This window comes from Saccopteryx leptura, chromosome 3 (assembly GCF_036850995.1).
Source record: "Saccopteryx leptura isolate mSacLep1 chromosome 3, mSacLep1_pri_phased_curated, whole genome shotgun sequence".
NCBI classification, from domain to species: Eukaryota; Metazoa; Chordata; class Mammalia; order Chiroptera; family Emballonuridae; genus Saccopteryx; species Saccopteryx leptura.
The window spans coordinates 369,107,444-369,249,166 of NC_089505.1; the positions used below are offsets into that span (position 1 = coordinate 369,107,444).

Genomic DNA, 141,723 nt, shown 5'->3' on the forward strand with positions numbered 1-141,723 from the left:
GACCGACCATCCTGGAAGCGACGTCGCAAGGAAGGAGCGAGGGGCCGGTGTTGGCTACAGGTGCCGCAGGACCACGGGTCCTAACCGACAGAGCCTGGGGAAGGCCGCCTCCTGTCCCCGGCGTGCACCTGGGCGCCCGCCTGTTAGCAACTATGAGCTCAAGAACTCAAGTATTCTTGTAAGCTTAATGGTCATTCTTCTAAGACAAAGCATTCACTGAGCCTGGAGTTAATGGAACCCAAACTAATTCCCTAATTCCTCTCTTCACCTCGTGTGGCGGGGGGAGCATCCCTTCTCAATCCCGGAGCTTCCCTGGCCAGCACTCCTGGTGATGTGTATACTTCCTGCTGTATACTTCTGTCTCGTTCTCCCTTACAGAACGCCCTATCCCTCTTAAAAGGGAGGAAATGTCATTTGGGATTTTTCTCGGAGAGTTGTAGCTAGCGCTGGAGCAAGGAGCTAGACCCGTCCTCTCGGCCAGCTGGTCTGCATGCCTGGGTGCTGGTAGCACGTGAATTCGGTTACAGCCCGGTCCCTCTCTCTGGAGCCCAGCTTCTCTGAAGCCTGGCGCCTCCTCTCCTGTGCACCCGGGGCTTTCTTGACCTCCTCCTTATTGCTGCTGCCCGAGCTGGTAAACCGAGGAGGAGGTGACAGGTTCTGAGGCTCTCACAGATCCCCGCTTCCGCCTGGGGTGTGTCTGGAGTCAGGGGACGCCCTCGACCCCGCTCCTGTGGGTGCGGCGTGGACGGGAAGCCGCAGAGAGCTGCCACCCGGAAGACTAGTCGGCCCCCAAACACGGCTCCATGAAGCCAACAGGTGGAGCTCAGCTCGTCTTAAATGCAGAGGATGCCCGTGTTCAACGGGGGTGGCGGTGGGGGTGGCTCGCTACTGCGCTCCTGTCGTGACTGCGGCTTCCTCTCTAAGTCCCCTTCTGGGGCAGAAGATCCTCTAGCCCAGCTCTCGTGCTCGGTTAGAAGCTACTCACTGAAGTCATCCTCTCTCGGTCATGAGTCTGGCTTTTTCTCTGCTCTAGCTTTGACCAGCCGCCGTGCCCACTGTCCTCACTGCTGAGCAGTCCTTGAAGCATCTTGCCAGTCGACATAGTCGTTACCAACCAACAGGGAACGGGCCCAGGTCGCCGGGGGACAGTTTCCAATTCTCGGTAAAGTAACGATCGAGACTGTTAGAAAGCTGAGCCTTTGAACTGCCTCCTGCTTCCCTTGGGCACCAGTTGCCTGTGGAAGGCTGACCTGGGCGGGGGTCAGAGGTCTTCCCACGTCAGAGTATATAACCCGACGTTCTCCTGAGCCGCACCCGGCCACGGCCGTTGTAATGAGAAGGTTCAGAGACGGCTTGTCAACCGGGCAGCGTGCAGCTGAGACGTTAACTTCCCGGGCGACCTGGCATTGTCCCTGATGTCTCTGCAGGGGCTGGTGGGCCCAGGTGGCCCCCTGTGGTGGTCGACATCGGGAGGCCCGGAGTACAGAGTCGTCCCCTCCAAGAGGCGAAGCTCACCTCCGAGACTGAAAGTCTGAGTTGAGGCTCAGAAGGGGAGGAGCTTCTGTGACTGTCATCTCCGATGTCCCTCTCCCGTGAGCCTTTCACTTCTCCATTCCCTAGGGAGGGGACTCTTCAGGATGCAAGGGTTTCGGGCAAAAGAAAAAGAAAACATCTTTCCAAATCATCTCTCGATGGGGAGTAGGTCTAAGTGCCAGGTCCGTGAAAGACTCAGAGCATCCCAGCCGAGGGGCTTCCCAGAGACGCAGGTGACAGACTGGAGCCCGTAGGCACAGGGCCTTGTGGGCAAGGGCTCAGCAGCAGCCTCTTCCCTGAACTCTGCTCGTCCTCGTCTAAGGAGCAGGGGCTGCTTCCAAGATGAGAATCCATTCTGATGTCAGGCTCCAGGGGACCAAACAGCTGGACTCTGCTCCTTGGTGGGGTTCTGCGGGCCCCACGTTGGAGTGTGTCCCCTCGAGGCTCACTTGCGAGGGGGTCAAATGAGCACCTGCCCAGAAGTCATGGTGCCATTACCAGCCAACTCTGAAAAACGAGGCTTGTGGGAGTGTTCCCGTGCAGTACCGAGTGCACCTTCGGGGGGGTGGCGGGGGGTTGATGCAGGGGAACTGATGCTCTAAACTTTAGAGGTAGCCTTGTCCCACCCTCCCTCCTCTTCTCTGACTTCCGGAGCCGTCTAATCCCCTGAAAGAAGCTGTTGGTGAAGATGAAAACACCCCGGTTCTTAAAACCAAAACAAGCAGACTCTCTGTGTCCCAAGGATCAGGGGTGTGACCAATCTTAAAGGCTTCCCACGCTGAGAATTCTGGGCCAGAGGAAAGGAAACCGATGTGAGAGGGGGCCTCCCGGGAGGTGGCCATGCTAACGGGGGCCAAAGTCCTGTCTTCAAGGGTCTGTGTCACCGGCTGCTGTGACCACCAGCTCAGCCGAGGGCGTGCCCGAGAGGCAGGCGCTGCAGGACTTAAGAAAAACACACACACGATACAACACCCAGAAAAGATGGGCACAGGGGACTCCCAGCCTCCAGGACTGAGATCCCAGATCTCTGCAGCCTCATCGCATTTATTGGTCTCTTTGCTCATCAAGCAGATTAGCAGAGCCTGGGTCACAGTAGTCTACGATGGATTCAGGTGCAGAGAAAGATGACCCACCGATGCCCCCTGGGCATGTGGGAAAATGGCCATAGGGACCAGCCGCTTCCTATAAACAATCACAGCAGTGCTTGTGGGCAGTGTCCTGCCCCCACAGGACTTGGAGTTCCGAAGTCCACACCCAAGACTTGTCTCAAGGCTGCAGTTTAATCTCTCAGCCATTTCCTTACAACCTGCTGTGATAAAACTTCTAAAAATGGAGGTGGGGAGGACCAAATCCTGAAAGAACTCCCTTGAAGCAAGTGAGTCTGCCCGTCTGACTGGCCCCTTCCTCTCCAGGACGGTGAGACAAAGCGCAGTCCTGATTTCTATGGAAAGCCACGGACAACAGAATGAAGTTCATTCTGCACTTCATTGAGCAAGGGGAGCCGTCCTGTCAGGAAGTCCTGGACAAGCAGAAGCGGGCAAAAACGGAATCTGTGTCAGTCGCTCGAGTTCTAAGGCTTCTTTATGGAGATAAATGGGGAGCCCACAGGGTCTAAAATGCTCCTGGTAAGACCCAGTAGTTTTAGTCTTCCAAAAAATAAAAAAAAAATTTTAAAAACCCATAGGGACCACGTGGCTGTAATATAAATTGAAGGCACCTTTCTTCCTCGTTTTGGTTTTAGAACTGAGGACTGGGCCCTAAACCTGAAATAGCCACTAGAGGCCGGGCGTGTGGAGAAGTGAGCCTCGTCCCAGGAGGGCCGTCCACAGCGAGGGTCTGTGGGGAAGTCGCGGTGGGTGCAGCTGGTCTGCCTCAGCCACGGCCTCCAGCCCGGTCTGTGTCCTTCCCTGTGGCCTCCTGGCTTAGATGAACACCCAGCCCTTGGTTCCTCCCCCGGGGTTCCACGAACCCTGCCAGGCCAGCCACCTGCATCTTTGTCACCACCTCCTGTGTTCCCGCAGAGGGACATCTCAGTGAGTAGAAGGCATGTTGGGGGTCCGTGTCACTCAGCGGGGTTCCCTCTCCACCCTGGAGAAAGGCATCTGCTATCCATTCTCTGGAGTTTCTTCCGACCACATGTTGGAAGGATCCTAAAAACTAAAACAAGACCAGGGTCCCCGCTGATACCCGTGACATGGCATGTTTGTAAGATCTCCCCAAACTGCTGGAGGCTGGACGTTCATACGGTTAGGCTGCTCCCTCCCCAAACAAATAGATCTTGCTGCTTCTCCTGTCGTGAGGGTTTGGCTGGGCGGGGGGGGCCCTGACCTGAGGTTCTGGCTGACTTGTTCCTCTCTCCTTTGCAAGCTGGTCTTTGGGGCCCATCCCTCCTGCTCTGGGCTGTCTCGCGGCTTCCTGCGTTCTCCCCTTCCCGTCTGTGCCTCTTCTGAGCCTCAGCCCAACAGCCTCAAGTCCCTACGCCCATCCCGTTCTGAGGCTCGCAGGTGCCACAGACACAGGTGGTCCTCCGTGGGATTCGTCCTCCCCCCTGCCACCTGTGGCTCCGGCTCTCGTGATGGTCTGAAAGGGGAGTAAAAGATTCCTGTTTCCACCTGTCACTGTGCCCCTGCCTCCCACAGTGTTGCCTCACACACCCTCCCCACCTGCTGCGTCTACGTCCAGTGATGCCATCCAAGGAATTTAACGACCGGTTTATTTTAAGTATAAAAATAATATACCAGCCTGACCAGGCGGTGGTGCAGTGGATAGAGCATCAGACTAGGAGGCAGAGGATCCAGGTTCAAGACACCGAGGTCGCCAGCTTGAGCGCGGGCTCATCTGGCTTGAGCAAAGCTCACCAGCTTGGACCCAAGGTCCCTGGCTTGAGCAAGGGGTTACTCGGTCTGCTGAAGGCCCGGGGTCAAGGCACATGTGAGAAAGCAATGAACAACTAAGGTGTCGCAACGAAAAACTGTGATTGTGCTTCTCATCTCTCTCCATTCCTGTCTGTCTGTCCCTATCTATCCCTCTCTCTGTCAGTGTAAAAATAATAATAATAATAATACACCAAAAGGTATTTTGTTATTTCATGCATTTTTAATACTTAAGTAAGAACAATAAAAGAGGTATACCAAACTAGATTGTTATAAGAAAGTTTTAAAATATTAATGAAAAATATTCAATAATACCTGACCAAAAAAAAAACAATAAAACTTAAGATATATCCACGTTGCTTCTTGATTGGTGTCCTCACTTGCAATTTTTTTTACCTCTGACGGAATGAACATGATGACAGGTGCTTAGAATACACTGTTGCACAGATGGATGTTACAAAAGAGTAAGGAATGTAAACTTGTGATTTTTTTCACATTGGGTGGCTGCCCAGGTGCCCATATTAGAACCCTGACCACAAGTGGCATTTTAAAAACTTTATTCAATTTTCAGAGAGGGGAGAGAGAGAGAGAGAGAGAGAGAGAGAAGGGGGAGGAGCAGGAAGCATCAACTCCCATATGTGCCTTGACCGGGCAAGCCCAGGGTTTCGAACCAGCAACCTCAGTGTTCCAGGTCGACACTTGATTCCACTGTGCCACCACAAGTCAGGCACAAGTGGCATTTTAACAACCGGTTCATCAAACTCAACAAAAAATGATGTATCAGTTCTACTGAACTGGTGCGAACTGGCTGAATCCCACCACTGTCTACCTGTGATGGCGTTAGATAGAGACTCGACGAGCTCAGACAGCTGTTCGCCACTCGACCAAATTCAGCAAAGTTAGGAGTCTTTATTAAAGCCGGCGACTGCAAGGGGACTCATGTCTGTAACAGCAAGCGGCTCCAAATAAGCTCTCAAATCTGCCTCTAAAGTCCCAAACCGCGTCCTGGCGGCTTCGGCGGGAGGAGCAGGAAACGGGAACCTAGCCAAGAAAAGTCACAGAAGCAGAACAGGCTCGTTCAGCTAGAATTCAGGTTATCTTTAGAACAATTTCGGGAATGGGGTCTAGATGTCTCAGCAGTGCGTTGCAGGCCCCCGAACACCCGCATGTTTGCAGACCGTTGAGCCTGCACAATAACTTGACAAAAATAGAAAAATGTTGATGCTACGGAGGCTTATTTCATTACGGATCAGACGCACAAGCCAGTCCTGGGCAGCGGACAATGCAAAGGGGGTTACAAGTTGGGGCCCTTATTACAATGGTGCCTTTGGAGCAAGAAGTGGTTTTGGTTTTTTTCCCCCCACATCACATAACAAAAGCACAAAAACCAGCGAAGCTCGCTTCCTTCTCAGGTGGAAGCTCCTCCCAAAAGTAATCAAGCTGAGCCTGTGACCTCAGCCTCATTTATGTGTTCTTCACGGACAAAATGTCACCGTGACAGAACCTCACGGGTTGGTAGTCGAAAGCAGGAAGCGGCAGTGGTTCTTCCTTGACCACTGACGTCCAGAGGTGGCACAGCCGCAGGTACCGCGGCCCAGGAACCTGCTGGTGAAGGACGGGAAACCAGAAGAATGGAGGAAAGGGGGGGTCCGCAACCTCGGGGGTCTCCCGCTCCGGCCCGTGACCTCGGTGCTCAGGACTGAGGAGCAAGGCAGACAGAAAAGTTTGAAAAATAACAAACCACAGCTGTGGACCTTGCTTATTATCAGTTCCTTGAAATGGACCCGCAGCTCCACAGAGAAGAAGAAGTAATAAGTCAAGGACAGACCCTCCGGCCTCCCCTCCCCTCCTGGAGACACAGAAGTCAGGCAGGTCTGCAGACAGAGAACTCAGAAAGCAGGCATCCGTCACGGGAGAGCTAAAGCTGTGAAGGTGTACAAGGTGTAAGAAATCCAACTTCGGGGAGCTCGAGTTTTGTTGCCTCTTTGGGGGTCACGCTGCGCCACCGGCTACGAATAAATCCTACTTCCTTCATTAAGTTGTCTGGGCATCTTTTCCCGCTTGATTCCTGCGACAGTCGAAAGGGGGGGAAAGATAATCAGACTGAATGACAAGACTCCCCGTTTCTTCTTATAATCACCGCCCACCTGCTGTCCGTTTCTGACGAGTTCCTTTTGCAGACGCAGGTGGCGGAGAGGAACGCGTCCTCTGTGACATAGAAGACACAATGGTACCCCACTCGGGTAAAGTTGGTGTTTTCTTGAAACGTCTGACGTCCTCATCCCTGACGCCAAGGGCTGTGTTACAGGCTCTGAGAACGCCTGGTTATTTCAAGCACAGGAGCACTCGATGATAAAAGCCGAGTGGAAAGCCACTGCTTCCAGTGTCCTCGCTGTCACAGGAGCTGCCAGGGGTGGTGGCCGCCCTCGGGAAGCACAAAGTCATCACTGCAGCTCATTCCAGCTTGTCACTGCCCCTGTTCACCTGCTGGGTCCCCATTAACGCGGGAGGGGAAGAAAGGGGGGAGGGGAGGGGAGGGGAGAGGAGAGGAGGGGAGGGGAGGGGAGAGGAGGGGAGGGGAGGGGAGAGGAAGGGAGGGGAGGGGAGGAAAAGAAAGTGGGGGGAGGGGAAGGGAGGGGAGGGGAGGGGAGGGGAGGAGAGGGGAGGGGAGGGGAGACTTGAGGAGGGCTCCTGTCTCAAAGCCACTTCAGTTCATGTCCCTCACCTCCCCTCCCCTCCCAGGAAGATGAGGCAAAATCCTAGGAGAGGCGTGTACTCCTCCCGGGGAATATGGGGACAGTATCTCACGGCTTTATTGGACCTTAGACTAGTGTGAAGTCCTATATAGGAAGTTAGGGCTGGGGCATCTTTGTACATGAAATGCCCTGACTCTTAATTTGGGGGAAAAGGCACTGACGCAGGGTCGGTGGGCGGTGGAGAGGAGGGAGGAGGTGAGGTCCATATCTCAGCATGCCACCAGTGTGACTGGCGGGAGCCCAGGGCTGGCTGCCACCCCGGAGTGCGGCCCTGGCGCCTGTCGGGTTGGCGCTGCAGAAAGCTGGGACCTGGGCGGGCTCCAGACCCGTCCTCGCACGGCTCTGTGGGGTCTGTCAACAGGAGTTCATTGGCTTCCCTTGTTGCTTGCTGAGGAGTCCAGCTCAAAGCCAGGGAGGCACGGAGGCGGGCTCCCGTGACCTGGTTCCAGGCTGGGCGCTGCAGACAGCCCACGTTGAGCCCCTTGGCTGGCACAAGTGGGATGTGTGGACTTGAATCTCACAGATGGGAGCGGCCTCCCCTCCGCCCCCCCCCCCGCAGCCTCACCTCTCCCCCCCCCCCCCCGCAGCCTCACCTCTCCCCCCCCAGCCTCACCTCTCCCCCCCACCCCTGCAGCCTCACCTCTCCCCCCCACCCCCGCAGCCTCACCTCTCCTCACCCCCCCCCCGCAGCCTCACCTCTCCCCCACCCCCGCAGCCTCACCTCCCCCCCCCCCCCGCAGCCTCACCTCTCCCCCCCCACCCCCGCAGCCTCACCTCTCCCCCCCCACCCCCGCAGCCTCACCTCTCCCCCGCCACCCCCGCAGCCTCACCTCTCCCCCACCCCCGCAGCCTCACCTCCCCCACCCCCGCAGCCTCACCTCTCCCCCACCCCCGCAGCCTCACCTCTCCCCCCCCCGCAGCCTCACCTCTCCCCCCCACCCCCGCAGCCTCACCTCCCCCCCCCCCGCAGCCTCACCTCCCCTCCCCCCCCGCTGCCTCACCTCTCCCCCCACCCCCCGCAGCCTCACCTCCCCCACCCCCGCAGCCTCACCTCTCCCCCCCACCCCCACCCCCCGCAGCCTCACCTCTCCCCACCCCCCCAGCCTCACCTCTCCCCCCCACCCACCCCCGCAGCCTCACCTCCCCCACCCCCGCAGCCTCACCTCCCCCCCCCCCGCAGCCTCACCTCTCCCCCCACCCCCGCAGCCTCACCTCTCCCCCCCCACCCCCGCAGCCTCACCCCTCACCCCCACCCCCGCAGCCTCACCTCTCCCCCCCCACCCCCGCAGCCTCACCTCTCCCCACCCCCGCAGCCTCACCTCTCCTCACCCCCCCCCGCAGCCTCACCTCTCCCCACCCCCGCAGCCTCACCTCTCCTCACCCCCCCCCGCAGCCTCACCTCCCCCACCCCCGCAGCCTCACCTCTCCCCCCACCCCCGCAGCCTCACCTCTCCCCCCCCCCACCCCCGCAGCCTCACCTCTCCCCCCCCACCCCCGCAGCCTCACCCCTCCCCCCCACCCCCGCAGCCTCACCTCTCCCCCCCCACCCCCGCAGCCTCACCTCTCCCCACCCCCGCAGCCTCACCTCTCCTCACCCCCCCCCGCAGCCTCACCTCTCCCCACCCCCGCAGCCTCACCTCTCCTCACCCCCCCCCCCCCGCAGCCTCACCTCTCCCCCTCCCCCGCAGCCTCACCTCTCCCCCCCCCCCCGCAGCCTCACCTCTCCCCCCCCACCCCCGCAGCCTCACCTCTCCCCCCCCACCCCTGCAGCCTCACCTCTCCCCCGCCACCCCCGCAGCCTCACCTCTCCCCCCCACCCCCCCCCCGCAGCCTCACCTCCCCCACCCCCACAGCCTCACCTCTCCCCCCCACCCCCGCAGCCTCACCTCCCCCACCCCCGCAGCCTCACCTCCCCCACCCCCGCAGCCTCACCTCTCCCCCCACCCCCGCAGCCTCACCTCTCCCCCCCCCGCAGCCTCACGCCCCCTAAACGTCTTCAGGGGAGATAGGGGGCAGGTATCTCAGGGCAGACCCCACCCCCAGAACATCTCCGGGGTAAGTGTTGCAAGGTGACTAACAGTTTTACTCCAATTAGAATTTCTCAGCCCAAATCCCAGCCTTCTGGGTGGCCCTAGGTCCTAGAAGACGTCCCCTGGAAAAACTGGTCCTGCACCCAAAGCCCTCTAACTTCCCAACTGGTCACAGCAGCCCTGTACGATCAACAAAAAACCCTACTTCCCTCTGTCCCAGAAGGACACCCCCCCCCCGTCCCCGCCTGGACAACCACATCCTCAGCGCATGCCCAGAACTGCCCGTTGCCACCAGCAAAACTCAGCGGGCTGTAAGCCGTTCCCCCTCTCGGTGTTCCAGTTTAGTCACCTTTGCATCTGTGTTCTGATGCCTATAAAAGTATAATCTCTTTAAAAAACAACAACAACAACTAGCACTTTCTAGTCTCAGCATAAATTATGACCTATGTGTTCTACCTAAGCCTCAATAGTTTTAAAAAGCTCAAATTTAAAAAAAAAAAAAATAGATATGCATTCAGCATAAAATTACTCAATTAAATAGTTGAGAAAAACTGAAGACACTGTACTTTAGAAAATTACCCTCTGGTGACATGTCTGTATCCTCCTGTTTGGCTCAGATCAAATGTCACACCAGACACAAGTCTTTTCCCAGGTCCGGCGTCATAGGTGTGCAGCCTGGGAAGTCACTCAGGGGAACCAGCCCTCGCTTTAATGATTTGTCACCTCCTTAAAACTCTCGCTGGTTCTGTATCCAGAGTTTTTCTTGTGGCACTACGCTGACACTAACTTCTGCGGAGGACATCGCTCCTTCCTCCGCAGCCCAGCTCCGCCCCCGCCGGTCCTGCACGGGGACACCTTCGCGCACCTGCCCCCCACGTACTCCCCGAAAACTGCCACTGCCTCTTCTCATGTGAAGTATGACACAGCAACCGAATCTTTCAGGCTCCCTCCTACCTGACCAGAGGTGACCACTTCCCACTGTCCAGAAATCCTCCGGGGACCCGGGAGCCAGGATTTCACACCCAGGGGACGCATGACCCTGCAACCGGAGAGAAATCGGTGCTGGGCTCGTGCCCTCGTCACACTGGGTAGCGGGATGGGGAGAAGAGGAAGGCGCGGAGGAAGCCCGCCCAGGGCGCCCTCCTCGGTGAGCTGGTGAGCTCCGCAGCTCTGGGGCTGGGTCCTTAGAGACAGGCCCGTGCCCAGCGGAGAGTCCCGGCTCTGGGGGATGGGGATGGTTCTGGAAGTGCGGTCAGGAAGACTGGAGCGGGCAGTGCAGCTGGACTCTGTCTTGCAACGCTCCCCATCTGCCTCCTGTCCCCTTACTCATCCTAAGGGGACAGCAGGCTGGCTGCAGGCATGCAAGTTCCCTAAAGGGACAGTGGGTGGGACAGCCTCTTCCTATTAAGACCCAGAAGGAGACCACAGGAAGGTCCTGCCGGCGTAAGGCTCCTTCAGCGAGGACTGTCCTTGACACCCGTCTCTGTCCTTCAGAAGGAGCTCAGAAACCTACTGCCGGCTCAGGAAGCCAGGTGAGGCCTGGGTTAGGATTCATGCGCAGGGCAGGGACGGGAAGACCCAGCACTGGCCTCGGGGCAGCTAATGCTGGCAGGGCAGGCAGAGCCCTGTGCATAGGGAGAGCCCAGCAGTGAGACTTCCTTTCCTGGGGGCGTCTTTGAGAACTCCCCCTCCCATTAATGTCCTCTTAAACGGGCATCTGTCAGACAGCCTGCTCTTGTGTGGTCCTCTATGAAAACAAGCGGTCAACCCCATCCCTGAATGGGAAGAGACAGAATGTCCTGTAATTAGAGACACTCGCTTCTTCTGCGTCACGAGGACAATAGCTGCTGTTGCAGTCTCCACAGAGAGCCAGGCCCCGTCCCAGAAAGATGTCGTTATTTAATTCAACAGCCCCTGTGGTCTCTGAGGGTCAGGTGGTGGTGGGCGTGGACACTCCCTGGTCAGCAGAGATCTCTTTTAGTTTTGGCGTGTCACTTGCGAGGTCCAACAGAAACTGACGCTGTGGCCGATGTCTTCTGGGCAGGACCGTGGCACTTGGCCTGCAATTCCCTGTACTGGCTCTTCTTGGCAGCCCGTGAGTAAGTGAAGCCTTGGGTCTAGGTCCCTCGTTGGTAACAGAACCGCATTAGCTGTGTTGGGGTGCAAGGCGCGCCGGGGACTCTGCAGAAGCACAGGAGTGTGGCCTTGGCCGACCCCCGGCAACTTGCAAGGATACTGAGACCTCAGCAGCACGCTCTCCAAGTCTGAGCGAGGGGCCAGGCTGACAGGTCCGTGGTAGACCTAAACAGTAACTTCAGGACAGGGGGTCGCACGTGGGATTTCAGTAAACATGACTGGTGCATTCAGATTGCATTTGACAAAACAAAACTCTGATTTGCCAATCTCTGTCCCTTGCCAGGCTGTGTTCAGCGTGATTCCCGGTGGCATGAGAACTAGGGTCCCGCATAACTAAGGGTTGGGAACTGCCCTATGTATTTTTTTTTATTATTATTATTATTTTTTTTTCTTAAGCTGGAAACGGGGAGAGACAGTCAGATTCCCGCATGCGCCCGACCAGGATCCACCCGGCACGCCCACCAGGGGCGACGCTCTGCCCACCAGGGGGCGGTGCTCTGCCCCTCCGGGGTGTCGCTCTGCCGCGACCAGAGCCACTCTAGCGCCTGGGGCAGAGGCCAAGGAGCCATCCCCAGCGCCCGGGCCATCTTTGCTCCAATGGAGCCTTGGCTGCGGGAGGGGAAGAGAGAGACAGAGAGGAAGGAGGGGGGGGGGGTGGAGAAGCAAATGGGCGCTTCTCCTATGTGCCCTGGCCGGGAATCGAACCCGGGTCCCCCACACGCCAGGCCGACACTCTACCGCTGAGCCAACCAGCCAGGGCCTGCCCTATGTATTTTTAATCACTTGAGCCTAGTTTAGATGTGTGCTACGTAATATCGTCTTAATGATGTTATTATAGAACTAAAAGGTAAGGAGGACCCGGGCTCACCAACCCCGCACCGGTTCCCACTGAGGGGCAATCGCCTCAAAAGGGTTTTAAGGCTCCCTAACATTTCTCACTTGTTTGTTGTTCCTTTTCTACTGAGCTCCAAAGCCTGGGTCTCTGGATGATTTCTGAGCCCGTAGAGTCATTCACGCCTGACTGTTTTATTTAAAAGTTCCATTTCCTAATAGGGGAATGGAAATTTAATTAAAGTCAAATCATATACCTTGGATTGAACACCTAATATTCAATTATTCAGAGTTTATTTTGCTCGAGGATGCTTGGAAACCATACATCAATGATTTCTCTCAGTTAAATAGTTAAACTCCAAGATTTATCAAACATTCCACTTGGCCAAGACACAACAAACACGTTATAAATAGGGGACTCTAAAATAAGTATCTGACGAATTGAACAGTGGAAACTTCGCGTCTCCAATTAAGGACCGTAATTGATTGTTAAGAAGGCATCGTTCCAAACAATTACTTGCAAAACTTAGCAAACACTGAGCACTAATTTTAACCCAATTATCCCTCCCTATAATTGAACAATGCAACGTCCAAAATTAGTTCTTTATTAAGAACTGTTCTTTTCTCTATCCAATTCCCTCTCCAAGATTGGGATTTCCCCCCCCCGCCCCCTGCCCCCACCCGTACCCTCACCATTTCAGAACCTCTACGATTTCAAAGCCAACAAACTCAGAAACATACGTTATTTATTTATTTATTTTTTTTTTGTATTTTTCTGAAGCTGGAAACGGGAGAGACAGTCAGACAGACTCCCGCATGCGCCTGAAAGGGATCCACCCGGCATGCCCGCCAGGAGCCACGCTCTGCCCACCAGGGGGCGATGCTCTGCCCCTCCGGGGCGTCGCTCTGCCGCGACCAGAGCCACTCCAGCGCCTGGGGCAGAGGCCAAGGAGCCATCCCCAGCGCCCGGGCCATCTTTGCTCCAATGGAGCCTTGGCTGCGGGAGGGGAAGAGAGAGACAGAGAGGAAAGAGGGGGTGGAGGTGGAGAAGCAAATGGGCGCTTCTCCTATGTGCCCTGGCCAGGAATCGAACCCGGGTTCCCCGCACGCCAGGCTGACGCTCTACCGCTGAGCCAACCAGCCAGGGCCTTATTTTTTTTTAATGGAAGTTATTGTTTGCTTTGGAGAAAACCTACCAGACAGAGTTCCTCTGCTCTCCCCCTGTGCCCTGGAGGCTAGAAGTCTAGGTACTGTGTCAGAATCCCTGATCTCTGGGGTCCTGTGTCATTTACATTCTGCTGTGGGAAGGGGAAACTGATATAGAAGCACTTCACCTCTAACACGTGTGTGTACCAAGAGTGACCTTGGGCAGTGTCCTCCACACGCCCCCTGTCACTGCTCTTTTAGAAGCACGGTGATATCTGTGGTGACATCCATAAGGACCTAAAGGCTGGGCAGCAGCTGCCTCTGGGGTAGTGGCCCACCTACGAATTAGACTCGGTCAAACTTAGCTGTCCTGGTAATTCTGCACGTATCTGATTTCTGGAATTAGATCATTTCTGCTTGAAACACCTACCGTGATTTTTCTGCTTTCCCTGTATCCTGGATCACGCGGATGGGGTGGTCTGGCCACTGCCAGTTGTACTGAGGAGATGAGAGGATCAAGATGACAAGGGCAGAACTTGATGTCTTCAGTGCGCCTGAGAGCTTGTCAGAGACTTGAAGAGCTTCTGAAACGTCCCTGAAAGATTGTCTCGTCCCTTGTGGCTTACAGGGTTCTTGTACTGTCACCTCAAACCCAAATGTTGGTCCTTTGAGTGGTACAGGAATTGCAAGACTAGCTCCGTGTCCACGTCAGGGCTTTTGTGTGAAAGTTCGATTCACTCAAATACCCCCATTGCAGTTTCCAGGAGAGACTATTTTCCAATCAATCACGAGCCTCCAAATCCCACCGAGTTCCATTTTGGCCAATGTGCCCCCCACCCCATCTGAAGACACAGACCTCCCCTTGCCTAGAGCTCCTATACTGCCCTCACCTGGGAAGTTACCTCACAGTGGACCCCGCACCTCCACGAAGCCCCCTCCTTCCGTCCAGAACAGTAACCAGTTAGACCCCAAACATACCAGGGGGCAGGGGCTGAAAACAAGAAGCAACGGCTAACACGCTATAAGAATTGCAACTTGTGGCTGTCATATCAGCCAAAGACTAGGCATATGCGGGAAAATCAATTTTTAAAGGGTGTCAGACCAGGAAAGAAGAAACGTAAATTGCATTGGTCCAAAATGATCAGTAATAACAGGGCACGCATGAGGAAGGTTGATGTAATGTGTTACCCTAAGCAGCAAGGTGGGAATCAGCTGCTGGTTTACACCCAGCTGTCTGTCGGCTGGCAACTGCAGGATAGGAAAGTGGTCTGTCTGCATAGCGGGATGCAGGGGCCAGCAGGGGCCAAAGCACTGAACTGTGCTACAACGTACCCATTAGGTTTAAAGGAAGGAGCCAGGCACAAGACAATGTATCGTGTGAGGAAATGCCCATCGCAGGCAAGCCTGTGGACACAGAATGCAGACTCCTGGTTGCCTAGGGCTGGTGGGAGTGACTGCTTGCAGGGGTGATGGAAATGTTCTAAACTCAGGTGGTGACTTTTGCCCTGTTTAATAAGTATGCAAAAAAAAAACAAAAAAAAAACAAAAAAACCAACCCACTGAATCATACGTGTAAAACTGAATTTTATAGTACACAGAATATAGTATGAATACTCTATCTCAGTTATTTTAAAGTCAACTTGGATATATTTTAAGAATTCAGGTTTACATAATTTAAGTAAATCTTCAGTAAATAAAATTTTTAATTCAAGAAAGCTACATCTCTGACTTATCAATGTTAAGTATAATACAAGCATTTGTTTTTAACCTTACTGATTTTTAAAGAGGAAGGAGAGGGGTATAGAGAGAAATGTCAGCATCGACCTATTTCTGTCCGTGACCCGACTGAGGTTCTAACCAGCAACTTCTGCACGCACCAGGATGACACTAACCAACCGAACTATCCAGCCAGGGCTGTGTGTAATAAGCTTTTGTTCTGCTTGGATATGCTCTTCCTAAACTGATACAGGTTTATTGATCCAAGGAACTAACAAGTTCAAGATTATGAAAAAGGTCAATTTGCACTGAACTAAATTGAGTCATTCTGATGAAGTGCGTCCTTTGACATACCTCATCGTTTCTGAGCTTGAGGATGATTTCCAAAATCTTTAGATAACTTACAACCTCGGACCAGGATCAATAACGCTCTCTGGAGGCCTGAATGATTTCTAGGTAAAAGTAGACTCGGGAACAGGTGACTAAACATGACTTTAAGGTTCCTGGTTTTGCTTTTACTTTATTAAAAGCTACAGAGAGGCTATAGCTTTGAGTCCGTGGCAAACACGTTCATCTTTGCCACCGAGAAGCTGCGTGAGGGCCAGGCGTGGCTGGAGAGAGCTGTGTGTGTCCACGAGCTCGGACAGGCAGCTACGTGTGGGTGTGACCGCACTCGCTCACCCTCTCGTTCTCTCTGACACGGTTACTCCTTTGTTATGAAAGCAATTAGCAGTGCTGACACTACACTTGGGAGAAACAGTTTCAGGGAAATACAACTACACGTATGCTTCCGTTTTTCCAGGGAAAAGGTGGTTTTGTCCTAAAGCAGCGGGATTCAGGGTACTGTCGGTCTCCACACCCCTTCACAGTTTTCAGCGTTTTTGACTCCTCGATGAAATCCAATCTGAGATTCCTCAAGGGAACGTCTACCAAAGGAAACCCAAGGCGTACCTGATAAATGAACTTTGGGTGTGTCTGCATACATAATCAGGCCACGCTGATGAGACCAGCCTTACTCTGCAATCAAGAACAGTTTTTTTGCCTGACCCGTGGTGGCGCAGTGGATAAAGCATCAATCAGCCTGAAACACTGAAGTCACCGGTTCAAAACCCTGGGCTTGCCTGGTCAAGGCACACACAGGAAGCAACTACTAGAGTTGATGCTTCCCGCTCCCCTGCCCCCTTTCTCCCTCTCTTTCTCTTAGTTTTAAAGATTTGAATTTCCTTTTCTTTAAAAGATTGACCTTGCCTGACCGGGCGGTGGTGCAGTGGATAGAGCGTCGGACTGGGATGCCAAGGACCCAGGTTCGAGACCCCGAGGTCGCCAGCTTGAGCGCAGGCTTATCTGGTTTGAGCAAAGCCCACCAGCTTGGACCCAAGGTCACTGGCTCAAGCAAGGGGTTACTCGGTCTGCTGAAGGCCCGTGCTCAGGGCACATAGGAGAAAGCAATCAATAAACAACTAAGGTGTTGCAATGCGCAACGAAAAACTAATGATTGATGCTTCTCATCTCTCTCCCTTTCTGTCTGTCTGTCCCTGTCTATCCCTCTCTCTGACTCTCTCTCTGTCTCTGTAAAAAAATAAATTTTTTTTTAAAAAAGGTTGACCTTGACTAAAAGTGGGGAGACCGCAGGAAAAACCTTCATGGAGACTGGGAAGTAGCGCTCCCTTCTGAGTTAGAGTCTGACTTCACGGGGACTATTTGACAACTCTCAGTTGCAGAAAAGGCTTGTTGTGAAATGCAAATAGAACCTCCCCTATCCTCCTCCCCCCAAAAAAATTCACGTTGGCCCCATTTGCCCATTCACTTCCCTATTTCTGACCTATAAACAGGAGTGTTCTTTGAACTGGTTGCACCAACTCCCCAGTCGTCTCATGACTGAGTTAAGCAAAATACTGTTTATCTGTAGAGCTGTATGAGTCATGACTTGACTCTCTTCGAAAGCCCTTTGAACGCCATCCTGTTGCGCTGGTGCGTGGATCTGTGAGGGCTGCCGCTGTGACGCGGGCTGGCGCTGTGACGAGGGCTGGCGCTGTGACGAGGGCTGGCGCTGTGACGCGGGCTGGCGCTGTGACGAGGGCTGGCGCTGTGACGCGGGCTGGCGCTGTGACGCGGGCTGGCGCTGTGACGCAGGCTGGCGCTGTGATGAGGGCTGGTGCTCTGACGCAGGCTGGCGCTGTGATGAGGGCTGGTGCTGTGACGCAGGCTGGCGCTGTGACGCAGGCTGGCGCTGTGACGCGGGCTGGCGATGTGATGAGGGCTGGTGCTGTGACGCAGGCTGGCGCTGTGATGAGGGCTGGTGCTGTGACGCAGGCTGGCGCTGTGACGCGGGCTGGCGCTGTGACGCGGGTTGGTGCTCTGACGCGGGCTGGCGCTGTGACGCGGGCTGGCGCTGTGACGCGGGCTGGCGCTGTGACGAGGGCTGGCGCTGTGACGCGGGTTGGTGCTCTGACGCGGGCTGCCGCTGTGACGCGGGCTGGCGCTGTGACGCGGGCTGGCGCTGTGACGAGGGCTGGCGCTGTGACGCGGGCTGGCGCTGTGACGCGGGCTGGCGCTGTGACGCGGGCTGGCGCTGTGACGCGGGCTGGCGCTGTGACGCGGGCTGGCGCTGTGACGAGGGCTGGCGCTCTGACGCGGGCTGGCGCTCTGACGCGGGCTGGCGCTGTGACGTGGGCTGGCGCTGTGACGCGGGCTGGCGCTGTGATGAGGGCTGGCGCTGTGACGAGGGCTGGCGCTGTGACGCGGGCTGGCGCTGTGACGAGGGCTGGCGCTCTGACGCGGGCTGGCGCTGTGACGTGGGCTGGCGCTGTGACGCAGGCTGCGCTCCGGTTCTGTGGGAAAGGGCGGCGTGGTGTGTGAATGTCGCCAGTGGGACTGGTTCCTCGCCTGGCTGAGATCAGAACTGGGGCCCTGAGTCCTGCCACTTACAAGGACGGGCCCCAGGAAGACTCCAGAATTAAATATGCAAGCGTGACCTATAAATGGGGAAATGTAGAGATTGAAGTATGAACACAAATGTGAGGAATCAAACCCCTTAAGGGACGTTTAGGAAACACTGTGGGAAGCTTGGCGTCCCGGACCCCTTGCTGAGCAGGACAGCAAAGTGTGTCACCTGAACGCCACAGGTGCTAACACTGACCTTCCGTGTGGGTTACTGTAAGACTCCTCCCTATTAAATGGGTATTAAAAGGGACAGACATTTCCTTGGGTTATTATTTGTCTTTTTGACTTGATAGTGCTTATTGTTATTCAAAACTTTAAACTTTTTTTGTCAAATTTCTTTTATGGTCTAGCTTCTGGGTTTTCTGTCTTGCTTAGAGACGCTCTTTAATATTTATATACTTCCTTCATTATACCAAAGTTATTTTTCTGTGCATCTGTTGACAGGGTAAGCTCTTCGTAGATTTATGAATAGAAAACCCATCCAGACAGTTACATACCGAAACACACATGGTGGCTTTTGCAGGGGGGGTAAGATTACAGGTGATTTTATTCTCTTGGGTTCTGTTTGCTTATCTCTATTAAACAAGTAATAGAGGCCCATTGTCAAAAATTATAAAATATATTATTTTCTAAATTTAAAATGCGTTATCTCTGCAGGGGTGCAGAAGAAACGAAAGAAACTAAGGTGACCGGGCCCAGGGTCGGGGGGGGGGGGGGGACAGGAGTGCGAGTCACACTTCTCACTGAACCGCCACTTGTACCTTTTGAATTTTGAACCGTGGGAATGAATTGCCTATTCAAAAAGTTAAACTCTGACTTCTCCTGTCCCGAGGGAAACCCCCTGCTCCCTCCCCCAGCGTTGTAGACACGGAGTTGTGCGCACTCCTGCCCCGCACCAGCAGGAGGCTCCAGCCACCAGACTGTAAGCCCAGCTCGCCCTATGGCTTCGCAAACAGGTCTGTGTGGCCCTGTGCCCAGGAATGTCGGCAGCGACGGCTTGGGCTCTGGAGTCAAACCACGCTTTCTTTCGAGGCCGTCCCAGACCCTTAGCAAAAGCAATGAGGAACATACTTACCTGTCCTACACAGTTTCCTCATCTGCAGAGCGGGGAGGTCACTCAGCTCAACAAGCCTGAGCCAGGAACTGAGGTGACGCTCATGAAGTGCCTCATTCCCAGTAGATGCTCCACAAATGGCAGCTGTAACTAGACTTGCCAGCCTGGTGTTCCCTACAGCCAGGTTTCACGATTTGACATCACTGGTGGTTTAGAGGCGATAGTTCTTCTCTGGCAGGAAGGGCTGTCATGCACTCTGTAGGATGCTTAGCAACATCCCTGGCCTCTCTCTACCCACTAGAGGCTGGTCGCTATGGCAACCAAAATGGTCTCCAAACTTGCCCAAATATCCCCTGGAGGCTAAATCTGCCCCAGTTGAAAACCACTGCTCTAGGGAGACCAGAAAACTCATTTCAATTGACCGGTATCAGAGACAGGATGTAACAAACCAGGGCAGTCAGTGGCTATAGACACCCTGAACGGTGTGACATCCCAGACCTTTCTCCCTCACTCCCCACCTCTGGCAGCCCAAGGACATGCCCAAGGTCCTCTCTGGGAACTCGGACCAACATTGAGATTTTTTTTTTAAAAAAGAGCCCTGCTAAATCACCCTACATTGGAGTTCATGGTCAACGAGTCCTCCCTGTGCTGAGACCTCATTGCTCCATGGTACCCCGCTCTTTTCTTTGCCCTAAGGAGTGTTTGTTTTACACTCAGTAGTAGTGTCTTGGTTTCCAGTGTACAGCACAGTGGTTAGACAATCGTATACTTTGCAAAGCGCTCCCTCGATAGTTTCACTACCGACCCGGCACCGTTCGCAGTGACCACAGTATTACCGACTCTGTCCCCGAGGCTGTCCTTGATATCTGCCCGACTGTTCCGTGGCTATCAATCAGTACTTCTCAATCCCCTCACCTCTCACCCCCCGCCCCCTAGCCCTGTGCCCTCTGGCAGCCCTCTGCTCTCTGTGTCTGAGTCCCAGTCTGTTCTGTGTCTGTTTACTGTTCCCCACGCCGAACGGTAAGCAGACAACCAAAGATTACCAGACAGCTGAGGGAAATGTCTAACATAAAAAGCAGAGACCAAAACAGGCGCACAGGAAAACACAAAGCTGAAATAATTGAGACCATGCAGAAACAAACACAGAAAATAGTCCATCCTCCTCTGAGACACGGCGTTCATGACGTGAACAAGGATGCTAACGTTTTAGGGGGAAGATGCATTAGAACAAAAGAACTTTCGGGACTTGGAGAGACAGGCGGACTCAAACTCAACAGCAGGGCCATGAGGCAATGTGGGAGGGAGTCTTCAGGAAGTGAGCAACAAACCCAGATGAATAATAGATGAAATATGGGACTAGTAAAAGGCCATCCTAGGAATCGGAAGGTCTGACTACAAGGAGCTAGCTCTACAAAGAATAACCAGAAAAGAAACCATGAGAAATGGTTTGGGGTTTGTTTTTTTTTTAATCTCTTCCCAGATATAAAGGATGTGTCTCTCTAGAAGGAAAGTGCTACCCAGGTCCCTGCGTTCCACTCCCTGCACAGCACCAAGGAATGACAGAATGGAGGTGACGAGACAACGGTAGACTCCCCAGAGGGAAGGGGAACCCACCTCGCTCACAATGAGGGGTCAGGATGTCTTCAGACTTCCCAGCGGAGGCACCGGAAGAGGGCGTGGAAAGAACTTGCCTGTGAAAATCATCTCCTATCCAAAACTCGATTCCCATTCAAAGTAGGATCAATCAAATCCAGCAGTAAAACAGACGAGGCACATGTTTTGACAGGAGAGGCCTCTAAGAATGTACCTTCTGTGCAGACACTTTGCAGGACGCTCCCAGCGGGTGTGTGCCAACAAAGCCATCGAGGACGTGGTGACAATGGGAAGAGGGCAGAGGAAACGGCAGAAACAGAGGAGGAAGCGGAGAAAGACCGTGTGGGCCACGCAGCCAGTCTGGATGGGAGAACGTGAGTCAGAGACGAGTGTCGAGAGCTGTCCCTGGGGCAGCCAGGACGCACTTTATCGGAAGGGGTGTGTTCGTTCTTCACTGTCAAGGTACGATGGTGATTTTTCTGGGTATAGAATTCTACCTTGAGCGTCATTTTCCTTCAAAAATCTGATGACAAAAAGAGCCAAGTATAGCTTAAATTTAAGTGGTACGGATGCGGCTGTAGACACACTGCTGACTCTCGATCTTTCTTTCCAAATTGAAGCTAACAGCTTCAATTCTTAATCACTGTCTGGATTTTGAATTCTTAAATCACTGTCTGGACAGCTTCATTATAAAAGTTACTTTTTTTTTTTTTTTGGTATTTTTCTGAAGCTGGAGACGGGGAGGCAGTCAGACAGACTCCCGCATGCGCCCAACTGGGATCCACCCGGCACGCCCACCAGGGGGTGATGCTCTGCCCATCCGGGGCGTCGCTCTGTCACGACCAGAGCCACTCTAGTGCCTGGGGCAGAGGCCAAGGAGCCATCCTCAGCACCCGGGCCATCTTTTGCTCCAATGGAGCCTCGGCTGCAGGAGGGGAAGAGAAAGACAGAGAGGAAGGAGAGGGGGAGGGGTGGAGAAGCAGATGGGCGCTTCTCCTGTGTGCCCTGGCCGGGAATCGAACCCGGGACTTCCGCACACCAGGCTGACGCTCTACCACTGAGCCAACCGGCCAGGGCCTAAAAGTTACTTTTTAAAAATAGTCTCACTAATCATTAGGTGAATTTTTGTGGTCTATGGTTGCTATTAAATTTTAGAATTTCTAATTCTTCCTAGTCTATTTTTTTCATTTTTTTTAGAGAGAAGAGAGAGAGAGAGAGAGAGAGAGAGAGAAAGGGGAGAGGAGCAGGAAGCATCAACTCCCATATGTGCTTTGACAAAACAAGTGCAGGGTTTTGAACTGGCGACCCCAGTGTTCCAGGTCGACAATTTATCCACTGTGCCACCACAGGTCAGGTGGTTGCTATTAAATTTTAATGAAGAAAAAAAAATAGAAACTAAGGGTTTATAATGCCAATAGCAAGCACAGGAGATTAGCAATCTATTGATGCAAAAAATAAAAATAAAAAATAAAAAGTGTCTAAGAAGACATCAGAGCCCCTGAAGTAGTCAGCTAACCCAGAGAAGCCTGATGGGTGTCAGACTGTGTGCAGACCGGAAGTACCTACTCCTTCTCTCCGTTTTTCATGGTCACTGGATGGAGGGTCGAAAGAAACGTACTGTCCTCTCCCACTTGGGCTATCTCCTCAGCCTTCTTACTTATAATAAAAGGTTACTGAAGATTTCTGTGCCCATTTTCTCCTGTGACGATTGAGGATAATAGTACTGACCTCGTTCAGGGGTGACAATTAAGGGAGGTGACGTCCGCAAAGCACCGAGAACGGTGTCCGGTTCAGAGTCGGTGTCCTGGGAGTGTTTGCCGTCCGGGGGCTTCAGGAGCAGACGGACCAGGAGGGGAGCACTCACTTTCCATCGAGGAGGATTCCCCCCAAATGTCTGGTTTTCTCTTCCAAGGGGAAGTCCCATTTCTCCCTCTGTTGGTTCACTGAAATCCACAAACACGTGAGTGCCTGCTGTGTGGCCGGTGCTCTGAGGCTAAGCCCGGGGGACCTGGCAGTGACACTGAAGTCAGCGTCTACGCTCGGAGTGTGTGTGGGGGGCATGTTTAGTTGTCCAGTTCTTTGGTGAATGTCTTCCTACTCATTCTCACTGATGCTATAAAAGGAAAGTTCAGGGCATCATGAGAGGACACGAGGAAAATCATTTACTGAGGGGTGGCCCAGGGTATGGTCAAGGAGGCCCTCCCAGAACTGAAAGATGAGTAGGAGTTGACCAGGCACCAGGAGGGGGCTTTGGGTGCTGACCAAAGAGTGAGACCCAGGTCTTGAGTCAGAGCACTCATGACCCGAAGACGCCAAGAGCGTGAGACAGTGTCGGAGAGCTGAGAACAGGAGTGTCTGTTGGAGGCCAGGCCAGGACTTACAGCGTCTTGTAGCCCATAGCCAAAAATTCAGACAACAGCCTTCCTTCGCCCAACACCCATTTGTGGGTTCTCACTGACTTAGGACAAGAGCATCCCGGTGGAGGAAGTGTCACTGACCAGAGAAGGTGGACTCACATGCTGTTATGGACCCTGATGTCAGAGCCCCTGCTGTGACTCAGAGCAGGGATCACTGGCTCCCTTCTGAGATTTGAGACATCGGTGAAGGATGGGACCAGCACCTGACAAGGGCCTCAGAGTCCCCCCCAGGCCTTGAGGTGTGGGCCCCAAGGAGAGGTTTATCCACAAGGCACTGTTCTGATGGGTCTGGTTCACGTAGGGGCAACGGAGGCACAGGGCGGTCCCCGCAACTACTGCTCTTCACGGCTGGTCTGATTCGGTGCTGTCTGCCCAGCTCGGGAAGGACACCGGGCAGAGTGAGCCCTCCGGGAGCCGGCTGGCGAGCCAGGGAGCTGGCGAGGGCAGGCAGCAGGTGTATCCTTCATGAGGCGAGATGTGCCCGGACAAAGGGGACACCTTGCGCCAAGGTGGGACTGTGTAGCCCGGGTCCCCTGCCTGGCATCGCTGATTAAACTCTGCTCATCCTTCCCCGTCAGGACTTGAGAAGGAGGTGGCTTGTGAGCTGACATTGTCATCACAGCAATTAGGTTGGCCTCGGGGAACAGACAACACTGAGAGGCGCAGGGAGGAGTGCTTATCTCCTTGTTTTAATTATTATTAAATTCTCGGTAATTGGGCTGGGCCCTGGGGGAGCAATCTGCCAGCCACTAGACCCAGCCAGGCCTTGGCGGAGGCTCACGGGGCAGAGGCACTTCCAGAAGGCTGGCTCGCAGGTGCAGTGGGGACAGAGGGCGGCCCTGGCCTCCGGGACTTGGGGAGGAATGGGCACCCAGTCGCCACTGTGTACCCCTGGTCTTCATACCCAGCTCCTCCACCGTGCTCAGCACTGTGACCCGCCCTCCCAGCAGGCAGCGGACATTGGTCACAAAAACAAAAGGAAGAGTGACTGCTGAGACCAGCTTAGCTGTGGGCATGCACGAGAGGAAGGTGCTGCAGGACTTAAGAAAAACACACAGACGACACAACACACAGAAAAGATGGGCACAGGGGACTCCCAGCCTCCAGGACTGAGAGCCCAGATCTCTGCAGCCTCATCGCATGTATTGGCCTCTTTGCTCATCAAGCAGATTAGCAGAGCCTGTGTCAGATTAGTCTACAATGGATTCAGATACAGAGAAAGATGACCCACTGATGCCCCCAGGCTTCTGGGAAAATGGCCATAGGGACCAGCTGCTTCCTATAAACAATCATAGCAGTGCTTGCTGGGCAGCGTTCTGCCCCCACAGGACTTGGCAATCCGAAGTCCACACCCAAGACTCGTCTCAAGGCTGCAGTTTAATCTCTTGGCCATTTTCCTACATATCCCCCTTTTTGTTTTTGTATAGCCGCATAAGCAGTTTTTACAAGCCTCCTTCTGCACCAATTGTCAGAAGGTTTGTTACAAACATCTGAGGACTAAAGAAAAACATATTAAAATAATACATATCCCAATGAGACCTCCCAATAATCCAGTACCCCATTGTTTTATCCAAGAAATAGGATTAAGGGATTGCAGACCATCAGAATAGTAGTGTGGTTGTAATTAGACACACTCCATCGTAAAGCTTCCCAGGAATTGCAGGTCTCATTCTCCTTGGTACAGTCTCGAACTGCATACCCCTTGGGGGCCCAGTCGATCACAGTTCCATAGGAACCAGTATATAGCAAAACACTGTGAGGCCCGCGACAATCTTCCCAGTGCATTGTTTCCATGGATGGAGTCCTAAGTGTAGGGACGGGCAGCTGGGACACTGCCTGCAGCTAATCCTGGAAGATTAGTAAGTGAATGAATGAGTGAGACAGAAAAGGAAGTGGCGTTGTCGGACAGTCTGCCGTCATTGAGAAAAAGGATTAATAAGAGGTGGTGGTAAAGGAGGTTTTAACAAAGCTGTTTCAATCATACAAGGGTCTCCACGCAAAAGAAAATAAAGAAGAGAGCTCATGTCATAATTTCCACTTTAGGGCAAAGCCAATTAATGTCTCCTAATCATTTCTGTAAGTCATTTAAGGTCTTAATGCTTTATCTCCGCGTATTTGTACTTCCCGGGACGACAGTGAGGTCAGGACAGTCTATCAAATCTTTTCAGGTGCTATTTTCAAGCCAACAATTTGCTCCCGTTTCTCTAAAGCAGAACAGACTTGAGTTAGTTCTTCCGGGTTTCTTGCTGCTACAAGAGTATCATCCATATAATGACGATGTAGCACTGAGGGAATTGTGACCAAACAGGTTCCAGGGCTTTGGCTACAAAGTTCTGACAAATAGTAGGGCTGTTAAGTACGCCTTGTGGCAATACCTCCCACTGAAATCTTTTCCTTGGCTCTTTAGCATTGAGGGAAGGTACAGAAAAGGCAAACTTCTCTCAATTTTCCTGTGCCAAAGGTATAGTGAAAAGACAATCTTTTAAATCAATTACTATTAAGGGCCATTTCGTAGGTATTAAAGATGGATTTGGTAACCCTGGTTGTAAAGCTCCCATTGGTTGAATTACTGCATTTACTGCACATAAACCTGTCAAAAATCTCCACTTTTCCCCATTTCTTCTTAATCAAACACTAGAGAATTCCATGGGCTAAATGATTTCTCTCTTTGTCCTTTTTCTAATGGCTCTAATACTAATTCTTGAAGAGCCTCCGGTTTTTCTTTAATGGTCACTATTTAATCCGAACAGGCTTATCTGTTGTCCATTTTAAAGGCACTGCTTGGGGTCTAGAGAGGAGGCTTTTGTAAACAGTGACTACTAGAGCAGATGGGACGATAATTCTGTTCCTTGTCTAGGGCCTCTTATTCTAGGCTGTCTAACAGTTTCGCTTTGCTGGCTTTAGGCCCGCCGGCCTTCAACAAGTGTTTTAACAGACAGCTATAGGGCGGGCATTTCATAACACTGTCCCCTTACCCCATGGTTACCCTGTATTTTCCCATTTTTCTTACAACTTTCCTGTGACAGACGGAACCGAGGCCTCTGTTTCCCCTCGGGGTCCAGCAGTAATTTCCTTACTTTATGCTCTGGTGATCCTTCTTCTAATAGGGTCCCTGTTCGGGTGCCACTTGCTGCAACCAGCTCAGCCGGGGGTGTGCCCGAGAGCATGGTGCTGCAGGACTTAAGAAAAACACACACACGACACAACACACAGAAAAGATGGGCACAGGGGACTCCCAGTCTCCAGGACTGAGAGCCCAGATCTCTGCAGCCTCATCGTGTTTATTGGTTTCTGTGGTCATCAAGCAGATTAGCAGAGCCTGGGTCAGATTAGTCTACAGTGGATTCAGGTGCAGAGAAAGATGACCCACCGATGCCCCCGGGCTTGTGGGAAAATGGCCGCAGGGACCAGCTGCTTCCTGTACACAATCACAGCAGTGCTTGCTGGAGCGGAGTTCTGCGCCCGCAGGACTTGGCGTTCTGAAGTCCACACCCAAGACTTGTCTCAGGGCTACAGTGTAATCTTTTAGCCATTTTCCTACAAGTGACCAGTGAGGGTGGAAGGGGACAGGCCTGCTCTGGGGACATTCAGACCCTGCCCCATCAGAGAATCCTTCAGGGGAAACCCCATACCCCCCTAGCCTGTTAATACTTTTTACAAGACACCACCTCCCCTTCCAAAAACCTATTCCCCAGCGCGGCATTGCTATGGTAACGAGGCAACACAGGAGGCCCGGCCGGACAACTGGTCTTGCGGGGACCCTGTGGTTCGCAGCAGAGTGGTGTGTGAGCCAGCCCCATCTTCTCTGAGTGGTGGACACAGACCCGCCTGCTGCTCACCGGCTCCCCTCACCCCTAGCCCAGAGCCCGGGGGCCAGGACCCGGCCGAGGGGCCGTCTGGGCTGAGAAGTACTGGGAACCTGCGCTCACCTGCGTTCTGCTCTTACCCGCCCAGAGCTCAGGCCAGAAGCGGGGTCCCCCCTGTGTGGTGTGGACTCAGATGGGCAGTGGTCCCCCAGGGAAAGGTCAGCCCTGGTGCCCCCTGAGAGGGACGCTGGGCACACGGTGCTTCCCAGGGGAGCGGGGAGGGGGAGCTGGCTTCAGCTGTGCCTTGTCACTAAGCCCAGAGCCTGTCGCAGCCACCATCCTGAGCACTGGGCAGTTAGAACACAGAACACGGTGGGGCTGCCAGAGGAGGGGGCTCTGGTCTCTCCCCTGGTCACATGTGTCACAGGGATCACACCCTTCTCCAGGCCTTGGCCACCATCAGTCCAAGCTGGCACCCACACCAGGTGGGTGATGGCAGATCTGGGACCTTGCTGGGGTACCTGAGGGATGTGGACGTCCCCACCACACCCGACCGTCCCCACCACACCCGACCGTCCCCACCACACCCGACCGTCCCCAACACACCCGACCGTCCCCACCACACCCGACCGTCCCCACCACACCCGACCGTCTCCACCACACCCGACCGTCCCCACCACACCCGACCGTCCCCACCACACCTGACTGTCCCCACCACACCCGACCGTCCCCACCACACCCGACTGTCCCCACCACACCCGACCGTCCCCACCACACCCGACCGTCCCCACCACACCCGACTGTCCCCACCACACCCGACCGTCCCCACCACACCCGACCGTCCCCACCACACCCGACTGTCCCCACCACACTTGACTGTCCCCACCACACCTGACTGTCCCCACAGAGCAGGCATGGTTTGGAGCTCAGCGTTTGGCCAGCACCGGGGTCTCTTACTTGGCTTTTCCCTGCGTGACCCTTGGCGTGATGTGTTTTAACTTAGCTGGTACATAAACCTGAGGCTGACCCTGCAGGACAGCTGGACTCGGATGGCGGTGGGGGTGGAAGCCGGGCTGGCTCTCAGCAAGCCGTGCGCCCGTGGTCCGAGGCTGTGTCCGTGCAAAAGGAGCGACTCTGTCTCCATGAAGGGGACCATCTGCTCACTGGCTCCTGTGTCCACTGGGCTGCATCTCGGCCTAACCGAAATGCCACACAAGCCAGAGCGGAGCGTGATTCCCGGGTTGCAAGTGAGCTTCCCCGTGACGGCTGGGACACCCCAGGTCCTCCCCATAGTCCTCCCCATAGTCCTCCCAGCCTGCCCCCTGCCCACCCCTCCACTCCTCATCTCTGCCTCCTTGCCCGGAGCAGAGCAAGCAGGCAGCAGGCTCTTATTTTGAAGGAGGAACGGCCACACAATCCTGGACAGATGGTGGACTACATTATGGAAGAGCGAGTCGTGGCTGAGGGACGGGGCAGGAAGGAGGCACCAGCAGGGCTAGACAGCACAGTGAGCCTGACCATGGAGGGGAAGCAGTGGGACCCTGACAATATGGGGGAAGGGGAGGCGAACAGTCTCTCACACTCATTCCAGCCTCATCCACGCTCTCCGCAAACCTGCAATCTTTCTCTCTCTGAGCAGAAATATTCCCTGCCATTGGCCACCATGGTGACCCCTCGCTGGGCACCATAATGCCAGCCCCAGAGGTACGACCCCAAACCAAGACAAGCCCGTCAGATTCTGTCCTGCAAGTTGGGATCAGAATCTAGATACTTTTAATTAATTGCAGGAAGCCATAGTAGAAGATCAGGTAAGTGTGGGAGCTGAGTCACCATTTGGGGGTGGCCCTAATTCCATGTGAGACCCCAGAACTGTGCATTGCATTCGGGTGGTAAGCCAGCCACCCACAGGAGCCGCTGCCAGGGAACAGAATCACAGAAGACCCTAAATCTAATCTGACTCCTGTCCCTAGGATCCTGTCCCCCTGGAACTACTCCTGGTAGCTGCGGCCATCGGGCCTCAGGGGCGGCGAGGGGCCGCGAGCCCTGGGGAGCTCGGAGGCTCAGGGCAGGGGTTAGACCACACAGGAGCTCGGCGGGGCTCTGGGAGCCTGTTAGGGACACGTATGTTCACCCTGCGTGGGTCCCTCCGGTGTCGCAGAAATCCCACTGCTTCGTGAGCCAGAAGACGTGTTCCGGGGGCTCATGGCTGCAGTTTTAACAGCCGGAAATCCAGAAAAGGACGGTCCAACTGGCCCACTGTCAGCGATGATAAACAAGCAGACTGCACCCTGCGAGGTGGAGTTGACCATTGAGTTAAATAAAAGGCAAGTCCTATCAAGTATACACTTACGGCTTCATTTATTTCAACCACAGAAACAGGACAGTCAGAAGTCCGGAGGGTGGTTGCAGAGGAGGGCGGGGGTCAGTACCACAGAGAGACGAGGGCAGCGTCTGGGGTCCCCATCACATTCTATGCATGGACTCTCGGCGTCAGTGACACAGGAGGTCCAGCCTGGGCCAGGTCGTGGAGCCGGTCAGTGGAGCTTGGAGCACTTGCCTGCAGGGCCTGCCACAACCCAGCAAGACTTCCATCAGAAAGGATCTCAGGTCCTGACTTGTCTGCAGCAGAGGTGGCTTGTTGGAGGGACCGCGCTAGTAGGTTCAGACTTCTCTCATAGGACGCCACCGATTGGGGTGGGGGTGGGGGGGACTTATACACAACAGAAGGTTGTCTCTCACAGTTCCGGAGCCTGGGAAGTCCCAGATCAAGGTGCTGGCAGGCAGACGTGCTGCCCACTGAGTGCGCCGTTCCTGGCTCGTAGATGGCTGACTTCTCGCTGTGCCCTCACACGACAGGTGGTGGGTGGGCTGACCCTGGGGGTTAGGTATTCGCAGAGGAGTTTGGGGTGGGGACACACACCTCAGTCCACAGCAGACCATTAAAAAACTGCAGTGAAGGCTTGAGTTCTGCTTCTAGAAGTAGAGCTATCCTTGCTTGCTGAGGGCACCCCTTCTCAGGGGGTGGGGGTGGGGTAGTCCCAGGGGGAAACCTGGCATCAGAAGGTCCCGGCCCGTCACATAACAAAGAGCGATGCCCACCCACATACAAAGCAATCGTTTCCTTTCCTGGTGGCCCTCAGTCAACGTTCCCAAGGCCGTCGCCTGAGCAGAGAGGTGCCCCGTGCTCTCTTGCTGAGATGATCTCATGGGGATGTTCGGTCCACTGTGGCTGGGTTGTCTCGGGACAGCCAGCCTGTGGACGCAGCAGGCAGAGTCCACCCGGAGACAGATGGCACATGCGCATTGGTGACCCGAGGAGCGTTTCATAAAGGGTCTGTTTTCAGAAGCTCAGCAGAACACAGGGAAACCATAAAGGTAGCGCAGTACCCGGGGCTGTAAAGGCAGGGGGACACAGACCCCCGGGCAGGGGGACAGGGACCGTTCAGAACCTGGAGAGCAGAGGAGCGTGGAGAGGACCGTCTGGCCGAGCGTGGGACCCTTGCTTTAGGAAGCACCCAGACCCCCGGGAGAGTCCACGGGGCACACGGAAGGAAAAGTGCTCCCTTGCCTTCAAGCTCCTGACCTCACGTCCAAGCCTCTCATTGGCCAAGTCTGAGTGGAAGCCATGCAGGTTCGTTTCCGTGGACACGGAGCAGCGTGCATGAGGTGGAGAGAGGGTCGGAGGGGGACCAGAAGATTCACAGCACAGAGTTTCACTCGGGACGCTGGGGTTCGTGGCACAGCCTCCAAGGTCGTTGTGGCTCATTGAACATTGATTAGCTTCTATCAGCAGCGGTAGAGAGGGCCGGGTGGGTCTGACCCCTGGGATGATCTTATTCAGGACGGGAGGACTCTTAGGTCTTAGACGATGTGTCTGAACACTGGCTTTGTCCCCTCCGCCCGCCTGTCAGCAGCCCCAGCTCTTCCCCACCAACCAGGGTCTGTTGGGGAGGAAAGGGTGGGCTCAGCTCAGACACTTCGAGTTGTGTGCTCATCCCTGGAGCACTCGCCATGGTGGCCCTGGGGACATGTGCTCTAATGAGCTCGGCCTGGGTGACAGGCCACCCTGTGACTGTGGGCGAGGTCTGTTTCCAATGTGGGGGCTCTGCTGGTTGCTGAGCGGGTGAGCTCTGATTCTGCACCCCAGAGCTTCAGAAACAAGCACAGGGTGGCCTGGGGGAGGGGCCCAGTGGGCCCACCTAGGACAGACCTGAACTAACCTTCATTGACCTCCTGACTTCCACAGCCCCTCCTCCGCCAGGTGGGCCATGGTGACACGCTGGGTCTCCTGGAATTAGTGTCAGCTCGGAGCCAGTACCCAGCAATCCCTGCTGCCCAGTCACCCTGGTGAGTGACCCTAGGTCTCTTCAGGGGAGGCCGAGAGGGAGGTCAATGGCATGCCTTCTGGGTCATCTAGCCGGGTCCTTCCTCAAAAGGCCTGGTTTCCCTTGCATGCTGGCTTCTTGGTCTGCACACTCGCTAAAGTCTGGATTGTCACCGGAAGGAGGGACACAAGGGGTGTCCCGCAACTAAGCACACTGGAAGTCCCGTGCACGGCGGCCAGCCCGCCCGGGGACCGCATGAGGGGCGCTCAAGGCTGAGCTGAAAACAGAGGCCCCGGAAGCAGCATCTCGGAACGGAGCCTGGCACAGGGCTAACTTTATTACGAGCGCCACACACATTATCTCAGTTGGCGCCTGGGCTCCTGGGGAGACGTAATAATAGTAACTCCTCAAAAGAGCTCTGCTTGACGCACGAGAAGCCTGTGGCGAGTGTGGTTGAGCACACGGCCACTTAAGATGGTGGCGCTGAGCCCGGAAGCCGGCTTGGCCCCACCTGTGACTCCGTCAGGCCCCGCAGGTGGACCGGCGAGGGAGCCCCACACTCGGGGTGTTCGGGCTTATTCACCGATGCGCTTCTCAGTCTGAGTGGGGCTGAGTCCGTCAGAGCTGCCGAGACAGTGGACTCGAGTGTCTCCGGCAGTTCCACAGCCAAGTCCACAGACCTCCTGACTCCGTGGCGGGCGCCTGAACGGTGCCCAGGCTTTTTGGTCGTGACCCGCGCCTCAGAATCTTGTGAGAGCTTGGTGGGACGGGAATCACGGCTCGGGCTTGGCTGGTTCCCTGCCCCCGCCGCCGCTGCCAGCTCCGGACTCGTGAAGAAAGTCCAAACCCCGGGGTTCTATCCACAGCCAGTGCATCACGACTCACCTCCTGCCCCCGCCGGTGGAGGGAGGTGAGAACCCAGGAGAGGAGGGGGCTTTTCAATTCCTACCTTCACAGATGGTGTGGCGTCCCCTGAAGTGGCCGCCCCCACACGTGGGGGAAGTGCTGGGCATGCCAAGGAGACAACGTTAAAAATAAAAATAAAAATACCTTCCCATAGGCCTGACCTGTGGTGGCACAGTGGATCAAGCGTCGACCTGGAACGCTGAGGTCGCCGGTTCAAAACCCTGGGCTTGCCCGGTCAAGGCACATATGGGAGTTGATGCTTCCAGCTCTTCCCCCCTTCTCTCTCTCTCTCTCTCTCTCTCTCTCTCTCATTCTCTTCTCTAACATGAATAAATAAATAAAAATAATTTAAAAAAAATACCTTCCCATAATCGGAGGTAGGTCTGGAGCAGGCAGTGCTGAACGCAGATGAAAGGCCTGTGTGGGTATTTGCTGTGGGCAACGGTCTCCACAGAGATGTCGAGGACCAGTCAGTGGGTATTTACTATGAAACTACCGTGTGCCAGGTGCTGAAGGCCTGAGCATCTGGGCTGCTTGGGAGAACTATTAACCACCCCTGAGCTGAAGGAGTTCCTTCAGTGGGAGTCCCAGATACCTTCCCATCCCCACAGAGTGGCAGGAATGTCGAAATACGCCCATCCCTACTTCTGAGTTACAGCTGTTCTCAGACGACCTGCGGGCTGCTGGCTGCATGCTTTCCTCAGGAAGCACAGGGAGCCCTGGCCGGACGGCTCTGCTGGTTAGAGCATCGTCTGGAGGCGCAGGGGTTGCCAGTTCAAGCCCTGGGCAGGGCACATACAGGAGCAGCTGTTCCCGTCTCTCTCTCTTCCGCTTTGCCTCTTGTTAAAATCAATTAAAAAAAATTTTTTTTGAAGCATATAGAGTATGATGCCAAAAGTTTGGTTTTAAAAAACATTCCTGTGGTTGAATCTGGAGCAGGCCCCGGGAGCCCGCATGAGAGGCGGCTCCCAAAGCCTGGACCCTGCAATCGGCCCTGTGGCCTCTGCTTAGAGCCCCTGGGTCGAGCACCCGGGAGGCTGGCCAGCGACCTCTCTGGACCCTCCCAGGGAGGATGAGTAAAATGCAGACCCGTCTGTCCTGCGTACCCAGGTCAGCCCCGGCTGCCACTGTGAGCGGTAGGAGCCCTGGCCCCCGTCTGACAGCCTTCGACCCCGGGCTCCGACACGGCCTCGCACAGCTGAGAACACCGATGAGTCCACGGTGAGAAAGCCCTTAGGGCAGAGGTCTGCACCGTGGCCGGAAGGCCCACCAGCTGAGAGTGACACCATTCTACTCAGTGGTGTGCGTGGGGGTGGGGGTAGAAGAGCATCTCGTGACCCATGAAAAGGACATGACCTCAGCTTGCATCTCTTGAGAGAAGTGATATCAGACCCCGCAATGCATGTACAGGGGTCTCCGCTGCCTTCCCAGCACAGAGGCGGCGTGGGGTCAGATCGTGTTCTGTCTGGCTCTTCACGGAAAATGAATGACGGCCCCCTCCTGACTTAGAGAGCCCGCCCCCGCAGCCAGGTGTGGATCCCGGCCGGCCGTGGTGCTAGAGCGCGAGCCACACGAGGTCAGGTCCTTCCAGGGCCAGGTCTGCTTGCAGCTCAGCCCCTGGGGGCGTGCCGGGGGCACGGGGCAGGCAGCAGGTGCTCCAGCGTGGGGGCGTTTTCCACGAGACAGGCCGGCTAGGCGCCTGGCTTCGGGAGGTGCTGCCCCTGACATGGGCTCCCTTCATCTCAGAGCCGGGCAGTAAGAGAAGACCGCAGTCCTCAAGACGGGGTCGCACGCCAGCGGCATCGCCTGGGGCTGCCTCGGCCACGTACGCTCGCAGCCCCGCTCTGGGCCCACGCAGCGGGCGGGCGGGCTGCGATCTGTGTTTTCAGGAGCCCACGGTGGGAGTGCGATGTCCCTGCCCCCGCCCCGCCCCAGAAGCTTGGCTGCTGGGGTCCCCAGAGTGCCCCAATGCCCGGCCTCCCAACCAGGAGCGAAGTCAGGAGGCCTCTGATGTGCCCACAGCCAGCAAACTGGGTCTTTGCTGGGGCGTGGAGGGAAGGACCCTCCCTGCGGCCCCCAGGGGGAAGGAGACACACACCCGTCCCCTCTGTCCACCTGTCCTCTCTGTCCACCTGTCCTCTCTGTCCACCTGTCCTAGGAAGCCTCCCCAACCGAGTGTGGCGGGGGACAGGGACGCCACGGCGAAGAGCCCCGCCACCCCTTCCTGAGTGAAGGAAGACCAAGACACCTTTGCAAACGTGCCATAGAGATTTTTAATGAAAAAAATTAGAAAACGGCCTTTTATTGTACAACACTGCAGTAAATGATTCTCTTTTTTTGTTGTTTTTTTTTCTGTAAAGACCTTGTAAAATATATACAGGGTTGCTTAGTGCATTCGTTACAAAAGAAAGGTGCAATCTCTTGCATAAATTACATAGTTTACACGGGCTGGATGTCTACGTGGACTTGTAAACATTGGTGATACAGTTTTGTTTCAGTCATTCTTCAGAGAAGCTGCGCTGCCCAACGCCTCTGATGTCCGTCGGGGGTTGTCTCATTCTGTTAAGCTCCAGAACGGCATTCTAAGGCCATTTGTGAAGGCGCCCTCCCCACAGGCGGGGAGGGCCGGAGGAGAGAAACGAAGGAACACAGACAGTGACAGGAACAGTGGGCGTCTTCGGGTTTGGTTCGCTGTGGTCCACTGGAATCACCGGCTTTGCCCAGTCTGGTGCAGCGGCTTCCCGCCGTGGGTCTAATGCCTTGAGCATAGGTAGAGGTCCCAATCCCAAGCCCCCACCAACGTGGGGAGGTCGCTCCCTGCTAAGAACTTGGGACAATCCATCCCCATTCCATCCTGCTGGAAATCAGTCAAGCTGACCCCGGCTTTGGGGAGAAATTCCTGGTTCCCCTCTCCCACCCCGGGATGTTCCGGAGGACCTCCAGCAGCGGTGGGGCCATCGGGACAAACACAGGTCCTCCAACCACACAGTCATAAAAATGCCCAGCAATGCCAAAAAAAGAGAGAGAGAGAAATCCAGAGACTCAAAATACCCAGTCAGCGCACACACGCGCCCCAAGTGAGTACATGAGGATCCACGTCCTGTGCCCCGCCCCCCAGAACGAACCCCGCCCCAACCCATGCATATCTGCCAATCATTTCCATGGGTGTTGAGTAAAGAACAAATTCAAGCTTAACTTCTGTGCCTGGGGTCACAGATGAAACTGTGTGTGAGGTACAAGGATACAACAGTTGGCTCAAGTGGAAAATGATACATCTAAGAGAAAGATTAGCAATTCCTTGGCCTGCTGGGAACAGACTGGAAAAATCTCGCTCCTTGTGAATCAATTCAGTGGTTTAAAACCTACTCCTTGTCTTTGGTGCGTCTGCCCGTGGTCTGCTACGTTTGTTTCCTTGCGAACCTGACCGCCCTGGCAGGACAGCCCTAGGTCTTCACTTGGGGGAGGGGGGTAGTCTGTTTCCCTAGTTATAATAAATTCTGTTCAAGAAAGCCAATGGCTTCATCAAATGCAGTGTATTCTCTATCCCGGGGAGACGTCTGATAAGGGCAGAGGCTGGGCTGAAATGACCTCTGCTAGGTCCCTTCCAGCCCCAAATGGCTGTCAAGATGCTATTTGTGGGCTGAATCTACAAATATATAATTAAGCTTTTTTCAGGAGTGTGTTCTTCTCTGAGGAGCCATCAAATTACAGAGAAATCTTGTTAATTGTGGGTTCTGCTTCACTGGGTTCCCACAATTCGGTTTTTTTTCTCCTTTCATTGGATTTTTTTTTATTTTTTTTATCCAACTTATAAAATTTAGCTCAGGATAAATGCCGTGATCGCCAGGGTGGGTTCTGGTTCCGATACCTGCTCGTCTGACTGTGCTTCCAGACTGTGCACCCCTGGGGAGCATGCGGTACATTGGAGCGGTAGCCCCAGGGGGCCAAGGACCTCGACCGGCCAGGCCACCACCAGGACCTCTCGCCGAGGTTGGCATATGGCAGGTGCCCAAATGCTCTGAACATCGTCACCGGATGGATGGACCCATCGACTGGCCATACCGCCCAGAGGGGCCCTGTGGACCACCAAGCCCACCACAATGGCCGCTCCCAGCTAGCTGCTCCATCTTCTCAGACAAGGTGGAGACTTCCCACTAGGTTTTTCGGGGGAAAGGTGGGCTTCGGCTCACTGGAAAGTATCCCACCCGCACCATCACCAAGCAAGCACCTGGTCCACGGGCACCGGAGGGCTGGGGCACAGAGAACCAGGGATGGAGGAAGGGACAGAGGAGCTGGGTGGTGACATGGGTCTTTGGCATGAGACAGTCTGCAGCTCAGATGTACCTGAAAGGGAGGATGTTCCCCAGAGGGAGGAGCCGGCCTGGCTCAGGAACCCTGTGCTGGGGCGACTCACCAAACCGGCGACCAAAAGCCTTGTCTCCAAAGACTCTTACGTCCTCTCCTCTCTACCTGCCCACCTGGGACACACCTGCTTCTCCCCTGGCCCTCGCATCCTGTGCAGAGACGGTGAGGAGTGATGTGCCCAAGGCCACAGGGCCTGAAGGAAGGAAGGGAGGCCAGGGCCGGGCACTTCCCACGACCCCCGAGGTCTCCACCACCCCGTGCCGAGGAGCTGGAGGACGCAAGGCTAGGGCTTACGTCTCCAGTGGCCAAGGCTTATGGTCACTTCGCAAAGCCTCTCTCCCAAACCAAGAGCCACTCTCTGGATGCTCAAGCCCCAAGAAGCTGGACAGGAAGGAGCCTGCAGAGAGGTCAGAGCTAGAACCCAAGAGTGGACGGCGAGACGTGGAGCCTGCAGAGAGGTCAGAGCTAGAACCCAAGAGTGGACAGAGAGACGTGGAGCCTGCAGAGAGGTCAGAGCTAGAACCCAAGAGTGGACGGCGAGACGTGGAGCCTGCAGAGAGGTCAGAGCTAGAACCCAAGAGTGGACAGAGAGACGTGGAGCCTGCAGAGAGGTCAGAGCTAGAGCCCAAGGGTGGACAGCGAGACGTGGAGCCTGCAGAGAGGTCAGAGCTAGAGCCCAAGAGTGGACAGAGAGACGTGGAGCCTGCAGAGAGGTCAGAGCTAGAGCCCAAGAGTGGACGTGGACGGCGAGACGTGGAGCCTGCAGAGAGGTCAGAGCTAGAACCCAAGAGTGGACGGCGAGACGTGGAGCCTGCAGAGAGGTCAGAGCTAGAACCCAAGAGTGGACGTGGACGGTGAGACGTGGAGCCTGCAGAGAGGTCAGAGCTAGAGCCCAAGAGTGGACAGAGAGACGTGGAGCCTGCAGAGAGGTCAGAGCTAGAGCCCAAGAGTGGACGGCGAGACGTGGAGCCTGCAGAGAGGTCAGAGCTAGAGCCCAAGAGTGGACGGTGAGACGTGGAGCCTGCAGAGAGGTCAGAGCTAGAACCCAAGAGTGGACAGAGAGACGTGGAGCCTGCAGAGAGGTCAGAGCTAGAGCCCAAGAGTGGACATCGAGATGTGAGCAATAACTTCCAAATGAAAAGCTCCCTTGTCCTCGAATGCACCCTCCTATCCTCCCTCCAGCCCTGAGTCCTCCTGTGCTGAGACCAACGGTCACCAGCGGGGGGCGGGGCAGGTGGCAGAAAGGCCACCTCCTCCCCTGCCCCCTGCCAACCTGTGTGTCCCACAGTGTCAGACGGAACCCGGGCAGCATCCACAGGGCAGGGGTTTTCCTCTTCTGATCCTTCTGGAACCAGCTCCTGCCTCCAGGTGCTTTCTGCACAGACGGGGAAACGGCTCAGGGATGGGGCGCGCTCACCGGGGTGCCGTACTGGAACGTTGTAGCCCTCTAAATCGTCATTGCTACCTCCCCAGAGAGGAGGCCTGTCCAGATGGCACAGCACAGACAGGAGGGGGCTCGGTGGAAGCTCTCTCACCCCTGAAAGATGCCCGCGGACAAACGTCTGTGTGATTCAGAGGCACAAAGCCTTGGTCTGAGCATGGCTCCCATCCTGGGCTTTGCACAGAACTAGACCTTTGAACCAAGCAAAGGACTGATTCAGCAAACGCTCTTCCAGATGGCCTGGAACACTCCCCTTTCCAGTGCCTGCCTGTCTGAAATACTCCCCCACCAGGATAAAGCAGCCCACCCTGATCTACCAGGAGGTAATCCCTTCCTCCCTCCTCCCCAGGGGCTGCCCCTGTCCTATTCCATGCCATCAGAGGGGGACACGCTCCCTGGGAGCCTAAGCTCAGAGCCTAGGGACGCAGGGCAGGAAGTTTGCTTGCGATTCCAGATGGGGCGGGGCCTGAGTCAGAGGGGTCTGTGCTGGGCCAGGGCTCCTGTGGGTGGGGCACATGTCCTCTTGGGAATAAAGAAGAGCCCTGAAATCGGGCCAAGTTGAGCACAGGGCAGGAAGAGCAGAGGTGGGTAGGAGAGAGCTAAGTGGGTACGGGTTTCACCAGATGGCAAAGCCTAGGGACCCGCACCCTCTTCTCTCAAGTAAGGGTGAGCTCCGCATGTGTGGATGGTCACGACTTTCTCTCTGGCACAGGGCACCTCTTGCAGTCAGGATGGAGCACAGCCTGTCAAGGAAGCCAGGCAGAGATGCAGCACATGGAGCTACTGGTTAATTAAAGACCCATATGCCGTTAAAACAATTCTGAACATGGGAGCATCGCCTACAGCAGGAGGTGTCTGGGGTACTGCTTCCAGATGCTGGCTGGCATCAGCTCAGCAGCCGTCCCCAGACTGGGGTGGTGGCAGAGAGAGCCGAGCAGACCCTGGGGACAGGGGTGGGCCTAGGAAACTTGGGACCTTGGCCAAACCCCTCAGTCTAGAAAGGGAGAAAGTCAGGCCCAGAGAGGTAAAGTGACCTGCCCCAGGTCACACAGCAAATCACAAGGTTGGGGTTTCAGTCTTGGTTCAACCCAGGTTCCCAAGACTGGACTTCTTTCTATGCCGCCAATTACTCCTCAGTCTCCACTCTCCCCTCCCCACCAGAGCCCTCGTCTCAGAACCAAAGTCCACAAGGCAATGCCTGGGGGACAGCACCACCCCGGGAGATGCCCTCTGGGACCCTAGCTCTCAGTCCTGGTGCGTACCCTGGGGGCACCAGGCAGGAGAGGGGGCTGAAGACCAGACAGTGAGCCTTCATCCCTGAGTCGCCAGCACTCACAGTGACAGCAGACACCCCTAGCTCTTCTGCCGACACCCCACCCTGTCCTCAGTGCCAGACCCACTAGACTCCCCAAGCCCAGGGGTGAAACACAGAATGGCTCCCATGAGGCCTTCCTTCCTTCGTCCCGAGGCCCTGGTCACAGGCAGTCACATTTCCTGTTGTTCTCACAGTTTATCAGGAAATGGCAAGTTCTTCATGCCACGTGAGCCCGAGAAATGTTTTCCTTTTGCTCATTTCATGCTCATCTTTGGTAAAACTCTTAGAAGATGACCAAAAGCCACCTCCTCCATGAAGCCCTGCCCGAGGGGCTCGTGCAGTAGGGTTTACTTATAGACGGGGGCAGCAGCGAGACCTCCCGCCGAGCGGGAACAGCCTTGGCAAAGGCTCAGAGGCGGCACTCTGCATGAGCCTACCTTCTTAATCAGAATGGAAGGTTCCTCAAGCCACTGCAGGCGGGCTGCTTGATGTCATCAGAACTGAGAAGGTCGTCTGGACTCGCCAACACCAGTGTCTCCAAGGCAGAGGTCACAAGACGTGGCAGCACGCCTGGCCCTGAGGACTGCGGCAACGAACGCCACTTTGATGATGATTAATGAGAGGCTCGGCGGTCATCGCCACTCATGGAGAAGCAACTGGGTGCGAAAGCACCCCGACTGGCTCCCGGGGATCCTTGCAGAAACCCTCCTGGGTCCTACCCACTAGCTAGCTTCATAACCCACGCAGGGGGTCTCTGTGCTCCGTGCCTGTTTACAGCTGGGTCAGCCCCGCAGGGGTTTAGGGGACAGGCTGCCAGTGCTCTGCGCAGGAGAGGCTCAATGAGAGCCCCCAAAATGGCAGAGCCTTCTCCACGTCGGCCGTGAGACCCAGCATCCGAGGACTCGTGGAGACCGCCCTGGAAGCTTCCGTGACTCTCTCTCACGGGAGAACATGTCAGAGGAGCTATTCATCCACAGGAGAGACGTTCTCATCGAGGTCCCAGAGAAACCACCCTGCCGAACCACCACGGCCAATGTTTTCTTGCCTGAAATCCCTGCCTTCACCCGAGGAAACCAGCAGACAGACGCAGCTCACCGGCTGTCCTCCCACAAACTAGGCGCCCGGACCCTTCAAAATGGCAAGGCCGTGAAACGCAAAAATGAGGAGGGAGAAGGCCCTACCTACCCCGGGGGCTGGGGCAGCCAGACAGGGAAGCTGTGTGGCGGGTGGTCTCGGAGTGCCTCTGCGATTCACCAGAACACCTCCGGAGGACAGCTGGGAAACGTGCAGGAAGGTGCTGCTTTTGATTATAAATATGATCGGATGAATGCTGAATTCTTCGGGGTGAAAGCGACACCGTCATCCAGGAGAATGCTATTCCTGGGCGACCCATTTCTTCCTGCGGTGGAAGCACCTAGAAGCCGCAGGCCGCATTCACCCTGCAGACACGGGGGAGGGCGAAGGTGGGTGTGGGTGGGGGAGGGTGGAGTCCAGGAGACGCAGTGCGGGAGGCTGGAATCTGGGTGCAAACCCCACGGGAGTTCCTGGTAAGTTCCGGGTTCTCAGCTTCGCTGTAAATCTGGAGGGTGCAGAACAAACTTGGGGCAGGGAGGAAGTTGTGGTGATAGACGTTTTTCTATTTCTCGTTCTTCCCCCTCCCCAAGCCTCTACGAAGGTGCGGAGCAGAAAGAACCAAACAGAATGGGTTTGTGCCCAGGGCCTTGGTTCTCATGCTGTGACCGTTGTTGTTGGTGACACTGTTTGTTCCCTCTCCATCTCCCCAGCTCCCTGGACCCTACCCGGCGAAGTGATCTTTTGGTTCTTTTTCTGGTGGCTCAACCTTCAAATGTGCCCGGGGACCAGGACATCCAGGCCAAGTGCCTTCATGGGTCAAATTCACTTCGTGCTAACGCTTATAAATCCTGTGCCAGTCGTCGTGTCGTGTGGCTGGGGACGCTGCAGAGGCCCCAGGACGACGAGGAATTAATTCCAGGAGTCCAGGTAGGCAGGCGCTGTGGGCGGGTGTCTCCCTTCCAACCGTCCCTTCCAACCGTCCCTTCCCGGGGGTGCTCGCAGGCTCGCCCACAAACCATGACTTTGGGAGAACCACCCTTTAAGTCCCCTCCACCCTCAGACACCCGGCCTGCACGTGACAGAACTGAGTCACACCCCTTTCAGAGCAAAGCCACAATTCACCAGAACGTCCCACCGATGATGGCTTCCGTTGTACTCAGAGAATGAACGTATTTCAGGGCTCCGACCTGGTACCTGAACGGGCTGCTTAATTGGGGCTTATTATTTAAAAAGAAGATTGGATAAAGAGACGGGCAGCCATAAACCTCAGGGTCGGTGATTTTCCTCCTCTGATGGCCTTCGCTGAGATCCCTCCGCAGCTCCGTGCGCGCAGACTCAGTGCGTCCGCAGGGGGTCTCTCCAGCTTCCAGCCGCTACTGCTCAGCCCTGGGAGCCAGAATCCACCAGCTCCCAGGCCCCGATGAAGCCGAGACAACGAGCTGCCCGGGCTGATCTGTGGGTTTCCGAGTTACCGTCCAGATGTTTTCCCAGTCGAGGCCCCGTGTGCGGAGAATAAACTCTCAGCCGGGATTAGCCATCAACCTCCCAGCCTTTTTTTATAGATGGGTTTTAATGAGCACCTGCAAAGAAGGGCCTCCTGGGTCGCCATCTGTGTCCATTCGCATCCTCTCCTGGAAAAACGAGGGGCCCGGTGGGGATTCCTGGGCTGCAAATGATGGGCTGCGATCATGCCCGAAGCGTGGGCATCGCTCCCAACCGGGGGCGCAAGGCAGAGCACAACAGACGCTTGAGAGAGAGAGACAGAGGGAGAGAGAGAGACAGAGGGAGAGAGAGAGAGAGAGAGAGAGAAAGCGAGCGCATTTAAATGCAGAGCACCGGGCAGCCCACTGTGCTTAAAGGGCCAGGACGGAAGGGTGCAGGTGGACAGACGTCCGAGCTCAGCTCTGGGGCTCAGCAGGTACCTCAAAACCCAGACAGGTGGGTTCACTCCCCTGTGATGAAAGAGTCTAACCGCCCAATGGCATGATGGCACCTCCTGCCCAGGGTGGGTACGAGGAAGATAAAAACAGGGGTGGTCTCTAGAAAGCACTGAACCCAGAACTGTCCACCTTCCTCCTGTCTTCAGTGGGCTGAGATCTCTTCGTTGGAGAACACTCAAGCAAGAGGCTGAAATCCCTAAGTATCCACCAGCCGTGTTGATCTCTAACCCCCCAACACAGACACACCCGGCTGTGAATCGGGGCGCAGGCCATTCGCATGATGTCCGCTCCTCCGCAGCTCGTCCTAACCAGTTGAATTCTGCACACACAACCTGGGGTGATTTCTCACCCCCTCACGGACTGCGCGTGGGGAACCCGGGCTGAGAGAAAGCAGACACCAGGTGGGAGAGCGAGGAAGACACACCCGAGGCCTGAGCTGCTCAAAAGCCCTGCGAGGAGGGACCATGGAGGGCGCAGGCCAGGCCCACGCAGCGGTGAAGCAGCCACGGGAACAGCACAGGGAACCGCGTGGGGAGGCCAGGTTCCGGCGGCGTGACCTAGGCTAAGGTGCTCAGTCTCCCTCTCTGAAAATGAGCGAGCCAGTCAGGTGACTCGGACTATGCTTCCTCCTGGCTTCTGAGGGTTCTAAAGACAATCGAGTGGGCAGGTCTCGGGTGGCCAGGCTCTAGATGGAGATGCCCCATCCTGTTTTGCCATAAGAGAAGACCCCTGTAGACCCTGGACTCCGTGTCCCCCTGAGCACCCTAGAGAACTCCCTGGCCAGAGACTGTGGCAGGGGACAGACGGACCATCTGAGAAATAGGTGACATCACAAAGAAAGAAAACTAAGTCACCTCTGCCCCCTGGATTCTCTGAGCGTAAACGAGGGGTGTTGAACTTTCCAGGAGAAGGCTCAGCCGTGTCCTTTACAGGCCCACCTGGTCACAAAGGGCAGGAGAACAGGAGGATAGAGAACCAAGACGGATTTCAAGTTGCTTCAGATACCTCAGTGGTCACCACGTGAACAGAGAGAAGGCTTCATCCTGGAATCCCTAAAGCTATAAAGAAGAGCCAACTTTGTGGAAATCTAGCCTGTGGAATGTTCTCTAAATGTCCCTGGGCAGGGGGGAGCTCCCCATCCCTGGGAGCATTCAAGCAAAAGTAGGCCCCTTTATGACCGTTCCAGAATGACAGGGGAGCAGGTGTCCCCTGACTCCAAGGGCTGATGCCTTTGCCTGCAGAGAGCGAGAAGCAGGTGCCCTCCTCAGGGGCTGAGTGAGGATGCCGGGGTGTGGTGGAGACCGCTTCTTTCGACCCTTCTGTCGAGGACCAGCTCTGTGACATTGAGCAAATCACTCAGCCCCTTCATGCCTCAGTTTCTCCTATAGATCAAAGACGATCGAGTGCACACACCCGTCTGAGGGCCAAGCTGACAAGGGTTTTCAGGAGAAACCCTACACCTAGTCCAGGCAGCCTCCCGCTAAGCGCGAAGCACTCGGCAAACGTGCAAGAATGCTGTTGCCCCCAGGCCCCTGGACAGCCAACGATCTCTTCCAGGAGAAGAAAAATAAAATAATTGAGAAAGAGCAACTGTTTCTATTCTCTGCACAGACTTTAAAGCTCTACAATAAAATTAAAAAAAAAATTTTTAATCTTAGAGTGAATGGATACCGACCTTGAAAACTGGTACCTGTGAAGGGTCCATTCTCTACATGGACGTGACACACAGCACGAGCTCCGCAGAGGGGTCTCACGTGCTGCTTCAGCCCCGTGGCCCTAGAGCTTGGGATTGGCGGCATTTGGTGATGTCTCCTTTAAGAAATCGTGTACACTTACTCTTCCTGGGAGCAAGTCCTCCATTCCGGGGGACCTTCGCTGTGGGGCTCCTGCTGCACCTTCTGAGCAATCCGGCCACAGCCCACTCCCATCCAGGGGCCGTGAACTTCTCATTTATCAAAAAGGAGCAGGAGAATTGGTGACTGTTAGAAACAGCAGGGACGGTGACAAGGGACATGAGAGTCCCCTCTGTGAATCTGGAGGTCGGCCTTTCCTTTATTCCCGTGCAAAAAGGGCCTCCCATGGTTACCATCTGTCACCTAGACTGTCCCCAGAAGATGAGCAGACCTTCCCTTGGGGGCCATCCCCTCAGGAACGTGGGAAGGAATTTCTCCATTACTCAAAAAAAAAATTGTCCCCTGAGATTGACAAGTTCCCAGCAGGCCAAGACACAAAACACAGCCCCTTTGCCTCCAAACTCTTCCTGAGACCAACCTGAATTTCCCCTTATTTACAAATCAAATGCAATTAGAGACGATCCTTCTTGAAATACATAGACACAGATATACATATATACATACATATATATATATATATGTATATATATATCTGAATGAGGAATGCCCTGTCTCTTTTTTTAATAGGAAAAGAACCCACGTTGACCTGCTAAGACCCACTCTCACCCACGCACCCCACACTGGAACTCCTGCTCCTGCAGGGAGACGCCGCACAAGCTCCCTCGCCAGCATCGTCGTGGAAATACGAGGGAGACGGTAGACTAGTCTGCGGCTCCCAGTCTCCCAGTTCACCCTGACGTTTCCAGTTGCACGGCAGAGTGCTGGAACTGGAGAGGATAAAATTAAACAATGTCTTTAATAAATTAATCTTCCTATTGGTTTCTTTTTCTGGTTCCTCCGCTGTTTTTTCCTGCTCTTCTTCTTGTGTTGATAATGCATACCAGTTTAACAAAGTGCATGCTTTAAAAAAAAAAAAAATTTGTCTTTTGAACTGGCAAGCTAAAATGATCCATGTCGTCTTGCCCACCCCACCCCCTAAAAAGAAGTTAATATAATTTAGAATCTAGCATTTTAAAAAACATGGGCATGACGCATCTGGGATAAAGGCTGCTGTGGAGCATGCTCGACTCGGCAAGGTGGTGAATCAAAAACCTCGTGGGCTTTGTTTTCCTGTTCTGTTTGGAAGCAGCCAAAAGCAGGCTATTAACAAAACTGTATGAAGGAAAGAAAAAAAAGGGAGGGGAGGGGATGAATACCTGATCCTTTCGGCCCTGTTGCATGGTACGCACCCACGCACGCACACACAGACACATGCATGCACACGCAGACACACACACAGACACACACACACAGCCACCCGCTCCTTGGGGAGGAAAAGAGGATTTTGGTCAGAGACATCCCTGTGGGCGGGCGCTCGGAGGCTCTGAGCCTGCTGTGCAGCCTTGGGTCTTGTGGTCTCGGTCACACCTGTCGTGGGAAAGCCACCCCGGCTGGAGAGAGAAATGTAAGGCATACGTCGCAGGGAAGGAGGGAGGGAGGGAGGGAAGGAGGGAGGGAGGAGGAAGAACTCCATGCTTCATGCTCAGATGTGAGTTTCAGAGTGGCTCTGGCCGGCTCCGTCTCTCTGGGAAGGCGGGGTTAGAAAGGAAACCGAGAGGAAGGGAGGAGAGAACGTGACCGTGATGACCGTCCCGTCCGACTACAACAACAGAGGGTAATAAATAAGGAGGGGAGGCCGAGCTGGGCCGGGGGCCCCGATTGGACGGGGACAGAGGGCCGTGTCCGCTGCAGCCCCTCCGCACCCTAGATGGACTTCCTCCGTCGCATGAGCCTCTGGATGTCGGTAAAGCTGTGCAGCCCGGGGGAGACGGAGCTGATGGGGGACGGGAAGAGGCTGTTTTTCAGTGTGCTGGGGGAGATCTCCTCGATCCTGTACGAGATGGAGTGGAAGTACTGGGGGCCGAGCTGGGCGCTGAAGGAGTTCTGGTGCCCGGCCGGGCGGCCAGCACGCCCCGGTGGCCGGTAGCAGGAGCAGGAGCACACGGACTGCAGGTCCCCGTCCGCCTTGCAGCGCGCCCGGCCCGGGAGCGCCTCGTCGGGGACGTGGATGACCATGCTGTTCCGGTTCCCGGCCAGGGACGCCCTCTCCTCGGCATCCCGCCGCTCGTCCTCGCTGTTCATGGTCAAGAACCTGAGGACCACCAGGTTGAGGAAGGCCCCGATGACGGTCAGCCCCACCAGGATGTACATAAAGCTAAAGGCCACGTAGAGCGGCTTCTTCTGCAGGGCGCCCTTGGTCTGCAGCGCCACGTAGTCCCCGAACCCAATGGTAGTCAAGGTGATGAAGCAGTAGTAGTAGGCGTGGAAGAAGCTCCACTCCTCGCACTGGGAGAAGGCGGCCGCGCCGATGCACAGCGTCCCCATGCAGGAGAAGAAGCCCACCGTCACCATGTTCTCCATGGACACGTCCGTGTTGCGCATGCCGCAGCACTTCTTAATGCGCTTCAGCAGGTAGCGCACGAAGGTGTTCATGCGCTCGCCCAGGCTCTGGAACATGACCAGCGTCAGCGGGATGCCCAGCACCGCGTAGAACATGCAGAAGGCCTTGCCCGCGTCGGTGCCCGGGGCGGCGTGCCCGTAACCTGGGGAGGGGCGAGAACACAGGGAGAACCGGTGACCAGAGGTGCCGCCAGGTTTGGCAGGGGTGGGGGTGGGGTGGGAGGGCGGAGAGGTTTCGGTGGGGAGGGGCTTGGGGCGTTTCCTGGGGAGGGGCCTGGGGCCTAGCCATAACCTGGAGGTGGTGGGGGAGAGAAGAACAGAGGCCACCCGGTGCAGAAGTGTCACACGGGGTGGGGGACTGGGGCGGGTCAGTGGGGAGGGGCTCGGGGCGTTTCCTGGGGAGGGGCTTGGGGCGTTTCCTGGGGAGGGGCTTGGGGCCTAGCCATAACCTGGAGGTGGTGGGGGAGAGAAGAACAGAGGCCACCCGGTGCGGAAGTGTCACGGGGGGGGGGGGGGGGGGGGACCGGGGGGGGGCAGTGGGGATGGAGTTTGGAGCGGCCCCAAATCCTGAAGGGAGGGGGAGAGGAGAGCAGAAAGACTCGGGGAAGACGCGTCCTTTGAAGTCTGGGCTTGTAGGGGAGGCAGTGCTTTGGAGCGTTTCACTTGGGAGACAGTGTTCTCAGAGCAACACAGATTTCTTTTAAAAGAAGTAAAACACCATACTAGTGTTACTCTGAATGCTGCAAAGGTACCAAGCCCAAAGGAGAACATTAAAAACGCCCACCACGGATCCACATGAGCAGTGAACAAAGAATGCTAAATGTTGAACGCCGGGCTCTGTGCTGACCCTTAGTGGACCATGGCCTCTTTGCAACCTCACTGTGACCCTACAAAATAGGCATAATGAGTCCAATGCCACCGACAAGAAAACTGAGTGACTTAAGAACCTGGTAACTCGATATCTTGAGAGTTGGGGTTTGAACCCAAAGTTTTCAGCCACCGAGTATGAGGCTGAAGTGTAGAGGTTTGACCCCAGAGAGGTCAGTGCAGCGTGAACCCTGAGCGCCACGAGCACAGGGTTTGTGTCTGCCTCGTTCGCGGCTGCGTCCCCCACCCCGAGAGTAATACCTGCTGTGTGAGATTGTCCCTTTATCGAGCAGGAAGTAACTCCGTGCCACCGCAGAACGCAGACTTGTCAGAACAGAGATGACAAGTAACCCCAAACGACCGCACGTGTGTGAATGCTTTCTTCACACGCCTTCACAGCACGCCGCTTCCTGGGTGGCGGCACCAACCACGCAAAGTCGACTCTGCACGTCCTCACATTGCAGATGAGGACGGCGTGCTGGCAAGGTCAAGTTACCCGCCAGGGTCACCCAGGCGGTCGGTGACGGTGTCAGAGCCAGAATACCGTCTGCACATATGGCAGAAGGAACACAGAACTCAGCGGGTTCTGGTTCAAGTTCTGGGACTCTTACCTGGGTCGTGGGCATCTGGGGAATATTCAGAGGATGAAGGTGTCCTCCCAACATCTTAAACGCTGCCACCCCAAGAAAGGCTTCCTACATTCTTATGGGTTTGTGGTTGCCTAACCATCTGCATTATCCTGGTCCCCAGAAGACGTCATGGGGGTATGGGATGGGATGGGGTAATATTCATTCCGAGGAGGAGTTTTTGTTTGGGTCTGCTGAGATCAGACAGCACCCAAGGCCTGGACACAGCAGGGATGAGACACCAAGACCTCCATCCCTCCCGCTGTCTCCTACAGGAAGCCCACTTTGACTGCTCCAGCCCACACCTCTCTACCAAGACTTCACCACTTACGTTCAGGCTGCCGGTCTCTCCCTTGGCATGAATATGCACCACTTCCTCCCTGGCCCCGAGGCCGTGCTCTCCCTACAGAGAGGACATCACAGGTGTGCCTCCGGGAGGCTTTCCCTTCATCCTCTCTGGCCCCCAATCCCACTAAGCTCTGACCCTTCAGAAACCCCAGGACAGACGACATGACAGAGTTGGCGCCAGGCCAGGTAGAATGGGGACGCAGAAATCTGAGGGAGAGAGCAACGCTCTAGCAACAGAACTGTCTGGTCTGCATAACAGAGAGGAACAAGATCAAAAATAAACAAACAAAGCTTCAGGGAAGCTTTAGGACAATAGCAAAAGGCATCTTAGAAGAAAAATCAGACAAAAAAAAAAAACAAAGTAAAGACATAGCCAAGACTAACCAAATTTGGTAAAGGACCCAAATGTGCAGGTTCAAGGAGCTAATATGTGAACCCCAAGCAGAATAAAAACAAAGAAAACAGGTCAGAGTCAACCTGCTGCAAACTGAAGAGAATACCTTAAAAGCAGCCAGAGAGAAACAATGTATCACACTACAGGGGAACAACTATCTGTGCCCGCTTACTTCCCATGGTAAACTATGGAGGCCAGGCAACAGTGGAATAACATCTCTAAAGAGTTTTCTAAAAGGCTGTTAACCCAGAATTGTCTATCCAGAGGAAACATCCTTGAAGAATGAAGGCAGAAATACATTTTCGGGTCAAAGAAAAATTGCTACCAGCTGATCCGCACAACCCGATCACAAGGAAGTTCTTCCACCTGGAGGGAAATGATACCAGATGGAGACTCAGGTCTTCAGGAAAGAGTGAAACACATGTTGATAAACAAGTGGGTTTATATTTTTATATACAACACAGGGGTGGAAATCCCACAGTGTTTCCATATAGCTCACTTGTCACCCGTGTGGCTGATGCACAAGCCAGGTGGATGTTGGGAGAACGCTAGACTGTTGGAAACTTAACTAAGGTGGTAATATCAGCGAACGGTTCCTAAGGTGACATGTTTACTGGAGCAAGCCAAGACAGCATTTTCCCGGTCAAAAACTGCACCCCAGGTGCCCAGGTCTGCCCCCGCCCCCCACATCCCTGTTGCTGTCAGGGAAGGTAATGAGAGCAGTTTCCTTCCCACGGCCGGGCCAGCAGCACACCGCATAGCCCGTCTCAGGGTTACGTCCACTCTCCTGTCGTCGGTCATGCTGCAGGATGCAAGGACTCAGTTCCAGGGATGCCTCCCCCTTGTAGCTCACTGGCCCGTTACAGTCAGGACACTCTGCAGCGAGATACATCCATCAGACAGCGAGGGAGGTGACAGCAGCAAGGTCGCCCGCCTTCCCCATGAACAAGCCGCCCGAGTCCCGCTATAGTGACAGACACGTTGCAGGCCGTGCAGGGACGAGCAGGCCGTGCAGGGAATCCAGTTTCCCCATCCGGATGCGCGCATCCCCACCTGCTCTCTTCCCAGGAGGCCAGCCTCTACGAGCCACATCCAGGGTGTCCCTGGTCCCCCGCTTTCCGGTTAAGTTCATGCAATAGACAGCCAGCCCCAGGACGAGGTCAGGGGAAGGGCGGCAGGAGCTGAGGGCAGCAGAAACTGGTAACTAGCACATCTGCCCCTGGGTCACACCAGAGAGCTTCTCTCTACAAGTCCCAGCAAGGGCTTCCCAGCTACCCTGCCAGCTCTGCGATGTCGCTGGCCCCGGGGGGCCACAGTCCCTCCCTGCGTTCTCCACCCTGCCCGCAGGGGTCCCCGAAGACTTCAGACAGAGCCAGGTAAGTAACGGCTCAGACTGAGCGTGCAGCTTCCTGCAAAGACCCTAGCCGACAAACCACATGGGTCCTCGGCTTACAACACCTGCTGTGATACAACGCCGGGAGCCCTGCGTGCAAAGAGGTCTACACGTATCAAGTCCGCAGGCACCACGGTTATGGAGTATCTGCTTGGAACACAGACACGGCACCGATGGGTCCCCCGTAGAGAACACACTACCCAACAACACACACACACACACACACACACACGGCGGCATTCACTGGGACTCTGCAAGCAAGGCGTGTGTGTTGTTGGGTAGAGGAACGGCGAGTGCACAGGACACACACAGCTTCCTTCCTGCCTTCTGGCCGGACCAGGGACTCTGAGGAGGGCAGAGCCCCCTCCTGACTCACCTCCGAGGACCCAGAGCCTGGCACAAAGAAAGCACCTGAAAGTTAGAAACATTGCTGAGCAAAGGATGCCTGACCCACCCCCCAGCCTCCCACCCAGCCCGGCGTGCCTGGGGCAGCTTCGCCCAACACGCTGCAGCACCCAGCCTGGTGCTCACGGCCCCTTCAATAGACCCAGGCGGTCTCAGAAGCTGAGCAGAGAAGGGGCCTGTGTCGCTTGGCTGCGGCTGGCTAACAGAATAGAAGGAATAGGCTGCTTCTTCCCGGAGGGGAGAGCAGAGGAGGAGGGTGATGGGACAGATCATTTCTGCAGGGCTCCCCGAAGAGCCAGCTCTGGATGGCAAGACGCCTCGTGCCCCTTGCTGGCTCCTGCGAGATTTCCCAGAAGTGTGACAGGCCACCCTGTGAGAAGCGTCCCAGGGCTGGCTCAGCAGTTCAGCAGAGATGCTACGAGCGTCCAGCGAGCCCTCCCACTGGGAGAAGCGAGTCCGGCCCCTGGGCCATGGTGCCTTGTCAGGGCACCGATCAGGACCTGTCCGCGGGTCCTTCCTGCTCTCTGGGAGCCTGGCCCATCCACAGACGCCTGTCAACGAGTCTCCCAGACTTACACTGCCTTTCCCAGTTTGTACAGCTTCCGGGCTATGCAGTGTGCCTCCTGAAACCCACCCTGACCCTTCCCCCAGAGGCCAGCAGCCCACCGCCCAGCTCCCACTGGGGTAGCTCATGGACAAGATGGCTCCCGGCATGGGGCCAGCTGTGTTGGAGCCCTGACTCCGCCCCTTAGGGACTCCCGGCAGGGGGCCGGCTGTGTTGGAGCCCTGACTCTGCCCTTTGCAGGGGGCCAGCTGTGCTGGAGCCCTGACTCTGCCCCTTAGGGACTCCCGACATGGGGCCCTCGGTGTTGGAGCCCTGACTCCGCCCCTTAGGGACTCCCGGCTGGGGGCCGGCTGTGCTGGAGCCCTGACTCCGCCCCTTAGGGACGCTGGGCATGGGGTCGGCTGTGTTGGAGCCCTGACTCCGCCCCTTAGGGACTCCCGGCAGGGGGCCGGCGGTGTTGGAGCCCTGACTCCGCCCCTTAGGGACTCCCGGCATGGGGCCAGCTGTGTTGGAGCCCTGACTCCGCCCCTTAGGAAAACGGCCAGGAATTAGACTGTTGCCCTGAGACAAGTCTTTGCTGCAGCCTTTGGAACTCCAAGTCCTGCGAGGGCAGAACGCTGCCCCTTGCAAGCACTGCTATGATTGTTTCAAGGAAGCAGCTGATCCCTATGGCCTTTTCCCTACATACCTGAAAGGTATCAGTTAATGACCCTTCTCTGCACCTGAACCCAGGCTCTGCTAATCTGCCTGATGAGCAAAGAGGCCAATACATGCGATGAGGGTGCAGAGAGCTGGGCTCTCAGTCCTGAGGCCGGGAGTCCCCTGTGCCCATCTTTTCTGTGTGTTGAGTCTCGTGTGTTTAAGTCCTGCAGCGCCTTCCTCTCGGGCACGCCCACGGCTGAGCTGGTCGCGGCAGTCACCTCCCCCCGCCAGGCCTCCCCATTTTCTTCTGCCAAATGCACTGCAGTCCCGGCTCCCAGGGAAGCTTGGCTGTGCCCTGAGCAGAAGCAGCCGTCAAAGCCAGAAGCCAGGTGCCAGGTGTGGGTGGGCATGACTAGGCACCAGCCCACAGCTGCCCAGGACGGGGGACAGACCGCCAGCCCAGGGCAGGAGATGGCCACACAGACGTTTGAGCATCAGGAAATTTGCTGCTAGAAGAGAATGAAATATTTATAAAGGATGTGCAAGAATCTGGAGCTGGTAGGAGTTCAACAGGCACAAATTCCATTAAAGGATGACGCAGGGTGGCTTTGGGTAGGGAGGTGTGGGAGGAGAAAGCTGCCCTCGGCCCCCATGCTTCCTGCCTGGCCCCACTTCAGCCTGGGACAGGCATCCAGGTCCCCTCCCCCAGCAGGGCCCCTGTCATGTCCCCGGAGCCACTACACATAGTTCTTAAGACTCAGGTGCAGTTGACAAAGCTTTTCTGCATTCATTCTTTCATCTGAAAGGGACAGCCAGTGTGGCGGCGGCCCTAGGTTAAGTCCCCCTTCTCACAAAATAACAGACCCCCGAGTTCCGCGGGTCCCACCACACGGGCGTGGGCTTCGGCACAGGTTTCCGTTCTCTCCCTCCGAGAGGCACGATGAGTCTCGGGGGCTCCGATGGGGTCACCAGCCACGCCCTCAACCAACGAGTTTTGTGTGCTTTTCTGCCAGAATTGAAGGGACTCAGAACATGATGTCTGGAGCCACCGAAGTCACTTCAGCACCCCGAGGATGTGTCTGCCCATAGAGGCAATCGGTGTCCAGTGCCTGGGCCCGGTCTAGAGTCAGCCCCGCTCACGGACATTCCAGTCTGTGTCCAGTAAATCTTTTGGCTTTAGCCAGTGCTTTGATCGCAGTCAATGAGCACTCAAGAGGCCCTGCGCCTCGGTGTGACCACCAGTAAACAGCAGTTTGGCATTGGTCACAAAGCGCTCCGCAATTCAGACGTCCCTGCACCTCACAGGGTCTCCCTCGCAAGCCACCCCCAACCAGTCCGAGGGGAGGTGGGTAGCTGAGGGGGCCTGGGTCCGTGGGTGGACGGGGGCAGCCAGACAGCCAGGGCCGCTGCAGGAGTCACTCTTCCCAGCCCAGCAACCAGGGCTGCGGGCCAGGGCGACCCAATGTCCTGATTTTAAAAGAGAAGCCGGAAATATGGAGTCTTTTAGAGCTGTGGGATCTAATTGGTGTCTAATGAAACATTTTTAAATGCGGCCCAGGCCAAACACAGTCAGACAAAACAGATCGTCAGTCTGTCTAAAGCAGAGGTCTCCTGAAACGGAGCGGAGAGAGAAGAGACAACAGAGGCCAGAGGAAAGGGGAGAGGTGGGTGCAGCAGCGGGGGGCAGGAGCGGTGAGCCCCCCTCCGCGGACCCCCTTCCCTCCACCACTGTGGGCCCACGGTCAGTTCTGTTTGACGGATGCACAAATAAGGCCAGTAAGGGATGACATCGCCCGTCACATGCCTCCCCCAAGCAGGCTGGTCTGGGTAGACGGAGGCCCCTTCCCACAGGATGCGTGAGCCCATCTCACAGATGGGAACGCGGAGGCTCCGTGCCCGGACCCTCAGTCCTCCAGCTCCTGGGCTTTCTTGCGGCCACCAGAGGCCCCGGGGACCTGCTGATTCACAGAGCTGGCGCTTGGTGCTTTCTGCAGAAAAACCTGGCAGGCTAGGGTTTTATTTAAGAAAAGCACAATTCCCTCATGGGCTTTTTATTATTAATCCCCAAACGTTCCCTTCTCATTTCCCTTTATTTTATGTCTTGAGGGGCAAAGGGGACCTAAAAATATATTTAAATATATATATATATGCGCAAAAGCTTGCAAGGCACACGTTCCTGACAATAGCTCATGATAGGCCTTTTTTTCTTCTGTCTCGTCGGAGGCTTGATGTGCAAACCCTCCCCCCAGGAGAGCCCCGTGAGTCCCCTCCCGGAAGGCCAGGGAGGCTGGGACAAAGGGCGCCCCGTGAGGGCACCAGGCAGGAGCGTCCGCCCTCAGCAGACCAGCCTGGTGTCTGCCCCCCGTGGCCATGTGCAATGGACATTCATCTTCTGGTTGGTCTGTGGTTATCACTCAGGGGACCCTCCAGAAATCCCAGCCCCTCCTGAGTGACAGACGCATAGAACCCTGGGGTCCAGACTCCACCGGAGTCTCTTTCCAGCTCTGGGGCTCCACCTCCTGGGCCCCATTCCCTCTGTGTGATGAGGATCAAGTGGGAATCAAATCAATGTTGTTATCTCCACTTTATGAATGAAAAAACTGAGCCTGGGCAGCTACATGAGCTTCCCGGTAGTTCCCACAATGACCCCAGCTGGGGGTGCGGACACACAAGGGCACCCTGAGAGGTGGGAATGACGTCCCCTCTGCAGCCGGTGTAGCCAACCCCAGAAGTCAGCAGGAGAGTGAGAGGCGGGGTTTTGGAGTTCGCTCAGCAACATCCTCTACCCCGAGCTCAGACCCAAGTAACAAAGAAACATCCCTTTAGGATGCTCAACATGCCTACTCTCTGGTCTACAAAAGAATTGAGAGTAGGTGTCCAAATGCTTACACCCTGCCTTGTTCCTAGCAGCGCTATTCACAACAGCCAAGAGGGGGAAGAAAAACGGCCAGTGTCCATCGAGGGATGAATGGATAACAAAATGTGGTTTATCCATACAAACGGAATATTACACAGCCCTAAAAAGGAAGAAACCGCTAGCATGCGACACTGTGGATGCACCTTGAAAACATCACTGGAAGTGTTAGAAGTCAGACACGAAGACCACATGCTGTATGTTCCATTTGTAGGCAATGACCACAACAGGCAGAGCCACAGAGACAATAAGCAGGTGGGTGGCTGTCTGGGGCTGAGGGAGGGGAACAGTGTTCACTGGAGGGGTCCAGGGTGTCCTTCCGGGGTGAAGAAAATGTTTGGGACTAGACAGGGGTGGTGGCTACACAGCATTGTGAATGCACTAAATGCCACTGAATTCACGGGGTGGTGGTTACACAGCATTGTGAATGCGCTAAATGCCACTGAATTCACGGGGTGGTGGCTACACAGCATTGTGAATGCACTAAATGCCACTGAATTCACGGCTTTACAACCTCATTTTACATCATGTGAACTGCACTTCAGTGAAAAGGGGAACAAAGCCATTCTTCTTAAAGCCGAACTCTCCCCATTTTTGCACATGGGGAAATGGAGGCTTGAAGGATGAGGGCAGGAGGGGGAGTGGCCAAGGCCCCCGGGGCTTTGGGACTCTGGAGGGTCCTGGAAGGAAGGGGGCCCCTGCTTGGCCTTATTCCACACTGTGGGGTGGGGCACTAGGGGGCTGAAGCTGCTCCGCAGGGTCCCGGGGTCTCTGCCCCTCCCCTCCCTGTGGGTCTCTCTCATGGAGCATGCAGCATTGTGTCCAACCCCCCACCTAACCACACCCACACCGTTGGAAAGACTTCCGCCCACCAAGTAAATCTGCTTGTGAAGAGGTTCGTGCATGTGGCCAATAAAGAGCTTAATGGGCTGCAGTGATGGTTAACGCCCACAGCCGGGGGTCGTTTCAGGCCCACTCATCTAAGAGCCACACGGACTGCGGGCGTCGGCGACCGGAGATGCAAGGGCGCCCTCTGGCGGGCACTCGGGCGACTGCGGGAGCAGCGACCTGCCGCACCGCGGACAGCCCGCGTTTCCCTGGGGACCGGGACCGACTCCAGACCCCGGAGGTGGAGCCATTCATCCTTTCCATCGATGACGTGCTATGCGGTGAGAGTTCCTCCGGACGCTGCCATCCATCAATGGCAACACTGGCAAAATAGGACCATAATAAGATGATGATGAGGATGACCACAGTCATTGATTGAGGGCGCGCACGGTGCCAGGAACTGAGCTCAAGTGTTTGATGTCCCTTAAGTCCATTTACTCTCGGGGAAGAGGGACTGACTACCCTCTGCAGGGTGCGTGCGGTTATCCTCGTTGCCTGGGTGAGAAAATGGGGCAAACGCTCTTATCTCTCTAAGCCCCAAGGTGAGACTGACCTGGGTTCCAGTTCTCGGTCCCGGCTGTCCACCAGCCAGGGCCACTGCGGACACAGGTAGTGGGGGAACCCGGGAGAAGCCCACGTGTTCCCTGGTCTCTCCTGTCCCTTCCCAATCAACTCTCCTCTCTCTTCCTTCTACTCTCCTCTCCTCCCACTGGGGCCGGGGGTGGGGATGGGGGACTACAGGAAATGTAGGGAAACATCTAAATTTAAAGTTCACGGGAAAACTTATATCACATTTGACTGGCTTCTGAACGTCTGTGGTTAGAATGGGAAAATCCTAAGTCAAGCTTAACAGCCGCAGACGGCCACTTATTAATAATTGATCCTTCTTTTGTAAAAGAAGTGAGACAGTCAGGAATATCTCAATGCACGCTTTATTTCTGTTTGCCGTGGAGAACCTCTCTCAAGGGCTAAGTCGCCCTGGAGCGCGGGGCAGGGAGGAAGAAGGTGGAATTCACACCTTGGAGACCCCATGGTGGAGGGGGGCAGAGAGCCCTGAATGGCTCTAACTGCTGGTGACACCCAGTGGGCAGCCACGGCCCACTGCCCTGGCCTGCTGACTGACCCCATAGCTCTGTTCAGACCCTTCTCACCCCTCCACGGGACAGACTCCTGCCCTCACTCAGGGCCCAGCTCAAATGCCACCCTGGCCAGGAAGGTCCTGTTCTCCTTGCTCTGAATTCCCTAGGGCCCTCCGAGTATGCAGGGCTGTAAATGCAGTGGAGTTAGGAAGGCTGGTGCCAGACCTGGAGCCCTCATCTGTGAAATGAGTGTGGTTCACGCCCGGGGGGTCAGCAGGGCCGGGGAGGCCAAAGGCAACGGCACCTTTCATGTTGGAAATGATCAAACTGCCCACACCTGTGTCCCCTGGCTCCCTGACTCCCGACAGGAAGGTGAAAGGCGTTGCACCTGTGGCTCGCCTGGCTGGGGTCAGCGGGTATCCTGTTACCGGGCAGGTCCCCAGTTTGCGGGCCTGGGGCCTGGCTGTGCATCCTGACCAGCGCCCCCAGACCTCCCGCCATGTAGCAAGGGGTCTAAAGAGAAGCAGGGTCAGGCAGAGCTGATGGGGTGAGAGCTGGGCCTCAGGAGAGCCCCAGGCCCGGCAGGGGCAGCCTGGGCGGTGAGAACGGAGCTCACTTCCTGCGCACTGGCGACAGCACGCACCGCAGGCCAGTGGCAGCAAACATGCTCCCGGGCCTCGCATGCAGAGATGCTCACTTTGTCAGAGGCAGCAGAAGCAGGTCGTTCTAGCAGACACTGTCAGTGGCCACCCGCGTATGGGACCTCCTCCTGCTCCTGGGCACACAGCTGGCCCACACGGTGTCCCCCTCCCCCAGCAGACGTGGCCATAGGCTTCCGAGCCAGCCAGCAGGATTCCAGGCCTGGCTCATAAAAACAGGCCTCGAGATCCCCCCTCACTGTCCCCCTCCCTTGCTGTCCCCCCCACTGTCCCCCTTCTCGCTGTCCCCCTCTCCCTGTCCCCCTTCTCGCTGTCCCCCCATACCCCCGTTGCTGTCCCCCTCCCTCTCGCTGTCCCCCTCCCTCGCTGTCCCCCCTCTCCCTGTCCCCCTTCTTGCTGTCCCCCCATACCCCCCGTTGCTGTCCCCCTCCCTCTCACTGTCCCCCTCCCTCTCGCTGTCCCCCCTCTCACTGTCCCCACCCTCCCGTCTGCTCCCCCAAGCCCTCTCTCTGCCTGAAGATGGACAGGACCCAGGATGGAGGGAGGACGGCCCCGGGTGATGTGAGGGGCTGGGCTCCCGAGTGCTGGTGTCAGACGGCCCCTGCTGTGCGCCGGGGCTGACTGCACGGTCACTCTAAGTCACAGCGAGCACTGAGGAGACATTATTATTGACCAGCCTAGAGGCCGAACACAAAGCAAGTGTGTGCGGACTGACACTGTGGCCCCGGTCATCATGTCCGACAAGGTCTGGAAGGCAGCCTGGACGCTGGGGCCTCCGTGGACAGCCCACCGGGCCCTGCTGCGCACCATCCTCACGGCGCCAGGTGTGGTCCGGGTGGGGACGGTCTTGTCCATCGCACAGCTGAGTGAACTGGGCCTCAGGAAAATGACCGACATCGTTTTGGGGCTGCCCCGTTAGCAGTGGGGCGGGGCCTGGGGCGGGGCTGGGACTGCACCCGTGATGCAGTCTGCACAGGGGTCTGCTATGTGATGCTGGCAGACCCCTGAGCATGTGTGTGCATGCTCACATACATACACGCATAGACACAGCTGCACAGACACAAGTATACAGAAGTAGACATGCACATACACGTATAGACAGCTGCACACACAGAGACATGCACACATACATACACGCATAGACACAGCTGCACACACAGAGACATGCACACATACAGACACGCATAGACACAGCTGCACACACAGAGACATGCACACATACAGACACGCATAGACACAGCTGCACACACAGAGACATGCACACATACATACACGCATAGACACAGCTGCACACACAGAGACATGCACACATACAGACACGCATAGACACAGCTGCACAGACACAGTATACAGAAGTAGACATGCACATACATGTACAGACAGCTGCACACACAGAGACATGCACACATACAGATACATCTGCACAGACACAGCTGCTCAGACACAGACATACGCAAACATACACAAGTGTACAGAAAGACACATGCACCATAAGTGCAGACACATCTGCACAGAGACACAAGTGTCCACACACATGCAGACAGACACATACTTCTGCACACACAGACACAAGTGCACACAAACAGACATACACACCCCCCTCTGTGGCCCCAGACACTCTATTGGAAGTCATAAGAAGCAAGATAAAACTGAAGATTACTAGATGCCCCTTCACTCTCTGCCTGAATATTCATAGTAAACACACACTGCACGTGAAAGCTAACGGACACCATGGACCAGGGCTCGGCCCCGGCCCCGCTCCCCGGCCCCGCCCCTGGTCCCCCTTGGCAAATGGAGCAAACGCACCAGCCTCCCGGACTGGTGACAATGGAATGACTCCAGCCAAGTCACACGACTAATCTGTGGGCCCTCCTCGCCTGCCACGAAGCCACCCCAGGCTGACCTCCTGCTAAAAAGGGTGCAGCCCGCCCCTGCGGGACCGCAGACGCACTCACCAGAGCCCCCCCCCCCCCACTAACAGCAGCCGGCATCCCCAAGTCCCGAGGCAGAGTGGACACATGTGGCTCAGGCAGACCCGCTCAGCCCAACTCCTGTCCCTCTGCTGACCCCAGGGGGACGCTCCACCCCTGGCACCCTGGTCCGGCCCACAGACCCGAGTCAACAGCGCTGCACCTGTGAGCTCCGGAGAAGACGGCAGACACCCACCACCAGGTACCGGCCTCCCCGGCGCCAGGGGCCTCTCCTGGGACCCTAATGTCATTTCTTTTCTCTTCCCTTTCCCACCCCTCATCCCTTTGGCGACCATCAGCTTGTTCTCTGTCTGGGGTCTGTTTCTGTTTGACCTGTTTATTCTTTTTTTAATTTCAGATTCCACATGTAAGTGAAACCGTCTGATATTTGCCTTTCTCTGTCTGACGTATTTCACTTAGCAGAATACCCTCTCGGTCCATCCATGCTGCCACTGATAGACTCCCTTCTTTTTCACGATTAAGTAATACTCCATTGTATGCACGCACCACCTCTCTATCCACTCATCGATGGACGGGCACTGAGGTGGCCAGGAGCATTGCTACAAACACAGGGGTGCACACACCTTTTCAAGTCAGTGTCTTTATTTCCTTTAGCTAAGCACCTGGGAGAACAGTGGCTGGGCTATTAGGCAGTTCCGTTCCCAACATTTTTAAGGAACTCCTGCACTGTTCCCCCAGTCGCTGCGCCAACTTACGATCCCATCGATGGCGCTCCGGCGTTCTTTTCCCCCCAACGTCCTCATCGGCACTTGTTAGCTGATGTATTCGCGACAGCCACTCTCAGAGGTCTCACTGCGGTTTTGATTTGCATTTCCCGGATTCTTTGTGATGCGGAACATTGTGTGTTTCTGTTGGCCATCTGTATGGCCTCTGGAGAAATGTCTACTCCAGTCCCCCGCCCGAGGGTCACGGAATTGATCGAGGTGTGTGTGTGTGTGAGTGTGTGAGAGAAATTGTACGAGCACCTTCTCTATTGTGGATGGTGACCCCTTATGAGGCGCACTATGTATCTGTGTCTACCTCCTCCCATTCACAGGTCACCTTCTGGTTTGGCGGACGGCTTCCTCGGCTGCGCTAACAGTCTTCAGTTTCACAGAGTCCCATTCCTTCATTGATTTCCCTTCCCCGAGGAGGAGTTTTCAAAAAGATACTGCTCCGAGTGACGTCAAGGAGGCGACGACCTATGCTGCTTTCCCTTCGGACGTTCGAGGGGTCCGGTTCTGGGTCTTACGTTTCAGTCTTTCATCCATTTGAGTTTATTTTTGTCTGTGGTGTAAGAGGAAGTGGTCCGATTTCATTTCATTTTATTTTTTTTGCATGTATCTGTCCAGTTTCCCCAGCATCACTGACTGAAGGAGCTGCCTTGACCCTGTTGTACCGAGGTGGGCAGGGGGAGGGTGACAGCTGTGACATAAAGAAGGGATACACGAATAAACTGCTTTCGTGTACTCACCACGGTGAACCTACTTTGCTCCCGCACTGCAGAGCCTTGCCTCTTTTGTCATAGATTAATTGACCACTTGAGTGATGATTAATTTCTGGGCTTTCTATTCTAGTCCATTGATTTATGGATCTGTTTTCATGCCAGTACTATACTGGGTGTTTTTTGTTTTTTTGTTGTTTTTTTTTTGGTCAGAGAGAGACAGAGGGAGGGACAAACAGACAGGAAGGGAGAGAGATGAGAAGCATCAATTCTTTGTTATGGCTCCCTAGTTCATGGATTGCTTTCTCACATGTGCCTTGACCGGGGGGAGGGGGGGGCTACAGCAGACCGAGTGACCCCTTGCTCAAGCCAGCGACCTCTGGGCTCAAGCCAGTGATCATGGGGTCATGTCTATGACTCCACGCTCAAGCCAGTGACCTTGGGGTTTCGAACCTGGGTCCTCAGCGTCCCAGGCCGGTGCTCTAACCACTGTGCAACTGCCCGGTCAGGCAGTAGCATACTATTTCAATCACTGTTGCTTTAGAGTAAAGTTTGCTGTCAGGGAATGTAATACCTCTCACTTTGTTCTTTCTCAAAATTTCTTTGACTTATTTGAGGTCTTTTATGATTTACTATAAACTTTAGGATTTGTTCTAATTCTGAGAAGAACACCAGGGGTATTTTTTAATAAGATGGCCCTGACCGTGGGGGTAGTAAGGACATATTAAGCCTTCCAACCCACGAGCAGTGTACCCTTATTATTCGCATCTTCAGTCTCTGACTTCAACGACTTTTCAGAGTTCCGATCTTTCACACCTTTGGTTAAATTTATTCCTAGATATTTTATGCTCTTTGATGCAATCGTAAATGGGACTGTTTAATTCTCCTTCTAATCATTCATTACTGCTGTATGAGAAAGCATGATTGGTATATAGATTTCTGTATATTGATTCTGTAACTTACGGCTTTACTGAATGTGTTTAATAGTTCTAATAGGTTTTTGGTGGAGGCCTTAGGGTGTTCATGTCATGTGCAAGTAATGAGAGTTTTTCATCTTCCTTTCCAATTTTTCCCGCCTCATTGCCGTGGCTCCGAGGACTTCTGAATCCATGTTCAGGAGAAGCGGTTCCAGTGTGCACCCTCCTCTTGCTCCTGATCTTGAACGGACAGTTTTTCGGCACCGATACTAGCTGTGGGCTTGTCATTCGTGGCCTTGAGTACATTGAGCTATGCTTCCTCTAGACCCACTTTGTTGAGACTTTTATCCTAAAAGGATGTTGAGTTTTGTCACATTCTTGGCATGTATTTTGATACTACGGTTTTATCCTTTATTTTTGTTAAGTGATGTATCATGTTGATGGATTCACAGATGTTGAATCATCCCTCCATGCCTGGAATGAATCCCACTTGCTCATGATGTATAACCCCTTTAATGCATTGCTGAGTCCAGTGTGCTAACATTTTGCTGAGAATTTTCGCGTCTGTGCTCGTCGAGGTTGCTGGCCTGTGGTTTTCTCCTTTCTGTAAGGTCTCTGTCTGGTGTGGGTGCCAGGGTAATGCTGGCTTGGTAGAATGCGTTTGGAAGTGTTCCTTCCTCTTCAGTTTTCTGAAACCGTTTATTTCAAAATTCTTTGAATGTTTAGTAGAACTCACCCATGAAGTCTCCTCGTCTTGGGCATTTTTATTTTTGTTGTTGGAAGTTTTTTTATTACACTTAATGTGACGTTTAAGGCTACTGTTTCCTTATTAATCTCTTGTCCATTGACGTGAGTGGGGCATTAAACCTGCCACTGTTGTGTGGCTGTGGGTTCCTCCTGTCGTGTCCATTAATAACTGCTTTGTAGACTCAGGGGCTCCTCTGTCGAGTGCGTCGATATTTACCATTGTTACGTCCTCTTCTTGGACCAACCCCTTTATCACTGTGTAATGTCCTTGTCGGTTTTTGGGGTTTTTTTTTTTACGTTTGTTAAAGTCTATTTATCGGATATAAGGATTGCTATCCCAGCTTTCTTTTCATTTCTGATCACATGGAATATTTTTCTATCCCTTCACTTTCAGTCTCTGTATGTCTTTCGATTTGAGTCTTTTGTAAGCAGCCTATAGACCGGTCACGTTTTAGGATCCAGTCGGCCTCTCTGTGTCTTTTTTACTGGAGTATTTAATCCATTTACCATAAAGGAGTTGTTGATATGTACTTTTGCCCTTTTGTTGTGGGGGGTGGGGTGGTGGTGATGTTTCTCATGCTCTGTGCCTTTCTTCTTCCCTTGTGGTTTGCTGGGGTTTTTAGTATTTTTTTCGAGTTCCTTTCTCCTTATTCTTCGTCGAGCTTGGTCCGTGGTTGCCGTGAGGTTCCTGTCTATCGAGCTATAGCTGTACCAGCCTGTTTTAAGCTGACAGTCACTTAAGTTTGAACACATTCTACAAGACTACCTTTTTACCTCCCACCCTACCCCTCCCCAACGCTTTAGGTTATTTGTGCCATGTTTTAGATCTGTGTAATGTGTGTATTTTTAAACTACTTATTGTCATGTGAGTTAAATTTGATACTTTTTTTTAACCTCCATTGCAGCTTTTCTTAAATGCCCCATTTGCTGTCTGTACTGAACAGTGGGCGTTTATTTACCTGTGAGCTTTCCCCTGCCTCATCTTTTCTTCTTTGTGGTTACGACCTTTCCTCACCTGCTTGGAAATGAAGCCTCTCACCCCCTCTCTCTGAAGCCGGTCTGACGGTGATGGATCCCTTTAGTTTTCGCTCGTCGGAAACTCTCTCTCTCCCCTTCAATGCTGAATGACCTTGCTGGATCAATTATCGAGGACGTAAGTTTATTACTTTTGTTTTTTTTGGATTTTTTGGTCAGCACTTGAAAGATGACCTGCTCTTCCCTTCTGGCCTGTGACGTGGCCGCCGAGAAATCGGCTCACGGCCCGATGGGGTTTCCCGTGCGCAGAACTCACTGTTCCCCCCTTGCTTCCGTCCAGGTTGGCTCTTTAACTGTCGCCGTTTCAACCACTGCCTCCTGGTGTGGGCCTCTTGGGGTTCGTCTTCTTTGGGGCTCTCCGTGCCTCCTGGACTTGGATGTCTGTTTCCTTTCCCAGGATAGGAAAGTCCTCTACCGTTATTTCTTTAGAGTTTCTGTTACTTTCTCTCTTTCTTCTCCTTGTGGGACCATGATCGTGAATGTTGGAATGCTTGAGGTTATCCCAGAGTTGCCTTAAACTATCCTGTTGTGGGTTTTTTTTAACTTTTTTTTTTTTTTTATTTCTAGTGCTCTGATTGGGTGATTTCCACGAGGCTCTCTGCCAGGACGTTGTTTCTTTCGTCTGTGTTCACTAACGGGCTGTTGATTCCTTCTCCTCTGTGTTTCTCACCTCAGCTGTTCTAGCCTTCGGGGCGCTTGGTTCTCTCTCGCCCTCTCTGGCTCTTCGTTGACGTTCTCCCAAGTTCCACTCTCAAGTCTGGTGATGCTGAAGTCTTTATCAGATAGATGACTTACCTCTGTTTCCTTAGGGTGTTCTTCTTTCTGGAGACATTTCTTCCGTCGGTTGAAAGAGAGTCTTCCGTCTTTTCCTTGTTTGACTTTCTGTTTATATGAATTAGACAAAACAGCTCTGTCGCTCACTCTTGAAACAGTGGCCTTACGCAGACGCGGCCCCGGCGCGGACCCTGGGCGGGTGGTGTGGGCAGGCCCCGGCGCGGACCCTGGGCGGGTGGTGTGGGCAGGCCCCGGCGCGGACCCTGGGCGGGTGGTGTGGGCAGGCCCCGGCGCGGACCCTGGGCGGGTGGTGTGGGCAGGCCCCGGCGCGGACCCTGGGCGGGTGGTGTGGGCAGGCCCCGGCGCGGACCCTGGGCGGGTGGTGTGGGCAGGCCCCGGCGCGGACCCTGGGCGGGTGGTGTGGGCAGGCTCCGGAGCGGACCCTGGGCGGGTGGTGTGGGCAGGCTCCGGCGCGGACCCTGTGCGGGTGGTGTGGGCAGGCCCCGGCGCGGACCCTGGGCGGGTGGTTTGGGCAGGCAGGAGGCAGGCGGGTGCCGAGGCGTCCAGGACAGTGGCCTCGGGAGCCAGAGCCACGGCAGGAGGGAGGCCAGGTGCACGCTGCAGTGACCTTGCAGGGAGGCCGGAGCACCTGGACAGAGCCTTGCCCCCCCTGTGGCAGTGGAGGGGGGCCTGAGCAATGGTGCTCACAGGGGCCCCCGACCTGGAGCATCCCTGTGGTCCCCGGGAGCTTCTGCACTTCCCAGTCTCCCCCATAGGGGGCTCTCACATCCGCTGTGCAGAAGGTGGTCTTGTGAGAGCGGCCTCTGCCAGCTTCCTGCTCCAGGTCCCTGGGGGAGGGCGGCTGGAGCCCAGCAGGCGCGTCTGTGCCCGGAGGGCTGGCCTGCCGGACCAGGGCGGCAGTGGCTCCGGCCGGAGGCCAGGTGCCCGCAGCGGCCCCCTGTTGTTCCTGCTTCCTCCTCTCTTCCCGCAGGCAGAAGGCTCTGGGCCGTGAGCTGGGAGAGGCTGGGAGCGGGCGGTGGTGACCCTGCAGGCCGGCCAGAGCCCCCCAGAGAGCCCCCGGCCCACTAGAGTTGGGGGGACAGAGCAATAGCGCTCCCCAGCCCCTTGAGCCCAGAGGCCTCCAGGGCTCCCCAGCCCCCTCTAGTCACGAGTGTCCCTACAGGAAAGGGTGCTGGGAACACGAGTGTCCCTACAGGAAAGGGTGCTGGGAACACGAATGTCCCTACAGGAAAGGGTGCTGGGAACACGAATGTCCCTACAGGAAAGGGTGCTGGGAACACGAATGTCCCTACAGTAAAGGGTGCTGGGAACACGAGTGTCCCTACAGGAAAGGGTGCTGGGGACACGAGTGTCCCTACAGGAAAGGGTGCTGGGAACACGAGTGTCCCTACAGGAAAGGGTGCTGGGAACACGAGTGTCCCTACAGGAAAGGGTGCTGGGAACACCGGACAGCCAGAGGCAGGAGTACGAAGCTAGACCGCTGGGACGCCCGACACAGAAACGAGCTCAAACTGGATGAAAGTCTTGACTCTAAGACCCAAAACGGTAGAATACACAGAGAACACAGGCACTAAAACTTCGGGAGCTTGGTCTTTGTGAACTTGACCCCAAAAGCCAGGGAAGTAAAAGCAAAAATAAATGAATGAAACTACATCTCACTAAAAACCTTCTCTGTACAGCAAAAGGAACCGCCAACAGAAAAGGCCACCAGTCGAATGGGGGAGAAGCCATCTGCAAACAATTCCTCTGATAAGAGGCTGATATCCAAAACACATAAAGAATTCATATAATCAATCTGATATTTTTTTTTTTTTGTATTTTTCTGAAGTTGGAAATGGGGAAGCAGTCAGACAGCATGCGTCCGACTGGGACCCACCCGGCATGCCCACCAGGGGGTGATGCTCTGCCCATCTGGAGCGTTGCTCTGCCACAACCAGAGCCATTCTAGTGCCTGAGGCAGAGGCCACAGAGCCATCCTCAGTGCCCAGGCCAACTTTGCTCCAATGGAGCTTTGGCTGCTGGAGGGGAAGAGAGAGACAGAGAGGAAGGAGAGGGGGAGGGGTGGAGAAGCAGATGGGTGCTTCTCCTGTGTGCCCTGGCTGGGAATCGAACCCGGGACTCCTGCATGCCAGGCTGACACTCTACCACTGAGCCAACAGGCCAGGGCCCAGTCAATCTGATTTTACAATGGGCAGAGGGCGTGAAGAGACGTTTCTCCAAGGGGGACACATGGATGACCAACAGACATATGAAGAGAGAGATGTCCAGCATCTCCAGCCACAGACTGGAGCTGGGTGCTGGCGAGGGTGTGGGGAGAGCAAAGCCTTGCACACCGCTGGTCGGAACGGACCCTGGCCATCACGCGCCGTGTGAGGCGGAAACGTCCCGAGGAGCACACCCTGGGGCAGGTCCCTGGCTGTGCGGCCCTCACAGAGTGCACTCACACGAGCCCAGGTGGTGCCGCCCACCTCGCCCAGGCCACGTGCCGTCCCGCCGTCGGAGATGCGGGCTGTCGGTGACCCAGACGTGGCCGTGTGATGCTCAAGTGCAGAGCTCCCTGGCCTTCTACGGACAGACTGACGGCCCGGGGTGGCTTCCCCTTCCTTCCGTCTCGGAGGGTGACACAGTTGCCTTTCAGGTCGGCATCCCCAGGGCCAGCACATGTGGACACCTTAGCTCAGCCCATCATTCATTCAACAGGTAACTGCTTAGCGCCGACCCTGTGTCGGGCACCATGCCAGACAACGGTGACGACGGCAGTGGCGGAAACAACACAGGGAGGACCATGAGGGTGACACTCCACGGCAGGCACTGTCACGGGGGCTGCCACCCGGCCGCACCGTCAGCAGCAGGCGCAGTCATCGCTACAGTGACAGCCAGGCTGGGAGAACACACCTGGTGGGGTGCCCTCCACCCCCCTCCGCTCACAGGGGAGGGACTGAGGCACAGAGAGGCTGTCCCTCACCCCGGGGCTCACCTGCCGCCCAGCCCCCGGCTGTCCCTGGGGACCCGGCCCCGGGCTCCGCCCCCGAGGAGCAGGAGAGCTGCCCGCCAGCCGCCACCCCGCTGCAGGCAGCGTTTGCAAACAGAAGCTGGCCTCGATTCATCTCTCCAGAGCCACGGAGCCCTTTTAATTAAAGCGGCTGCCCAGCTGTCTGCGGATGAGGAATGGCCCTTGGACCAAGAACGGCCCCGCATCTGTCTTGTTAGTGGCTCGCTGTCCCGGAGCAGCTTGTGCTGGGCAGGAGGCAGGGGGCAGGGGGCAGCCTCGGCCAGGGCGGCCAGACCACAGAGGGCCGCCCGGCCGGCAGGGGGGAGCGGACCGGCCACCCACACGGCCCTGCTCGCTGCCAGGATGGGCTCTACCTGCTCGGCCCCCTGGGAAAACGAGGCCCGGCTTGGTGTCCGTGGCTGCCGCGGGAGAGGACCCTCCTCACAGCAAAGCACTGCCGGCCACAGAGAGGCCACCACACTGGCTTTGGTGGCCTCCCAGGGACAGGCCTGGGAAGAGACCTGAGCTCAGCTCACAGGAAGGTCGCTGTCATCTCGGGGACTCAGTGTCCCCTGCTGCAGGAGAACAAGACAGGTGCTGCTGCCCGGGTGGCGGGGAGGGTCGAGCAGGGCAACCTGGCGAAGCACCTGACCTCTGACAGGACTGCGCCGGAGACACAGGAAGTGCCACCAGCCGTTATCCGCTTCTTCCTCGGGGCACCGTGGTCGACGCTAAAGGACAGCACAGGTACGGAGCAAGCACGTAGTAGGCCCTCAACAAGTACGGCGGAAACCTAAACCCACCACCACCGTCCCCCAATTGAAACCGCCCCCCATCACTGCTCCTCCCCAGAGGCAAAACCGACCTCACCCTTGGCAACGGAATGGGGTGACATTTGGGGAGCCCTGCCCTGGCTGGCCTACAGTGGGGCCTGCAGTACTCAGAGTGTCATCTGACTGAGTCACATTGGCATAGTGAGCCTCAGTTTCCTCATCTGTCTGTCACGGGCAAAGGAACCCCACCTCCTCTCCACAGCCCCACAGTGGACATGGTGTGTGACACGCAGCCCAGGGCCAAGCTCACACAAGTCCCAACGGTGGTCGTCTTCTCTCCCGAGCCAGCCCCAGGCGACCCCACCACGTCCCTCCCTTTGGAGGGGCCGGCCACTCACACACTCCCAAGCCCAGTGTCTCTCACAGCGTGGCCACTGACCATTCACGGAACTCCCAAGTGTGCTGGTCAAAGTGCAGATTCCGGGCCCCGTCCGTGACAGCAGGACGAGACTCCCCCCTGGAACGGGCCCAGGAATCTGCATTACAGAACCACCCACCCCGCGGGCTGAGAGCCCTGGCCTGAGCCGGACTCTGGGTTTCGCCCCCGTGACTGGGCCTGGTGTGAGGGAGCAGGCTGGAGGCACCCCGGGGTGGCGCTGCTGGGACAGAAGCTACCAGGGTCCCCAAGGCAAAAACCCACTGGCGTCCACTTCTGCGTAACAGCCCCACCGGCAGAAGTCACTCCTGCCCAGAGCGCTGCCCTTGATGCCCCTCCCGAGAGAGCCAAGAGTGACCGTCGCCCGGGTGGACTCTCTCCTGAATCTGTCACCGCCAATTTCCGTCACTCCGGCATCGGAGCCACCAGCGCGGGGATCGGGGTGGCATCTCTGACGGGGCACTTTGTGCCCAGAACTGCCCTCGTAGCTGTGAGGAAGGACCAGGCCCCAGCGCCACTTCCTCCAGGGCTCAGCTGGGTGACCTTGGGCGGGCCACCTCACCTTGCAGAGATCAGGAACAGAAACAGGAAACGGGATGGAACACGCCGCCACCCTCCCGTCCTCCTAAATTTATCTCCGCGACCTCGGCCCCCGCGCTTGTTTCATCTTCTCCTTTTTAGATGTTTCTACTTGATAAGTTGCTAATTACAGGAATACTACTTGCTCACTGAAGAGAATCACAATCTTTTTTTTTTTTTAAGAAGGCTACCAAAGCGGGAAAGAATCGCTCACGACCCGCCACCCGAGAGGCAGCCCTGGGGCCTCTGTCCCACTTCCTCCAGCCTTTTCCGAAGACGCCCCCATGGCTAACAGCAGGCTGTCCACGAGCTGCTCGGTAGCTGTCCTTGTCTCTCCACAACATGTTTACGCCGCGATATCACCAATAGAAACTCTTACTCGGTATCTTTTTATTCTTCATACACTTCGAGTAGAGGGGTCCTAATTTCTTCAGCTGAAAACAAGCTGGACAGATGAATGCGCGGGTCTCCTGAGTGCCTCTGTTGCTAGTAGCCATGTGTGCATTAGCCGAAAGCACGCCTTTCCCTGCCCTTGGTGTTTTATTCACACCACATCAAAAGACCAGAAAGCCGGGCAGAGCCAGAACTGGGGCAGAGCCGGGCGAGAGAGTCACAGCAGGAGAAGAGCCCCCCCACCCCCGTCTCCTTGCCAGGGGGCAGTCTCGCGCAAACCTCCTTCCCGCTGCGCGCCCAGCACCGGAGGCCGCCTTCACCCTGAGGTCCTGCAGGAAGGGCCGCACCGTGCTCAGAGAAGCCAGTGATTTTCTCCGGGGACATGGCTAGTGAGGGGCAGCGCTGAGAGTCCAGTCTGCACCTCCCTGACCCAGAAGCCCCAGCGGTTCTCCTGCTGGCGTGATGAAGGTCACAGGCAGGGCCGGGACATGAAGGGGCTGGATCAATTCCTCAGCCCCTCACTGGGACAGGTGCCAAATCTCCAGTGCCCCCTGCAGTCCAGTCCTTTCCTTTAGCAGAGGTGGACCCCAGTTCCTGTTGGTGACCCTAACACCTGGCGTACTTCCTGAGGTCACGGACTTTGGGGGCAGGCAAGCCCACCTCAAGAATGCCAAGGGGAGGGCCTCCAAGGGTCGGCTTTTCCATCAACGCATGGGGAGCTCTGGGGACAGGGTCAAAACCAACGTCTCGACTTCTGGGAGTTAACTGAGGCTTGCAACAACCTAATTAAGAGTTTAAAGAAACAGGGCCGAAGTTCAGTAAGAAAGGACAGCCTGCGGTATTTTAACTTGCCCTCCTCACATCTCCCTGGCCCCAGCTCCACGGTCGCCTTGGAAACCAGCAGCCCAGCAATCACAGCAGCGGTGCAAAGCCGCGACCCAGCAGCCATGGACGGGGCAGCAGGTTTGGGGCACCCAGAAAACCCATCCCCGGGGAGCTGGCTCCGCTGGACCTGTCTGGCAGCTCCCGGAAGACTTCCCTTCCCGGAGCTTGTCTTCGTTTGACCTGACTCAGAGCTTACTCGGTGAGAAACACACCCCCTGGGCATTTGTTGAAAACAGAGGCAATTTTTTTTTTAACATTGCAGCTGTCTGAAGTGGCTTTATCAGTTGGAACTAAAAAGAGGCTGACCAAACACCTAGGCAGGAAAGACTGGGGAAAGGGGGAGTTGGAAAGCCATATTCCTGGGGGTCTAGAAGGCCACACACAGGCACAAACACACACACGCATGCACGGCTGTGCCCATTACCAGGAAACACTCAGGATGTCCCTAGTCACTCCCTTCTGGATGACCTTGACACTCTACATGGGAAGGAGGGAAGGCGCTAAGGCAGAGTTGTGAACAGCTGGCCAGAGCACTGTGTACCCCAGCATACACATAGACTCCCTCCATAAAGACGGGGAGAGTTACTGACTCAAGGCATTTAAGAAATAATTAGCTGACCACTGAGCCGGCCAGGCAGAGATTTCATGGCCACACACGACAAAGAATACAGGCTCTACAGGATTCACCCAGGAAAGTCACTGAGCACACACAGCGGCAGCGGCAGCAACAGCAGCAGCAAGAGCATTCAATCCTGGAGCAGGGAGGGGAATCTGCTTGCCAGAGCTGTTGTGTTACGGCATTTTACACATCTAGTTTTCCACAGGAAATTCCAAGACACGGACACTTGGGAAAAGATGGCCTACCGACGGGAATAAAAAGCAGTCAATAGAAACTGCCCATGAGGAAGACAGGGATGAGATGAGATCCTACATCCGCTGTTATAAATGTGTTCAAAAACTAAATGAACCAGGTCTAAAACATGTAAGGAAAACACGAGAACAATGTCTCGCTAAACAGTATCAGTACAGAGACAGGAATTATTTTTGTAAAGAAATAGAAATTCTGGCCCTGGCTAGATAGCTTGGTTGGTTAGAGCATCGTTCCAAAGCACAGAGGTTGCCGATTCAATCTCTGGTTGGAGTCTCTCTCTCTCTCTCTCTCTCTCTCACTTTCTCTCTTCCTCTCTCTCAAATCAATTAAATAAACAAAATACCCAGAAATTCTGTTCAAAGTACAATAATTGAAATGAAAACTCCACTAGAGGGCCCAACAGCACATTGGAACTCTCAGGAGAAAGAAGTTAAAGACAGATGAACTGAGATTCCCCCAGCCAGTCTGAAGAACAGAAAGGAAAAAAAGAATTAAACATAAACAAAGCCTCCAAGACCCATGAGGCTAGCATAAAAGATCAACCATTTATTTCACTGGAATTCTAAGAGAGGACAGAAAAAGGCAGAAAGTATTTCCCAAGAAACAATAGCCAAACACTGCCCAAATTTGATGAAACCATTAATCTGCACATCAAAGAAGCTTAACACACCCCAAGTAGGATAAACTCAAAGAGTGGCACACCTAAACACATCACAGTTACACTAACGAAAGCCAAACACAAAAACAGAATCTTGAAGGAAGCAAGTGGCCATAACCCCTCGTGTACAAGGAACCTTCAGTGAGGTTAACAACTGACTTGTGACGAGAAACCCAGGAGACCAGAGGCTGTGAGATGACATTGTCAAGTGCTGAAAGGAAAAGACTGTCAACTAAGAATTCAATATCTATCAAAACTATCCTTCAAAAACAAACCAGAACTAAGATGTTTCCAGATAAGCAAAAACTGAAAGAATTCATTGCTGGCAGACCTACCAGACAGGAAATTGCACAGGGGGTCCCTTTGTGCCGAAACAAAGACCAAAACAACAACAACAACAACAAAAAAAAAACTACACAAAGAAAAAGTGCCGGTAAGAGCAATCACACAGGTAAATCTCGAAGGGAGTACAAATGTACTTTATTTGTAACCTTCTTCTCTTAACTGATTTAAAGACAAATAAAGCTACAATAATAAAACAGTGTTGAAAGGGCTTATAAGGAAGAAAGTTGTAACTTGTATGATATTAACAGTAAAAAGGGAGAGAGGTGGGATGGAGTTACAGTGGAGCAAAGTTTTATAGACCATTGAAATTAAGCTGGTATCCATATAAACTCGACTTTTTAAAGTTAAGCTGTTCATTTTCATGCCAGGGTGACTACTAAACAAAAAAATAATTCAAAAATATAAAGAAATAACAAAGGAATCAAAATTGCATCTAAACACAATTTGTAATGATGAAGAAATTGAGGTGCGTGCGCGCACACACACACACAAAAAGACATGTTACATATAGAAAACAAATAGCCAAATGGCAGACACTAACCCTACCTTATCAACAATTATATTAAACATAAATGGATACATACACTACCAATAACAGGCAGAGATTGCCAGAACCGACCCCCAAAATGATCCAACTATATGTTGTCTATACAAGATCCACTTTCGATTCAAAGGCACAAAGTGATTTAAAGCAAAACAAAAGGGGGGGAGCGATACATTATGCAAAGGAAACGCAAAGAGCTGAAGAGGCAATAGTACCCACAGACAAACACTGCGAGGAAACAGTGTAGCAGCCCCTCAGAGGGCTCACAGAGTTGCGACAGAGCCCACAATTCCTCTGCTAGGGCTGTACCCAAAGAACAGACAGCAGAACTCAAGTGCTGGGAGTGTGTTCCTCTTCACAACAGCCCAAGGGTGGGGACCACCCGAATGTCCACCAACAGGTGGAGGGACAGGCAGAGAGCGGCTCGCCCCACCACGGCATGTCCGCCAGCCGTGGACAGGGCTAAAGGGCGGCGGCAGCTCCATGTGGAAGAACCCCGACACAGGAGGCCGGGTGAAAGGGTCCAGTCACGCACAGCCAGATCGCACGGCTCCACTGGGAGGAAACGTCCAGAACAGGCGAATCCCCGGGGAGGGCGCCCAGGAGGGGTCAGTGTTCAGTGGGCCCAGGGTGTCCTCGTGGAGGGACTAAACTGAGGTGATAGCTGCACAACTTTGGGAACGTGCTACACGCCACTGAACTGTATATATTGAAACTACTGATAGTCTAGGTATTCCCAACCTCCAAGTGGTGGGGGGAGGGGGGAGTCTACCACAGCGATTCAGACTCAAGGTGCTGGTGGCTGCTCAGTCACCTCTAGCACGGACATGGGCTCCCGCCTCCAGCCCTGACAAAGGGGTGACCACTCACTCAGCACACAAACTCAGGAGCTCTAGTGCGGACAATAGACACTCCCCCCCCCTGCCCCCCGTGACACAAGCGTCCCCAAGCAGCGGTGTTTCAGACCAGACCCTGGTGCCAGTGGGGATTTCCAGCCTGCAGACAGGAAAGGACGCAGCACCTAGTTTGGCTAGCCCCTGGCTGGCCAAACTAGCCATGCGGTCCTGGGGACTGGGCTGGGGTTGCTGCTGCCCTCACCCCGGCTTCCCCAGTGCAATCTCCACCTCACCCTGTGACAGGCAGTCAGTGGCTTGGTAGCAGCCCTCTACCGGACGCCTAAGGAATTATTTCTGTTGGTTTTCCGAAATCACTTCTGTGAAATCTGCCCCCCCCACCCCAAATAATCAAGAGAGCCTGAGCGACTCTTCCACCCTCCGGAAGTGTCCCCCGCCTCCCCTCCCCGACGACAGGGCTCCAGCCGCAGATGGGGACAATGGCTCACTTCCACGGGGGACGGATGTGAGCCGCGTGAATAGTCCCTTCTCACTGTAACTCAGCTGGTGGAAAATGACAGGATTTTCAAGTAGACGCGACTGGGAAAATTGGCCGAGCGGCGTGTCAGAAGTGTGTGTTTAATTATGCGAACACGGGTGCCTGGGGGCACAGAGGCTGCACCCAATGAGCCCTGCTGGGGGTTGGCAGCAAAGTGGACACAGTGGGCATAGAAAGAGAGTGGGTAAAATAAAAGCACAGAGTCGCCAGCGCGGGCCAATGTGTGCGGCACACACACCGTCCTTCACTGGGCTCCTCCGGCCCCCGGGAAGCCCCAGCTGGGCAAGGGGCCTTTCTTGCCCGGCCTCCCCCCCACTCTTCCCCCCTGCACTGAACCAGCAGGAGCACTCTCCTACTCAATGGCTCCCCTCTGATGGCTCCCAGCACCTGCAAGGTGATGGGGTCCAGCTCCAGGGCTGCACTGAATGGCTTCCTAAGACCTGGGCATACAGTGGAGAACAAGGCAGCCCCGGCTGCTGGGCATGAAACCTCATCTCCCCGTCAGAATGGAAGACCCATGGGGGCTGGGCAGGAACTCCACATTCACTGAGGAGAGAGGTAGGTGTGGGATGGGGTCGTCAGGGAAGACCCTCTGTTCTCATCTCTCTAGAGGCACTGAAAGAGCAAGTGTGACAGATGCCCGGAGGGGGAGCATTGGGAGCAGAGGGAACAGCATATGCAAAGGCCCCGTGGCAGGAGCAGCCTCCCCAGGTGAGCTGGGATCACATGGGGCCTTGTGGCCACAGGAGAACTCAGCTCAAAACTCCCCAGTGGCTCCTCATTTCCCCCCAGAATAAGAGGCGGAGGGGTGAATCTGAGCTTCATTTGCAATGGGTCGTTCTGACTGCTGTTTGAAGAAGGGACTGCAGGGGGCGAGGTGGGGGCATCATCTGTTAACAGGGATAAGGCCTCAGCTCACATCTGTCACTGCACACAGCTCTACGGGACACCTGCGACTTCCCTCCCCATCCAAGCCTCCATCACTGCAACAGACAACCCTCTGCGAAGCGCCAGGTGCTTGTTCACAGCATGGAGGCTGAGCCTGGGCTGGCGGGGCAGGTGCTACCTCACACAGGCGAAGAGGGGCTGAGCCCACTGGGTCCCCCACGCCTGCCTGGAACTGTGGCTGCCACCCCGTTGCCCACCCCTCCTCCTGCCCGTCCTCCCCACTGGGGGGGCCAAACCTCAGAGGGAGGGAGGGAAGGAAGGTGGACAAAGGGGCCATGTCCTCTCCCCACTGCAGGGTCCTTGCCATCTAACTAGAGCAGCAAGGGACCAGCTTTGGACCAGATGCCAAGTGAGGGCACGTCTGCAAGCAGCCTGGAGTGAATGTCAACAACCTGAGTCCCTGGGGAATGAGGTATCCCGCCCGAGACGGTGGGGAGGGTCCTCCTCCAGGAGGGTGGGCAGAGCAGACCCGGCAGCCGCCCCCTCCCCTCGGCTCACAGCTGAGTCCGGAGACTCAACAAGCCCCTTGTCCTCTCGCAAAGGGTTCTGGGTGAGCCTGGGCTGGTGGCTTTGCACACACCCCACTCAACCCCGGAAACGTTCGCTCCTATGAATATGGAAGGCTCCCGAGGACCGGGAGGAGTGCAGAGCGAGAATGCCGGGCGGCAGGTCAAGAGAACACGCTTTCAATTCCATTCCCGCTTCTTTCTAGATGCAGGACCAAGGCCCAGTGACCTCCTGGTGCGGTTCCTGAAACGTGCCGGGCCGGGCTGGAGCCGGGGGGAGGCCTGCAGGGGTGTGGTGTCGGACATCCTATAGTCCCGACCCAGCCTCTGCGACCAGGTGCCCATGTCCACACAGCCAGAGGCACATCCCCCCGCCCAGCCCACTGTCCTGGGGGGCTTCCAACGGCAGCCCGAGTCTGTCTCTCTGCAAAGTCTTTCTCTGGCCCTCCGTAAGGGGATGCTCTTTGCTCTAGAATTATTGGTTGGGATGAACTTTTTGGACAAGTGCTGTGATCTGAGCTCCCCAAGAAGGCCTGTTCCACCTGCCATGTCCCCACCCCCCGCTGCCTAAACACCTGACCTCCCTCTCTTAGCTCTGAAAACATCATTCGAGCCTGGACCCTCCCAAGTACCTGAAACCCAGTCCACTCCTGAATTCCCCAACTTGCAAACCATCTGCATCACCAGTTTGGGTCTCAAATGTCCTCACTGTCGAACCTCGACGAGCTGGTTAATTAATACGATCTCCATTTTGGCAAAGGTTAAACGAGGTGGCAGGGTCGCGGGCCCAGGCCTGGGTGGTGCAAATGCCTACCCCAGACCTCCCAAGAGGCACTGAGCCCTCCCAGCAGGCTGCGGCCAACGGGGCTCAGAGCCGGGCACATGGGGCTCAGAGCCGGGCACACGGGGCTGCTCAGAGCCGGGCACACGGGGCGGCTCAGAGCCGGGCACACGGGGCTCAGAGCCGGGCACACGGGGCTGCTCAGAGCCGGGCACACGGGGCTGCCCAGAGCCGGGCACACGGGGCGGCTCAGAGCCGGGCACACAGGGCTGCCCAGTCCTCCAAGTGCGCTGCCCTGGTGGGAGCAGCCGCTGGTCCCCTGACTCCATGTGCTCAGAGCCGGGCACACGGGCTGCCCAGTCCTCCAAGTGCGCTGCCCTGGTGGGAGCAGCCGCTGGTCCCCTGACCCCACGGGCAGCCGAGCTTCAGGTTCAGGAATGACCATGACTAAGGGCCAAGCCCTGGGCAGGGTGGCCGTGGACGCGGGGGGCTGACCAGTGCCCCTGGGGGCCACCCCTCACGGTGGAGCCTCCCTCCCTACCTGTCCCAGGGGCTCAGGTTTCAACTCCCAGCTCTGCTGCTGGCCTGCTGCCTGTCACCTGCCACCAGCCCCCCTCCCTGTAAAAGGCAAAGGACATCCTCTACACTGGTGGGGGAGGGGAGTGCCCCCCTGGTACCCCTCCAGGGCAGGGGTCTCAGGCTGGGAGCTGGAAGTGGATTAAATGGTTATTTCTTCTGCCTCCAAAATAGGGGAAATATGGACCCTAAAGAGCTTTCAAGAGGAAAAGTGCTGTGTGATGATTATTTAATATCTTATGGGCCCATAAATACGGCGAAGACTGGGCAGCCAAACGTCATCAGCCCCCAGCTGCCGGGAGCGCCGGTCACCAGGTGACAGGCAGGCTCCGGGCACTCCGACGCCCCAGTCCCAGTTGGCACAGGCTGAAGGTCCCTCCAGGCCCCAAGCCACGGGGGCTGGGCGCTGGCTCCATCCCTACCTCTCTCCTGGGGGGGGGGAGGGGGTGATGAAGCCACAGCCCAGAGGGGTGCTGTGTGCTACGAGGACAGTTTGCTGCTGTCACCTGGGGGCCTCTGGGTCCCCGACACTCACTCTGCCCTCCAGTCTCTGCAATGCTGGTGGGAGGGCGTGCAGAGGGCTGTCCCGTGGGGCCCTGCCCAGCGCCAGGCACACCTCAGCTGCTCCGGGTTCACAGAGCCACCGGGGAGGAGCAATGACAGCAGCCACTAACCCTGTGGCCCTCTGCCTCTAAAACAGGTTCCCAAGTGACCCATGGCTGAGACCACGCTTTAAAAAAATATCTTATTATAAGAGATCGTAAACACATGGCTGGCGATAGAGAAGTTATATCATAGTGTACACATGCGGCTTTATCATAACCTCATAGAAAAAGTCCTGAAATGTTGTCTTTCTCTGTGCTCCACTGGCTTTCGATCACACTGACGCCCTCCCCCTGGACGCCCTGCCTGACCCAGTCCCCCCACAGCCTCTCTAGGTGACGCTCCTCCTCACTTCAGGGTCCATCACGCCAGGGACCCACACTGAGAACCAACCACCAGAGACCCCGTTCCTCTTGCTCTCTCCAGATAGCTCTGGGGTGCAGCTGAGCCCCCACGCGGACGTGAGCCCCCTGGGGACAGCCGTCCCCACCCTCGCAGACCCCATCGTCCACTGACGCAAACCTTCATCCAACAGATACTCAGAACCCCAGTCAGATGACACGAGGGAAATTCCTTCCAAGTCCATAAATCACTTGACAAACACGAGGCGGTGTTACCGGCTCAAGGAGAATCTGTCTTCCGCACCGGAGGCCCAGGGGCTCGCTCCTCCCCACGCCAGCCTGGCTCGGCTCGGACAACCAGCTCCCAGAAATCTCCGCTCTGTGCTGCTGAGACCTCCCGACCCCGAGCCCCAGCACCTCAGGGCAGCAGGACCAGATCTAACCCCCACGGTCCCTTCCCCGAGGGGATGTATAGGCCCAGAGCAGGCAAACGGGTGCCCACAGGCCACAGGGCGCCCGTGCCCGGGCCAGACGCTGAGCCCTGCGCCCCAGGCCTGGTCCACTCCATCCCTGAGGAACAGAACTTCCCAGGTTAGTACATTCAGGGAGGAAGAGGATGACGCTTTTATTTAAGAAAACGAAGCTGGGCCAGGCATAACCAAAGAACAGCTGAGGTTTATCTGAACTTCCCGCTCACGCAGAAGGCTCGGGGAGCGCCTTGGACATCGACTTGTAAAACACAAGCCATCAGATCGCTCAGGCGCCCCCCGGGGTCCCCGGCCCCTTCGTCGGGTCGGCCCTGCCCGGTCAAGGAGAGAACGCTCCTGAGCAGGATGTGGACTCAGAGCCTGTGCTCACGTGTCCGCACCCTTCCAAGCACCCACATCACGCGGGCGGGCGGGCCGGCGGGCAAACACTCTCCAGCCCTCAGGGCCGAGCGTCGTCCGACCTCTCTCTGCTCCTGCTCTCCAGTCCTCACTGAGCTCCATCCAGACTCTGGGGCCTTCCGACCACAGCCCCTTCCCACTCAGGACCTCCCAACCATAGCCCCTTCCCACTCAGGACCTCCCAGCCCCCCCCCCCCCCGCTCCAGCTAAGATGACAGCAGTTGGGGAACGTGCTGCAGACCCCTGGACCTTCCTCCAGTCACAGCTGAAATGTCACCTCCTCCAGGAGTCTCTCATTTCTGTCCCTATGGGGTTCCCTCACATTGCTCCTGGTTCAAGTCCTTCTAAGCACTAAGGATGCTCTAAGATCCAGAGACAAGCACTAAGGGCGGAGTTAGTTATTCATCATGGCCTCTAGTGGGTTCGGCAGGGTAGCAATGGGGAGTCTTGTTTACCATTCCATCCTGGGGCCTGGATGACACACAGCATAGATTTATGGAGCACCTGTGGTGTCTGCTGTGAACGCATGGACAGGATGGATGGATGGATGGATCAGTGGATGGATGGATCAGTTGGTGGGTGGGTGGATGGATGTATTGGTGGGTGGATGGATGGATGGATGGTTGGATGGATGGAAGGATGGATGGATGGAAGGAAGGAAGGATGATGGATGGATGGATGGATTGGTGAGTGGGTAGATGGATGGATTGGTGGGTGGATGGGTGGGTGGGTAGATGGGTAGAGAGATGGATGGATGGATAGAGAGATGGATGGATGGATAGATGGGTGAGTGGGCAGGTGGGTGGGTGGATGGATGGATGAATGGATGGATGGATGGATGGAAGGATGGAAGGATGGATGGAAGGATGGATGGATGGATAGAAGGAAGGATGGATAGATGGATGGATGGATTGGTGAGTGGGTGGGTGGGTGGGTGGATAGATAGATGGATGGATGGATGGATTGGTGGGTGGGTGGATGGACAGATTGGATGGATGGATGGATTGGTGGGTGGGTGGATGGACAGATTGGATGGATGGATGGATTGGTGAGTGGGTGGATGGATGGATGGATGGATTGGTGGGTGGGTGGATGGATGGATTGGTGGGTGGGTGGATGGATGGATGGATTGGTGAGTGGGTGGATGGATGGATTGGTGGGTGGATGGGTGGGTGGGTAGATGGGTAGAGAGATGGATGGATGGATAGATGGGTGAGTGGGAAGGTGGGTGGATGGGTGGTGGATGGATGGATAGTTGGTTAGGGTTGGATGAGTAGAAGGATGTATAGTTGGACACAGATGGATCAGTGGGTGGATGGGTGGAAGGATGGCTGGTTGTTCACACAGGTTGGTGGGTAGATGGGTAGACACATGGGCAGATGGCACAACTGGAATTATAATTCTGGTGTGTCAGGATCCGAGTTGCCTGCTTTCTCAACCCTCCCTTCCTCCACTCCCCTTCTCGTAGACACAGCTTGGGGACAAGCTGACAGTGACAAGTGATGGGGCTAGGCTGTAGACCCGTGTGGCCTCTGGTTGTCAGGAAGTCTGACGGTCCGTCTCACAGAGAACTGCATCCCTCCCCTTCCCCATCCCCACTCAGCCCTCACTCCATGCCCAGGAGGACTCGCCACTCTTGTAATCACGAGGAGCAAACAAAACAAAACACTCCTTCTCTGCTCGTTCCCAAAATAGCCTCTCTCACCACCCAGACACGCTGGCTGGCTGGCTCCCCTCATTCAAACCTGACGAGGCAGATTTTCCAGAGCCCTGAGCCCAGGGTGGGGAAGGGAAGGGGTGGGAGAGAATGTGACTCTCATGGGGTCCAGGGTAGAGGATGACAAGGGTGGGCGTCACCTCCCAGGGGAGGCAGGGAGCTGCGCAGGGTGCAAGGTGCAAGGTGGGGGGTGCAGAGGTCTGCCGGGGGCTTCACGACCATCAAATCCCAAAGTCAGCTGGCAAGGAAGGAGACACCCCCACTTCTCCCAGGAGTAAGCTGAGACCCCGAGAGAAGTCACTGCTTAAGGTCACATGAGCCGGTTCTTCCCACAACCCTGGCCTCCTCACCCCAGGGCTCTGCCAACCAGAGTTGGAGCAGACAAAGCAGATATAGTGGGCCAGCCCAGAGTAGTCAGGGAAGGCTTCCTGGGGGAGAAGGCAAGAGTCATAATTGGATTCCACCTCTAGCAAGTGAGTGGCAGTGCACCAGCACCACTGCGGGGCCTGGGAGAGTCCCTGGAGCCCCTGAGGGTCAGCTCCCCGCCTGCACCACGGGAACCAGACCCTGGGAGGGAACAGGGAGGTCAGACAGGTTTGTGCCAGGCGAAGAGGCAAAGGACAAGTAGGGCAGGCCTCTAATGGGCATCGAGCCCCAGGGCTCAGGGGACACTCAGGTGACTCGAGGCACCTCTGTGCCACCTCCTTGTGGGCACAGCTTGAGAGGTTTAAACGAGCTGGGGTCAGGGGCAGACCAACGGCCCCTGGTGCAGGTGAATGAACTCTGTCGGGCGCCAGACCTGAGCTGAGAGGCAGCTGGCAGCCCCTCCGGGCGACCAGCTTGGCATCAGAGGCACAGGAAGAAAAGCAAAAACGGAGCCCCCTGAGCCGGGAGCGAGAGGGCACTCAGCCCTGGCCCTGACTTCTCGGCCCCCTGCAGCCCACACCGCCCTGCACCCCTGCTGTCCAGCGCCCCAAGCGCTCTCTCACCCCTGGGCCTTTGCCCGTGCTGTCCCCCTGCCCGGGCACCCTCTTCCCGTCCTCCTGGATGCACCCACGTCTCCCCCACCATCTCGGGCAGGGCTGGTCCCTGCTCCGCTCCTTGAGAGGCTCCCACCAAGAGGAGTAGACAGATGAGCAGGCAAATGGATGCACTGAGCCTCGTCAAATGACCCCCTCCTCCAGGAAGCCCCCCTTCCCTGGGAAACAATTGAACTTTCTCCTTTAGGCCAAATTTTGGAGGAGCGCAAACCCATACAACACTCCATGCACTGCCACAGATAGTACCCAAATGATCAGAACTGTCTCCCAGACCTGTCTCTTCTGGTGGTTTCCATGCACTGGCCTGGAAACCAGTACCTCACCCGGCCACACACCACAGCCTCCTCATGGCCTCCCCGACCCTGGCCCCGTGGGGGAGAAGCCCCCAGACAGAACTCTGCAACACAAATCAGATCACTCCGCAGCCCTGCTTACCCTCCCCCACCCGGACCCTGCGGCAAGCTGGGCCCCCCCACCACTCTCCCCACCCCCCACCACCGGGCTAGGCCTCCACTCCCACCTCCACCCCCTCACACACTGTGCTCCCCTCTTACGGCCACACCTTCCCGCAGCCCCTGGCCTTGAAATCTGGTCTAGACCACCACTGTCCCCTCCACGCCCCTGCACGTGCAATGGAAATGCCCACCCCCATCTGGCCGGGTCCTCCTGGTTACATCTTGCTCTCCCCCCTGGGACTCAGCTCCAATGTTGCTGCCTCCAGGAAGCCTGCCCTTGTACCCCAGGGAAGCCAGGCAGTGGCTTGAGCCAGGATGGAACTCCTGGTGCTCCTACCTAACTGGCTGTGTGACCTCGTCCATGTACCTGAAGCTCTCTGAGTTTAACCTCGCCCAGGTCTGACCCGGAAACGAGGACCGACGGGGGAGTTCTATTACCCAGAGCACTGGTCACAGAGGTGCAGGACAGCTGATGTCACAGAGGTGCGGGACAGCTGAGGCAGCCCGGAGTGGGGAGCAGAGAGGCTTCCGTGAGGCTTGGGCAGTGTAAGGACGAAGGCCAGAGTCGGCCACCGGGCCAGAGCAGGAGCCGTGGGACTGTCCCCCAGGAGCTGGAGCCTCAGAGGCCCCATACCGCCGCCAGGATGCTGCAGGAAAGAAGGGTGTGGTGCGCGCCTCCCACTGACCTGCCCTGCCCTTGAACTACTGCGGCTGCCTCCCCAGGGCTAGAAACCTGGGGAGGAGCCGGGAAGGGCTTTCTGGCCAAACACGGGACATGGAGGGCAAATGGGTCTGAGAGTCCGACCACTGACCGGCATAGCCGCCACCCCACCTGCCAGGTGGACGTGGTCACCGGGAACAAGGCCCGAATGAACAGCGTCCTCACGGAAGTGGTGCGTCCTCGCCCTGCTGGGGGAGGGGCTCTCCTCTGCCTCTGCCACCGGCCCCCATGCCAGCAGCCCGACCGTACCAGGCTGAGGGCAGGTGCCAGCCCATGCTCTCACATGTCCCCGCAGAGGGATGCCACAGGGAGTGGGTGGATGTAGGTGACCGTTTCCTGTCGGGTTTAGAATCAAGTCAAAGGCCTTGACTGTCTCAAGTCAAGGTCGCGGCACGAAGCAGAAGTCCACTCAGAGGGCTCGCAAGGACGAGAGCCGCAGAGGCAAGGGGAGGCTCAGGGCAGCACCTGGACGATGAGGCCCCCGGGAGGAGCACGTGGGGAGCCGTCACCACCTGCAGGCCTGGAGAGCCCAGGGCAAGCCCGGCGAGGGGCCGGGGGGAGGGGGCCCTGGCACAGGGAGGGGGCAGGAGGAGTGGCCTGTCTCCAGGTGGGCCGGACCTCCCTAGGAGGCAGCCCTTAGCTCTCTAGAACCCCCACAACGTCTCAGAAGACAAAGTTGGATGGGGACAGACTCAGACTCAGACCCTGCAGGCCACGCCTGATTCCCCGCATGACCCAGCAAGCCCTCTGAGGTACCCCCCCCCCCGCCCCGTTCCCATAGCAAACCCTCGATGAGAGCCCCCTCCCCCAGGAAGTACCCGCGGGAGGGGCAAGCGCGGCCAAGCTCCCGCCTTCCTGGAGTCAGCCACCCTCTCCAAGAAGCAAGACCTCTGTTCTGGCCTCTCTCGTCACAAACAAGATGAACCCTCAGGGGCCAACAGACTCTCGGGTTCAAGTTCAGCAGCTGACCAGCCTGGACCCACGCAGAGTCTCGCGGTCCCAGAGAGGGGCAGGTCCAGCGGTCAGTCCCTTCTGTGCGGCCATCAGCAAAGTGGGGCGGCCCTCCCTCTCTGGACTGTCCCTGCCCACGTCCCAGGCCTGTCGCTGCCCCTGGACATGCCCTCTAGGTCCCGCCTGACTTGGGGGGCCGTCTGAGGTGCCGAGACCCCCCCAGGTCCAGAGGCGGACACAGGGTGGGGAGGACTGATGTTTTCAGAGGGGGTTATGAAAAGCACAGTCCTGAGAAGCCCCCCAAGGGGGGGATCAGGAGTGACCAGAGTTGAGGGAGGACAGGCTATCTAGGGGGAAGAACGGCGTGTACAAAGCCACTGAGACCAGAAAGTGGCTGGGGGCCCTGACTGTCACAGGAGACTGGTCCAAGGTCCCCCCCCTACCCCGCCAGGGGAAGCTCCAGGCAGAAGCCAGGACCCCTGAGACCAGACCCAAGCTCAGCCCCCCAGGTCTTCCTTGGGAATGAGGCCTGGGCCCCACTGCCCCCAGGGGGTGCCCAAGAGCTGAGCCCGAGGACGCTGAGCACTTGGGGCCCTATGGGAGGCTGCCCCACCCTGCTTCCCTGTTGCCCTGGCAACCACCTTAAAGTACCTTGCTGCTCAATGGGAGGTGGTGAGGTGGACACAGCGACTGGAGGGCCCCGGCCGAGGCGATGCAGTGCTCAGGACTGCCCTGCAGCCCGGTGCCTGCCCAGGGCCCCTCCCCACAGCCCGGGCTCGGCAGCAGGGAGCTGTCCACTCTCTGTGGGCCTCTCTCAGGGTCAGGGCCTCCTCCCGCTGCCCTGGTCCCCTCCAGTCCCTTTGCTCTGAAGGCCCCACAGGCCAGGCCTCCTTCCTCATGCCCCCACCCCAGCCACTGCAGGGAGGGGCAGCCGGTGGCCATGGTGCCACCATCCCTGCCCAGGGATTGGGCTGAACTGTGACCCGTGGCTGCTTCCTGCCTGGTGCCCTCCCGAGCACCTTCACCAGGAGTGCACTAAGGACCCAGCGCACCCAGGACAGCACAGGAGACGTGGGCTCGGTCCCTGTCCTCCCCGGCGTGGCCTCAGAACGGGCCTTACTCCCACCGCCCAGCAGGCGCCGGCCAGAAGCACTCCCGGACCTGCCACTCCTGCTGCGCAGAGCCCGGGACGCCCAGTCCTCACCGCCGGGCGAGGGGCAGCGAGGCCGAGGGACCGGGGCCGCCTGGGGCCGTGCGCAGGGCCCGAGACGCCCAGTCCTCACCGCCGGGAGAGGGGCAGCGAGGCCGAGGGAACGGGGCTGCCTGGGGCCGTGCGCAGGGCTCCACCCCTTCCTCCTCCCTGGGAACGGCTGGGCCGGCCTCCAGGGCCCCGCCCCTCTCTCCTGCCTCCATGAGGGCTGGCCAGAGACCCCAGACCCGCTAGCTACATCCCTTAGATCCCTTAGGCTTCTGGGGCCCGTGAGCCGCCCCATCTGCACAACGACCCCAGTCACCCAATGAGGCCCTATTTCCCTCCTCCCTGAACAACCTGCCGGAGCCTTGGGTGGCATGAAGGTGACTGAGGGGACACGGGACCTCCCCTTTGTCCGTACTCACCCCTGCCTGTCATCCTGACAAAACACTTCCCTTTGTAAAGTCGGTCGCAGACACCACAGGGCACACAGCGCAAAGATTCACTAGCAGGTCGTTCTGCCGACCTGTTCCGGGTCCACCATGGGCCGGCTCCGCCTGGGGTGGGGAGAACGGAGACCCAGCTCCCACCCTCAAAGCCAGCATGTCAGGGGACACCTGCACACACTTCCTTAGAAAGGCCAGCGCCTGACACCCTGCAGTCCCGGCGCGGGGAGACTCCACCTGCAGGAGGACGTGCGAGGTGAGCCATCATCCCCCCATTGCACAGATGGGAAGGCTGGGGCTCGGGGAGTCAAGCCTCGAGCTCTCGGGCTACACTGGGACTGCCCTGTAAGCAGGAGGCTGGGCAGCCGCCAGGGGAGGGGACCAGCGCCAGGCCGAGCTCTCCCCACACAGCCCGGCGCCCGCACCCACCGTGCAAGGGTCCCCCCCACAGCGCGGCACCTGCGCAGCCCAGGCGGCCCGCCCTTAAGAGCCTCTGGATGGTGCTGGAACGAAGCGGGCTTCTAGAAGCTGTTTGCCACGCTGCCCTTGTGCCCCTGGATGTGTCCTGAGGGGAAATTGGACCCATGGACAGAGGACTGTGCACAAGATGCTCATCACCGCATTCCTCACAATGGCACGAGCTTAACACCGTCGCCACTGCCACAGACCAGAACGGAGGCTGCGCGCTGACGGAGACTCCGCGGCACAGGGGGACCTATGGCATCACACTCCCCTCCGCGCCGGCCGCGCCTGCACATGTTAGACAGCAAACGCCAAAGCTGCAGGAAAGCAACTGTCGTGAGAACCTGGTTCTAGCAAAATAAATAAGTGAGCAAGAATGTGAACGCAGCACACGCAGGCCTGGCACCCGGGGAGAAGAGTGAGGGCCTGGCACCCGGGGAGAAGAGTGAGGGCCTGGCACCCGGGGAGAAGGGTGAGGGCCGGGCACCCGGGGAGAAGAGTGAGGGCCGGGCACCCGGGGAGAAGAGTGAGGGCCTGGCACCCGGGGAGAGAGTGAGGGCCTGGCACCCGGGGAGAAGAGTGAGGGCCGGGCACCCGGGAGAAGAGTGAGGGCCGGGCACCCGGGGAGAAGAGTGAGGGCCGGGCACCCGGGGAGAAGAGTGAGGGCCGGGCACCCGGGGAGAAGAGTGAGGGCCGGGCACCCGGGGAGAAGAGTGAGGGCCTGGCACCCGGGGAGAAGAGTGAGGGCCGGGCACCCGGGGAGAAGAGTGAGGGCCTGGCACCCGGGGAGAAGAGTGAGGGCCTGGCACCCGGGGAGAAGAGTGAGGGCCTGGCACCCGGGGAGAAGAGTGAGGGCCTGGCACCCGGGGAGAGGGGTGAGGGCCTGGCACCCGGGGAGAAGAGTGAGGGCCCGGGCACCCCGGGGAGAAGAGTGAGGGCCTGGCACCCGGAGAGAAGGGTGAGGGCCTGGCACCCGGGGAGAAGGGTGAGGGCCGGGCACCCGGGGAGAAGGGTGAGGGCCTGGCACCCGGGGAGGAGAGTGAGGGCCGGGCACCCGGGGAGAAGGGTGAGGGCCGGGCACCCGGGGAGAAGGGTGAGGGCCTGGCACCCGGGGAGAAGGGTGAGGGCCTGGCACCCGGGGAGAAGGGTGAGGGCCTGGCACCCGGGGAGAAGGGGTGAGGGCCTGGCACCCGGGGAGGAGGGGTGAGGGCCGGGCACCCGGGGAGGAGGGTGAGGGCCTGGCACCCGGGGAGGAGGGGTGAGGGCCTGGCACCCGGGGAGAAGGGTGAGGGCCGGGCACCCGGAGAGAAGAGTGAGGGCCTGGCACCCGGGGAGAAGGGTGAGGGCCTGGCACCCGGGGAGGAGGGTGAGGGCCGGGCACCCGGGGAGAAGAGTACGGGCCGGGCACCCGGAGAGAAGAGTGAGGGCCTGGCACCCGGGGAGAAGGGTGAGGGCCTGGCACCCGGGGAGAAGGGTGAGGGCCTGGCACCCGGGGAGAAGGGTGAGGGCCGGGCACCCGGGGAGAAGGGTGAGGGCCGGGCACCCGGGGAGAAGAGTACGGGCCGGGCACCTGGAGAGAAGAGTGAGGGCCTGGCACCCGGGGAGAAGGGTGAGGGCCTGGCACCCGGGGAGAAGGGTGAGGGCCTGGCACCCGGGGAGAAGGGTGAGGGCCGGGCACCCGGGGAGAAGGGTGAGGGCCGGGCACCCGGGGAGAAGAGTACGGGCCGGGCACCCGGAGAGAAGAGTGAGGGCCTGGCACCCGGGGAGAAGAGTGAGGGCCTGGCACCCGGGGAGAAGGGTGAGGGCCGGGCACCCGGGGAGAAGAGTACGGGCCGGGCACCCGGAGAGAAGAGTGAGGGCTGGGCACCCGGGGAGGAGAGTGAGGGCCTGGCACCCGGGGAGAAGAGTGAGGGCCGGGCACCCGGGGAGAAGGGTGAGGGCCTGGCACCCGGGGAGGAGAGTGAGGGCCGGGCACCCGGGGAGAAGGGTGAGGGCCGGGCACCCGGGGAGAAGAGTACGGGCCGGGCACCCGGAGAGAAGAGTGAGGGCCTGGCACCCGGGGAGAAGAGTGAGGGCCTGGCACCCGGGGAGAAGGGTGAGGGCCGGGCACCCGGGGAGAAGAGTACGGGCCGGGCACCCGGAGAGAAGAGTGAGGGCCTGGCACCCGGGGAGAAGGGTGAGGGCCTGGCACCCGGGGAGAAGGGTGAGGGCCGGGCACCCGGGGAGAAGAGTACGGGCCGGGCACCCGGAGAGAAGAGTGAGGGCCTGGCACCCGGGGAGAAGGGTGAGGGCCGGGCACCCGGGGAGAAGAGTGAGGGCCTGGCACCCGGGGAGAAGGGTGAGGGCCTGGCACCCGGGGAGAAGGGTGAGGGCCGGGCACCCGGGGAGAAGGGTGAGGGCCTGGCACCCGGGGAGAAGGGTGAGGGCCTGGCACCCGGGGAGGAGAGTGAGGGCCGGGCACCCGGGGAGAAGGGTGAGGGCCGGGCACCCGGGGAGGAGAGTGAGGGCCGGGCACCCGGGGAGAAGGGTGAGGGCCGGGCACCCGGGGAGGAGGGTGAGGGCCGGGCACCCGGGGAGAAGGGTGAGGGCCGGGCACCCGGGGAGGAGAGTGAGGGCCGGGCACCCGGGGAGGAGAGTGAGGGCCTGGCACCCGGGGAGGAGAGTGAGGGCCGGGCACCCGGGGAGAAGGGTGAGGGCCTGGCACCCGGGGAGAAGGGTGAGGGCCTGGCACCCGGGGAGGAGGGTGAGGGCCGGGCACCCGGGGAGAAGAGTACGGGCCGGGCACCTGGAGAGAAGAGTGAGGGCCTGGCACCCGGGGAGAAGGGTGAGGGCCTGGCACCCGGGGAGAAGGGTGAGGGCCGGGCACCCGGGGAGAAGAGTACGGGCCGGGCACCTGGAGAGAAGAGTGGAGGGCTGGCACCCGGGAGAGAAGGTGAGGGCCGGGCACCCGGAGGAGAAGAGGTGAGGGGCCGGCACCCGGGGAGGTGAGGGTGAGGGCCGAGGCACCCGGGGAGGAGGAGCAGTGAGGGCCTGGCACCCGGGGAGAAGGGTGAGGGCCGGGCACCCGGGGAGAAGAGTGAGGGCCGGGCACCCGGGGAGAAGGGTGAGGGCCTGGCACCTCGGGGAGAAGGTGAGGGCCTGGCACCGGGAGAAGGGTGAGGGCCTGGCACCCGGGGATCAGTGTGAGGGCCGGGCACCTGGAGAGAAGAGGTGAGGGGCCTGGCACCCGGGGAAGAAGGGTGAGGGCCTGGCACCGGGGAGAAGGGTGAGGTCCGGGCAACCCGGGGAGAAGGGTGAGGGCCTGGCACTACGGGAGAAGGGTGAGGGCCTGGCACCCGGGAGAACGCGGTGAGGGCTGGCACACCGGGGAGAAGGGTGAGGGCGGAGCACACCGGTGGAGAAGAGGTACGGAGCCGGGCACCTGGGAGAGAAGAGTGGAGGGACCTGGCACCCGGGGAGAGAGGGTGAGGGCCTAGCAACCCGGGGAGGAAGTGGTGAGGGCCGGGCACCCGGGGAGAAGAGTACGAGGCCGGGGCATCTCGGGGAGGGGAGAGTGTGGAGTGGCGGGGCACCCGGTGTGAGGATAGGGTGAGGGCCTTGCGACGCCGGGGAGGAACGGTGTGAGTGCGGGCCAGGGGCACCCTGGGACAGAAGGGTGAGGGCCGTGGCACTCCGGGGGAGAAGGGGAGGGCCTGGCACGCCGGGAGGAGAGTGAGGGTGCCGGCGCAACTCGGGGGGGGAGGAGGAGTGCAGGGCCGGCGAGCAGACGAGCGGGGAGGAGATGTGAGGAGCCGGGGCACCCGAGGGAGGCATGAGCGAGGGCCAGGGCACCACGGGGGAAGAGAGGGGGTGAGGGCCAGGCGCACCCGGGGAGGGAGAAGGGTGAGGGCCTGGCACCCGGGGAGAAGGGTGAGGGCCGGGCACCCGGGGAGAAGGGTGAGGGCCGGGCACCCGGGGAGAAGAGTACGGGCCGGGCACCTGGAGAGGAGAGTGTGGGCTGGGCACCTCGGAGCCACGGAGCGAGGGAGCGAGGGAGCGAGGGTGAAAAGCAGGAAAGCTTCCTCCCTTCCTTGCCCTTCCCAACTTTCCTCACGGGGATGAGGCGTTAGGGGCGTGATCAAAATGTTCCGTTTTCAAACTCAGGAGCGTCCCAGTGGCTGGAAGGCAGACCTGACCGCCCCCTCCAGTCCTCTCCGGCTCTGGGGTTTGATGACCGCCCTGGGGACGTCCTCCTCACAGAGCAGGGACAGGCCAGTGCTGGCCTGGTGACAGTGGCCTGCAGCCACAAGAGGAGGCAGTGTGGCTGTCCCCTGCTCACCTTCACCTCCCGCTGGTCCCACGGCCTCCCTGTGGGTTCACCACGTCTGTCCCAACCACGTCGGTCATGAGAAGAACGTTTCCTGGGAAGGGCAGTGGTCAGCCTGAGTGGACACAGACAGCCACCTGCCCCCAGTGCATCAAGCAGCAGGTCCAGCCCACGTACCAAGGACGCCCCAGCTCCTGGCTGCCGGCCCCAAAGACCCGATCTCCATGGTCACTGCCTCCCTCCTCCTCCTCGGGGCTCACCCCTCCCAGGGGACACACCCCCAGCCCCCCACCAGGGCCGTGCCCCAGCAGGAGGCTCCGAGAATCTGTCTTTGTAGGACCAGGACTGGGTCCATCCCCAAGACCATGTTTTATTCATAACTATTTACTCACAGCTCCCCTGGGCCAGGTGCACCGAGGGGCCAGCAGGGAGCAGCAGACGCCCCCTGTCCAGGTGAGGTCTGCAGGGCAGGGCGAGAGGCCCTGCTCACATCGACAAGGGAGGGGGAGACCCTGCCTCAGGTGGGGTCCCCGCCGAGGCTCCAGCACCTGTTCCTCTCTCCTCACCTCTCCCTGAGTTCCCAGGAGCCCAGGTGGCTCCACAGACTCCTCCTCCATCCCAGAGGGCATAGACCCTACCCACTGACGTCCCCCAACTGGCTGGAAGCACTGTGTCCCCAGGCTGTGCCCGCTGGTGACAGGCTGAGCAGCCCCGTCTTTGGGGGAGGGCCACACAAGGCCCCTGTCACCTGTTACTAATGACACAGAAGCATCCTGGGCAATGCCACAGCCAGACACCAGCCAAACCCCTCTGGCTGGTCCAAATTCTCTCACACGGGCAACACAGAAAAACCAACAGCCAACACCAGGCAATATTAAAAATCACACTACAAGATGGTCTCAAAATAGATCCCCATATACAATTCCCATGGCAACCGCCCCAAGCCTGAAAGCCACCCCCCAGGGCGCGGGGAAGGGAGGGGATGTGGGGCAGGGTGGGCCCCCGTTCCAGCCCCATGACTTCTCCGAGGAAGGGACAGCAGGTGTGGGCAGGGGTCTGAGGTCCAGCAGTGTGGACAGCACCTGCGCCCGAGAGTGGGCGGCCGGCTGGGTCTCAGGGAGGGGCAGTCCAAGCCTGCGGAGCCTTCGTGGGCTCCTCCCTGACCAGTCTTCCCAGTGTGGCCACGCACGCACGCGGCAGTGCCAGGCCGAGAAGGTGGCCGAGGCGGGCAGTGGCCAGCCCAGTGGTGGGGAGCAGGCAGGTGGGGACAAGGCAGGAGACACAAACCACTGGCAGGGCCCCCCCACCCCAACCCGTGCAGGGTGGACGGAGGGGTAGGAGAAGGACTTCGGGGCAGCCCTGGTCCTTGGACTTGGGGACTTGATTCCCCTCGAAGCCTCTCACTGAAGAGCCGGCAGGACGCTCCAGCCTTGCCTGGTAGAGACGGCCAGGAGCTCACCGACGGTGTGAGCCGGGGCATGGGCGGGGGCGACGGCCGGCGGACACAGGGTTTCTCTTTGCATCGGTTCTAAAACTGACCTTGGAGGTGGAAGAAAGAAAACCTCGCCAGGCTTGTGCCAGGAGTCATGAGGGGACGCTTCAGCAGCACCCGGCAGGTGCCAGGTGAGCACCTACCACGTGATAGCCAGTTAGCAGCCCTGAGGAGCGGCCCTGCTGGACACCAGGAGCCCACTGCACCGATGGGGGCAGTCGGGTCCAGAGCTCTGAGGGCTCAGCAGAACCGCACGGCCGGCAAACAGCGGGTCAGGAGAGGACTCGTGTGTACCAGCAAAAGGTCAGCTGCTCACACCTGGTGCAATAGATTACGCCCCCTTTGCAGTTTACAGAAATGCCCCTCACAAGACGGCCAGGCGTCCCTGCCTTCTGCTGCAGCCAGGAGAGGGGTGGGACTTTGGGGTCCAACAGGAAGGATTTATCACAACATCAAGCTGAGCCACACCCCGTCCACAGCCCCTGTGCATCAGAGTCCAATTTGGGGTCCCCCTCCTGGAGCCCGGAGCTCCGGCCAGCCCAGCTGGCTCCCGGCACCTCCACCAGTACTGGCCACTCTCGCACCCTAGGGAGACAGCACCCCACGCCTGTTCCTGGCAGCCTACTTGGGGTGTGCTATGGACTGAAAGTCTCTGACACCCCCCCCCCAAATTCCTGTTGAAGCCTTAATGTGATGTGTTTGGATATGAGCCTTTGGGAGGTCACCAGGTTTGGTGAGGTCAGGAGAGTGGGATCAGTGTCCTTACATGAAGAGGAAGGGACCAGCGTTCTGTGTCATGTGAGGACCCAGTGCGAAGGCCGCCGTCTGCGGGCCGGGAAGAAGGTTCCGCGGAGTGTGACGGCACCCCGATCTCGGACCTCCAGCCTCCACAGCTGTGAGAAAGGACCTGTGTTGTTTCAGCGGCCCCCGTCTGTGTCATTGCGCTATGGCCACCGACAGGCTGACTACGACAGGCTGGGGGCCAGGCCAGGGGACAGACTTCAGTGTGCCCCAGTGACATCTGTCTGCAAGACAAGGGGCCGGGTCCTCCCGTGTCACAGACTAGGGACCTGAGGTTCCTTCTCATCCCCAAGGCCACACCGGGAGGGGCCAGGACTCGAACCCGGGACCCCACATCCCAGCTCTGGCCCGTGACACCTGTGCCATCCCCACCCTGGCCAGACGGCCTCCTGCCCACCTTCCTCGGGCTGAGTCCCTCCTCCTAGCAGACATGTTTATGGGAACCGATGGCGTTGTGACGGAGCCAGTGCGGTGGCCCCGAGGTGGGGCAGAGTGGGGACCCACGGGGGGCTGGCAGGGCCTGCAGAGTGCTTCCCTGAGAGCCACACCAAGGGCCACGTCCGCTGACACGCAGCTCAGCAGCACGGCCTTTGCTCTGCCCGAGCCTTTCCCACACCAGGTGCCCCGCGCCCCCAGCTGCAGCCTCGCTGACCCAGACGCGGGGAGGGTGGGAGAAGCAGCTCTGGCCGTGAGGCCAGACACACTGGGCATCCAGGGCTGGCTCGGTGCTCCCTGAGTGAACCCCAGGAAAATTACTTCAGCCCAGAGCCCCAGCGGTCCCCAGCCTGAGGGGAGCACAGCTGAAGCAGCTGGAAGCAATGAGCAAGACGGGGCCCCATGCTGGGACCTGCCGGGACCCGGGCTGTGCCTGACTGGAAATGAGCACAGACACAGACACACTCGGGGACTCAGGATGGGGAGCGGTGGCTGAGGAGGGGGACACCCCCCCTGAGCACCTGCATGTCCCTTCCACCCACCCCTGGCCCTTTTCTTCCCCCCCTCCCCACTTCCCACCATCGTCCTTCGCCAGAGTCAAGCTCAGCTTCTCCCAGAAGCCTCCTGCGACGGACCCTGCTGGTGTCTCCCAAACTTCACAGGCTTCTTCCAGACTACGTTTTCTAGAATTCCTTGCAATACGTTAGGACCATGTGCCTGTGTCAGCCAATGGGATGTGGGAAGCAACAAAACACCAACCCCAAGTTTCCCCCATGAAAGACGCCCTGCACGTGCCTCCAAGCACTTTCTCTATCGGCTAAAGGGAGAGGACACCAGGGACCTGGAGAAGGGCGGAGCCACAAGATGGAAGGAGCCTGGGGTCTGAATGACGTAGTGGGTCCCACCTGCATTCGTGTGAGAGCAAAACGAACGGGCCTGTGCTGAGCCGAGACGCGGGGTTACTGTTACCATGGTTAGTCTATGCCTGCACATCCCTGAGTCCTCTCCCAGTGACAGAAGTGTCCAGTGGTGGCTTCCTTCTCCAGTCCCTCCCAGACCTTGGCCCTCCAGACCTTCATTAGCCAGTTCTTGTCCATCTCCCTGCCCCCCCGCCCCCGGCTGTGAGCTCTTTGGAGGACTGAGCGACAACCTGGGACTTACTCCTATCCACTCTCCTGGCTGGGGCTGGTGCACTGTAGGCACTCATAAATTTCACCCAGTGAATACACCAGAATTGTTCAGAACAGGGCCACGTGAAAATGAGACATTTGTCCCCACAGGGCCCTTCAAACGTAGTTTGCTCCTGGTTCTCCAAGGGTAGGTGACGACTTTTATGAGCCACAGGCCAGGCACCATTCTAAGCTCTTTCCAAGTCCACACTCCCTCTGCCCTCCACAAAACCAAGGTGCACATGGCCACAGCCCCGGGCTGGCAGGTGGCAGACCCAGGATGAAAGCCCAGGTCGGGGCTCCAGCTGCACGTGCCTCCCCAAGAGGCGGTCCAGCACCAGGTGGCCCTGGGCAGTCCAGCCCAAGGGTAGATGGTCCCCAGAGCCGACCCTGTGAGCCGCTCACCCCCAGCTCTGGGAAGTGAGAACAAGAGCTGCCTGCCAGCCAGTCAAACATGAGGCATCTGAGGGAGGGAGGATGAGCCCCTGAGACCAGGCCTCCTTGACCAGGAGCCCCCTGGGGCTGGAGAACAAAGGCCCCTCCCTAAGGGCTTGGAGACCAAAAAACCTACAGAGACACTACCCTCTGCACACGAGATGCCTCACAGACACCACCTGTCCCTTACGAGGTGGACACATATGTCATTAGCAATTCTCTCTAATACAGGAACCCCGCTGTAGAAACGCTGAAATTCTCCACAGCTTCTGGGGAACAGCCACACCCTTACCTGCCCCTTCTACCCCTCATGGCCCCATCCCTTTCATCAACCAACTAAAGGTTGTCACCAGGCACAGCCGGCCCCACAGCATGTGTCTGTGCTGGACGTCAGATGCTATCACTGAACCTGTGAGCCCCCCACGTAGCAGATAGGGAAACTGAGGAAGAGACACTGAGTCACACCAAGGAGAAGGGACAGCGCTGGACTTCTGAGCGGACCTGTCTAACCCCAGGGCCTGTGGCCATTTCTACAATACTTCTCCTTTGGGCTAGTCTGACCCCAAATGCCAAGAAGTGTTCATCAGTGGCCTCCTTGGACTGCTGGTTTGTTCAAACCCCAGGAGGCAGCTCAGGGCCCACTGAGAACATGATTCCTCTACATGTCAAGCGCTCAGTGAAGAGTAGAAAGTGGGCCGGACCCCTCACAGAAAGGAAGTAAAACAAGGCAAGTGCCCCTGAGCCCCGTGGCCACCGAGCAGCTCCTGGCAGCCCTGCCAACATGCCCAGCACTGCGGCCAGCCCAGCGCCCCCAGCTGCGGGCTTCCTCACCTCCTCCCACCGACCGCAACACTCCTGCCCGGCCGGACACTACTGGACTTGAGAGCTCCACCTTCTCCCCAGATTTCGGGACCACGAGAACGCCTCGGAAGCCTCTGGGCTCCCCGCTCTCGGGAGAAAGGATCCCACGATGTCCTGGAGAGATCTGTCCTGGAGGGCATGCCTCTCGGGCCCCCAACTCTCAGATTCTCCGACTCAGGACTGGAGCCCACCTCCGCTCTATGGCTGAGCCCTGAGGTCACTGTCCCTCAGGGACCACTGCCCCACGCTCAGCCGGAGCTCTCAGGACACCCTTCTCTGGTGCGGGCTCCCGTTCCCGCCCCGGGGCGCCCGGCTCTGCTGGGGTGGGCACAACAGGTGTCCACCAGGGCTTTCGGGGACCTCTGCGCCCTCCCCTGGGCGGGCCCTGGTGCAGCTGCACGGCCAGTGCTCACGTCCACGGGCGCCACGCTCCCGGGGGTCTGAGGCCTGCTGGCTCAGAGGTGCTGAGCTGGCCGCCAGCCCCGTGTGGCCAGGCGGAGACATCGGCTCCGTCTTCAGCCAGAGCAACGAACGGCCTCTCCCAGCTTCATGTGGGCAGGAGCTGCTCTCCCTCTCGGAGCACGGCTTCACTGTCACACCCGCCAGGGCAGGGCCACGGGAGCCTGCGCTGACCACTCCCTCTCGGAGCACGGCTTCACTGTGTCACACCCGCCGGGGCAGGGCCACGGGAGCCCGCGCTGACCACTCCCTCTCGGAGCACGGCTTCACTGTGTCACACCCGCCAGGGCAGGGCCATGAGCCCGTGCTGACCACTCCCTCTCGGAGCACGGCTTCACTGTGTCACACCCGCCAGGGCAGGGCCATGAGCCCGCGCTGACCACTCCCTCTCGGAGCACGGCTTCACTGTGTCACACCCGCCGGGGCAGGGCCATGAGCCCGCGCTGACCACTCCCTCTCGGAGCATGGCTTCACTGTCACACCCGCTGGGGCAGGGCCACAGGAGCCCGCGCTGACCACTCCCTCTCGGAGCACGGCTTCACTGTGTCACACCCGCCGGGGCAGGGCCACGGGAGCCCGCGCTGACCACTCCCTCTCGGAGCACGGCTTCACTGTCACACCCGCCGGGGCAGGGCCACGGGAGCCCGCGCGGACGCCCTGCAGGTCCCTTCCCGTGAGGGGCCGTTTCAGACACGTGGCCGTCAGAGGCAGGTCTGCACGCAGGTCGTCTAGTCAGCGCCTTTCCTCCTCTTCCTCACTAAGATAACCCCAGTTCCACGTGGAGCAGTCGTGGGCACAGCTAGAAACACCAAGGGAGGCCGTGTGACCAATGACAGCGGCCGTTTGCCCCAGGTAGGGAGCTGCTCCGCCCAGGGTACACCTGCTGACAGCGGCCCTTGGTCCATCCTCCCGCCCCCAGCCAGCAGGCAGGATGAGGCACTCACTGAGGATGGGGGCGCCAGAGGCAGGAGGGCCCAGGTCCTCGGGGACTTCCCCCAGGGGCTGCGATGTCTCTGCCTGCTGACGCCCAAACTCCCTGTTCCAGGGAGACCCTGAGCCGCGCACGCCCCTGGGGTCAGACTTTTCTAACGAGAAACCCCTAAAGCAACACAGTCCTTCCCGACACAGGTAGCAATCACTGAAGCCGCGAGCTTTGGGGCGCACGGCCCTCGGTGCCCCTGAGGGGGGCTGCTCCCCGGGAGGCGGGCGATGTCACCATCCCCGAGAGCCTCCCTGGGCCGCCATTTCTGTGGCCAGTCCTCACCCTGGAAGTCCCAGCTTACAGGTGAGAAAACTGCTCAGCTTGGGTCACCGGCTTGCCCCACGTCACACAGCCTGAGGGCAAAGGGCAGGATTCGAACCCGGGTCTCCAGAGGAGGCCAGGCTCCTCCCTCACCGGAGGGCAGACTGACGCCAGACCGGAGCGAGCTCACCCCTGGGGCGGAGTCACTCCAGGAGTCACTCGTTCACCAGCGAGCACTCATTACGCCTTCGCTGTGTTCCAGGGACCAAACTAGGCCACAGGGACAGGAAGAGGCGAGGACGAAGGCCACAGCCCCAGCACCCTGCCACCTCCCGCGCCCGGAGCCGGGGGCTCCCTCTCCCCCTCCCCTCCCCCCACCCCGCTCCCCGGGCCACAGGTGTTACACTCGGTGAGTGCTGAGTATCCTGGGTGAGGTGAGCACCACACTCACTACCGGCTGGGCTCGGGGGCCTCCTGGGAAGCGCGGTATGGGGGCCTGTGGCTCCTGGGTCTCGTCCCCTCCACCACCTGGTCCCACCTCACGGCTGTGGGAACTCGGGGAACGGTGCCCAAGGCCAGCAAGACTGGCAGCCTCCCTTCCGGCTGGCACAGTCTCTGCCCAGAGCGAGCCAAGTCGGGCTCCTGGCTTGGCCTCAGCCAGCAGCGGCAGACGTGGAGGGACCAACGTTCCAGTGCCTGGTCCTCTGGGGGTGGCACAGGGGACAGGGAAGGCCCAGCCTGAGGAAGGAGCCTCCGCCCAGACCGTGGAGGGAGGGACGCGCTCCCCTGCCTCCCGACTCCATCTCCCACCCGCCTCCCCCGGAAATCCACATACGGTCTCGTCCGAGGGCGGAGGTGGCAGTTCTGAAGCTGGTTGGGGCCTGTGCAGCTCCGGGGGACGTGGCTGGATGACACCCAGGGCCACCTCCAGGACTGCTGAGGCTGGGGGAGGGGGAGGGAGAGACCCCATTCCTGGGAGGGGCTGCCCTGCCCCTTGGGTCCAGTGCTTGAGACCAAAGCCACCACCCCACACAAAGCTTGGTCCACACTCACCAGACACAGGGACAGACTGCAGCCTCCCACATCCCTCTGCAGGCCCTGCCACCCACGGCTTACCCACGGCTCACCCACAGCCCAGGGTCATTCGTAGGCGCTCTATGCGCCACAACGCAGCTGGGGTTACTTAGCTGAGCGTGGGGGAGTCTCTGGCGGAGGTAAGGCTCTGCACCTACCTGTATTCCCTCTCTGAATCCACGCCCAATCCTTTGAGTTGATACTCTTACCTCCCCCACCCTGCAGTTGAGAAAACAAGGGCACAGAGAGGTTAAGTAACTAGTCTGGGGCCACACAGCAGTCAACACTGAGCCAGGATTTGAACCCAGTTGGTCAAATTAATTCCTGTGCTATGCCACCTCCCCCTACTCTTCCCAGGTGCTCCCCCACCCCAGGCCAGGGCTCTCTCTCCAGCCCCCTCCCCAGTCTTCCCCCACAGCCCTCCTCCTCCCACAGGGAGAAGACTGCCGCCCTCCTGCCACAGGGCCTTGGCACAGCCTGTACTGCTCCCTCGTCCTGCCAAGTAGCTTCTCCCTGAATCATTAGGTCTCAGCCTCCACAGCGCTTCCTCGGGCCACTGGCCCTGACCACTTCCTCCCTGGTGTGCTCACGCCTTACGGCTTGGACGTTGTCTTCACTGTTCAGCAAGCATCTCCCCAAACACGTCTGTGCGGTATCTGTGCCCGTTTCAGTCACCTCTGAGCCAGCGGCCTCGGGTCCGGCGTCGGCCCAGCCCAGCGCCCACAGCGCCCACTGTTCATTCCCTGCGTCCCGGGCGCCAGGCAGCAGGCCAAGCGCTCCCCACAGGGTCCCGTTTCCTCCTCTCACCGCCACCGGGACGCAGCCGCGCTCGCCCATCGCACAGGAGAGCCCCGCGCTCCGCGGCCTATGCCCGGCCACATGACTGGAAACCAGCCTGGCGTGGGAGCCCACGGCGGCTCTGACCACTGGGCTGCGCTCCCCTCTCTGACTGGCTAAGCGGCAGAGTTGCCTACAAAGATGCAGGGGAGGACAGGCCTGAGCAACAGGGAGGCAGGGGGCCCGTCCCCGGTAGAAGGAACCGGAGCCCAGCCTGCAGGAGGCAGGAAGCCACGGAGGGGCCGTGTGGGCGGCCACGCATCTCAGAAGTGTGGACTGGTCCCTGCGGTCTTCGGGGAGGCCCTGGGGCACAAGGCCGCCGGCTTTAGGAAGGTCACCGACTCCGCGGGGGCTCAGACAACACCGCTGGTGCAGTGACTACTCCCTTTGCCGGAAGGAAGGAGAGTCCAGAACCTTCCATGGTATGGCGGCAGTGGGCAAATCCTACCTCGAGGGGTGGGGCGCTGGCAACCTGGCACAGACCCCTGGACCCACCCTGCTTAGAGCGGTCAGTGCGTGGACCGGCCTCGGAGTGACACTGACCTCCTACGTGACTGCCCAGGGCCGGCACGGAGCTCAGGAAAGCGAGCCACCGGGAAAGGGGCCCAGCCCCAGGGGGGAGGAAGGGCTCTCTGCCCAGGGCACGCCCCTAGAGAAGCTCCTGGCAGCCTCATGGGAACCAGGATGGGCCCTGCAGGTGCCCCGGGGTTTGGAAGAAAAGCAGAGAACAAGCAGGGCAGACGAGGGGTGCGGGAGAACCCCGACTCCCACGGAGTGGGGCTGCCCTCCCAACTGGACTGCCCACCACTTCTTGTGAACACCTGCTCCTCTGATGTGTGGGCTGTTGTATTTTTCAAGCATTTGCTTTTCAGAAAGACCTGGAGAATATTCCAGAACAATTAAATATAGCTCCCGTGGAAGCTGTCCCACTTACATGCCTATGTGTTCATTCAACAAACTTTCTCCTAGGGCCCGCTCGATGCCAGACGCTGGCGGACGGACGCCTCGGCCACGGCGAGGTGGAGAAGGCGGCCATGCCATGCCCACGCCATGAGGGCCGAGGGTGGAGGGGGCAGGGGGAGCCCAGCCCGGGAGGAGCGCAGCACCACACAGGGTGACAGCTGTGGAGCTGGCGGGGGCCTGGCGCTGCAGGGACACACAGGAAGGGCACCTAGCCAACCAGAGAGGACTCCTCAGACCACCCTCCCGCGGTCAGGAGCCTGGGTCTGCCTGGAGCAGGGCGCAGTGCAGGACGGGGCTCAGTGGCCGGCCAGGTAATGGACTCCGGGGCCCTGTGAGCAATGCCCCTTTGCTGTCGACTGCGGGGAGCCTTCAGTGGCTCTGGAGCAGGGGAGGGAGACTCGCTCTAGTCTGACGGTCCAGCACGGGCCTGGCGCCCTCGGAAGCGCACGCCCTGGGAGCAGGCCGAGGGGTAACGGGTCCCGGAGTGGTGTTGCGTAAGGCGCCGTGGCCCCTGCCAGCCGGTTAGAAACAAACGCTTATGTCATCCCCTGAGGAAGCCAAGTTAGAGAGGGCGCCTCTGTGTGCCCAGGAAGGACCGAGCTGAGCTGGACAACACGAACCGAAGGAAAAAACCCAGAGCATTTCCGATGGCCGGGACTTGGGGGGCCGGGGTGGGGGCGAACTGCAGCCAGGGCACGGGCTGGGGGGCACCTGCTGTCTCCTCTGAGGGACAGAAAGGGTGAGGTCCTGCTGGTGGGCGCGTGCCCGTGACCTGACAGAAGGAGAAGGGAAGGGCGCTGAGTGGCCCCGGCGAGGACATGCCAGGCCCAGGAGGAAACGCCCACGGAGAGGAGGGCAGCGTGGGGCCGGCCTTGGACTCCCGGCCGGCTGCAGGGTGGACAGCAGGTGTCCACCCTGGACAGGCGAGAAGAAAGCAGCTGGTCAAACCCCGGCCCTAGTGGCCGGGAGCAGTCCCCACTTTAGCCCCGTCTTCTCCTCTGAGTCCTTGACAAGGGGCTCTTGTGACACCCTGAGATACCAAACACAGCAGCCAGTGGCCTGTGTCTCCAGCAGCAGGCCCCAGGGTGTCTGTCCATCACCAGCACCGGAGACCTCAGCGCCAGCTTCCTCCCTGAGGTTATTCCCCACGTGGTCGATGTAGGTCAGACGGGGAAGGGAGAGCTGCCCGAGGGGCCGGAGCAGACCATGTGGTACCAGGTCACACACCAGGACACGTGGGACCCGGCCACAGCTGAGGGCCGTCCCCGTCCCAGGGTGTGACAAGCAGAGTCTGCAAGCCCCTGAACAGGCTGCCAGGGCGTCCCTTATCCCCTGCGGTCCCGGACCTATGTCCCCTCGGCCTCAAGGCACTTGTGGGATGGGGGCGTGCACCCACACCCCCTTCTCTGTCATCTCCCAATGACTGGTCTAATTGCGGCTGTGTAACCCACCCCTGACCAGTGGGGGGGGGGGTCTTCCGGGGAAGTCTGTTCGAAGGGAAATCTCAGCTGGCATAGGCATAACTCTCTGACCTTTGCCACATCGTTCTTCCTGCCTGGAACAGAGATGTGACCAACACGAGGACAAATGCCAACACACTACAGGAGAGCCAGAAATCGAAGGAAGCTGGACCCCCCTCCCCCGATGGCCCTGGGCATGGTACACCAAGGCCAGTACGGTCACTCCCTGAACAATCCACCCGGACGTCCCCTGCGAACTTCTTGTCCTCTGGGTGCCTCCAGGCGAGCCACACCTCAGCGTGGGCCTGGTCAACGCTCCTGTCACCAACGCAACCCAGAGAGTCCTCCACAAACAGGGGGGCACGTTCTGGTCAAGTTCAGTGACCAACACTTGCGATAATAGGAGCTATCACCTTGGACGTGTTTTCTTTCTGTCCTTCCGCCTAGGAAGCTCCCAGTAAATTCTGAACTTCTATCACAACCACCATGGAGCTTAATATACGTGAATCACAGACACTGTCGATTTGGGTACCTGGCTTTACACCTTATCTTTAGGTATATAAGCTATCTCAAAATCTTCCCAGAAGGGAAAGCGTAACAATAAGCTGAAAACATAAACCCATATATAACGCATGCTAATAAAAGAAAGGAGGCAGAAAAATACTATCAGGAAGAAAAAAGAACTTAAGGCAAAAGTATCAAACACCATGAAGAAGCTTGTTGCATAAGGGACAAGCTTCCTCCACCAAGAAGAACGATACATACAAACCTTTGTGTAACTAACTGCTGAGCTTCAGAATACATAAAACTGAGAGGGTCGGAAAGACAAGGAGAAACGGTCCACCGAAATGACAAAGCACAGAAAGAGACACTAATGGGTTTCCCTCAGAAATTAAGTAGAAATAATAATCATAATAATCAGGTAATTGCATGCAAGGGCGCAAGTTCAAATACATAGGGAGTCAGGCAGCCAAACTCAGCAACAGGAGGTGACCCGATGTCGTGATGATGGGGACCATAGTGAACGGAGCGGAGAATATACTCTATTAAAGGCATAAAAGTTCCCTAAGTCATGGTCACTTTAAAGTCCACATGTAGATATACTTCATTGAACACGTGTGCGGGGTGATTTAGCCAGGAGTCGCTAGTGTTCAACCCTCTGAAAGGAACTTAAGTAACATAACCAACAAGTTGGATTGAATAGGTTGGTGTCGAATATGGGACGCACAACAAAGAGGTAAACACTCTTTCCAAGTATCTGTGGAACTCGATAAAAAGCCATCGCCGAGCGACCAAGAAGGCGTCCATTAAATTGTGGACTGTAGAAGTGTGCGTTCAAAACGTGCCTATTGAGAGGGAACTGCTCGGTAACTGTCAGCTACCTCAAATGTTTCAACACAACAGCTAATTAACCTCCTCAACCACTTCAAGGGCGAGGCTTACTCTTCCTGCGATCGTTATGTTCTTGTTATTACTGTCATCACCCTATTTTATAGGGGTCCAAAGCCAAGGCACAGAGAGGGTGCGGCACACACCCACCGTCACACGATGAGTCCACAGAAAGACAGGATAATACCTCGGCCGTCAGGATCTAAGGCAGGGGTCTCAAACTTGCGGCCCGCCGAACAATTTTGTGCGGCCCGCAGACTAATCCACGAAGTTCAAAATATTTTGGATAAAATTAAGTAAGCCTAGGGGCCTCCTTGTATTTTTCATTTCTCTAGCATCCTAGCTAGATTTTAGCTTAGTTAACAGCAGTTGTGATGCGAACTAGTTTCTGGTCGTTTTGTGACACTGAGTAAACTGCATGTACGATTGTGCTTGTTGTACTGATTTTTTTTTTTGTTTTCAACTGCAGTGAGAAAAGTGTTGCGTAACAGTTGCCTTTTGTAGACCTAGTGCGGCCCTCGCTTGAACGGCGTGTGATCTTGCATCTTGCGGCCACGATGCTCGAGTTCGAGTGTTTGAGACCCCTGATCTAAAGTGTCTGCTCCTAATCACTATACAAACCAAAGTGCACACGTGCGTGTGTGTGTGTGTGCGCGCATGCGTGGATGTATGTACGTGTGCACACGTCTGTGTAACTTTAAAATGCACACTTCAAATAACTTGTATTCAAGAAAAAATGAACTCACTTGCAAAATATTTTCAAAGAAGGGGTCATGAGAGACTGATGGCTCACAGCTTAGGGTGGCCCTCAGAGGAACGTGTACAGCATTTCACCCATTTGTTAAAACAATAGAAACCCTCGCACCTGTCTGTGAACTGACGTATGAAAAAAAAAATGAAACTAAAGGAAGAGCGAGAAATAAGTATTTATATAGAACACATAGTGCAAAATCAGTAGTTTAGAAGAGACGCTCACATCAATTAACCAAGAGCTAATGCCTTAAGAAGATTCAATAGACGCCGGACACGGATTCCAAACGTTGCCAAGCAATGGAAGAGCCAGGGACAGCGACAGCGGCCGGCGCCCGGGGGGGGGGGGGGCGGCAGCAAGCGCCTCGTCCTCCCCGCACGGCGACCTGTTGGCAGGGACCACCCCCCAGGACTGGGGCTGAGAGGCTGACCTGTGCCAGGAGACGTCTACTTCGACTTATTTTTGTTTGATTTTTCATAACTTTTTTACTACGCAACTTTTCAAACATGTCAGAGGGCAGGAAGAAACAGCAGAACAGAGACCCCCAGATACAAACGGTTCAGCTTCAGTAGCCAGCGACCAGCGGCCAATCTCACTCCAGCCTAAACCCCCACCCACATCCCCCACTGTCCAGACAATTCCGTCTCAGTTCTGGGGGTGGGGGGGGGTCTTAACATAGTGCTCTCCGGCGTTAAGGACTCGTTGATGACAAGGAACCCTAGAAAAGGAACCCCACCAAAGACTTAACCTAAACCTGTGTGTATTTGACTTCAGGAGTGCTGCATGCTACCTGTTGAAAAACCCAATGAAGAAAGAAGATTAAAGGAAGCACGGTCATTTCACATACCCCCAACATGCCAGAGGGGCGGAATCATCCACAGTCTACCAATGGGGACGCCGTGTCGGGGTCTGGCCACCGTCCCCAGCCTGTGGGGATCTGAGCTGGCTTCGTCGCTCACATCCTGGGCTGAATCCACACCACCCTGGCAGCCTGTTGACCCAATGGACAACCAGCTTTTGAGAATAACAGTAGAATAATTAACACATTGTAGCAACAAAATCTCCTTGGCCGTAATTCAACAAACTCACACTCATACACAAGGTCCCGCAGCGAACCAACGTTGGCTGAGTGAGCTCTAGGTGACAAGCCCTAGACTACGTGCCCGGTCCATTTTCTCCTTAAATGTTCCCAGCAGCCTGAGGAAGGTGTTCTGGGCTCTAAGCCATGTCCCCCACAAATCCCTATGTTGAAGCCCTAACCCTTCACCCCTCAGAATGTGAGTGCATTTGGAGAGGAAGTCTTTTTTTTTTTTTTGTATTTTTTCTGAAGCTGGAAACGGGGAGAGACAGACAGACTCCCGCATGCGCCCAACCGGGATCCACCCGGCATGCCCACCAGGGGCGACGCTCTGCCCACCAGGGGGCGATGCTCTGCCCCTCCGGGGCATCGCTCTGTTGCAACCAGAGCCACTCTAGCGCCTGGGGCAGAGGCCAAGGAGCCATCCCCGGCGCCTGGGCCATCTTTGCTCCAATGGAGCCTCGGCTGCGGGAGGGGAAGAGAGAGACAGAGAGGAAGGAGAGGGGGAGGGGTGGAGAAGCAGATGGGCGCTTCTCCTGTGTGCCCTGGCCGGGAATCGAACTTGGGACTTCTGCACGCCAGGCCGACGCTCTACCACTGAGCCAACCGGCCAGGGCCTAGAGAGGAAGTCTTTAAAGAGGGTCAAGTTAAAATGAGTTCCCTGGGGGAGCCCTGATCCCATATAACTGGTGTCCTTACAGGAAGAGGCCACAAAGACACAGACACACAGAGAGAGACCGAGTGAGGGCTCAGGAGAAGACAGCCACCTGCCCGCCAACGAGCGAGGCCTCAGCAGGAACCACACCTGGGTCCGGGACCGCCCGTCTCCAGAACCGTGAGAAAGCAAACTTCTGTGGTTTTAGCCTCCCAGCCTGCGGCCCTTTGTTACACAGCCCTGGTGAACACAGAGCCGGACGGGACCCTGTCTCTTTTACACATGAGCCACCAGCTGTGAGAATGCACAGCCATCAAACCCAGAAGAGTCTCCAAAGCTGTGCTCTCGCCACCGCCCTGGGCAGCTTGTCACAGAGAGCGGGAGCGGCTTGGCAAGGGCGGGGACAAGCTCCTGGTCAGCAGCAGGAGGAGCAGACTGAGCCGTGGCCTTGGCCCCCATCGTGGGCAGGTATATTTCCCACGGCTGGACTCTGGTCACATGACTTGGGCCATGTGACTTGCTCCAGTCCATGGCATGTGGATGGAAGGCCGCCTACCCACGGGGTCTCGGCACAAGAGCCCCGCTCGCTCTCCCCGCCCCCTTGTGCCTCTGTCTTTACCAAGAGGAAAGCCTTCAGTGGTTTGGATCAGCCTGCAGACCAGCAGCGAGGAAAAGGTGCCCAGCTGCGCCATCTGGAGCAGTCACAGCCCAGCTGAGCCACCGGCTGTGAGCCATGATCAATGGGTGTTTTAAGCCTCTCGGTTTGTGGGTGATTTGTTACACGTCACTAGCTAACTGATACAGGAGGTTGAAAGAAGCCGTATGTAACACAGTTACAAGAGCAGACCCTGAAGGTAGATTGTCTGGTACAACTCCCAGCCCTGCCACTATGTAGCTGTGTGACCCTGGGCAGATTGCTTACCCTCTCTGATCTCCCCCGTCCTCTGTAAAATGGGAACACTTGACAACAGCTAGATGGCATGGTGACTGAGAGGATGAAACTGAGATCATCCCTGTAGAAACGGAAGCCCAGAGACACTCCATGAACGGCAGCTCTGCTGCTGGGGCAGGAGAAAGGAGGCTGACTTTTCCTGGGAGCCTGGTCAGTATGGCCAAGAGAAGCCGATGAGAGCCCTTCCGTCTTCTTCTTTTGTTTTATGATGCTGCATCTGCCCTTCCCTCCTAATTTCGGGAGGTAGTGAGCACGCTGTCCCTGGAGGGGCGAGCAGTGATGCCATCCGAAGAGGGTAAGACCAGATGAGCTCTGGGCGCTGCTGATGGTCAGACAACAAGCGCTGAGGCTGACGTGCCCGGCCTCCTGCCCCCGAGCCCAGGCAGGGAACGGTCTCTGGGACACCGAAGAGGCTGCAGGTGTCACGCACAGAACACTGGGCCTGAGGGGAGAACACTGGGTTCAAGTCCCACCTCCACTGTGCAACCCTGGGCAAGCCACTGGACCCCTCACCTGCCTGTCACACAGGCCGGGACATGGATGGAAGACGGCAGTGGATGGGAACCTGCCTTGCAGATGACATAAGACAATACGAGCAATATCCACAGAGCTACCCACAGTGACAGCACTCTGGGCCCGACACAGGAAAGGCCTCCACCTCCAAAGTTCTCTCTTTCACTCACTCAAAGCAGGCAAGTATGTGTCCCTTCTCTACCCATGGCAGACATAACCAACCCATCACACACACAGCACTCTTCCTATTGTATAACCGCGGCAGACATGACTAATCAATCGTGTACGGCACCCCTCCCCACTGGGGCTGCTTCTCAGTTCAGCGTTCCAGGGACCACAGTCAACTGGCTGGGCCAGAGTGACCAGGTAAAACCTCTCCATTCCTGGAGATAAGACCAAGACCCTTGGGCTCCCATCCCTTCCTGGTTCCACGGTGTCCAGGAGGCTGTGGGTTCTGGGTATCTGCAACTGCACCCTCAGACCCCCTTGGACTAGTCATATCGGGGATGAGGGCAAATTTTCACGGCTGCAAGTACCAGCCTTCCAACTCCGACTGCTAAGAAAATATCCTGAAATTGTAAAGACATCAAAACCATTGTTTTAACACTGCTGAGAATTGCTGAAATAAAAACCCAGCAGAATTTATACATACATACAGGTTCAATAAAGAGGTCCAACGCGCTATAATTGGCAAAAGGTTGGGTGGGGAATACTTTAAACCGCTATAAATAAAGGGATTGTTAAGTAGATAATAGTATGTTTACTTAGTGGATATACAACTGTTAAAATACATTGCCCTGAAGACTTCAGAAACACCAGTCGATGTCTGATGTGAGCGTCAAGAGGAAAGAGGCTCTGGGATGCCAGGCGTACCCACACACACCGGGTGCCTACCAATGCCTATGTCTGTGCCTTCCTCAACATCAGAACCCCAGTTTGGTTGAGGAAGCCCACTTTCCAGACTCCCTTGCAGCTAGGGGTTGGCCCTAGGACACAGCCCTGGCCAGTGCAGGCAGGAGTCCTTGAGTGGGCTGTCCAGGAAAGCTCTTTAGAGAGGAGCACAGGCTCTGTGGGCACATGCCTCTGTCTGTTGCTCTTCCTCTTCTTCCTGTCAGGAGGGATGCCAGAGGTGACACTGGAGGTAGGGCAGCCACCTTGGAACCATGAGGCACCTGCCCGAGGACAAAAGCCGAGCTGAGACGGCTGAGCAGAAAGAGAGGAGAAGCCAGCGCCTCTGAAGGCATCGGGGAGCCGCCTGTCGGCCCATCTGCCTGCCCCAGAATTCTTCACTGAGGAAGATAACATTGCTGCTTGGTGAAGTCACTGTTAATTGGGTTCTCTGCTACAGGCAGCTGAACACAGTCCCTAACAGATTCATTCTAATGAGATGAGAGAAACAGGGGAGGAACATTCGGGCAACGATGGGAACGTGAAGGTGAAAAGCTGAAGCCCTTGCTGTGTTGTGACCACGACGGGGCCACACAAGAGTCGTGGGGACTTCTGTCCCCTCCTTAGAAAACATTCTCCACCACCGCTCACTACTCCCCCCTCAGGGATGTGAGAGCTACTCTGTGGACCGACACACGCTGGTGTCCACCTCATCAGGGCCTGGGTCCCTCTGGCCCGAACACTGTCCCAAGTGGGAGTGGGTGTCAGGCCTGCTTTGCCAGTGGCCTCTGCTCCTCGGCGCTCAAGGTGCTATCGTCGAGGTTGCTGTCGCCCCAGAAACGGCATTCGCACTGGCCGACCCCTCGTGATGACCAGGCTCAGCAAGGACAGCTCCCAGCCCTGCACCTCCCTGGCCCAGGCCCCTTCCTGGGGCCCGGACAAGGCTGCTGGGTCAAGCCCTGCACCCCCCGCAGTCAGGTCCCACACACTGTCCAAGAGGCACGAAGACCTCAGTGTCGCGGGGCACGGAGCCGCCCCAGATGCCCCAGGAGGCCCGCGGCCCAGCCGGAGCAGGGAGCACGTGCCCCGGGCTCCCCGCAACACAACACCTCCGAGAGCCTCTGCGTCTGCGTCGGCCTCTGCGTCAGCCTCTGCGTCTGCGTCTGCGTCTGCGTCGGCCTCTGCGTCGGCCTCTGCCTCTGCGTCTGCGTCTGCGTCGGCCTCTGCGTCTGCGTCGGCATCAGCGTCGGCCTCTGCGTCAGCCTCTGCGTCGGCCTCTGCATCGGCCTCTGCCTCTGCGTCTGCGTCGGCCTCTGCGTCTGCGTCGGCCTCTGCGTCTGCGTCAGCGTCAGCGTCAGCGGCGGAAGTCAAGCGTGCCCCATCGGTTCCACCCCCACTGAGCTCATCCCGCCGGCCTGAGCCTGAGCGTGCGTACGGGACCCACCAGGGCACCTCACCCAGCCCACCTGCGTGACTCGCCCTCTCTCACCTGAGCGGTTCCCCCGGCCCCACCCGACCCAGCTGGTCTTGGTCCCACCTGTGCTCACTTCCCACCCCCACTGGGACGGAGACCAAAGGCTCCAGGCCGTAGTCCCCTCCCCTCCCCCAGACACGGAAGTACCTGACGGAAGCTCCAAGCTCACCAGCAGACCCTCACCCAGCTCCTCCATGTACGAAGACCAGGGGGCTCAAAGATGTGGGTGGGGCCCGCAAGAGGAGCCGGTGTGCACACCAAACAATGCTGGGGGCCCAGGGGCCGACGGCACAGCCCGGCTAGCGCAGGGCTGCAGCCCCCCTCTCTGGGGACAGCTCTCCCAGCAGGCTTCACTGGCCCCTAAAGCTCACAGCACCCGCTGTGCGCCCACCCTCCATACCTCCAACAATCAACCAACAGGACCCGAAGACACCACCGCCACATGCCTCATGAACTTGCTAATATTCCCAGTCAGTCCCTGAGTACAGTGTACGTTGTCTTGTTCCTGACATTCCATTGGACAGTCAGTCAACAAACACCTGCTAGGAGCACAGTTCGTACCAAGTGTGAGAGGCCCTGGAATTAAAGGCGGCCCCAGCTTTCAAGTGGCTTTCACGTAAGCAGACTCAGCACAGCCCAGACACGGTCACCTACTGACCGGTGTCCAGGGGACAGGCACAAAGACAGTCCCGAGGCCTTGTGAGCACCCTGTTCCCGTCTGGGCAGAGGGATCAGCATGGGCAGAGACTCCACTTGGACCTGCCCATCCAGTGGCGTTGCAAGGTGTGCGGGAGAAAGGTGGACACGGGGGGAGCAGGGTGACACAGGGACAGAGGCAGGGAGAGTCAGGCAGCAGCGAAGTGAACTGCTGGGTGTCATGACAACCTGCCACGAAGTGCTCAAGCCCCTCTGCACCGCAGCCTCGGGCAAAAGCAGGCGATGCTGTCTGCTCAGCGGCCCCTCACCTTCCTACGGGTCGCACCCACATGTCCGGCAGGGACAGTGACAGCCAAGGACCCTTTCACAGGTGGGTATCTTCTTGCCGGGTGCCTGACAGACTCGCATGGGCCTCTCACTAGAGGTGGTAGCCTTGGGGACCAAGATCACACACCCAAGCCACGGTAGTGAGAAGGTTCCTGACCTGCCATCTTCCCTTAAAACCAGCAGTTCAAGTTCAAAAGGCAGGCGCCTGCGTCCCGTACCTGTTCAGTGGCCCCGAGGCCCAACCGAATGGAGAGATGTTGCCCAAACCACTGAGCTCAAAGTGCTCCTGCTCTCGGGGGCCCAGAGAGTGACTGGCATTCAGCAGGTGCACCCTGAGCACCCCTGTGCCTGTCTGGACCCTGGAGAGCCTGACACCAGCGAGCGTCCAGCACTGGGGACTCAGGTGTCTCCTGTGGATGCTGCGGCCAGAACACAAAACTGGGTACTGTGCAGGAGCCGCTCCAGGGCGGAGAGGCATGCAGGCTTGGACCAGTCCTTTGCTCATGGGGTGACGGGCACGGTGATGGCGCAGGTGTGAGCTTGGACCTGGGCGGACAGACACGATGACAACTGCAGGATCAACCGTGGCTGCGGCCTGAGGACCTGGCTCGAACCCAAGAGGGCCCGGGGAACCCAGGGATGCATGGCATGGGAGGATGACGATGTGGGCTTCGGAAACGTCACCGTGGTGGCAGGGTGGAGGGTGGCATCCCAGGAAGCCATATTTTCCCAACAGGTTCAGGCTGAGATCATCGAACACCTGGGTTTAGACCCTGTGGCCCCACGAGCCCTGGCCTGGCACCCCACTGTGACAGCATCCTTCTGCTGGATGCTGAGCCGCGGAACTGTCTCATCTTCAAGGGTGCTTCCTAAGCGCAGAGCAGACCCTGGGCAGCCCCTCCCCACGGTCAGGGCTGAAAGACCGGGAGGGGCACTGGAGGGTGGGCCTGGGGAGAAGCAGGGGGTGGGACGTCCCCAAATGACAACTTTCCAACTCTCCCAAGAGCCCCCAGGGCACACGTGGCATCCGCCTACCCGTGCTCATGGCCACAACAGAGGGCCGGGCATGGGGCGAGGAGGCCTTTCACAGGCACGTTCTCCGACGCTCTCATGCCAGGAGCATTTCGCTGCATGCCCCCGTCACAGATGAGGGGGCCAAGGGTTACAGGATACACTAGGGTCAGGTGTCCAGGAGAAGCCAGGACCGGATGGGAGCAGCCCTGCCCAGGGCTGTGGGACCCCATGATCAGCCCTCTCCCCTGAATCCCTGGGGAGGCCAGCAGTTCGGCCTGGACCTGCCCCCTCTGCTCTCTCCAGACGCCTGGCCCAGCGTCCTTCTCGCACCTCCATTATCCCCACCCCCGGCACCCCACGCCAGCCACAGTTCACCCTGCTCTAGTGTGGACCACCTTTCTCCCACGGCCACCCACTGGCTCCTTCCAAGGCTGGATGCCCGGTCAGGGTAAGGACACGCAGGGCATGCCCACCACACTCGGCCAGCACCACCTAACAAGAGGCTGTGCCCGGGACGGCTCAGTCACCACTCGGGGCCTGGCCGACCCCAGAGCCCCAGGAAGGAGCAAAGTTGGAAAAGTGCTGAGGCCAGCAGACTGGCCGGCTGGGACACCTCCGTCCCCCCAGGCCCCGAGGCTGAGCTCTGCTCACAGTGTCCCGACAAGCTGGGCAACGTGCTCATGGCCGCTCCTAAGCTTTCTCATCTGCCCCCGCCACAGAGTTTTCCACCAGCCACCCTCCCCTCTCCCCTGCGTCCACGGCACACAACCCTGTTCTGTGCTCGGAGATCAGCCCCAGGGCCCGTGCTGGGCTCCCCTCAATCCAAGACGGAGCAGACCGGAGCCGTCCCCGTGAACTGGACACTCGGGGCGCAGCGACGCAGGGAGGGGGCTGCCCAGAAAAGCTGGAGCACCAACAGGGGCCTCACAGGACACGGGGAGGTGAGGTCGTCTTCCCGCACGGCCAGACCGGACTTGGCGAGTGCGCGTGCGCGCACACACACACACAGAGACACAGACACACACACGCACACACACACGCACACACCGAAATCAGCCAGAGCAGGGACCGGGCTCACACAGGGCATCATCAGAAGGGACTCAGGGCCTGCGAACATCTCCATCTTCCCCAAGACTGCTAGGGACAGGAGGTGACCCTCACTCCATGTGGCCCTTCCTTTGAGGAAGGACACAGCACGGGACGGGTGTCCTTACCTGAAAAGGGACAACTTCCCACAGACAGGAGTCCCAGAGTGGGGAGAGGCCGCTCAAGGAACCCTTGCACAAAGTCCCTCAAGGAAATGAACACCAGAGGCCCCACCCCGAGGCAGGCACAGAGGACGGTCCGCTGGGCAGAAGGGAGACCCTAACCTCCAGGCTCATGTCCCAGAATTCCTCTGCCTGTGGGACTGACTCAAGAGTGCCCACTGCCCTCTTTTCTCAGGCTGGCCCACCTGGGGTCCCCGCCCCTGGTTCCCAGGCTCGGCTGGGACCAGGTACTGCATGTAGTGCCCCCTGGGTTTTCCTGGCAAGGCTGGTGTAAGCGCTCTGTGCTAGGACAGAGAGGGGCAGTCCCCAAGGCTGGCAGCCTGCCTGTCCTGGGTCCCCTTGCTAGTCACACCCTGGACCACCTCAACAACCCCTCCCCAGCCCAGACTCGCACCCACACCAGTGTGCTGCATCCCCTCTCCTATCCTGGCTGCCCGCCTTTTCCGGTTTCTAAATGAAGACCCTCTGTCTCCTCCTCAGATGACCGCCACAGAGATGGGCCACTCTGTTAATAGACGGGGGCCACCCTACCACACACACACACACACACACACACACACACACACACACCTCCTTTCCACACTACCTGGTAGCCCACCCTACCAGGACCTCACACAATAACCTAAACACTCATCTAACCACAGACCACTTTATCACCTGTGAGGTGGTGAGCCCCCTGTCTCTAGAGGTATTCAAGAAGCCAGCAACTGACTGGTGAGGGAGGTCCTAGGCTGGTGGTGGTAATGTTCTGCCTCTCAATCTGAATGCTGGTTCCCTGGGAATCCCTGGCCGATACACTTGTGATAGGGGCACATTTCTGTGTGAACATTACAGTTCGTTAAAATGTTTCTTATTAAAATAAAAAGCAATGGGGACCCGCTGATCATTTGGCAAGAAGGAGACGGGGCTGGACCACCTTGGAGATCCCCCCATCGAGGCACTGGGACTGGGGTGCTACTGGAAACGTTGTGCCCCTCCCAACACTGCACATCTCCTTGGGAACACCCCGCGCGGAGGACCCCGGGGTGCTCAGAGGTGTGAAGGGACCAGTGGGTGAGCGAGCAAGCGGGTGACCGCGCAGGGCTGCACCGCGCTCGCACGCAGGGGCGCCTGCCGTGAGGGAGGAGGTCCTGACTGCAGACAGAGTTCGAGGCCCGCTGCTTTCTCTGCCCCACGGTTCCCCCCGCTGTACAGCGGAGCAGTGCCCCCTCCAGCCTGGCGTGTGGGCACTCGGGCACGGTGCTGGCCGGGCAGACTCAGGGAGAGAGGGATCCCCGTCTGGTACCAGGGATGGTGGAACTGAGGGTGGCGGGGAGGGCAGGGCGGCAGAGCCCAGGAGGCGCCGGAGGGCAATGCCAGGAAGCCTTCCCGGAGGGCAAGGACGGTCTGTCTGTGCGGGCGGCAGGGGAGGGGTTAACTGGGCTCCGCTGTCCCTGCTCTTCAGGCTGGACTGCAACCAAGTGCTTGGGTTTCCAGCTCCCCTTCTGCCTCAAGGCCAGGCCTTATCTTGTCATCTAGACCGTCCCCAGAGCCTCCTGAGCGGCACAGACGAGGCAGGGCAGGCGCTCAGCGGAGGAGAGTGTAAACCACGGATGGAAAACTGCCCCCCAAGGGGGTCGGGGGAACCGGGAAGCACGCGCTTTGTGAAAACTGCTCACAATGCCAGCTGCGTAAGAACGAGACCGGGAGGCGTCTCTCTACGTGCTGGACTCCGGCTGGGGCAGCATCTGGCTTAGCAAACCACGGGAGCCCCCACCCCCATCTTCTCCCCAGAGCGGCCGACCCCAGCCACACTGGAGCCAGAGAGACACCCGCCTCCCTCCGCTCCTTCCCTTACACTGACCAGGCTGTAACTCACCCTCCCGGCCCCTGCAGGTGAGATCTGGATTCTAAGCCTGGGTTCATCTGCTTCCCTGGCCCTGAGGGGGTGACAACTTCAGCCACAGATGTTAGGTTCGAAAAAGAAGCGTTGTGAAGATTCCTGCTCTGTTCTCAAGAGTGGCAGCTGATTAGAGGACCCAGTTTGGGCCTCAAATGCCTCCTGTAGGGAAGTTACAAGTTTGCTAAGTGTCCCTGGCGCACCCAGACCGTAGCCCCGGGCAGAGAAATTCAAGTCATGCACTCCATAGCCCGGCCAGCACTCCTGACACCCACCACGCACGTCCACCAGCAGCTTGGGGGTGAGGGGGAGGCTTTCCAGCCGCCCTGCGAACCAGACCAGCACAGAAGGGCACATGCCTGTCCATGAGCATTGCCCATCTTTAACACAGCGGAGAGTCCCGAAGGCCGAAGGCTCCCCGAGTTTAGAACTCAGCAATACTATCTGCGAAGTGGCTACACGTGGCGCAGACATCGAGGACGCCCGTGGGGAGAAACGGCAAGCGGAGCTGGATTAAGGTTGGGGCTGAATCCGCCCTTTCGGAGCCCTCCGGACCTCTGCTCATCCTCCCCCCAAGGACGGTGGCCGTCCCCAGTGCCCCCGGGGAGAGCCGGCCAGCTCGTCCCTCCCCCCAAGGACGGTGGCTGTCCCCAGTGCCCCCGGGGAGAGCCGGCCAGCTCGTCCCTCCCCCCAAGGACGGTGGCTGTCCCCAGTGCCCCCGGGGAGAGCCGGCCAGCTCGTCCCTCCCCCCAAGGACGGTGGCTGTCCCCAGTGCCCCCGGGGAGAGCCGGCCAGCTCGTCCCTCCCCCCAAGGATGGTGGCTGTCCCCAGTGCCCCCGGGGGAGCCGGCCAGCGTTCAGCATGCTCTCTTCCGAAGCCTTTCGTGAGGGCGCGGCCGTGGGTCCCACGCAGAGTGGTAACTATACGCGTGTTTGAAACTCATTTCACAGAGGGAGCTCACGCTGCCTTCTGAGCAGCGGCCCTCTGAGCAGCCGGTGCGAGGGCCCCTGTCGCCTGCCTCACCTCGAGACCTGGGCTCCAAGTGGAAGCACACTCAAGCCAGTGAGACATCGCTCAAGGTTAGGTTAGAAATGAGAACGCCCATGAGGATTAACCTGACTCATTAATATCTCTGTCCAATAGGAGAAAATTCCTTGGAGGGCCTGGCTTGGGACTGGGTTTTGTTCTAGGCCTCAGAGCACCTTGATTTGCATTTATATTAAAAAAAGAAGAAGAAGAAGAAAAAGAAGAAGAAAACAAACTGAATTAACTAGAAAGGTGCTTTGTTTCCTGCTCATCAACCTCGGAGGGTAGAGAGCATGGGACATAAGCCACGTCACAGAGCGGTCTAAGTGCACTTACTAAGTGCTCCTACTGCCGGAGGCACCAGGGTTCCCACCAGCCAGCCCTTCAGAGTCGACCTGGCAGGTGGTTACTGTGCAACACCCCCTCTACCCAGTGGGGAAACTGAGGCTGGCAGTTGGGAAACAGCCCGCTCATCCAGCGTGGCTGGACTCAGGGTCCAAGCTTTCCTCTGCAGGACCGCTGAGTGAGGACAACATTCCCTTCCTGTCCTCGCGTCAGTCCAACCCCTCTGGAAAATCAGTCGACCCCTCCGTAAAGGAAGTGAGGAAAACTGGCAGAGCCATCAGATGCCCCCGTGGTCCTGCACTGATGTGAGCTGTACCCACAGCCCTGGCGCAGACGCCCTCGGTGTGGCCACACTTAGACCTGACTCCGTGGAGTCGCTACCGTTACGAGCACCCGCCCAGAACTACCGATCAAAATCAATACACACACCTCCATGTGAACCATCAGTCCAACCACCTCTCTCCTCAGGCAAACTGGGGCGTCTTTGGGTTGGACTTGAACTCCCACCCTTCCCTCGTGCAGTTCCCTCCTGGGGCCGGCCAGACGCTGTACGTCCCAGCCTGTGGCCAGACACCCCCGTCCCGGGTCGAGATCACTAAAGACCAGGGCAGGGCGGCGTTTCTCCTCCCTAAGGCGGTCAGTTTGGGAGGCACATTTCTTGCTCTCAGTTCTCCAGTCAGCAGGCCATGTCCCCCCAGGACGGCCGCCTGTGCATCGGTGGGTTACAACCATCGTTCGTGCTGGGAGTTTAAAGACAGAAAGGACGGTAATGACCAACTGGCCTTTTCAGACACTGGAAGCACACAGTGGGACAGGAAGGGCTCTTCTGGGTTTTGTCCTCTGGGCCAAGAGTGTGGGGCCAGCAGGAGCAAAGCTGGTTACGGAGACAACAGAAAAAATTTCCTCCCCAAACCATGGAAACCTGCAGCCATGAATTATTTAAACATTTCGAGCAAGATGACTCTCTGAAAAGTCTTTTCAACCGAAAAGGAAAGACAGGCCGTCCTGTGCTGGGACTTCCTGTTGCATATGGCACAGAGAAACCCTGTTCTGTCAGCACGCAGGGCTCTCCAGACGACAGAAGACACCCGGGGAAAACGAGAGGAGGGAGCCTCTCCTCAGGGCAGGGGCGCAGGAGGGGGGACAGGAAACAGACCACCTCAAGCCATCATGGTGGCTCGGACGGCCCGAGGAGACGACTGTGAAGGGGCAGGGTGCCCGCTGGGACAAGCTGCAGGTCACAGAGACACCGGCTGCCTCCTGCGGAGCAGGGCACCCCACACCCACTGGGACGAAGCTCCCAAAGGTCTCTCTCAGAGGGGAAGGTCCACGAGTTCACCAAAGCCCCAGGCCTCAGAGTGGGCTGCTCTGAGGACCCAAGACAGCACGCTCCGTGCACAGCACCCTTGGTGGGGGAGCCCACAGAAGTCCCCAGGACGTGCCAACAGGACTCTCTCCCCAGACTCAGGGTGAAGTTCACCAGTTTCCAGGCAATACACAGACTGGTCTTGCCCACAGTGGTCCCAGCCTGGGGGGTGGGCAGGTCCTGACCTGCTCCTGGCCCCGGACCTCGCTCCTAGCACAACTCACTGGCTGCCAGCCCCTCTCCAATCACACTAGACCACAAACTCTCTCCCCCCAGGCCTGGCACGACCAGCTCCAGAATTCGAAGAAGAGGCTCCAGCAGAGAGGAGAGCTGAAATCTGGGTTCCGAGATGCCGGAGGCTGGCCAGGGTCAGCGCCTCCCACGCCCCGGTAGCGGTCCCTTTCCATCTGAGCCCCTCTCCGCGCAGCGGATGGCAGGCCAGCCCTCTGCAACTCCCGGAGAGGTAGTAAGTGTAAGGCTTGGAACCCCGCGCAGCCCAGCCGCGCCGGGGCGGTGGGTGGGTGGGTGTCTGCTATGGGATTATTCTTAGCGCTTCACTCTCTTCGCAAAAGTGGCGCCTCCGCACTCCGGGATCCGGCACGCTCGCTCCGGGCTCGCACGCCCGGCCCAGACACCAGCGCGGAGGAGAGTCCCGGGCGGGGTCCGCGAGGGGTGAGACGCCGAGGCGCAGGAGAGGAGGGGGCTCCCGCGGGAGGAGGGGACGCTGCGGGAGGAGCCCCAGCGGCGGGCGGCGTCGAGCCCTCGGCGCCCCGCACCCAGCCCTGCGCCGCGCACTCGGCCGCCTCCCCGGACTCCTCCCGGGCGCAGAGAGCCCGGCGGCGGCGCGCCCAGCCCTTACCTATGGTGGTGATGACCGTGATGGCAAAGTAGAAGGAGCCAGCGAATTTCCACTGGACGCCGGCACGGTGCGGCTCCGACTGCAGGATCACCAGCTCCAGCTGCCGGTAGTCCTCGCTGCTGATGTTGTACTTCCCCTTGATCCGGATCTCCTCGGCTTTGAGTTTCTCCTCCTCGCGCATCTCGTGGTCCGACTCGAGGGCGTCGAAGACGGCGGCGCCCACCAGCAGGTAGGTGAAGGTGCAGACGATGAGAGACAGAGTCCGCACGTTCTGCCTCTTCATGGCCGCCAGCAAGGAGCCGGCGCGGGGGGCATGTCCCGCAGGCTCGCAGCCGCTCGCGTCCCACTGCAGCGCCCGGCGGCCGCCGCCGCCGCCTCCTCCTCCGCCGCCGCCGCCTCCAAGTTGTAAGCGGCGGCGGCAGCAGCAGCAGCAGCAGCAGCGGGAAGGCGGGGGGCGGGGAGGCTGGGGGGGGCCCCCCTCCGCCGGGGCCGCCACAGCCGCCGCCACCGCGAGGCGGCCGGCGGGGCAGGGGCGGCGCGGGCCCGGGCTCGGGCGAGAAGGCGGACAGGCACAGGAGGCTGCTCGAGCGCCGGGGCCAGGCGTCCGGGAGCCCCGACACCCTGCGCCAGACCCGGCCGAAGCAGCCAGCCCCACTGCGCAGGGCCATGCACGGCGGCGCCGCCGGGCACCGCGCTGCCCTCCGCACCCCGCCCCCCCGCTCCCGCCGGAAAAGCAGGGGCAGGAGCGGGAGCGCGGCCCGAGGGCGAGGGCGGCCGCCGGGGCCCGCGCCCCTCGGGGTCCGGCTCTCGAGCGGTGGCGCCCCACTAGATGCCCACAATTTGCGCGCACCAGGCGGGACCTTCTCCTTTTACCCCTCTTCGCCCCCCCCCCCCCGATGGGGTGTGGAAAAGTTTACGAAGTGGTGGTGTCTCCGGAGTCCTCAGCAGGCGGGGAGGGGGCCGAGCAGGTGCAGCAGGCGGGGCGGCCCGATGCCCGAAGGTCCGAGAGCCGCGGGCCCACCAGAGCGCGCAGGGACGTGGCGGGGTCCCCGCTGGGCGTCGGCCGGTCCACGAAGTTTGCTCCGCTCAGCCCCCGAGGCGCGGGTGTGGGGCGCGGCCTCTGGGCAGCAGAGCCCGCGGCGGAGCGACCTCGGGGGCGACCGGGGGACGGCGAGGCGGCGGTCGTCCTGCCCGCTCCTCCGGGGGCGGTGGGCGCGGCGGCGGCGGCGGCGGGAGGGGTCCCGCGGGTCTCGCCGAGCTGCGGGGCGGGCGCGGGCGCATTAGCCGCGCCGGGGTCGGGGCCCTCCGGCGTCCGGGCGTCTGGGGAGGTGGCTGCGGCGCTGGTCTGCCCGGGGCGCTGCGTGCGTGCGCGCCGGAGGGAGCCTGAGTGTGTGTGCGTGTGTATGTGTGTGCGTGTGCGCGCGCGTGGCAGCCCCGTTCCGGCGGGAGGGCCGCGGGGGGCGGGGGCCGGGCTACGCGGAGGCCCGGCCTTCCTCCCTCTCTCCTCTCTCTCCCGCAGCCTCCGGGGCGCGCCACCTCCCGCCTGATCCGCGGCCAGCTGGCGAGGCGGCCTCGGCAGCTCCCGCTGCAGACCGAGCGCCGCGCAGGGTGCACGCGAAGAGAGCCCGAGAGGGGCGGTCGGTGCCGCGGCAGGGGGTGGAGGCGGGCGGAGGCGGGCGGAGGACTAGGTGAGGGTGAGGGCGGAGCCACCAGCAGGTTTCAGCGGCGGGGGATGGGAAGATTGAGGCGGCTGCTTGGGTCCTTCGAGCCCCGCTCACTGAGAGCGCACGTAGCCACGCGGGGCGGAGAGTTTGAGGCACCCAGGGTTGGGGGAGGAAAGGGGATTCAGCCCGAGAAGGCAGACACGCGCCGTAAGAGAAAGGAGAGATCCGGCGGAGAGTGGGGAGCACAAGCCGAGGGGGCCGTGGGCAACCGGGAGCGCAGCAGCACACGCGGTTCCCCCAGAGCTAGCCACCTGGCGCTGGCGCGTGCCACTGGCGGGGGGCACCTCCTCATCGAGTCGTGGGGTCCCAAGGGTCGCCTCAGCCCCCGCGAGCGTCGCTGGCCGAGTGGCCAGCACCTGCCGACCTGAACGGTTCCCCTGGAGAGTGCTGAGGGTGGCACGGGCCGTCACTTTTGGGGCCCTGGCCTCAGAGGAGGACGCAGCATCCCCCATTTCTCTTCCCTCCCAGTGGCTTTTCCAAGAAACACTCTTTGGTTCCCCGAGGCGGGGCGCTGGGAGCACCGAAACGCAACCCTGTCCCTCCCCGCGCCGCGCGACGGCCCCTCTCCGGACCAGCTTGGGGAGGGAACACGAGGCTCGTGCTGGGGGCGCAATAATCCTGTGTCCAAAGAGGAGACCCAGCCTGGCTTTATCCCCTTCCCTTTTCAGCCTCCTTTGCCCTCTTCTCCCGTCTTCCTTCAGGTCATCTAGGGGAGTTTCCCTCGGCCATGGGACCCCTCATCTCTTGGAGCTCGACACGGGCTGGTTGAAGCCACGGACACCGCGGGCTCCCCTTCCTCCCATCAGGAGACCTCTCTTGGGACCCAGCCCAGAAAGAGATTGTGACTTGAGGAAAGGGGCGCCCCCCAGCGGCGGGCTAGTAGCCAGGGCAGAGGTGGCCACGCGCGATGCGAAACATGCCAGGGAATCAAACCCAACCCTCGCGCAGCTCGCGGGCTTCGGGAGCCCTAACCCTTCTAAGTCGCCCCCCAGCCATGCTTCGGGTCCCCGTCCGCGGGAACTTAGAGCCAAGCGAGTCTGGGAATCCTGTGCCTCACGGATGCTTCCCACACCATTTCAGGGACTCGCGAATGCATGAGCCCCCGCCGCACCGGAGAAGGGGGCCCCGCTTTATCGCTGGTTCTGCAGGCGACCTTGAGCACCGGAAGGGGGCGAAAGCCCCGCCCCAGTAGGCGCTTTCCCTAAAATTCATTTTGGAAACGGAGGCCTGTGCGCGCTAGGCGAATGAGCCTGACCACCCGGTGAGTCACCGCGAGCGGGCGACTAGGATTCCCAGCAGCTGGTAATTAACTGCGCGGTGGCTCGGCCCACGACTGAACCCCAGTCGGGATCCCTGAGCCCTGCAGCATAGCCACCCCTGAGTCACAGCCGTCGGGCCTCCGCCGTCCGAAAGCGGATTGGCCCGCCAGGGCGCCACCAGGGGGCACTGGACTCCGACCCACGGATCGGCCCGCGATGAGCCAACCTGGTGGAGGGGAGTCCATGCTGGCCCCAAGGGCAGGTGCTGCAGCGGGGGAAGGGACGCTCTCGACTGGCAGAGTCCAAGCTTTGTAGCGAGCCACTTTTATTAGGTTTACAAACAGCCTTTCAGGAAAACGGAACCGCTTTGTGTGCGTGCTGGAAGGGACCTCAGATATATATATATATATATATATATATATATATATATATATATATATATATATATGCTGTTTTACAGATGGGAGCCCTTCCAGCGGGAGAGAAGCACATGCCCAGGGACACAGGGCAGTTCCGATCTAGAACCAGCACTTGAAGCTCCTCCGGGCTGCCCAGCGCTCCTTCAAGGACCCAGCTGCCTTCTGGCCCCAACTTCACATTTCCGTGAAGAGCTGCAGACCACCCCCGCAAACACTGTGTCTTCCTTCTTTTCTCCCTCCAAACCACAGCTTTTGGACTAGAGATCTGGGGGGTGCAGGAGGAGGGTGCCCTGGTCTGCCCATCTACCCCCCACATTCCTCTCCCCACCCTGCACTCTCCTCTCGTGGCCTTGACCTATGGGTGGGATGTGAGCTTCTCGGAGCAGAGCCTGTCTTGACATCTGTCTTGTGTCCCCAGCATTCATACCCAAGCCAATGCTCTCCTAGCACTGTGGGTTGCTATGACAGTCCAGAAAAGAGGTCAGGTTGGTGAGACTGATAACAGGGCCTGGGGTGGGGTGTGTGTGGGGGTGATGGACCTTCCTCTTTGCCGCTGTGGTTCTGAAAGCAACACCGCCAGCCCAGCCTTGAGGTGGATTCAGAGCTCAGGTGTAGCCCATCAGAGATCAGGATTCCCTGGCCACAGTGATTGGGGAGTGGCTCACCTCTCACCCAGGGAGTGCCCTAAGAAAGTGTTCCCAAGAGGAGAGAAGGAGAGGGAAGGAGGGAGGCAGGTAAAAAAGACGAAGGCCTAGCCACCTGACTGGGGAGCAAATGCGAAAGTCTTCTCTCTTTTCAGGCTGCTGTGAGTTGGTCCTAAGCTGGCCCAGGCTGCTGGCTGGTACCTGTGAGCTAGCGTCCCCTCTGTCCCCGGGCCTTCCTTGGTAAAAACAGATGGAGCTCTAGGTAATAAAAAGCATCTTGGCTTTATCACTGTCTACTGCCTACTTGGACTTGTTTGCTAGGTTCTTTACATACATTGAGTGTGTCTGTAGCCCCAGGTCTAAGGATTCTTACCCGTCTTACCCAGAGAGGCCACGCAGTTTATGGTTGTCCCGCAGTGAGTCAGAGCGACCCCGTGGCCAGTCCAGAACTCCAGGTCCCCCTGCAGGCACTGGTCAGTGCGGGCCTGGGGCAGGTTCCGTCTGCCGGCCAGGAGCCAGAGCCGTCGGCTGCTCCCAGAACACCTGACTCCTTGGGCATGTCCCATGTTTGCCATATTAATGCCCACAGCTTTGAAAGCAGGCAGAGGCTGCCCATCATCGTCCCCATTTTACGGATGGGGAAGGCGAGTCAGCGAGCCCAATGGCCTCAAGTCACGGGGGAGCTGTGACAAGCCTGCCCTTCCTCGGGGCCCAAGACCAGCTCCACAGGTGCCTCCATCTTCTCGTGGCTTTGCCAAACACCCCTCGTGAGGCACAAAGTTTGCAGCTGATGGCGTCTCAGACCTCCAGTCGAGGCAGGTTCCAGAGGGCAGCGCTGTGCAGCCGCTCACGCAGAGCTTTCCCGATTCGCTTTGGGACGTGTGTCACTGAGGGACACTGGGTGAAACGGGAGGATTCAGGACTTCTCAGAGCCTCTGGTCCCCTAACAAGCACAGCGTTTCCTGAGCTCACTTGACTAGTGGACGCTATCTTCGGGCACGAAGTCAGCCTCAGCATCAGGGGCCACTCTTTGGGAACCACTGGCCCAGCCCGGAGAGTAGGGCGCAGAGAAGCAGGAGGCCCGGGTTCCATATCCGGTCTCATACAGACAGAACCTCTGCCAATTCAGGCCCTTGGGGTCTCCAGCCCCTGATGGGCCCCGCCTCTACCTCCAGCTAAGCTTCCCCGCCCCCCTCTGCCTGCACCCTCTGGACACGCTGTCCCCTGGAGCGCCTCCCTGGCGTCCCCACCCTCGGACCTGGCCTCTGGCCACTGCTCTGGCCTCTGTTCCCGCCTCCCTCTTCCCACCGTCCACCCCGAACACCCAATGCACGCCTTTCCTGGGGCTGTTCACTCCTTCAAGCCAAGGACGTCCCCCAGTGACCCAGGCACACGCACACCCGTGCTTTATTAGAGAAAATGTGATTAGTGGATCTCCGGCTTTCTTAATGGGGCCTGAGCCTCTGCCCATCTCCACGCCTGATCCATAAATAGCTCCCTCACGTCCCGAAGCCCCAGCGCTGCCAGGATCAATCGGGGGCGATCGGAGGAGGCCTCTCCGCCTGACAGCTCCCGAGGAGCCACCCGAGGGGTGCGAACCCTGCGGGCAGGGGGGTCTCATTAACTGAGGCCGAGCCGCCTGCTCGGGGCTGCTGAGGGAGGGCTGTCCTCCAACCAGGCAGAGGGGACGGGAGGGCGCGTCCCAGCCCCACCACCCAGCGCCTGAGAGGACCAGGCATCCATGGACAGGGGCAGATGCCAGAACCAGCTCTTTTACCTTCTGAACATTAACAATAATAAATCAATAAATAAAATAAAAATTAAAAACAGACAAAAAAAACCTTCTGCCTTAAAAGTAAACAGAAGCGATGGTTGGCCGGGATGGTGGTGGCTTCTGTACCTTGGGAAAGAGGCCCAGCTGAGTCTCCTCGTCTTGAACGTGGGCATGCGATGGGGTTGCCTCCGGGCGGTAGCGGACTGGGTGCTGACAACACCTGGCGGTGTCAGCGCAGAGGAAGGGGCACCGCTGAGAATGGAGGGCAGGACTGGGGGGCGCCCTCCCCAGAGGCAGCCCCACGCCTCACATGGCCACGCTCTCGTCACTGGAGCTCAGTCTGCCCGCTGACCCCACCACCCTCAGGCTGTCCGGGGAGTACGGGTGGCTGGGGGGTCCAAATCCCAGGCTGCCATTTCCTCCTGGTGTGACCTTGAGCAAGGGAGGGACCCCTTCTGTGCCCCGTCCCCGGTTGGTTAAGCAAGGAGGAAAGAGCCATCCCCGCTGGACTGGGCCCTCTTCCCATGTGCACAGGGCACACTGCCCTCTCTCCCCGCCCGGCTGCCGGCCGGCCGGGAGTGGAGCCAGCAGCCACAGGCCCGCAGGCCACGGGGACGCTGCTCTGCAGCCAGCTCCCCCCAGGCGGGCGCTAACTTTAGCCTGGTCACATGGGGCGTGCGCGGTGCCCGTGCCCGGAGTTTACAGATCCCTGCGGAAGGTGTTTAAATATTTTTCCTTCTCGGAGGCCTGGTTCTCGCCTCTGCCATCTTCACCTTTGTGTGGCAGAAGGTATTTTTGCAAACACAGCGGAGGTGGCGGCGATTTCTCAGCGTGACGCTGCGTGCCTGTACACACACCGCTGCTATTCCGGTGACTCGCAGGTGTGTTGTTTGTATCCTCACGGGCCTGTGGACTCCTGGGGGAGGGGAGAGTGGGCAGGGTGCATCCAAGCCCCCCAAAGGTCCCTGAGCAACCCCCTTCCACAGGCGCCACCCCCAGGAAGCCTTTGTGATCCCCGGCTGGGTCTGGATAGGACCTGATGTGTCCACAGCGGGGCTTGGTAAGCAGTCACCAAGATGACCAAGGCACAGAGGCCTCGAGAAGTTCCTGAGAGGGTTCCTCCGCCTCTGAGCTGCTTCCTGAGCCCAGTGTCACCTGCCGGGCTGGGGGATCTGGGAGGGTGCTGGGGCCTGACACAGATGGACAGGAGACAGCAGGGTGTAGAGGTGGAGACCCGTGAGTCACGTGGGCACTGCGGAGCCCAGATCAGCTTGGACGGGCGGACCCCCGAGGACGACCTGCTGAAGAGCCTTTGCCGTCCAGCCCCCGGCTGTGTCGCAGGCTGGTCCCCAGCTCTCCAGATGCCCTGAGCAGGGAGCAGGCACAGTCATGCCCTGAGGCCATGCACGCAGTACAGGTGACCTTCCCTCGGGGCTGGAAGGACCTCCGGCAATTGGTCTCTTTCCGCTTTTGACAAATGAGGCGGCCATGGCGCAGAGAATGGCGGCAGGGCCGGGACACCATCCGCCTCTGGGAGTCCCCGGAGCTCAGGTCCTCCTGAGGGTCTCCAGGGAGTCTACGCAGCCCAGCAGTCCGGCTCTTGCCGCCAACACCACAAGGAGTATCGAGTGTCAGGGCACCAGCAGCAAGGTCCCCACGGGGTGGAGCAGATGTCCTGCTGAGAATGCGCAGTCCGGTCAGCCTGCGGGTAGCGTGGGAGACGGCGCTGCGGGGAGAGGAGAAAAAGCCAGCGGCGTGGAGTGTGCAGTGGGCGGAGGGGTGCTTGGGGTGCGAGGGCAGGGACAGCCTCCCGGGGCGATGGCATTGAGCTGCGACCTGAAAGACAAGTGGGATCCAGGGCCGCGTGCAGGCAGAGGGAGCAGCCGACGGGCTGGGCCAAGGGGAAGGGTCTCGGCTTGTTCAGAGCAGAGCAAGAGTGCGAATGTGGCCGGGGCGCGGGCCCCGAGGCGGTCAGAGGTCAGGGCTCCGAGGCTCTCGCAGGGCGGGAGGAGGTGCTGGATCTCAGGGTGCATTCCCAGAGGTCCGTGATGCACTGGGTGGGGCTGAGTCACACGGTGCTCGTTGGATGGGCATGGGGCCCCACGTCCTGCCGCACTGGTCACACGGGGCCCGGGCCTGAGCAGCAGCATCTCTGACCCGGAGGAACAAAGGCCCCGGAGAAATGGGTGTCCAATTAAAACAATAATGACTCCAGCTCTGATGATTGTGAAGGCGCGGGGGCTCACGTCACCAGCCACCTAGAGGCCACCTCGAGCGCCAGCTGCTCTGTGCTGAGGTCTGCCGGGGACAGGGGTGTGGAAGGGTGAGCAGGGCGCAGTTACTGTGGCTCCATGCTGGCCGGCCGGCTCGGGGGGGCTCGGAGGACACGATGTGACACCCACAGCACCGGGAAGGGTCCCCAGTTCCCCAGGTCCCTCCCCAGCTCCACCCGCAGCCTCAGATCTCTGTACTGGTAGCAGATTCAATCACTGACTCCTGTTCTTACAACATTTAATCCTTTTCATTGATTTATTCTTGATCACAATATATATATATATATTTTTTGCATAAAATCTGTGTACAGGAAAATAGAAAGAAACAAAAGAAATAAACAACCCAGAAACCCAAGGATTCCTTGGCACTGGGGTCCAGCTCTGGGAAGGACAGACTTGACACCCTGAGGCCACCAGCTGCTGGTGTCAGAGACCTCCTAAGAGTTCAGGTCAAGGGGGCGGGAGGCCACAAAGGCCAACAGGAGGGTGCAGGGAGGAGGCGGAGAAGGGGAGGCTCCAGATTGGAGCGGGCAGTGCGTGGCCACCGGCTGAGCCCAGCACCATGTCACAGGTGCTGCTGGGTCCCCACAGTGCAGTCTTGAGGGAGCCAGGCCGACACTCTGTCCCCTCTGAGTAGATGACAACCCTGTTGTCCTAACACAGCATAAGCAGAGATCCCCGAATCCAGCCAGAGTGACTCAAGCATGGGCACACCAGGACCCCAATACTTGGGAGTGCCTTGTGCGAGGAGGTGGACTGTGATGACAAGGACTCGGTCAGCACGTGGGGGGCAGACCCGGCTCAGGTCTGAGAGGCACCCTTTCCCGGGAGAGGCCCCCACGCACCAGGCCTCAGGCGCCTCCCTGGCAGAGTGGGTGAAGCGAAGGCTTCCGGCTACTCCGGTGGCGGAACCATCAAGGTCCCTAGGCTGCGCCACATGCAGGCGGCACCTCTGATGCCATGCGTGCTCTGCTCTGCAGAGTGCCTGGCACCGCGAGCACGGAGGCAAGGCGAGCTGGCGCGTCCGTCTGGCCCTAGCTTCGAACCTCACCCTCTCGGGAGCTGCTGTTGCTTCCCCAAAGGCAGGAGCACCGGTGACCCCGGCACAGCGGTCCCTGGGAAATGCCGAGGCCGGCAGAGCCGAGGCGGCTGCAGGAGAGAGGCAGCGGAGAGAAGGACACATGGCATCCCCGTCACACAGGTGGGAAAAGCAAGACTCACGAAGTGACAGGCCCACGGTCACACAGCCGGGTACGGCTTGGCAAACCCTGGGCCCTCGGACTCCTGAGCCCACATATTGGCACTGCCCTGGCCTCACGGTCAGAGGTGCCGCCTGCATGTGGCACAGGCAGGTCAGGGGCCAGCCGGGGAGACGGAGAGACTGGAAAAGGGAGACTGTCGGGCACAGAGCAGGTAGACGTGCCGGGCTGGAGAGCTGCTGGGGGGGGGGGGGGAGGGGCTGGAGCAAAGTGTCCTGCCTCTGGTCCAGGCTGACCCTTCCCGGGTGCTCCCACTCCCGAGTCCCATCCCTCCCAGCCCGGACCTCAGGGTCTGGGAGCTTCCGGACCAGAACGGAGAGACACTGTTCGTTCTTTCTTGTCACAAGGCATCGACTCGGCCGGTTCCCCGTCCAGATGCTGGAGGCTGCCAAGGAGAGGTCAGGGTGCTCACGCGTCACAGAGCGAGGCATGGTGTTGACGTCAGCTTCCGAGGCCCATCATCAACCCTACCGTCCACGATTCAGCCTCAGCTGCTCCCCACTCCCCTTTCTGTCCTGCGCAGCCTGTGCGGGGCGCCCCGACCTGCAGACCGGGGGCGTGCGCATCTCTCAGCCAGCACGCGGGGGGCGGGGGGGGGGGGGGGCAGGTTCCGGGGCGGGGCCAGGTTCTCGGGCCGGGCTCTCTGCACCTCGGTCCATCCGCCCTCCTGAGCCGGTCCATCCGCCCTCCTGAGCCGGGCCTCCTGGCCGCAGGGCTCCTCCCGGCCGTCTCTCACGTGGGGCCAGCCCTGCAGCCCAGCGTGCTGGCTCCCCCAGCCTCCACCCTGCCTCTCTGACCGGTGTCCCCCTCAGCAGTTTCTTGAGCGTTCAAGTGCATCTCAACATCTGCTTCTTGGGGTACCCAGACTAACACAGGGACATTCAGGAATCCATCAGAAACCCCAAAAACCAACAACAACAAAAAAATCACAGTTTCTAAGGAGGCCTGGAGCCAAACAGGAGGGGAACAAGTCACACGCAGAGAGAAAGAGAAAGCACCCCACATCCTGTCTGTTTCTGGGTCTGTCGGGACGGGATGGACTATACAGCATGTTATGGACTTAGTCTGTGTCCCTCTCAAGTTCAGGTGGCGAAGCCCTGGCCCCCAGTGGGATGGTATTCAGAGGTGGGGACTTGGGGAGGAGACAGCGTTTAGATGAGGACACAAGGATGGGCCCCCACGAGGGAGTTGGAGTTCTCATGAAAAGAAGAGACCAAAGCTCTCTCTCTCTCTCTACTATGAGAGGACACAAGCCAGGAAGAGAGCCCTTGCCAGATCCGGACACCTTGACCTTGGACTCCCCAGCCTCCAGAACGGTGAGAAATGTCTGTTGCTCGAGTCCCCCAGTCTGTGGCGTTCTGTTAGAGCAGCCCGGGTTAACAAAGACATGGCAGCACCAATATTTGTGCAAATGAGAAAAATTGGTGGCTTGGCTTTACCAAGGCTTATTTCTTGCTCCTGTGACTTGACAGGCAGCTCTGCTCGCTGAGGTCCCTCCGAGACCAGGGTTAACAGACCCCCCCACCCCCCCGCCAGCCAGGGCAAGGGGACCTGACCCACCTCGCCATGCTCCCGAGCACCCAGACCTCTACCCGAGAATCCTGTCCCCCGCCCGGCTGTCACTCACCCGGGAGGGCAAGGGGAAGACATGTGAGACTGCACGTCCCAGACCCTTGTTCATCCTCCATCCCTCGCTGGAGGAAGAGACTCCGGAGAAGACGTGGGCCTGCAGATCCGTGAGACAGAACAGAGCCCACCAGACGAGGACAGATGAAACGGGAAGGCCGTCGTGACAAGCAGCAGACCTGGGTGGGTGGGGAAATTAAACCCAAACGGGGGAGGCTAGACCTGTCTGAGAAGGTGCAGCCTAAGTGCTGAGTAAGGGCTCCTGAAATAGAAGGTTCGAACCGGAAGGGTTAATTGTAATGATGGTCTGTTTGCAAAAGTCATAGCTCAGCAACCTCCAAGAGTTCTGGGCAGAGAGAGCGATCAACCTTCCGAGTCTCGCCTTGGAGGGGGAAGGGAGAGGGGAAAAAAGGATTCTAGAAATGTCATCTTGGACCGAAGAGGAACAATGAGGGGGGAAGAGGAAACATCTTACTGTGTGGAATCATAGGTGTCTTAGTTCAACCAGTTATAGAGAAGCCTGTGTCTGGTTACATAAACAGGGAAGAGGAGGTGGCCACCAACACCATGGAAGGTGTCACGGTGTCTGCCCGGGCGCTGTAAAAAAATGCTACAGACTGGAGGGCTTACACAACAGACAGCTGTTCCTCACAGGTCTGGAAGTCCAGGATCAAGGGGCCGGCGAGGTGGGCTTCTTCTGAAGCCCTGTCTCTTGGTTTGCAGATGTCCCTCATCTTGCCGTGGGCTCACGTGACCTCTTCTCTGTGCATGTTCTGGGGGGAGAAGGAGGAGAGAGAGTGAGCTCTGGTGTCTTTTCTTAAAAGGATACTAATCCCATTAGGTCAGGGCCCCACCCTTTTGACCTCGTTTAACCTTGATTACTTCCTTAGAGGCCCCATCTCCAACTACAGCCAGCCACCCTGAGGCTTAGGGTTTTGACATGTGCATATGGGGAGAGACACAAACATTCTGTTTATAAGAGAAGTGCGTAAGTAGGGACTTCCACGTTAACAGAGAAGAAATAGAAGGAACCATAACTCGATCACACCATCGAAAACGAGGAAGAAGCAATGATGCAAAATAAATAATCAACAGTAGAATATTGTGGGAACTATAGTAAATATATATGCATTGCCATCTTCAATAGAAAGGAAGTGAACGCCCCCATGAAAAAGACAGACACTGTCAGAACTGGGCTCCAAAGAAACCAAGCCAGTTACAAGCTGTTTATTAGAAATAAACTTGAAACAAAATATTTTAGCTATTCAAAGTCAATTGCTGGGACCATACCTGCAAGGACAAAGCAAGTGAATATAAAGTAGAAATGGCAGATATTAATCTCAAAAAAGTTTTTAAAATATTTATATGGGGTAAATTAGAGCATTAATGATACACTAAAGGGATATACAGTCATAAGCCTGTATTTAAAAAGGACAAGAGCTAAATATATAATAAAGCAAAACCTGTTAGGAAACAGATTTGATAAAAATAAAAGCGCAGTGAGAGAAGTGCATGTCTTTATCAGAAATGGAAGAAAGGGTTAGAAATTAAGAAGCCATCCAGTGTATTGCATGACCACTGATGAGATCCCAGCGTGAACAAGTCAAATTGTACAGAGTTCTGCTAGGGAGGATAGGGGACATCGAATACGGATGGAGTGTTAGCAGAGCTGAGCATCGCTGTAATTTCTCATGGAAAATAAGGGCACCGTGGTGACACTGGGAAACATCCTTCTTTATCAGAAAGAGAGACTGAAGTAACTAGGGATGACATGCCATGGAGCTGATGACTTAGATTTAAAGACCTCAGTTAAAAAAAACAAACGAGGCCCTGGCTGGTTGGCTCAGCGGTAGAGCGTCGGCCTGGTGTGCGGAAGTCCTGGGTTTGATTCCCGGCCAGGGCACACAGGAGAGGCGCCCATCTGCTTCTCCACCCCCCCCTCCTTCCTCTCTGTCTCCCTCTTCCCCTCCCGCAGCTGAGGCTCCATTGGAGCAAAGATGGCCCGGGCGCTGGGGATGGCTCCTTGGCCTCTGCCCCAGGCGCTAGAATGGCTCTGGTCGCAACAGAGCGACACCCCAGATGGGCAGAGCATCGCCCCCTGGTGGGCATGCTGGGTGGATCCCGGTCAGGCGCATGCGGGAGTCTGTCTGACTGCCTCCCCGTTTCCAGCTTCAGAAAAATACAAAAAAAAACAACAACACACACACAAAAAAAAACACGAACATGACCACATGTACACAGTCACAGAATCTTGTCATGGACACATTGGATACACCATATCCCTCTCTCTGCTTTTCTATACCTTTGAAATGTTAAAACAACAAAGTATTAATGGCGGAATGACATCATGCAACCCATAGATGTGAACGTCCGTGTAACATACAATTGTATGTATCCTCAAAGAGGGAGCACACGTTCTCACGTCCCAAAGGCCACTGATGAAAACCAGCATGTAACAGGCCAGCAAGAACACTTAGCAAATTCAAGAACACAGGAACCAGGTTTCTCACCGGGGCCCTCATGCGCCGGCCACATCCAAGACAAGTAGAAAGAGAGAATACGCAGGAAGCCAAAACACCCTTTGACTCCATGTGAATGTAAAACATCCCTCCATAACTCTTGGGTCGCAGAGAAAATCGATGGGGAAATTACATCCGAGCTGTAAGAGGAAGAAGAAGAAGAAGGAGCCTCATGCTAGAACATATGGAGCGAAGCTGTCATGCCTCACAAACACCGCCTGAGATGCCTTTACGAGAAACACGAGGGAACACACGGAACACTGGTGCCCGGACTCGTCTCCAGAAATTAGGTAAAGAAACAACAAAGGAAATAAGAGGGAGAGAATGCATAAAGATAAGAAGCGAAACTGATGAAATAAAAGAAATAGATTTTAAACAGTGGAAAGAAGACGTTAATGCAAAAGCTTGTTCTTTGAAATGGCTAATAAAATAGGGGGGAAAACACCCTCGCGAGCCCAATTACGGAGAACGAAGAGAGAGCGTGTGTAAAATTAGACAAGATTAGGAATGAAGGAGGCAGACATACCTATATAACTACAGATACAGGGGAGATAAAAAACAATTATGAGAGAGTATTATGTGCAACTCTGTGAAAGCCTCAGGGAAATGGACAATTTCCTAGTAACAGTAAATTACCGAAATCGGTTCAAGAAAAATGGAAAATTTTAATAGACCAATTACCATAAGAGAGATTAGAAGGTGATTGGAGATCTATCAGCAAACAGGCACCAGAATCAGACAGGCTCACAGCTGAGTTTTATCTAATTTCTAAAGAACTCAGTGCGATTTAAATTATTTTGGGTCATAGAAAAAGAAGAGAAACTCCCTTATTCTTCTGCGCATCTAGAATAACTGGAATGCAATGACACTTAAGAATCTATAGGTAAAAATACCTAAATAAAATACCAGCAAATAGAATCTGGCAACCAATTAAAAAAAAAAAAAAAAAAAAGAATACCCTACAGGTTTGTTGCAGGAATGAGATGTGTGGATGAGGATTGTTAGCCCTGGGGACATTTTGTAGGTATATTGTCACCCCTGCCCCCCAAGCACTTCATGGCATGACAGAGTCAGGACTTGTTAGGCGATGCTGAGGGGAGGGGACACGCAAATGATGAGGACTGAACAGAACTAAGACATCGAGGGAGACTTGCTAACAGATTAGCAAGTGCCAAGATTTTCCATGGAAATTGTGTGGGGTTTATTTTCAAAACAGATTCTAAAAGGTAATATTGTTTCAACATTTGATAAGCATCCCATAAAACCAATTCCTTTCTGATCTGAAATCCCCCCCAAGGGAAAGGCTAAAAGACTTAGCTTGTTTTTCACTGAGCGCCAGTGTCTAAGTAAGGCATTGTGCGGGTGGCGTGTGGCACAGCGCACATCACCGCGTTTCCGCAGCCACTGCGTGGGGAGCGGATACCATTGGCTCTGAGGCTTGGAGAGGCGCAGCGGCTTCCGAGAGCGCTCGGATGGACGGCGAGGGCGGAGTCCGGAGCTGAAACCTGCTGAGACTGGCCACGAAGCCCACGCTGTTCAGGGCATATGGGAAGCCACGCGTGGAAGTCCTCTGGGCGACTTCCTGGTTCCTGGAGGAGTTCTGGCCCGTTTACCCAAAGCCAGGAGCAACGGAGTGAACCCTGGACTAGCTATCAGAAGACGTGGGTCTTATTTCACACCCTGCCACCAGCTTGCTGGGTGGGTGGGCTAGGACTCTGAAAGCCTCTGCCCTTCTTCAACTCCCCAGACGGATTCACCCAGCTGGCCTCTGCAGAGCCAGCGGGAAGGCGCTGTCCGCGGTGCTGACGGGGCGCGTGCCCGCGGGCTCGGCCTCACCGGTTTCCAGAGGAGCCGGCCTGGGCCACTGCCCGGAACGTACTGTGATTCATCAGCAGGTTCCAAATGGCAAACTACATTCTAAAGGTGGAGGAAGGGAAGTATTCTTTATTGGTTTGCTGACTCGGTGCCAGAGGATCTTTCTTTTCTCACCAAAAGAAAAGAAATGTCTTTGACAATTTGCATCACCTGGGCCTGATTCAAACATCTCAATTTTTGGAGAGAAGCATAGTTTGCACTGCCCAGCAGAATAAACGGGACATCACCCGGTTCCCAAACCCACTGCTTGTCCCTCTCCAAGCCCACCATCCTCCTTCACCAGAGGGAATCCATCCTAATTTTGTGCCCCTTGCTCACTTCTTTGTCTCTATCGTATCTTTTTTAACAACAACAAAAAAATGTGTATGTATCCTTCATAAATACATTGGTCTGCCTCTGGGACCCCACATCATTAGAATCATGCCGCGTATGCTCTCTGCTGCTTGCTTCATCCCAGGGGCATGATGTGTTTGAAAGGCACCCACGTTGTTGCACGGTACTCTATTCTGCTAGGCAAATCAGCCACAACGGAGCTACGCGTTCCATTCTCTACATAGCATACAGTTATGTCCTTCTCCCCCATGATGGGCCATGCCACCTTAAACCTCCTGCTACGGGGCTCATGGTGCACAAACCAATGAGTATTCACTGAGCTATGGACCTGTGGGTGGAACTGCTGGGTCATCGGGCATGACCAGTTCCACTTTATTAGGAGCGGTGGAGACTTGTGTCACTCACTGTACCCCCTCCTCTCCATAGAAGAGACACCCCACTTGTGGTCGGGCAGGGCCCTGTAGCTGGCTCTTCTCTATGGGTTGTGAGCAAAGGTGATTTACGTCATCTCAAGACTGAGTCATCTCATTATGGTGGCGGACCCTCCGTGAGGTCCTCCCAGTTTCTGACTTGTCTTTCCACCTTCTTTATGGAATCTTTTGATGAACAAAAGTTCTTCATTTTAATATGGTGGAATTTATCATTTCTTCAAGACATGTGTTTTGAGTCTCCTTTGGGAAATCCATTTCTAACCCGAGATCATAAAGGTATCTATAATGCCTTCTGAATGTTTTATAACTTGCCGCCCACATCGGTCTCCACCTAGGATAGATTTTTGCAAGCGATGTGTAGGAGCCCCATGTCCCTCTTGCTCTGTGGCCACTCACTTTACTTTCCTGGTGCTACTGAAGAAAAAGTCCGTCCCCTTCCCAGGGGCCTGTGCGAGCAACATTTCATCATGCGCCCATCGTTGCGTGGGTGGGTCACTTCTGAGTTTCTCATTGGTCCATCCTTCTATTCTGGTGTGTACTTCTTTACCACTGTAATACATTTGGACTTGTTCCTCAAGAGTATGTTGGTTATTATTGGGTCTTTGCCTTCTCCATAAATTTTTAGAATCAGCTTGCCAAGTTTCACCAAAGGAAATTAAGATTTTTATTATTGTTGCACTGAATCTGTAAATCAATTTAGTGAAAATGTACTTCTTGGAGATAGTCTCCCCACCATTTACTTAGATCTTCTTTAATGTCCTCCGATAAATTTTTATAACTTGTTCCATAATGGTCTTGCACATTAAAAATTTATTCTTGGGTTATGTACGAGTTTCCTACCGCCACTGTTACAAGTCACGGCAAACAGTGGCTGGCACAACAACACAGATTTATTACCTTACAGTTCGGGAAGTCAGACGTCAAAAATGAGTTTCTCTGGGTAAAAGTCAAGGTGTCGGCGGGGCTGTGTTCTTTATGGAGGTCAGAGGGGAGCCTCGTGTCTTGTCTTTTCCAGCTTCCAGAGGTTGGGGCATCTCTTGGCCCATGGCCTTCCTCCATCTTCAAAGCCAGCAGCACCAGGCTAGATTCTCACACTGCCGTCCCTCCAGTCCCCTTTTGAGGACCCTTGTGACTACAGTGAGCCCACCTGGACAATCCTGGATAACGTGTTTTAAAGTCAGGTGATTAGCAACTTCAGTTTTATCGGCACCTGCCCTTACTCTGTCATATTGCATATTCACAGGTTCTGGGAATGAGGACGTGGGCATCTTGGGATGCCATTATTCCACCTACCACGCATTCTTTTTTGTTTTTTGTGGTTTGTTAAATGGGTCACTTTTACATTTTATTTCCTAGCCATTTATTGCTGTGGTATAAAATTGCTCTGGCTTTTTCTGTATTGATTTTGTATCCAACAGCTTTGCGAAGCACGGGTTAATTTTAGTATGTCTCAAGATTCTTTAGGATTTTATTTTTTTTATGGAATAGATGACCTAATACAGGGGTAGTCAACCTTTTTATACCTACCGCCCACTTCTGTATCTCTGTTAGTAGTAACATTTTCTAACCGCCCACTGGTTCCACAGTAATGCTGATTTATAAAGTAGGGAAGTAACTTTACTTTATAAAATTTATAAAGCAGAGTTACAGCAAATTAAAGCATATAATAATAATTACTTACCAAGTGCTTTATGTCAGATTTTCACTGTTTGGCAGAATAAATCTTTATAAAACAACTTACTATAGTTAAATCTATCTTTTTATTTATATTTATACTTTGGTTGCTCTGCTACCACTCACCATGAAAGCTGGAACACCCACTAGTGGGCGGTAGGGACCGGGTTGACTACCACTAACCTAATATATAATAGAATGGCTGTTTTGTCTCTTCCCTTCTAGTCCAGGTGCCTTTTATTTGTTCTTTTCTCTGTGTTTCTGTGCTGGCCTGGACCCCTTACACAATATGGAAAAAATCTGGAGACAATGTGCACTCTTGTTTTTTTTTGTTTTTTTTTTGTATCTTTCTGAAGCTGGAAACGGGTAGAGACAGTCAGACAGATTCCCGCATGCGCCCGACCGGGATCCACCCGGCACGCCCACCAGGGGCGACACTCTGCCCACCAGGGGGCGATGCTCTGCCCCTCCGGGGTGTCGCTCTGCTGCGACCAGAGCCACTCTAGCACCTGGGGCAGAGGCCAAGGAGCCATCCCCAGCGCCCGGGCCATCTTTGCTCCAATGGAGCCTTGGCTGCGGGAGGGGAAGAGAGAGACAGAGAGGAGAGGGGGAGGGGTGGAGAAGCAAATGGGCGCTTCTCCTGTGTGCCCTGGCCGGGAATCGAACCCGGGACTTCTGCACGCCAGGCCGATGCTCTACCACTGAGCCAATCGGCCAGGGCCGTGCACCCTTGTTTTGTTCCTGATCTAGGAGTGCTTACATTTCAACATTAAGGAGCTAGAGAGCCTGGCCGGTGGTGGTGCAGTAAATAGAGCATTGCATTGACCTGAGACATTGAGCTCCCAGGTTCGAAACCCTGAGGTCTCTGGCTTGAACAAGGGGTCACTGGCTCAGGTGCAGCCACCTGCCCACCCAGTCAAGGCATGTTTGAGAAGCAATCAATGAACAACTAAAATGATGCAACTACAAGTCGATGATTCTCATCTCTCTCCCTCCCCCCCTTTCATTCAGGTTAAGAAAACTCTTCTAGACATAGATTTCTAGTGTGTTTTTTGGGGGGAGTGGGGAGGAGAGTGAAAGTCATGAAAGGACGTTGACTTTTATCAAAGACTTTTCCCACATTATGAGGATGATCACATGATCTTCCTCCTTTAACTTATTAATGTGGTGGATTCCTTAATTTCATTTCCAGTGTAAAACCAATCTTGTATTCTCTTTATACAACTTGATCATGATATACTACCTCTTCACATACAACTGAATCTGTTTGCTAACATTTAGATTCAAATTTTTGTACCTACCTTAACACATGATTTAGCTTGAAAACTGCTCTTACGCTGTCTTTGTAAGATCTGGTATCAAGATCACACTAGCTTCATAAAAAAATAACAACGTTTTTCCTCTTAACTCACACTCAGAAACAGTCTGTGTATGATAGAGATTTTTTTCAATTCTTGAATTAGCATTCACTGGTAAAAAAAAAAAACCTTCTGGGCCTAGAATTTTCTTTTCAAGAAGATTTTTAACTTCTGACTTGATTTCTTTAATGGCTTTAGGATTACTCAGTTTTTCTATTTATTATTCTCATAAAGGTTAATGTTTATTATGTTTTTTAGAAAATGATATTTCGTTTAATGTTTTCAGGTTTATTGGTACAACGTTATTCATAATTTCCTCTGGTAATATCCTCCTATTATTGTCTACAGTATCTGATGTCCCTTCTGTCATGCGGGTATTTCTGCCTCTTCTTATTTTATTAATCTCGTCAAAGGTTCCTCCATTTTATTAGCCTTAAAAAAAATACAACCTTTAGCATTTTTGCTATTGTGGGTTTTTCTTATTAATTTATGATCTTATCTCTATCATATTCTTCTATTTTCAGTTCTCTCTCCCGACACCTTGTAGCACCTGGGGACGGCATTTAGCTCATCAACTTTCACACCGTCCTTTCAAATATTAGCATTTACGTTTACAAAATATCCTTCTAAATACTGACTGATCTGCCTTGTACAAGTTCTGACACATCCTTTTGTCACTGTTCAATTTCAACAAATTCCCACTTTCCACAATGATGTTTCCTTTCAACTCTTAGTTACCGAGAAGTGTTCCCTAGTTTCCATATACACAGAACTTTTATAATGATCTTCTTGTGATTGATCTCTAGCTCAAGCATATGCGGTTCAGAGAATGTGTCTAACAGTCTTTCAGCTACCTCCTCGGCCACAAAGCACATCTCAATATATGCGCTTGATAAAAAATAATGTCTTTCTACAGCTGTTGAGTGAAGTATTCGATATATAACCATTAGATTAAATGCACTGATCGAAAATTTCAAATCTTCTATGTCTTTAATACTTTTTGTCTTCTTGATCTTTCAGTTACTGGGAGAGGTGTGTCCAGTTCTCCCTGCAGTTTTATCAGATTTTGCTTTATGTGTTTGAGGCTCTATTACTGGTTGCATATCTATTTGGAGTTATTATAGCTTCCTGGTGAGTCACTGCTTTTATCACCACAATGTTATTGTTGTCACTTCTGGAAGTGATTTACTTTTGCTTTAGACTTTCTTTTCATTAGGATTTTTCTGTTCCATCTTTTCCTACCATTTTATCTCCACCTTCTGTGGGCTATGTCTTAGTGTCTCTTGTAAACATCATAAACCTGACTTTACGGCTGTTGTCTAGTCTTTTTCCTGGGATGTTTATTTAGTCGGTTTTAATTTATTGTACCGACTGACATACTTTATTTCTATGACTTATTTCATAACCCCTTCCAGCTGTTCCTCAACCACTCCTGCCTCATTCTTCTCAGCTACAGTATAAGGATGATAATATCATTTTGGCACGGTTTTATCTGTCCTGCCATTTTCCATTTATTTCTGGTCCATTTTTCTTTCCATTTTTTGGTCTTCATTTGCACTGAATAATTTGTTCTCCTTATTTAACTTTTTGGAGCATCTAGTCTGACCACCGTGCATGCAATTTCTCATTCTCTTAATGGTTACCCCCCAGAAATGGAAACTTCCATAATTAAAACAAGAAAACTGTAAGTCTAAGTGACTCGATACCTTTATCCTCCTCCTGAGCCTCTGAAACTAGGATGCCAGCACCTGGGAACTCATGGACTCCGACCCTTCCTTCCTGACATTCACGTGTTACCTTGCGGCACGAGCCTAGCCTACCATGTTTCAACTCCATCCTTCAGGCTCGTTATTATTGACACAGAAAGTGTTGGTTTAGACGTGCCCGCGTTATTTGTCGTCCCCTCTCTCCTGCGTTGCTCACTTGCTGGTCTCAATTTCCTTCTGCCTGGGCTTTCTTCTCCGAACTCCCTTTCATGAAGCTTTGGCGGTGGGAGGCCCTGTTTTTTGTTTGTATGAACATGCTGCCATTTCGCCTGCGCTAGAGCACGCGTGTCGCTCGCTGCTCAGCACAGCCTCAGAGATTATTCCCCTGACTTGTGGGCTTTTTCTTTTTTGGCTGATGGAGGGTCAGCTATCGATCAAATGGCCACTTCCTTGAAGGTAGTTTGTCTTGCCTCTCTAGCCCCCTTTTAACTCTTGGAGTGGTGCAAACGGTCATGTACGTCTTCACTCAAAGGGTTAACAAAAAACTCCCTACTCAAAGGGTTAAATATCCCTTCACGTTCCCCTGTTCGAAACTGCCCCATGAGGCACGTCCGGTGCGTTTCGAAGGTTCCGCTACTCGGAATTTGCTGGGCTTCTGAAAGGACGTGGACTCTTGTCTTGATCAATCAGTTCTGAGGAATTCTCAGTCACTCTCTCTTCCTATCCTGACTCCTCTCTGTTCTCCGGGTGCTGTGGTCAGGTGTGAGAGCCGTCCCCTCCGTCCCCTGTGCCGGGGGCAGTGGTGGCTCTCTTTTCTATTTCCTGGTCCTCCTGGGCCGCGTTTTGTAGCCACGCCATCGGCTCCATCTCCCATTCTACTCGTCCTCCCCCGAGCTGGGGAGCCGGTTTCATCTGCTCTTCAACCGATTAAGTGTTTAATTTCTACTCTGTTTTTCACGGGCACAGGAGTTCCACTTGATTATTTTGTGATGTTCTTGATCCTTATCCATTCTAGTCTCCTTTTTCATTTTTTCCTGACATTTTAAGCACACTTATTTTACAGTCTGTCCACCCCGGCCGATACTTGAGTCTTTTCCAAGCCCGGGTCTGCTGCTCCCGTCGGTCCCGGCTCGCACACATGATGCATCGTCGCTTTGCGCGTCGGATGACTTCCTTTCCGCTCGAACTCTGAATTATTCATTTTCCTCGTGGAAACCCTTGGAGATCTGGGACCAAAGTGGCTTCCTCCAGAAAGGACGTGTTTACTTCTGTCGGGTGTCTGGAGCAGGGCGGCGGCGGCTGTATGCCTGGGACCACTTTCAAGGTGACGCACGGCTCGAGGTTGGGCAGGCGCTGAGGGAGTGTGACTCGGGACTGCGGCTTCACGGGAGGGCCAGTCTGGGGTGGAAGCAAAGCACTGACACAAGACGGTTTTATTTTTCCTTCTCGGAGCCAGGGAGGCGTATCTTTAGTTCAGCCTTCACTCGGGCTATCATCCTTCGGGCCCCCAAATTAATGGGGCTCAGTCTCCCCTGAGCTTCCCCACCCGGTGGGCCCTGAGGTTGGCCTCCCCCCTCTCTCCAGTTCTGTGAGGATGCAGAGGCTGATGCCGCTGCTTTGGCAAAAAGCCTTCGGAGTGAAAGGAGGCCTCGGTGTGCCCCTGGCTTCTACACGGGTCCCGGGCTGAGTGTTTCCAACGCTCCTGCCCACTCCCGGTGCGCTCAGAGGTGTCTTGAACACAATCACCGCCCTTCTTAGACGGTTTCAGTAGGAGGCTTGATCTGCACCCCTATCATGCTGACCCCCTCTTTACATCTTGATTATTTGCCTTCATTTTTAAAGACACTGCTCAGAAGCCCAGGAGCCAGGAGGCCACAAACCCCTCCGTCTCTTCTCTCGCCTCCTGAAGATGTCACCAGGACAAGGCTTCCGGGCTGGTAGGCTCCGAGGCTTCACCCGGTGCCTGTGTCCTTCGAAAGCACCCTCCGCCCTGCTCTGCTGGGAGACAAAGAGCTCCGTCCCTCGACAGGCAACGCCCTCCCATCGGGGCAGATGCGCAGGCAGATCCATCCACCCGGGACTATTTCACGGTACCTGGTGAATGAACTCGCGCAGGGGTCTCGCGGGAACCGGAGACGCACGTGGTGAGCTGCCCCGGGCACCGCGGAGCCCCAGGCACGTGGCTGGGGGGACACAGAGGCAGTGGGAAGGGAAGCAGAGGGAGCCAGCGTCGCGGAGGGCTTGCCGTCACACGTTGAGGAAGGTTGAGGAGATTAAATCAAACTGCTCCCGGACACGTGCCCGGGACCTAAGTACTTTTATTTCTATTTATTCAGATGGGAATAATGAGGCTTCTGTAAGTGACCGTCTGAGGCCACCGGGCTGACAAGCGGCTGGGCTGGGGTTCAGCTCCTCAGACATCTTCCTGGAGCCTTGCTCTGCCGGGTGGCTTTCGGAGGACAGAGCGTGACGGCCGGGTGACTGCAGCCCCCACAGGCCCATCCTGCCCAAAGGGAACAAATGTCGGGAGGGCAAAACCACCCCAGCTCAGCTGCAAAGTGAAAAGGACACAGTCTATTTCTGGCTTCACCTCCTCCGGCCCTCGGGGGTGGGGGCGGGGGTGGCTTCCGGATGCGCCAGCCGGAGGACCGTGGTGCCCAGGGGCTGACGGCACGGGCACCTGGGAGCGGCCTGCCTGGAGGAGGGGGTATCGGGAATAGCCCCGGTACCAACGCAGCGGAGATGGAGGAGTCGGGCCCGCAAGCGGGGAGTCGGGCTGCTGTGGGGCGGGCGGGAGCCGGGGAACCTGGGCACAGGGAGCTGCTCGCCGGCATGCGGGCGCTGAGTCGGTCCCAGCGTGGGCTGCGCTGGCGGGCAGTGGCCGAGGCAGAGAACCCAGAGGCAGGTGTCCCGGCGAAGGTCCCGCCTGCCTCGGAGTGCCCTGTCTGGACAGCACAGAGCACCTTGGGGGCCAGAAGGCCCTTGAAAAAGGACCCTCTCCTGCTCCTACGGGGGTGGACTCAGAGACTGAAATGAGGAAGATCCCACTTTACAGAGCAGGACCCTGAGACCCAGGAGGGTGACGTGGCATTGCCACTGTCATATGTCTCGTGGGTGGCAGGCCAGGGCCGCCTCAAAGCCAGTGAATGGCTGTGTTTCTTCTTGCACTAGACACACACTTGCTGGGCACCAGGACGTG

At 57.2% G+C, this 141,723-nt stretch overlaps 1 protein-coding gene across 1 annotated transcript; it reads right to left on the reverse strand.

Annotated features, from left to right (window-relative positions):
- Positions 1 to 45,779: 45,779 nt before the first annotated feature.
- KCNK9 (potassium two pore domain channel subfamily K member 9) lies at positions 45,780 to 117,933 on the reverse strand. Its single transcript, XM_066379570.1, has 2 exons — positions 117,651 to 117,933; positions 45,780 to 46,635 (listed from the first exon to the last, which is right to left on the reverse strand). Exons 1-2 carry the CDS (start codon positions 117,931 to 117,933, stop codon positions 45,797 to 45,799), a joined length of 1,122 nt encoding a protein of 373 aa, XP_066235667.1. The 3' UTR covers positions 45,780 to 45,796.
- Between the last annotated feature and the right edge of the window lie 23,790 nt (positions 117,934 to 141,723).

Bases quoted from the DNA above. Each gene is read 5' to 3' on its own strand.
- KCNK9 (XM_066379570.1), bottom strand. From the start codon at position 117,933: ATGAAGAGGCAGAACGTGCGGACTCTGTCTCTCATCGTCTGCACCTTC. The intron at 46,636-117,650 runs GTAAGGGCTGGG...GCCCCTCCCCAG, and splicing joins CACGGTCATCACCACCATAG to GTTACGGGCACGCCGCCCCG.